The sequence below is a fragment of the Athene noctua genome, chromosome 31 (assembly GCF_965140245.1).
Source record: "Athene noctua chromosome 31, bAthNoc1.hap1.1, whole genome shotgun sequence".
NCBI lineage: Eukaryota > Metazoa > Chordata > Aves > Strigiformes > Strigidae > Athene > Athene noctua.
In genome coordinates this window covers 2,099,574-2,239,816 of record NC_134067.1, presented here as the reverse complement: position 1 = coordinate 2,239,816, position 140,243 = coordinate 2,099,574, and the positions used below count along the sequence as shown (strand labels likewise).

The window sequence follows — 140,243 nt, the reverse complement described above, 5'->3', positions numbered from 1 at the left end:
GGTGTCCAAACACATATCTTGGGCCTCTATAGTGTTTCCTTCACAGACATATCCCTGGTGCCCCATGCTAGTACCCAGATCTGTATTGATGGTTTGCTACTTATCCCCTTGCTGCCACACCCATCCCTTGTGTCCTGCTGGATTGATTATTGCTCTTTCATGATATAGTCCTATAGCAGCCATAGGGTAAATTTTACATTGGACAGCCCTTGCTATGGTCGGGACGAAGGCAATTATTTTATCATTCACACTATCATAAGTAAAGTTTACCATTTTCTACCAGGATTGTAGTTCTCTCTCTTGGTCAAGTGCTTTATCCCAAATTACTTTCGAATCTCTCTGGGGAGGATCCCCTCCTACCCTTCCGTTAGAATATTAGAAATAATTGATTGTATCCATATCTGCGCCTGTATGCAGCTGAGAGCCAGGGAGGTGTCCTTCTGTAGAGCCTCAGTCCCCTCTACCACCACTGAATGGTCTTTGATATTAACTCTTTCCCAATCTGGGAGCAGTTTTGATGTTAGCCATTGATGAGTCCCTAGTGCTAGTAAAGATGACTTTAGAGGCTGTTTTAATTGATCCAATTCTTGAGTTGCTGTGGCCAATTTGTTCATTATTATCTCTGAATCTATGCTATTCAATACTCCTAATCCTGTCCCTAAAGTTCCTGTCAGATCCCTCTCTCGTCTTTGAACAGCTCGAGCCTTTAGCCAGGCGGTCCATCCTTTCTGGGTTGTTTCTACGTATGGAAGGCACTTTGGCTGTAGGTCTGCCAGATTCACCTGCAAATGCACCTCCACTTGTCTTAATGACCGTTGGGGATTAAACAATACAACTTGCTGACCAGTTTTCCGGATTACTTGTGGACCTATTTTAAAGATGCTCGGTTCTGGCTCTTGTCCAGCAATTGCTCTCATATCCCTTTGCAGATGTGATAGGTGGTGGGGTAGTAGTAGGCTGTATGGGGTCAATTCTAATTCTGTAAAACAATGCCTGTCCTCCTGATCTTTGTCCTAAGCATGTTACAATAGCTGTCTCGGTTAAGGTAAAGTTAAACCAACATATAAATTTTATGATTCTCCAAATTTATATGAGGACCCTATCATTCTCACACCTATCATGGTGTCTTCTAAAACTGGAACTAGACCATCCATCCTCATGGTATATTTGACAACCCACTGTTATTTCATCCCCCGTCTTCCCTTCTAACTGGCTGACTTCATCCTTATTGTCCCTTCTCCACTGATCCTCTTGGTACACCTTATTATTGTTAACAACCATCATGACTAGTTTTGTTCTTGAATCCACATCCTTCACCATCACGGCATGATTTTTCTGGGCATGATTCCAAGGCCAGTTTTTAGGTTCCTGGGCATAGGCAAGAAGGATAATTCTAAAACATATTAACAGTTCCAACTCACAGTTGATCATTTTGAGGTCTCAATCCAAAAGTTTTTGTTTGAATCTGAGTTTTAATGGTCCATTTTCAGTCACGTCCCAGCGCTGTTTAGGAGCCTTCTTGACCCTAATATGATGTATCCATGATGTCTGCTCTCTAATCTTGATCGCTGTAAATGTTGTGAGTAGCACTTGAAACGGTCCCTCCCACTGCGGTTCCAAGTCTTTTCTGCAAGAGACTTAACATACACATGGTCTCCAGGCTGAATGTTATGTACAGGCCCATCTAACCCTCTGCCCCGAGTCCCAAATACATGTTTTCCAATTTTATTAAGCTGTTTACTTAAAGCTATCATGTAGGAATTCATGGTTTCCTCCCCGACCTGCAGTGACGTCCCTTTCTGTACCGCATAAGGTCTGCCATAAAACATTTCAAAAGGACTTAATCCTTCCTTGGCCCTCGGTTTGGCTCGTATACGCAGAAGAGCCAGAGGGAGGGCCTGAGGCCAGGTCAGGTTTGACTCCTGACCAAGTTTTACTATTTGCTGCTTAATCAAATGATTCATTTTCTCTACTTGACCACTAGATTGGGGACGGTATAGAGTGTGAAGTTGCCAATCTATGCCTAGATAGCAACTAACTTGCTGGACTACTTTTGAGATAAAGTGCGAACCCCTATCTGAGGATATGGTCACTGGAACCCCGATTTGTGGAATTATTTCTTGTATTAATACTTTAGTTATTTCTCTGGCTTTAACCGTTCTAGTGGGGAGTGCCTCTGGCTAACCTGAAAAGGTGTCCGTTAATACCAATAGGTATCGATACCCCCCTTTTCTTGGCAGTTCTGAGAAATCAATTTGCCATTGTTGTCCTGGTCCATTTCTTTTTCCAATTTGGCCTACTTTTAGAGAGGGGGGGGGTATTCTTAGGATTAGTCTGGAGGCAAAGGTCACACTGTTAAGTCACCTGTCTTACTATGGTATACAAATTTCTAGCTCTAATACTCTTGACCAAATACCGGTATAGGGCCTCCGCTCCCCAGTGCCCTTTCCTGTGTTCTTCTCGTACCAGGTGTCTAGCTAAACAAGAGGGAATTACTACCTTCTCTTGGGGAGTGATGGCCCAACTTTCTTCATTATATGATCCTTCCAGGTCTGTAATTAACTTTTGATCCTCTTTAGTATAAGTAGGCTTATCTTCTGGGATGATTTGCCCATCAGGAACTAAAGCTCCCTCCATTTTTACCTCTCTTTTGGCTGCTTGTTTTGCCTCTCTGTCTGCCAGTTCATTTCCTTTTTCCAAATCCGAGTTCACCTTTTGGTGTGCCTTAATATGCATGATTGCTGCTTTTCTTGGAAGTTGGACAGCTTCCAGTAGCCTCAAAATTTCCTTCCCATGTTTGATGTGTTTCCCTTGTGAGTTCAACAGTCCTCTTTCCTTCTAGATTGCTCCATGAGCATGAACTACTCCAAAGGCATACTCTGAGTCTGTATAAATGTTCACCGTTTTCTCTTGGGCTAATTCTAAAGCACGGGTCAGAGCGATTACCTCTGCCTTTTGTGCAGATGTATTCACAGGCAGAGGTCCTGATTCCAGTATTTCTTGGGTGGTAGCGACAGCATACCCAGCATACCTTTTGCCGCTCAGGACATAGCTGCTCCCATCTGTAAACCAGTTCTCAGCGTCTTCCAGAGGAGCATCCTTCAGATCTGTGCGGCTTGAGTATGTTGCCTCGATGGTCTCCAGGCAGTCATGTTGCACTGGTTCTCCTGTGTTTCCACTCAGGAAAGAAGCTGGGTTAATAATGTTAGTTACTACAATCTCCACATCATCTTGTTCTACTAATTCCGCCTGATATTTTAAGAACCTTTGGGGCGAAAGCCAATGTCCCCCTTTAATTTCCAATACTGCAGACACTGTGTGAGATCCAAACACACTCATTTTCTGGCCTAAGGTGAATTTTTGTGCCTCCTGTATGTTTAAGATCACTGCTGCAACTGCTTGTAGGCATCCGGGCCAACCTTTAGCAGTTGTATCTAGTTGCTTGGAGAAATAGGCGACTGCCCGACGATACGGGCCTAAGTCTTGTGCCAGTATTCCCAATGCAATTCCCTGTTTCTCGTGTGAAAAGAGAAAGAATGGCTTACTTACATCTGGGAGTCCCAAGGCCGGAGCTGACATCGGAGCCTTTTTAACAGGTCAAAGGCTCGTATGGCCTCCTTATTCCATTGGAGATTTTTCTGTTGAGTGGCGGTTAGTGCATATAAAGGTTTAACAAGCAATCCATAATTATAAATCCATAGTCTGCACCACCCAGTCATTCCCAGGAACGTTCGCAGTTCTTTCGCTGTCTGTGGCCTTGAAGTCTGACAAATTGCTTCTTTCCGAGCTTGTCCTAAGGTTCTCTTTCCAGCACTGATTTCGTAGCCCAGATAGATCACTTCACTCTGCAGCACTTGGGCCTTCTTTTTAGATACCCAGTAGCCCTGAAGTCCCAGAAAATCTAAAAGGCTTACTGTTTAGGTCACGCAGGCCTCTTTTGTCTTGGTGGCAATTAGGATGTCGTCTACATATTGCAGCAGCTTTCCCTCTTCAGGTGAAGTTGGGGTTTCAAGGTCTTTGGCCAATTAGTTAGTGGGGCTGTTTTTAAATCCTTGTGGCAGCACCGTCCAGGTCAACTGGGTTTTACGTCCACTCTTAGGATTTTCCCATTCAAATGTAAATATTTTCTGACTGGCTTCGAGGAGAGAGAGGCAAGAGAAAGCATCCTTGAGGTCTAAAACAGTAAACCAGATTAGCTAAGGAGTTAATTTTGTTAGCAAAGTGTATGGGTTTGCCACCACTGGGTGGAGATCTATTTATTGCTCTCAGATCCTGAACTATCCTATATGACCCATCGGGTTTCCGGACAGGTAATACGGGAGTATTAAAATTAGATTTACACTCCTTTAATAATCCTGTTTGTAAAAATTTTCTATAAATGGCTGGTTCCCTTCCCCATCTTCCTTTTTAAAGGGGATTGGTTAATTCTTACCGGTTGTTGTCCTTCCTTAAGTTTTACCTCTACGGGTGAGGCATTCTTTGCCCTTCCAGGCGTGTCAGTGGCCCACACTCCAGGATACACTTGATTGATAATTTCCTCACTGATTTCTCCTTCTGTGGGAACACTGGTTAAAGATAAGCTCATGAGTTGTGTAAGTTCTTGATCATTTACCTCCAGAGTAATCTCTCCCTTGTTGAAAGTAATGGTTGCTCCTAATTGTTCTAGTAAGTGTCTTCCTAGGAGCGCTTTTGTTCCTAGTTTATATTTCAAAGGTTTGCAAAAATAAACCTTTTCACTTTGGCTAGTAGCTCCCACCACCATAATACAGTCTTCCTTTCATTTCTCCCTTATAATCTTTTTCCAGGGCAAGCACTAAAGGATTTTGTGGTGGAACTAGTCCACAGTTCCTCTGCCACTCCGGGAGATTTCAGAGGGGAAAGAACATGTCTGCATAAGACACCTCATCCTACTTTTCTTCCCTCTGTAAAAATAACATTAATTGTAACAGTGTATGATAGTCTAAAGTTCCATTTAGTGGCCATTTAGCCTCCTCTTCTAGTTTGTAAAGTGGCCACTACTGATTACAATATTTAATCAGGATGCTCTTGCTTTCCGTGCTTCCCCTTCCCGTTATGTCTTTCCAGTGCGTGAGTATGCAATCCAATGGGCTTTTCTTTACAATTTTTCCCTGCTTATTTCCCATTTTTATTTATCCTCCCCCAAATCCTTTCTCTCCACTTATACACTGTCTTCTAACCTTCTCCCACTCTTCCTCCTTCACTTCCCAAAGTTCCGTTTATCTTATGACTTCTTCCACACAATAATTATTGACCCCCGTCTTTCGACCGAGAGGTCTAACGACACCTCTTCTTCCCAGCACTCTGCACACCTTGACCTCCTCTTATCACACGCATAATACCACTTACATCGACAATCTACGCACTCTGCTAATACCCAGGCTTGATGAAAATTACTAAAGGTAGGAGCATGGGAGCACAGAGAAAGCAGGGGATTCTCCCACGAACCCAATCTGGTGCTACCAGTTGCCCAGAAGGAGCTGTGTACAATCCTTCTAGGAGGTATAAATCATTTCCCCGTGCCGACCATTCATTCCTTCTACACAAATAATCTGACCAAATCAAACCCAAACCGACAGAGAAGGGATTCACTTTCCCGTCTCCGATTCATACAGTGTTTCACAAGACATACAAAGACAGTGCATTATTTAAACAGATAGAAACTTCTCATTTGTTTTGCAGCGGCTGCTCTCACTCACACAGCAGCGGCAGCGTCTCACTCACACCCTGCCCCTGCAGGCACACAGACACACAGACACACAGCAGCAGCTGCTCTCACTCGCGCTTAAAGGGCCCGTCTCACTTTTTCACTCACACCATAAAACATGAAAATAACCAAGTCCGCATAGCGTATATCATAAACCATTAACAATTTGCCGTAAGTTCAAAACCAGACAGAATCTTACAAGTTTCAACAAGTTGCAACAAGTACCAATCCCGAGGTGGCCAATGACACTCCCATGAACCCCGATACCCACTGAATAAGTTGGTCGAGGTGGTCAGTGACACTCCCATGAACCCCGAGTTTCCTTCCGCGGTTTCCCTTGGGACTACGCTGTGCGCCAGACGTCTCTGCGCGTCTTACAGCAGCCCTTTACCCTTTAAACACACCTCCGTCCGCAATTCAGACGGTCCTTGTCTACTCCCGCAGTGGACAGCTGGGAGCGGAGTTCCTCCGAGAAAAGCTCGGGGTGCACCTAGGACGTCCACCCTTCAGCAGTGTCCCGGCAGCCGAGTAGAGAACGTCCCATCTGGGGTGCCAAGATGTTTTGCGGAGATAAGACTCTACAACCGTGAAGTTGTAAAGTGGGTATGTTTATTCGGCGCCGGGCGCATGGGGGATCGCTCCACCAAAAGCATGCGCGCCGTTCGTAGCTCCCGTCCGGCTTATATGTTACAGAATAGTGCATATTCATAGAACGCCTATACATATACACAGCCTGTCCCACCTCCCCTCTCTTCTCATGGTAATCAGGTCTCCTCCCCTTGCGCCTGCGCAATGAGCTCTTCAAGTTCCAGTCAGGGGTCGCAAATTTCTGGGCAAGGGTCGTATAGATGAAGTACCTCTTCTTCCTCGCCGATGAACTTTTCACCCTGTCACTCTGCGCAGCCTCAGTTGTTCCCTGGGCCCCGGCCAAACCGCCAGGCCAGTTTGTGCTGGAATCTAGGATGATTTGTTGCTGGAACATACAACTTCAAGGACCATAAGAAACTTCTCTTTGAGCTAGGAGATTGCAGCCTAGCAACGTTATCAGCACCTGGTATGTGGCTCTTCCCCCTTTTCTTTGTCCGTGCACAGGCCTCTGTCTTGTGACAGGCCTCTGTCTTGTGCCATCTGCCCAAGTTACTCAAATCCCCTTCTCAAGACTGTCATAAATTGCATTTATTAATGGCAGATTCTATAAATTTCAGCCAAGTCTTTATCAGCACTTGGGCCAGACACCTGATAAACGGCCGTAGTTCTGGCCTCTAATAAAATGGTACATGAAATGTGAACTCAGTTTTGCGGGTTAAACACTCGTTTTTTAAATGAGCTTGTAATAAACTATTGTAACTAATTTGCTAAGTTAAGCAAGGCGGGTACAATAGGTTTGAATGATCTGTAAATGTTAAACCATACTATCCTGCTGTCTAAAGTATTGTAAAAATAGAATATGGAACGCTGGTTTTGAAATGATTTGCAATTACTATAACCTATATTACAATGAATGTTTGAATATATATGGATAAAATATAAAGTATGCCATTCGGTTGGAAAAATGTAACTGCTTCTCGGAAACCCCATCACCTCGAGCTGACAGGTAAACCGCTTCTCGGAAACCCCATCACCTAGAGATAACATGTAACTGCTGCTGGAAGAAAAGCCCACCACAAGATGTGATCATGAGGCTTTTAAAAGATCCAATAGGAGAAAAAGCGCACCAAGAGACCAAGACTTCGAGACTTTCAAAGGATCCAGTGGAGAAAGAGCGGGACAATCATCTGACGAGAGAGGGTTGGTTAAGACGGTGGTACAGGAGTATAAAAGACGCTGCTTTTTAGAACTCAGTGTGTGTCTTGGTGGAGCGGAGACTCCCGGCACACCCAGCGCTGCTTTGTCTATTGTTTCTCACCCTAAATCAATTGAACCCGATTAAAAATATATTAAAAACTGGCTCGTTTGATTATAACAAGCTGGTTACTCTGCAGTGTAAGCCAGTGATGCTGCCCAAAGCCAGAGCAAGCCCTCTGAGATCCGTTCGATGAGGATCCGGCCCTTTCCTCCTGGCGGGTGAGTCCTGGCTCCTGCCCTGGCCCCGCGGTGCTTGCGGAGGAGGGAGGATGAGGCCGAGCGGTGCCGGGGAGGCCGCCCCAAGCTGGCGCGCGGGGCCGGCAGCGGGGCTGGGAGGGCGCCTGTCCCGGGCACCGTGTGCCGCCTGCTGCCCCTCCTGCGCTGGGGCTGCCTCGGCCCCTCGTCTCGGAGATGAGTTCCCCTTCACACCTGGCTCGCAGTTTCCCCTCTGAAGGACGGGCTGTTTGCTGCCAGCGCACCAGGGGGGTTTCCCGCACAGTTAGCGAGAGTAGCCTTTGTGCTGTTTTTCTAAATCTTTTTTTCAAGTCTTTGAAATACTTTTTGACATGTGTTCTTCATTACACAACAGTACAGCTGTCTTTTTAGGAAAAGAGACATTTTTGATTATTCCTTTCAAAGTTAACAAACATGTTTTAAAGTGCCCACACTAAGTGCACGGGATTTGCTTTCAGGTGATTTGGCCGTACAGCTGAGTCCAGCTGCAATACTGTTTTCTGTTTCACATCTACAACTAAACCCAGGTTTTTATCAGAGTTCCTGGGTTTGATTTTTATTAAAGAAATAATTTGACTTCATCTGGATAGGCGATATGAAACTCTGTCAGGAAATCTAAACCTTGCGGTACTTCACATACTGACTTCCTTGGCAAAAGTGTTTTGTTTTGGTCTTTGTAGGGACAACGTGGTCACGTTGGGGCCTTTCCCTTTCCCATCAAAGGAATTACACATAGTTTTCTTCTTTCACAACCAAGTGGAAAAATATGTAACCTTTGAAGGGTTTCTAAGCAAAAATAGTATCTAAAGTTTTAAGACAGAGGTATGCTGTACCAAAAAGCTGACCTCCATTTCCCTGTTCGCACCACCTGGCATTCGCTGTATTTCTTTCTCTGAAACACCAGTTGAGTGTAGGACTTGGGCTGCTTTCAGAAAGCGAGCATGCCGTGAAGGAGAAGGCGAGGGTGCAGTGGCTGGGAGGCTGAGAGCACACAGATACCTACCCTAGCATCTTCAGGACCTATCGCTACGCCACCAGCGTTTTCATGCCAGGGAGCGTTGCCCTTTTTTTTTGTGACTCGCACAGGAACCCTGAGTCTGTCGGGGGTTGGAGTCCCTGCAAAGTGGGGAGAGATTGTAGGCTGGGGGATGCTCTGAACTCAACGGGCCACCCTTGTGTGAGAGAAGGTTGGGGGAGGGGGCTGTGTTTTGGTTTGGTGTGTGTTAGGAAATCATGAAGCTTTGAGTAAAGAAGGAAGGGCAAGTATTTTCTACAGAGCAGACTTGCCGTCTTGGCGTTTCAGTTGTTTCTTGATACTTGCAGTTCTGTACTTTCAGTTTTGTACATGTAGGGGGAGATTTTCCAGTCTCTGGGACAATCAGGGAAGGTTTTAAGTTTTAAAATATTAATTCCCCTTTTAGCAGTGCTAAAATCTATTAAGAAAAAAGAAGAGAAAAGCTCTATTTATTGGCAATAATGTAGTTTCCTAAAGCACGCAACCTCTTTTGATCGGGTAAGCTAACCTGGAGCTGTGCGTGCGAGTTGGTGGTGAGAAGGTAACACAGATTTGTCTGTACCCCTGACAACTTCTGCAAGTGTGATCCCAGAGCTTCAACCTGTATTGCTCTGTCTTTTTAGGAGAGAAGGATAAATCAAAGGAACTAGTAAGAATGGAAAGACCCAGGGTCATCTGTAAAAATATGTGGAGGGCAATCTGTAACTGAACAACACCCTGCAAGCTTCAAAAACCTGAACGGCAGTGTGTCTCTTATCTTTGCGCTACACATCTTCATTTTCAGTCAGACGCAGAGTCCAAGCCTGACTCTGTATTCTTGACCGGAGAGCAGAAATTTGTATCCGTAACGTGTTTGTTCTGTTTCTCATTCTGGATAGGTGAAGAGTTGGAGCTGGCGAAGGGTTGGAGCTGGGGCTGGGGACACGCTGCCAAAGGTTGATACTCTGTGATGCAGGAAAGCAACCAAGGTGAGCTTTCTAAAAACTGCTGTTACAGGTGGAGTAGCTGGGTCATAGCTCAGTTACTGAAGATACCTGATGAATTTGACCCCTCTTGTCTTTTCCCAGTGTAAAGCAAATGTGAGAAGAACAAAGAGAAAGCTCCTGTCCCCGCAGGGCAGAGAAGCTTTAGCTATAAAGAATGTGGCTTCCTCATCCCCATCTGAAGTATTTTGATAAAATGAGAGACAGTGTGACCATGGACCTTTATTTCCCCCCTCAGGGCTGCAGGTCTGTACTCTCAAAATATCTGAAGGCTGTCTTTCAGGCACAGGGCTCGGTGTTTGCTCCGTGGAGCAACACAGAGCTACCGCTGTCTGCTCACACTAAGTCACTTCCTGAGGGTTTCAGTGTTGTGACCCTCACACATGTGGCAGGAAATAAGAGCAGTTTACTCTAAATTCAGAGCACAGCAGGGTGCAGCTGGGATTAAGCAGGACAGTGACCAGAGCAGCAAGGCTACAAGCTAGCTCGGTTTGATGTGTTCTGGCAGTCGAACAGTATTGGCTCTATTTTGTTGTGTTGGCCGCTGCAGTCTCAGAGGAAAGCTTGAGCTCCAGACTGGCTCATGCCCACAGCGGCTCTGAGCGCGGGGGGCTCGGGGGGCTCCAGTCTGGGCAGCCCCTCCAGGTGGACTCTGTTCTGGCTGGTCCCGAGCCGTCTGTGCGCAGGGAGGCACCTCCTCGCTCAGCCTGCGGGGGACTCCGGGGAGCTCTGTTGCCCTGTTTTCATTTTGCTAGGTGCCATTTGGGGTCCATCCAAGCACAGTGCTCATGCAGGATGAACGCCTCAGTGGTGAGCGTGAGGGGCTGCCTGCAGCGAGGGCCCCGCCTCAGCCTGCGCTTCTCCGCACGCTGCTTTTCCGCTCAGGTGTGAAACGGTTTGGTGCAGCCCACGCCGGGTGTGAGACCGACACGGGTGTTGGGTTAGGCCTCATGACTAAGGCTTTCATCTTGCTGTGGTTGCCTCCAGAGTTATGTCTGCAGGCTGTAGTGTGCCGTCACACTGCGTTTACAGCGCTTGCACTCTTTCAAGGGAAGCTGTAGCCTGTTTTATAACTGCTTACAGCAATCCCTTAGATAGCATTGCAGTCCGAAGAAGTAACTCCACAGTCCGAGCTGTTAACATATTTTTATTAAGCAGCTCATTCTGATTATGAGAATATGCAACACATTTTGGTTTTTCCATAAAAAAAAAGCTGCAGGTGAGTGTGCCCTGTTATGGTAGCGGGGGTGGTGGGGGTGGAGGGGGCACTGGCATGCTGGGGGGGTCGTCCTCTCTCACGGTGGGTGAGGCCGGACTGGGGGGGCGCGAGGGCGCTGAGAACCGTGGGGGAGGCGGGCGCGAGGGCGCTGGGGACCGTGGAGGGGGGGGCCGCTGTGGGCGTCCAGGTTTCTGCAGCCGATGCTGGCGTTGGGCCCGGCTCTTGGGGTTGCCAGGGTAGCTGCTCTGCTTCTGCGGGTGCGAGGGGCGGCTGCTGGTGTCCAGCCGCTGTCCGGAGGCTGCCGAGGGGCGACTGTGGAGAGAGGAGGCTGCTGAGGCTCTCGGCTGCAGGTGGCACACGGGACTCTCCTCCCCAGCGCGGCCCCCGAGCAGCCATCAAGGAGCAGTGTTTGGGGGGAATCATCAACTCACCCTTCCCTCCTGCACCAGCACTTCACCCCGATAAAGCACAGCAGCAGCGCAAGTGGCACAGAAATCACCAGGGACACTGTGACAATCATGCAGTGCTTCCGCACGTCCTGGGGGCATACAAAGCCGCTGCTCTGGACAGGGGAAACGCTTGGTGCACTCGCGGTGACCGCACCTGTGGAGCAGTTGGGGCCCTTAGTCTGTTTGGCGCAGCACCAGTAAGCTCGCAGCACCCTCCCGCCCTTCGGGACAGGTTGTCCCTCCAAACAAAACTCCGGCGGCCAGGGGGAGAGCAGGGCGGGGAGCGCAGCTGCCTGGGCAGTCGCTGCTTCGAGAGCCCCCCGCCCCGCAACTCTCCCTGCCCCCGGGCCAGCTCCCACCCCCGAGGGGACGGAGTCAGGCCTTCTCAAGGACACTCGAGCCTTGCTCTCCCCTTCGGCCTTTTCCCCAGCACGGGCACCGCCCGCAGCCGCTCCCAGGATTGGGGACGCGTCTGCCCCTTAGGGACCCCAGCAGGAATGCTCAGTACCTGAGTCGGGTTCAAAAAATTCATACACTCTGGCATGGTGTTCTGGTCTGGGCCTTGAGAGCACTGCCAAAAAGCAGAGGCGACAGGTAAAGCCTCCGCGTGGCTGAGGCACAGAGGCTGCAGGGGGACGGGGAGGTTCCCTCGAAGCCCCTGCCGCCCAGTCTGGAGTCAGGGCATTGCTCTGGACCTCCCACTGACTTACCTCTGGGTCTGGTCTCAGGCCTCAGGACAGGAGCATCCCAAGATGTCCGGAAAGCGTCGACAGCAAGAGGATCTGAAGGGAAATTGCACCTAATAAGCTCTTGGCACCTTGTCAGCGTTTCCTCTTTCAAGGAAAGGGACATTGAGGACTTACCTCCAGGCTGCCCCAAGGGCTCCAAACCAAGATCCAGCCGAGAACGTGGATAACCACTGCCCGCAGCCCCATCTAAAAGCAAGCCGAATGAGAATCATCGCCACTGCATGCTGGGATCCACTTCTGCCTTAGGGAACTGCAGGCAGGGGAAGGGGCTCAGGTGACCCCATGGGGGCCAGAGAAAGGTGGAGGCTGTCAAAGCCACAGAGGGGCCTGGTGAACTCTTGCCTGGCACCCAGCAGCTCTCCAAACACTCTTTCAGGGCCATGTGCAACACCCCTCAAGGAGCAGACGGACCAGTGTACGGCTCCTGGGGGCTTTCTTACTGGGAGAGCTCTGGCACACAGAGACAAAGGCCTCGCTGAAGCACCGGAGGGAAAAAGCCACCATCCACGCTTCTCGGGGAGAAGAGCCCGCTGGCCCGTGAAAGGCCGCGCCATCGGCCGCTCGCTTACCTGCTCGCCGCGCTCGCCACGGAGCAGCCTGGGCAGCCCTGGCGTGCAGGGCCACCAGGAGGAGGAGGAGGAGGAGGTGGCAGGCAAGGGCCATGTCTCCCTGCACTTGCACCATACTGCTGCTGCCGCTGCAGTGAGGACCGGGGGCTGAGGGGTCAGTAACTACACCCAGAGTGTCACCATGGCGTCTGTGACCTCACAGCCCCATTGTGACGTCACAGCCGGGCCGAGGCTGCGTGGGGACGGCTCTCAGGTTGCTCGGGGAGAGCTGCTGGAGCACGGCTGGGGGAGCTGCCCCCAGGGAGGGGAGCTCGTCCCCTCGGGCAGCCTCGGCCTCGGTCCTGTTTTCTGGGCACTGTCATAGGGGCAGCGGGAGCTCTCAGTCCCCCAGAACAACAGGGAAGCACAGCCAAGGGATTTCTGACGACCTCGGGTGCTGCTGCCAACAGCTCATGAGGCTGTTGAGTGATGGAGTGATTTCAGCCTCGGGACGAGTGCAAGATCCCCTCCTGTAAGCAGCTTCCAGGCTGGGGTCCAGTTGGGCACCTTGGGGGACCCCAGGGCTAAGGAGTCACCTTCATTTTAGGGGAAAGAGGAAGGCTTTCCTTTTCCCTTTCTTCTTCATGTGTAATTTAGGGGAATACTTTCTGTCAGGGTCCTGACAGAGAAAAGTCAATCTATAGGAAAAAAGTATTCTCTTAAATGACTTGACATGCCAAAGGGAAGGACAAGAGAGCACACGTCGGGTGTGTGCTGCCTGGCCAGCAGGCCTCCAGATGATCAGAGGATGGAACAGCTCTCCTGTGAAGAAAGGCTGAGAGTGGGCATTGCTCAGCCTGGAGAAGAGGATGTTCGGGGAGACCTGACTGCAGCCTTTCAGTACATGAGGGGGCTTACAGGAAAGATGAGAAAAGAGTTTTTAGTGGGGCCTGTTGCAGTAGGACAAGGAGTAATGGTTTTAAACAGAAAGAGGGTAGATTGAGACTAGACTTAAGGAAGACATTTTTTTGGTGAAACACTGGAAGAGGTTGTCCAGAGCGGTGGAAGATGCCCCATCCCTGGGAACGTTCCAGGCCAGGTTGGATGGGGCTCTGAGCAACATGCATGCATATACTACATGTTTATAATATTATGTGTGCGATATTATATACACATTCTCATTAAATATTTGAGAAAATGCTGCAAAAGTGGGTTAATTTCAAAGGCATTAGTAAAGAATTATACCCCTGCTTTCCTGGCTTAGTTATGATTCAAGAACATTATATGGTTTTTTTTTCCTTCTAATACCTTGCACAAACAATCTCTGTGTCCATGCAACAGTTCCTTTTTCCCCGAGCCTTTGCTTTATGCTTCCCCCTGTCATAGCAGCTCGGGGAACCCTTGTGCTCCAAGTACCAGACAGGGATGGCTGTCCCTTCTGGGCATGGCTGGGGTGGCTTGGCCACAGGTCCCTCTTGTCCTGTGCCATAGCTCCTCCGTGGCACAAGGCCTGTGGTCACTGTCCCCGCAGAACCCTTGGGACCAGCGGGAGCCCAGCTGGAGCCCCTGTTTGGGGGCGAGTGGTGTGGCCTGGAGCAATGGCATGTTTCTCTGCGATTTGCCTTCTCTCTGTGGTGTGTTGCCCCCTTTGCATCTGCCTTTGCACTGAGCTTTCCTTTTAAAGCCTCCTCTGCCATGAAGGTGTGAAGCACGGCTGGGTCTGCCCCCTGCATGCAAGGTGTAGCAGGAACCCTCTTATTTGCAGGACGAGGCTGTGAGACAAGACACACACCAATATGGTTAACAGTCAAGCTCCGATCTTTAATAGAAAAACAAGCCCTTATATATTCTTGTGACAGCAAATCCGTGTGTTGCTGTGGCGCATGCTCATTTCAAAAACTCGTTCCTCTCAGCACTTTCAACAAGCGCTACTAAGCGTGCACAACCGGTAGATTTTTTCTTATCCTTTCTTACCTGTTTCTAACCTAATGAGTAAAAATATTTTCACTTTTAGCTGTCGTTAATCTACATGCCGTTAGTCTTCTAACACAAGTGTGTCATTAATTTGGACATTGTTAATCTTCTAACTTGAATGTTGATGACAATTTTACATTGTCAGTGACACAGACGGTTTGCCATCCAGCATACGCACCCACAGTTCCCCCTTTTCTTTTTATTAAGGCCTCTATCCTATTTACCACACAAGACAGCAATAATCCCACTATGTACATTGTCTTGCCGTTAGTAACAATGCCTAGAGATAAATTGAGAGTGATCAGAAAGATTCACACAGTACATACCCTTAAATTCTTCACATCCATGTTCTGGTGCCAATAACAAAAATCTATAGTCACTTTATTGGCAGAACAGCATGCCTTATACTGCCTTCATTTGTCAACAAATTACTTACTATATTAGATGTTAAATTGTTTTACACTCCAACAGGCTATTTTGTTCAAGGTGGATAGGGCTTTTACAACCCCTACTCCTGGGGGCTAAGAGAGATGTAGTGACAATCTCTGCAGGCCTCCACAATGCCATTTTATTGAAGGATACACAGCAATTTATAGACTACCATAACGTACACGTGCAGCTACTTGATGGCTCATAGGCTAAAGCTACTTGTCCATGCGCCCTTTTACCATCTATGATCGGTCCCGGTGTGGTGTCCACGAGCCGTTCTCCTGCCAGGCAAACATCTTGTAGAGAGCATAGAGCAGCTTCCTTATCTTTTTGCTCCATATGCAGTTTCTCAGCCCCTTGGCCTTGCAGGTGTTCTTCACAACAGCTACAGCCCGGTGTTACAGTGAGGCCACTCGGTTTGGATTGCTCATAATGTGCCCGTTGTTTTCCAGCCATTCCACACACAGTTTAACACCATGAAAAGGATTATAATGACAATTTAAACTGTTAGTCCATGTAAAAACAAATCTTTTAACCATCCAGTAATTGGTAACCTTTTAGTCGGATCATTATTAAATACTCTTCCCTCTTCAAGATGTAAACCCATCGTGTAAGTATCACTACAAAACCAAATGTCATTTGTCGGTACTGCTGAAGGAGTCACGTTTTGCCATCCCAGCCAGAGTGTCTGATTATACCAACCATGTGTCAGATAGGCTTTTTATCCCCCAAACTATATACATGCCCAGGCCTGATTTTGCACGCTATTCCCAGCTACTGGGGGAAGAGAGCCTCTCAGCTCTAACTCCAATCAAACAGCTCTGAGATGGGTCGGCAGCAGTTGCTAAGCCCAGGCAAAATGCCTGCTGTCCTGATTGATTTTTCCTTGCCACCTTGGCACAACTCAGCAGTTTCTTATCTATCCTACGAGACCTGTTCTTCATCAGAGCCTAGCTGTTTGTCAGAGGCTGTGTAAGGCCGATGCCTCCCAGATCTCCCCTTTCTTGGTTTTGCAACGGCACCTGCAAGGCTTGTTTGAGAGCTGTATCAATTAAGGGTTAGACAAACTTCAAAAACATAGTGTACTTGGAATAGTTCCACAGAAGGTTAAAACAATAGAGCAGTTACAATTGCTAGTTAAAAGAGAAGGCTAATTATACTACCTATAAATAAGGGATATAACTAAATACTACAAAATAAACAGTAAGGAAAACATGGAGTAGCACACTTACTTAATGGGGTACTAACATTCAGATCCGCAATCGCTGGGGAACCCTGGGTGCAGCGAGAATTCAGAGTGCCCTTCCTCACAAACAGGAGATCCTACAGGATGCATCCATCCTAGGTGAAGCATCCAACATTGCTGCAAGCAGGTCCAGCCTCTAAATCAACAGGCCAAAATAACTGGCACTTTTTCTTGAGCGGGAACATCTGATTTCATCCTCCTGTTGGGTTCCACCCTGAGCCTGGCCAGCACTCCAGGGGGAAAACCAAGGGAGTTTCTAATAAGGTTAAACACTTGAGCTCTTAATATTGCTAATCAAAGAAAGTTGAATACACACATTCTTACAGCATTTCATCGTTATTAATAACTACATTCCATCTAAACTACATCTTTCACTAGTGACTAGTAAGCCTATATATTTCATTAAGGAGTTACAATTACTGTTAGCATCTTCTCTTAAAAGAATTGGCAACTGTAGTGTAGTTTGTCCTGTTGCAGTAGCAAACATTACTCAGACATTCTGCTTAAAAGATCAGTCGAAGAGACCCCAGACTGTCGGCACAGGGGCACCCACAGCACCCACAGCTGGATCCTGAGTGCTGGCTGCCTCTCACCCTCAGGTTGGTTGCACACACCCTGCCGGTGACCACTGGAGACTGAGACCTGTGCAGACACCAGCATCACCTCTTCCCCCGGTTATTAAAAGATATGGTCCCTCTCAGTGACCCCTTTCTAAGTTTTTTGTTAACACTTGAGCCTTGCTCTGGCCTTCTTGTTGATCTGGTATCTGTGATGAGAAATGACACAATATTGGTGGCACCTGTGAGACAGGGGAAATGTTTACAAGGTTCATGACATATAATGCCTTATTTAGTGCTTTGTGAGGTGTAGATTGATATTTTGCATCTTGCCCCTTTGTTGTTGTTGTAATAGATGTTTAAGCTTGCTAGATGAATGCTTCACAGTGGCCTGACCGGCCGGTGAATGGGGAATGCAGGTCAGATGTTGGAGAACGGCTTGCAGAGAGCAAGGCCATGGGTCTCTGCAGGAGCTGATTGCAGCCATCTGAGGTAAACACAGGAAAAAACCCAGGGTACAGTTATGCCTAACAACAGACTGTTATGTTAACAAAGAGAGAAACTGAGGTACATTATGACCTTGTATATGATAAAGGAACGGCCCTGGGAGAAAAAACAGGTTCAGAAGAGGGAAGATGTTTTGACATATCTGAAATGCCACAAGGGGCTGGGATATTATAATGTAGCCTGTTGCATGTATCCAATAGATTTGTGAGTAGTATGCATGATTATTGTAGAGCGCTTATATAAGGGGTGATTTCTTTCAATAAAGTTGAAGCTTGCTCTATCATTCACATTGAATCGGCTGCTTGCTTCCTCCACCCGCCGCAGTCAGATGCTTGACTCCCTGCTGTATGACAGGATGCAAACACTGCTCCAGAAAAGGTATTTATAGACACATGTACATATTTTAACATTTGAAATGCAGCTGAGTGACAACAGGTTGCTATAATTCTGAGGAGGTGAGTCCCCAAGGGTCGACACCACTTCCCTCTTGAAGAGATGGAGTCTGTCTGGTATTCAGAGCAAGCTGATAAAGAAAATTGTTTTTGTATTGCCCTGGCATTCTGGTGGAAAAAATGCATGTGTTTTTCATCCCACTGAAACAGCAGAGCATATGGCTGACCTGGAGCCAAGACTTCTCCCCCTTTTTGTTTTTGCAAAAGAGCTTTCAAGGTTTGCCGTGCTCTTTCTACGATGACTTGTCCCGTGGGGGAATGCAGTATAGCTGCGATGCTTGTCTGTTTGAGATGGGGTTAGCTATACGGTGAAGATCTTGTTTTGCTTTCTCTGTAAGTACTTTGGGTGATGTCAGTGAAGGATCTTTTCATAAAATATCAAACAAGCTATGCAGATCATCATGAGTTAGGCCCACAGCGGCGGTATCCAATTTATGGTTCCTAACAGTTTCTGTAAATCTTTTAAAGTCTTAATAGCAGTTTTAAGTTGCTGCAGGGCAATAGTCTGTACACAAATTCTACATCTCAGGTACTGCCTGGTGATGATATCTGTACCTTTTGAGATAGTGTTTGCTTAAAGCACGAGACTTTTCCATGATCTCCTGTGTTTTTGTTGCTATAAGGATGTCATCCGTATAATGATATCTAACAGCCTGGGGGACCTGGTGGGATTTTTATGTCTTATGGTAAAATAACGCAGTGGTGTTGTTTTGCAGGTTCATTAATATTAATAGTGGGAATAGAAAAAGTAATTTTAGGTGCATTGTTTGGATGCAAGGGAATGATAAAAGAAATGAATCTTTTAGATCAATTACTACAAGATGCCAGTTTCAGGTAATCATTGTTGGGGAGGGCATTCATGGCTGTAAAATATTTTTATCCTCTGTGGTATTATTAATATGTTGGAGATCATGTAAAAGTCACGATTTACCACTTTTCTTTAAAATAAGAAACTTGTTACTGAATGAAATCATTAAGGTGGCATGACTTTTTCCTTGGCAAGGGCTACTGACCGAGTCACACAGGTGAATCGGTTCACAAGGTTAGTGTCAGGGTGGGTTTCAGGGTGGGTCGTGCTGCAGTGGTGATTAAGACAAATTTGATCCAATTTGAGTTCCCCATTGAGCTACACAGTCATGACCCCAAAATGCAATAGGGGTTTCCAATATAAATGGATGAATGTTTGCTACCCGGTTTTCTGGGCCCCTCACATGAATGAGATCCTTGCTTTAAATTGCTACAGCATGACACCAACCCTGAAAAGCATTTGAGTTACCGGAGCTAACAGCCAATCTGCTCACAGATCTTATGGTCACATCTGCACCAGTATCTAAAATGCCTGTCAGCTCAAGAGATTTTTTAGCTTTAATGAGAGTAAATTTTACCAGAAGTCAACCTTGTGTCACTGTCTGAGTCCAAAAATATTTAAGGGGTGCCCGCTGATCCAAATCCTGAGTCACTGCGGCTTTTTGGCATAGTATTAGGGGGAGCCGCAGTAAAATTAACAAGCTGAACAATTTTTGACTTTTTTGTTACTGAACATAGGGGTACAGACCATAATTGATTTTTCTCTTCATAACCAGCACCAACGACCCCTGGTAAAACAAACAACCCCTGTAAGATTGTAGATGATTTAATGACGATATTTCCATTAGGCAGATGGTACAGAGGTGCGCTCTCCCCGCAGAGTATGCACCTAAATTCAAGACAACAATTAGCAGAGAATTACTGTCTCCTGCTAGAGGAGGTATTTCACTTGAGACACTTAAAACCCTGAGCCCAAACAACCCGCAGCGGTGATGCCTCAGCGGGCGGGCACCAGGACCCTGTCGTTCCTGCGTTCCTCCCTAGCCGCTTCCCTGGCGGCCGGAGAACTCCGCAGCTGCAGTGGGCCGCGTCTCCCACACGCAAAACAATCACACCCCCACACAAAGGAGCCCCTTACACTTATTACTCACAACATAAAGTGACAAGTATTACAAAGACGAAAACATTATTAAGAACATACAAAGCCATTGCTGCATGACAGCGTCAGCACCTTCTCTGTGACAACCTGCCGCTTTTGGCGGGGGGGGGTGCCGAGAGCGCAGTGCCGGGCTCGGCCGCAGGCAGCTGCTCCGCGAGGGGGGGCTCGGGGAGGCCCCGGGCCACCGACGCCAGCTCCGCGCCTGCAGGTGGGGGGGCACGAATGCTGAGCACAGAGATCCTCACGCTCGGTTTTCCAGATAGAGCACTGTGCCAGCGTGAATGCCGTTTTTTTCTTGAAAGTGCTAGCTAAGTTTATGGGGCCAGTTGATATCCCTGAGCCATCGTCTCCAGTACAGCTGTTGTAATCTGAGATTTTGCAGCCCATCCTTATTAATGCTTTTCTCTAAATCTTTAATAACAGAAAAATGCCGTTCCTCCCAACGTGGCTGATGTCCCGGCTCATAGCTTACAGGAGCAAGAATCTTTCTCGCCATGTCCATATCCCCTTGCGCCAAGGTTTTTCGCCTCACTTTGACCCACGGATCATTTCTAGCTAAGGGAGGACACAGGACAGATTCTTTTTCCGGATTTACAGCCTGAGGGTCTAAAAGATTATCACAGTCAAAAGACCCAGCATATAAATCTTGCTCCCGAGGTTCAAAATATGCATCCTCGCCCTCTGTGTTCTCATTCTCTGTGTTAACAGCCTGGCCGCGTTCATTATTTTGTCTTTTTCTTATCTCAAAAAAAGTTCTCCATGCGCTCACTCAGTGAGATGTTTAAGATTTCTAAGAGCTGTTTCATTGCCTCTCATAGAGAGGACACTTAACAGCAGTTTTAGGGCCACGTCTTTTCCCATACCTGCAGGATCTCCACGCTCCGGCGTTTCGTCCTGTGCACTTCTGCTTCCCCGCCTGCAAGCTCCCGGTATCACCTTCGGTGATGCTTCGGAGTCTTCCGCATTTAAGCAAATTTCCTCATTTAAGCGATAAAAAGGAGGTCCCTGTTCGGGCGCCAGTTGTAGCGGAACCCTCTTATTTGCAGGATGAGGCTGTGAGACAAGACACACACCAATATGGTTAACAGTCAAGCTCCGATCTTTATTAGAAAAACAAGTCCATATATATTCCTGTGACAGCAAATCCGTGTGTTGCTCTGGCACATGTTCATTTCAAAAACTCGTTCCTCTCAGCACTTTCAACAAGCGCTACTAAGCGTGCACAACCGGTAGATAAATTTCTGCTTTGTTATTCTACAGATTCCTTTCTAATCTGTTTCTTCCCTAATGAGTAAAAATACTTTCACTTTTAGCTGTTGTTAATCTCGATGCCGTTAGTCTTCTAACACAAGTGCGTCATTAATTTAGACACTGTTAATCTTCTAATTTGAATGCTGATGACACGTTTACATTGTCAGTGACGCGGACGCTTTGCGACCCAGCATACGCACCCACAGCAAGGTCTGGAAGGAAACCTGCCCGGGGTGCAGTAGGCACCACCGTTGTGTTTCCCTGTCTTTTTAGTTGTCTTCCTTCCAACATCTAAAAGCGTAAGCAGGGGCTGGGGTTGGACAGCGAGATGAAGGGAACCACTTGTGCGGGGATGGGCCCTCTCCGCACTTTCTGCTTTAACAAGACCAGTAATTTCAAGTGTGTGTGCACTAAACACTGCTTGTGGTATGAATTTGTGAGCAAAGGCTGCGAGGAAAAGCAAAGCCTGCCCCAGCGACTCGGAGGAGCACATTGAGAGTAATTGTGTGCAAACTCTGAAATAAACAGTAGCCAAAAGTGCCAAATCTCCAGGCACTGGACTGCCAGATGTGGCCTGGCTGTTTTCAAAGCAGCTGCTTTCAGTGGATGCAGCATTAGTCCTGCATCAAGCGCTTTGAGCAGTCCCACTTGAGGAATTTGAGCTCAGCTCAGGAGGGCTGAGCTAGCCTGCCAGCCTAGGCATGTAGTCAGCAGCTGAATTGTGAGCATCCAGACTTGCCCTACCCAGGAGCACACCTCTGGGCTCAGTGCTGATGGTTTGGTGTTTGTGTCTAGGTGATCTCTCTGGACATGTGGCTGCATGACTGCTGCTTGCCTGTTTGTGTGGCGGGAACTGGTATGGCTCAGACCACTGCTGCTGGTTTTCCAGCTGGCTGGGCTTCAGAGTCCTCTCAAAGCTGCAGGCTCTGAATTTGGAGCATTATTCTTTCTTTGCAAGAATGCCCCTGGTGAGCCCAAGCCCTCCTCACCACAGACCTGCTTCCATTCATCATGTGCATCTCCTTGCTACAATGGAGATACTAAGCACGGGTCATGAGCTCCTGATCAGCAATACTTCTGTGTCAGGCTTCGATGGTGCTGTTTTAGTCCTTAACTCTTGCAGAATATTTTAAGTGATAACTGTATATTGAACCAGGAGCTCATGATCTTTAGTTAGAGAAAATAGTTCAGAGGATCTTTTCTTAAAGATGTGAAGATCCGTGAAGCGGTGCAAGCACAAGCCTGGTATGCAGAACGCCAAGTTTCAGTGCCATGCTTTACTCAAAACGGTCTGTATGACCTGTCACAGTCAGCTGTAGGCAGATTTCTAAGAGCCTAAACAATTTACAGAAATGCGTAGGTCTCAAGGTCTTTTCTTTTTAGACCCCAGTACCTGTCAATCTAGTAATCAGAGGTGTTTGAGAAGGTGGCTCTGTCTTCCTGAGTTACCTGTAAAATGAAGGTGACCGCTCCTCACCTCAATGCGAGCTGACGGATGAGACTGGGGACCGTGGCAAGCAGGTACAATGTGCAGCACAAGGTGGGAGAAACATGTGTCCCTTCAGATCTTGCTAGTCCTGCCTTCATGCAATAGGCTGTGAGGAGCAAGGCCTTTTCCAGCACCTGGGGCGATGATGTGGTGCAGTCAGATTTCCCACCCGCCGAGGGTGCGTTTTGTACACCGAGTTCTTACTCCTGCAGCACAGGGGCTATTACTCTTGCAGATTAGGCCGGGATGAGCCGTTCTGCTCCCGCTGCTGGGGCCGGGAAGGGACTTTGATGATGTCCCAGCGGCGGGCGCGCTGCGATCACTGTGCCGGGGGGAACGTGCAGCCCCTCCGCCAGCGGCTGTGGAACGGCCCCGGGCCGGGGCTGCCCCGGGCGGCTGGGTTGGACGCGCAGGCGCTGGCACTGCCGGGGCTGACAAAGAGGGGCCGGGCCGGGGCCGCCACCGCGGGGCCGGGCGCTATGAAGGGGCCGCCGCGGGGCCGTTCTCCGGGGCCGTCACCGACGATGCGAGGCCGAGGCCGGGCCCGGCCCCGCGGCGGCTCCAGCGGCGCGGGCCGGGGCCCGAGAGCGGCGGCGGCGCTGCCCGTGTCCGTGTCGCTGGCGGCCCGGGGCGGCCGGAGCCGCGGGGCCGGTGAGTCGGGGCCGGGGCCGCGGCCGAGGCGGGCGGCGGGGCCCGGGCGGCGGCGGCCCCGCGGCGGGAGCGGCCGGGGCGGGCGGCGCGGGGCGGCCCCGCCGCGCTTTGAGCCTTTGGAGCCGGGGGGGGGCGGCCGCCGCGCCAGGCCGCACCGCGGGGCCGGCGGCGCCGGGAGCGGGGCCCGCGGCCCTCCCGCGGGGAGCGGCTCGGGGCTCCTTCGGCCCCGGGGCCGGCGCGTTGGGCCCCGGGCGGGGCCGAGCGGGCCGGCGGGGAAGGGCTCGGCGGCGGCCGCGGTGGGAGCTGGGGCGGTACCGGCGCGGGCTGCAGCTGCCCCCGGTTCGCCGGAGGATGGACCCTCCGGCGCCTCCTGACCCGCCGGGCCTCTCGCTCGAGCGGGCGCGGGGCCGGGCGGGTCCGGCCGGGCCGCCCGGGGATCAGGGGCGGGGAAGGGCACGGCCCCCCCCGGCCCTGCCCTGGGAAGGGGCCGAGCCGCGGCGCCCGACCCCGCTCTCCTGGGCCGCTTTCGGCCCCGGCTCTAGTTCCAGCAGGGTTGAGCCGGGCCTGGGGCTGGGCGCTTTTGTCTTGAAGCGCGGGAACACTTGGAGGGCGCCGTTCAAATCCGCGGCTGTTAAAGGGGGGTGAAGCTCGGAGGTGGGGACCGGTGTGTGACCGGGCTCTGGTAAAACCCGAGACAGGGTGTCAGGGTGTTGTCCTGGAGGTCGCGAGCCTGTTAAGTGCAGGCCGACACGAGTTGAAGCCTGACAAGCTGTTTTGATGGGTCACGCCGAACAGACTCGCCTGGGAAGCTATTCTAGTTAGAGGTTTTCCTGTCGGATGACGTTTACAAATGTTTTTTATGAAAAGGAGAGTATTGCTGTAAAGAGAGGTGACTGGATACGTCAGTCCCCTGTCCCAGAGACAGCCCCCCACCCCCTGTCAGCTTTCCCTCCGCAGGAGGCAATAGCGGGTTGGAGTGCAGACAGCGCAGTGCCGGCTGGTTTTGAGCTGTGTCTGCTGTTCAGAGAAGAAAGCAGGATGTACCCTGAAGACAGCCCCTTTTTCCCAGCAATCGGACAAGTCACATATTTCCAGAAGAGCCCGCTTCCTTCCTCGTCTGTGTTTTTACGGGAGAAGCCTTGAGAGAGACCAGTGGTAGGTTTTAACTTGGGCGGGTAAGTTCCAGCTGGCGCAGCGTGTCCAAACCTGCCCCTCACCAGCAGAGACGCGGAAAAGGGAGTCGACATACGGCACTAATAATAAATCCCTGTACAACTCCGGTCCCACAGTTCCTACTCTGGGAACGTCATTATTTCTGCTCCAGTGAAGCTTCTTACTTGTTTATTTATTTAAATCCGATTTGGCTTTTTGGGTTGCAGGTGCGTTTACGATCTTCGCTCCCTAATCTTTGCTGTACTGCTACGTGGTGGGAAAAAATGCTGGGGCATTCATGGATGGAGCGACAGCAGCAATGCACAGGATGTCAAAGCAGAGTCTGGGAGGCATGGCAGCGTGCGTCGTGTTCCCTGTGCGTGTTTTGAACTAAGGAGGAGAGCGTGACGGTGCAGCACACCGGGCTGCCTAGGCCGGGCTGGGAGGTTACAGGTGCCTTTGGCACTAAAGACAGTGACCCCTGGGAGAGGTTTGCCCGCAGCGCGGCAGCGCTGCCTGGAGCAGTGAGAGAGAAGAGGCAGCTGAGGTGTTATCGCAGGGGCTGGAGCTTTAGAGACACCTCTGAGTCCGTATCTCAGTTTGTGTCGCTGCTCAGATCTAAACGGCAGAGGTGGAAAAGTGGAGTTTAAAAATTAATATTTCACAATTAGGTTTGTTCCTGTTTATTAAACTATTGCTCCAGCTGTCTCAGAGCTTCTCCTAACCCATCACTTGACAGGATGTTTTCCTCTCTCAGCAGTTACCCCAAGAAACACCCAAAAGCCCTTTCTCCAGTTTCCTAATACCCCTTTGAAAAGTGAGCCTTACACAGAATGGCAAAGCTTTTGACCTGACCCAAGTGTAATTTTTCTAGACTAATTTGCTTATTCGAGTAGGCAGCAAACACTCTAAAAATGCAGGACTGCCTAATAGCTTAAATGGTTTGTGATCTTTCTGTGCAGTGCTGCATTATTCTGGCCTTCCCGGGTTGTTAAAGGGCCAGAGCTCTGAAGCAGGGAATCGTTAAGCTTTGGTATGCACATGGTTTACTATAAAGAAGGCTTAAGTTCCAGCTCTTCCCCTGGTTAGAGTCAGTCTTGAAAACCCACCTCTGACATCAGATGTAGTTTCTTCACTCCGTACTTTAAGGTTGTTACCTAACAACTAGTTTGGTCAAGAGGCTTTGGCATCTTGGGACTTGTTTGTTTGTTTGTTTGTTACAAAGCAAGCCTTGCAACTTTTTTCCTTGGGGATCTGATGAAGCATGTCTGTAACGATGTCTGGGGGTTTTTTGAGTTCCTTGGAATCGCTTGGTAACTAGGGATGGAGGCGTGTCTCCTCTCTGGCAGCGTAATGCTGTGCTGCTGCACATGGAGCCTGTTTCTGCCGGAGTTTGGGAATTTATGTTGAGCAGAGATTTTGCCAGTAGTTTGCCTCACAATAGCTTTGGGCCTTCTACTGGAGAATCAGGTTGAGGTTTTGCTTTTCCTGAGAGCTGATTTCTGAGCTTTTGTGAGACCCAGTTGTCTGGATTATAACTGACTGCTCCGCTTTGCTCCCCTGTTTCTGGGATCAAACCCGGGTAGCCTTCGTCGGGAATTGTTGATTAAGTCCCCTGTCCCTGCAGAAGAAATAGTCAAGAGAAGTTGTGGAAAACCGCTTATTGCTGTGCTTAAAACTGCTTCGTGTTGTCTTAGTAACAGTAAATTTGTGGGGTGACTTAAGCAGCTTCTGCCATGACTAATAGATACCAACTGCTGTTCGCTCAAAAGCCTGAAAACCCTCCAACAAAAAAAGCGTTTTTTCTTTCAGATACTCTTCACTCCTTACTCATCTCCTTGATCCTTGAGGTGGTTAAAAAAAGGAGCTCAGGTACCGTGGTGGTATTCGTCACTTAAAAACTAAACAGAAGTGGAAAATGAAAAATCTTAAGTGTACTTTTCTCTACCTGTGGAAAAATCTGTAGAAATCCTTCTAATATTTGTATATGTGGATGAGCCTTTTATTCAGTTGTGTATTTCAGGAGAAAAACCCAACCCTAATTTGCTTTCAGTTTCTCCTCCGTTTCCCTTCCAGGCTAAGGTTGGCATCTGCCACTGCCTTCCGTGGAGAGGCCTTGTGCAGGAGCCCCCAGTGCAGGAGCCCCCAGTACTGGAGCCCCTTAAGCCCAGCAGACAAGGGGCCAGTTTCTTACGTTGCTGTTGCTCCGCTTTGAAAGCAGCAGAGTATGAATAACCCGGGTCACATCCTGCTTTGCCAGGATGTGTAGATCCTCCTGTTTGGTCTGTGCTGGCAGCACTGATGACAAATAATGCATTCTGTGGGAGAGCTGGTGAAAAATACGGGAATATTTCTAAAATGCAAAGAGCTGATGGATTGTGGATGTGTGCTTCCAGCTCTGGTAGACTGATAGGATTGTTTAACACGTGAGGATGCTTTGCTGTTTACTCCCAAGCTTCACTTGCCCCTTTTTAGCTGCACTTGGAGCAGGGGCAGCTCTGTGGATTAAGGGGTTGTCTGGGGGGCAGGTTGTGGCCAGTTCTAGTGACTCACCTAATTCTAGTCAAAATGATGAGAGACTCAAGTAATTATGCTTGGTGTAGAGGTGCATTTTGTGGCCTTAAGCCACAGTAAAAGCCTAGAGCTTTTACTCTCGCAAGTAATTCTTAGTCTGTAGAGTTGAGCTGTATGTTTTGACCTTTCCTGCAGGTGAGCTGTGCACATTCAGGTTCCTCGAGGTAGTCCGTTATCCTGCGATATGGCCGTGGGCCGTGCGTGCCACCTTAGCTTGCCGTGTTTGGCCTGTGTACAAGCAGTGAATTAGAAGCAAGCTGCTGGATTTTGCATTTATCAGGTAGCTTTAGCTGCACTGGTGTCTTGTACGTTGAATTTCATTGTTTGAGTTTTATTTGCCCTTCTGTTGTTTCTCCTTTCATGAAGAAACCCCTGGCCTGCCCTGTCACACACTTGCTTCCTTGGAAACACCTCTCTTAATTATTTAAAATTAAGTATTTTGTGTACTTCAACTGAATCTGTTGCTCTCCCAGTTCTTTTAGCCCACACTTGGGATGTGCAGCCAGACAGCTTTCTGCTTACTTGCAGTTTGGCTGCAGTTTTTCATGGGGCAAAGAGGTTGCTGGTAGTTGGTCATGGGATTTCCTCTCCCACTTTCAAAAAGTTGATCTTTGAGGCACTGTGTGCGTTAGCTTTTTCTTCCAGAAAGCAATTTATGAAATAATTTGGATACAGTGCCAAAAAATCCCATTGGGCAATAACGTTGCTTCAAATCCTGTATTAGTGTTGCCAGATTTTTTTGTTTTATTGCAGTGGAGCAAATTTTTGAATAATCCTTAAGTTGTTTGCCTAGTATTTATTTTTTAGCCGCACAGCAGTGGTCTGTATAAGACCATGAGTCAGACAATTGTAACTATGAAATATCTGTCTCTGCATCAATTTTGTAAGGCCTGATTATTGCTGGGTGATTTCTTGAAGCTGTGGCATGGTAGTTTTATAGTCGGTGAGCTTTACCTACAGTGACAAAAAGAGCAAAGATGGTGTGCTTTTAATTCTTAGGGGGGAGAGGGGCAGGGGTGGGCTGTCTGAGCTGTAGGCAAAAGCGAGAATCCCTGAAGTGGATGCAGTCTTTAAAAAAAAATAATGAAAAAAGCATCCCCCTGAACAGGACAAGGGAGCGGTTGTTTTGCAGCGTTGTATTGCCAAGCAGGTTTGCCTTTGCACAGGCTTCTCCCTTGAACATCAAGGTCCAGCTGTGTATTTCGATGCAGTTTGGTTTGAAAAGGGTTATCACCGGGGCTTCTGTTGTGCTCTACAGGCACGGCGCCCTGAATTGCCTTCTTGATTTCTGACCTGTGCTTAGCGTTGAAAGAAACTTTCTGCTTTCCGTCTTTTCCTTTTGCTGGTGCCTGGGTTCCTATTACTCTGTTTAGCTTCTAATTTATGCTTCGTGTAATTGATCACTTTTCCAGGTCTTTGGGGTGCTGGTTCTACTAAATAAACTGTCCAGCTAGTCAAGGCAGGGAGATTTGCAACGTTGAGGAAATAATAATAAAAAAAAAAAAAAAGCCCAAACACCTAATCTGAAAAGAAAGCTTAGGGCAAAAATTACTAGTGTAGTAATTTACTCCTGTCACCAAAGTCTGGGCAAGAGTGTGGGCTGTACTCCTGCACGTGCGTATGTCGAGGTTTCCCTGCTCTCTGCCGCAGCACTGCCATTTCCCAGCCCTGTTTTCCCCTCCCTGCAACCAGTCTAAATGACTTCCTCTAATCCACTGGCTTTAATATTATGGTGGGGTTGGGCAAAACTGTGTATTTAGAAAACTAAACCAGTTACCTTTGATTAAATAAAAGGTAACACTGTTCTTTGCCTTCCAGTCTGCAGAAGCATGGACGTTGGCAACAGTGTGACCCGGCTGAACATGCTTGAGAACTGCTCTGTGACTGGGGGCCACTGGCAAATGTTGCTGATGTTTAAAACCAAGCCTGAAGATTTCCGTGCGCTCAGCTTCCCTAAAGTGACTGTGATTACAGAGTGCTTGCTTCTTTTTCACGTGTATGGCCTGGAGAGTTTAAAGGGGCTTTCCCCAACCTCACTGTGGTTCGAGGAACTCACCTGGTTTTTAAGCCCACGCTGGTCATTTTTGAGATGGTTCAGCTGCAGGAGATGGGCCTCTGTAACCTGATGGACGTTACTCGAGGCGCTGTGCGCACTGAGAAGAACAGTGAATGATGTGACTTGTCCACGGTCAAGGACTTTAGATTCTGGGAAGGAGCAACCGTCCACTACTGTGATAAATGGCGTTTTCACTGAACGCTGCTGGAGCCGCAGTCGCTGTCGGAGAGGTGAGTCTGGGCAGTGGTGTATGTCAGCTGTGGTGTTGCTGTCAGTTTTTAACCTGTCAGACCTATTGGAGGGCTAATAGGTGCCTATTAACCTGCTAGGTTTAAGCACAGCTTCCTAGAAGCAAGGCTCTAAATTAACGTTAGTCAGGTGAAGAGAGGACCTGTGGGAGGGGGCTGTTCCAGCAATTCTTTCACCTTTGTGAATAGTTGTATCCAAGAATGTTGTCTTTGGTTTCTTTGCCAAGTTAGGGCCTGCCTAAAGCTCCAAGTTTAACTGACTCTGAGCGTGTCTGGTATCTTGTGTAGTACTGAAAGTGGTGTTGGTATCTCTGGTGGGCTTTGGGTAGGGGATTAAAAGTCCAGATTGCCTGAAAGGCTGCAGCAGGCAGCAGCAGAGCCGGGGGAAAGTCTGATGGAATAAACCCAAGTCTGTAAAGGTGCAATTACATTTTTACTGAAATATTGCTGCTGTAAGAAGTGGATGAGTGAGCAACATTTGCACAGAGCAAGAAGCTGGAAGCCAAGTCAGACCTGTTCTGCTGATTAAGGATACCGATTAAACTCAGACACCAGAGTGAAAAGAGCAGGTGTATTTTACTAGCGATAACAGTGTAATACAGAAAACATGCAGAATACAGAAAAAGCAGAACAGTGCACTTAAAGCAGCAAACAGCAAAAAACAGGGTAACGCATTAAATCATTCCTACTCGAGAGAGAGAATGGAGATTAAGAAAAAGACATCACCACCTGCATATATCATCATCACCCAGATCCGCAGAGGCTGGGCAGCCCCGGTCACAGCGAGGATTTGCGGAGCCTGTCCCGGCAAGGGGGAAATCCTACACGGTGCCTCCACCCGGAGGTGAGGCTGCCAAAGTCGCCGCAAACGGGCCCGGCCTTATATACCAGAGATGGACAGGCCAGAACAGCTGGCACCTCTGTGCTGAGCGGGAAATTTCTGGATTCTTTCTCCTGTTGGATTCCACCCAAAGCCTGGCCAGGGCTCAGGGGGGGAAACCAAGGGAGTTTCTAACCAGGGTTAGATACTTGGGTTCTCAGCCTTGAGCAAGGCTAAACAAGGGAAGCTGGATACGTTCTCTCCTCACTCCTGGTTATACTGTGTCTAAGCTGCATCTTTCACTGGCGAGTTTATGTACTTGGTTAATGATTACATACCAAGTTAGCAGCTTCGGCCTGGGGCCTGTTGTTCAGGCTTCAGTACTTCAATGCTTTAGCACTTCTTACATCAGCATAAGTGCGCTGTTATAACTTAGTACAATACCTACTAGGACAATGGCTTTCAGTTATAAAATATACAGGATTCCTCTATAGGTCAGCTCTGGCTTGGGCCAGTTGTCCAAGCCTTAGCACTTCAAGACCTGAAGGAAAAAGGAGAAGGAGGAGAGAGGACCTGGGTGGGGGTTGCCCGCAGCAGGAGTCCTGGGGAGGGTGAAATACCTGGGCCTTGAGCCTGGGCTTTTGTTCAGGGGAGAAGGTAGGTTCAGAAATGTAGCTGCTGCTGCACCCCCCGAACTCCAGTTGTTAAACTGTATTAGCATTGCTTTTAACTTCATACAGCTTTGTTTTTTCCAAACTTGGAACTGACCTTAAGTTTAGTTTTAATTATGTATTTACTGTGATTTATGTGAAATCTGACTGACAGGGAGCAAAGTGAATTGAGGTGAAACCGACACATTTGGAGTTGTCTGTCTTTCTGGAGGGGGTGCATCCAAATGAAGCAGCGTGACCTAGGATGAAATTAGGAAACCTGCGGGCTGGAGAGAATTTCTTGCCAAGCTTTAAAGGGTGACTCGGAGTGTCAAGTGCCCAATTTGAGAAGGAATTCCTACCAGTATGCACAAACTAATGAAATTAATGTGGTTTCCCCTCTGATACTCCTCCCCCCCAAATTGTCTAGCTCCCTTTGAAAGAAGGTCATTGTTTTTGTCATCAGAATAACAGGGTATCAGCAAGAAGATGCAAACGTGTATCATTTTTTTATTGTTTTAAGATGAAAAATAAGGTTATAAGGCATTTCAGTTTGTAACTTGTTCTGGTATATGGTTTGGCAGCACTAAACCTGGCTCCTTATACGTTTGTGTTTTATGTTTTCCCCTGTTTCATAGCGTTAAAGATCTGAAACTTTTTCTGTGGCTAGACCCTTCATAATGTCCCTTGTTCCTGTGAATTTTCTGGGGCTGTGCTACAGCAGGCTGGAATGCATGTTTTTTCTCCTTTAGATGACTGTCTGTTTCCATGAAACCTGCAGGAATGTCATATTTTGACCACTGGGGCAGAAGTCTCGGCTCCTGAGCCTCTCACACAAAGTCAGCTCAATATACTGGAGGGCACCCGTGCAGGATCACAGGCTTTCTTGACCTGGTTTAATGTTCTTTTGCTGCCAACAAACGCAGTAATCTTTTGCTTCTCTGCACACAACCTTCTCCTTGTGTCTTACTGATAACAGCTGCTCTCTTCTGCTCATTAGCACTTATGTCTGTCCTTTGAGCAGACGATTCTATTATTTCCTTCTTACCTAGAAGGAAATGTTCTACTCTGCAGTGTCCTTTGGCGCTCGCAAATGCTCTGAGTGAACCCCCCGAGTCTTTCACAGCGTTGCAAAGGATGTGTCGTTTTGGAGCACTTTCCCTGTTCAGACAGCGATGTTCTCGCCGTGGGTCTTCGCGAAGGGAAGGAGAGCTCGGGAGTCAGTGCTGATCTCCTGCAGAGTGATATAGGTCGAATAAAGGGAAACCTAGGCAGGAGCTCTGGCTATGCTGCACAAAGTGCTTTGCTCAGAGCAAAGAAATTGGAAGCTGAAGGACAGGGAATTGGAGGAAAATCCTGGGAATGACCAAGAACGTTCGAGGGGAGGCTGTGACATCTGCTGGCATATCAGTTCAGGGCTGCTGTGGCACACGGCTCCAGACTCACACACTTGTGCTCTCCTTCACCTCACTACTCTGCGCGCTGCGTTTCGGCCCACGCGGGAAAGCCGAAGCGGCCGTAGGTGGCTGAGGTGAGGCAAGTGCCACGTGTGGGAGACGCGGCAGCAGCCAGCGTGGGTCAGAGGGCAGCAGCGGGGAGGAAGGGCGCGGAGGCACGGGCCGTTGGGGGAAATCTGTTATGCAGACGTCCCTGCCCCGGCTGGCATGCCGTTAGCTCACAGCACCGGGACTGTGTCTCTGCTGGGGGCTTCTGCCTGCTCTGGGACAGGAGCAAATCGTGACCAGCGCAGAAAATGCAGGAGAGCAGCGCGAAGTCTGGGGGGGGTTAATTCTAGGTGCGGGGGAAATGGTAAGCCGAAACGTTGCTGCCTGGTAAAACACAGACTTTAATCTGTTTATTGAATGTGGTACGGTGGCAAGGTTTCGGCTGTCACAGGTGTCAGCACTGGTTCCATAGCCAGTGTTACCACAAGAGGAGCACCGGGATCTCTCCCTCTGCGAGCTGGAGGTGGGTGGTGTGATCCACGCGCCAGAGTCTGGAAAGGCAGAAAGCAGGGTGTTAAAGCCAGGCTTTAACTGCTTCTCAAGGCTTGGCACAACTTTGCAAATCCAATAATCCCTTTCAAATCCACTATTCTTTAAAAAAAATATTCTTCTATACTTGTGCTAAGCCCTCTTATAAACAGCTCTGAAACTTCCACATTGTCCATCACAGCTTCCCCTGAAGCCCCGACTCATCAGACTTTATGTTTTTCTCACAGGTTTTCCAGGAGATTTTACTATTCCGGCCTTGGCCATCCCAAGTGTTCCCTCCAACGTGTCTCTCAGCTTATCAAATGGAGGAATTCCAGGCAAACAGCATTTTCCATTGTACTGCCATTTCAAGTTAACTTAAGCTGTATGTGATGGCTAGGGAAGGGGATGCAGAGAAACCCTTTCTGGGCCTCAGTTCCCTGTAATGAGCAACTCTCCACGGTTCTCTGGAAGTGAGAACTGTGTTTCGGCCATAACCGGGGCATTTTTTGTGCAAACTGCCTCTGCTTTCGAGCTTCCTAACGTGGATTGCTGACGGCTTCTTCTCATCTGCCGTGCTTCAGCTAGGTCTTCTCTAGACCTCTTGTGCTGGCAGTGCAACAGGTACAAGCCATAGAAGAGTGGCTCGTTTCTACGCCCAAGGATTAGGGGAACGATTGCATTTTCCATCTGTACGAGTGCCAGGGCCAGCCACGCCCTGACACGGGCAAGCGCCATGGAGACAGGCGCCATGGAGAGCAGTGGTCTGTGACATCAGCGAGCGAGGGTCTGTGACCTCACGTCCCTCCCTGCTTGTATTCGGGCACCGGCAGAGCCCGGCCCAGTGTGGCTCGTGCCTGGACTCCTGCCGAGCGTGTCTGCGAGGTGTGGAGGGTCAAGCGAGGCTGCTCCGGGTGCTGGGGGGTGCTTTGGGGGCTGCCATCGGCAGCTCTCGGTGCCCGTCCCGGAGCCATCCCCTGTGTTTCCCCGGCCCTGCCTGGGTCAGGCAGCCGGGCATTGTCGGGAGCGCTCGCGGCAGCAGAGGTGAGCTGTGCGGGGGAGCGTCCCCCCGGGGTGGGTGAAGGGGCTCGTGGAGCCGGAGGGTGTCCTTCGCCAGGGGCCTGGGCATTTCTTCCTCCCCTCGCCGGGACAGGGAGTGACCGGGGCCTTTCTCCATTGTGCAGTGTGTGACGCCAGCGAGGGGGAGCAGCTCCTCGTCCTCAGCTCTCCCCAGCCTGCCACAACGAGCCAACACGGCTGAAGACAGCGAGTGGAGTTGCCCCATCTGCGGCGAGACCCAAGATGGCGCCGCTTATGCGTTCCCCTGTCTCCACCAGTTCTGCCGGGGCTGCATTGTGCGGTGGGCCAAGAGGAAAGCGTCGTGCCCCCTTTGCAGGCAGACTGTCCAGTCCGTCATCTCCTCTGTGCGGTCAGAGGAAGACTTTCTGGAGATGACCTTACAGCAGCCCCCCTCCTGTCCATCAGTTGCCGGCCAGCAGTACAACCAGCGGGCTGCAGAGCCAGTGCCCGTGGGTGGCTTTGAGCCCCGTGTCTGGGCGAGACTTTTCCAGCAAAGCACAGAGATCCTGCAGCCCCTGATGCCCTGGCTGAGGCAGCAGCTCCTGGAGGTGTACGGGCGGTACTGGTGGATGGTGGATATGGCACAGGCCACCATCATCGCCCATCTGTGCCTCGACGGGCTGGACAGGGAGGCCTTGGAGCGGGATCTGCAGCCCTTACTGCAGCACCGGGCCGTGGAGTTTGTGCACCGGCTGGTCGACATGGTCGCGGAGAGGTGCAGGGAGCGCTTCATGCAGCAGCTGGAGCCCCGGGACTCCCAGGCTGCCGAGGAGCAGGAGCACAGCCCCGCGGCCACCCCTGGACCCGCCGCCGCCCCGGGGGACACTCCTGCCCCCGACCCCAGAGCGCAGGAGCAGCCCCGTGAGGAGCTGGGGCAGGCGGTGGCAGGTCCCTCCAGTGCTGGCCAGGGCAGGGACTGCTCACGCGGGGGGCCCCGGCGCCGCGGCAAGAGGAAGGCCGGCTGCTCCCAGGACTCTTCCGCCCACAAGCGGCCACGCCGCCGACAACGCTAGGGTGGCCAGAAGACGGCGAAACCAGGGCCGGGCCAGCAGCTGGGGTGCACGCCAGCCCCAAAGGGACTTGGAGGCGCTTGTTAGTAGCCTCATCATGAAAGAAGGAAAATAAAACGATGAAAACCGCATCAGAAGTCTCAGTCTCTCCTTACACGCAGTGCGGCTGGCATTGCTGTCGTCGCCCCACGTGATGCTTTCTCCTCCTCCCCCTGGTGCTGGGCTCACCTTCCCCCTCGTGAGTCTGCTGCAACTTCCACGCTGTCTACCACAGCTTGTCCCGAAGCCCTGATTTATCCGTCAGAGAGTGTATTTCTCAGAGGCTCTTCCAGAGATGAGACTGGTTGATCTGTTGCCATCTCCAGACATCCCGTGAGCGTACAGACTCAGTTCTTTCTACAGAGAGATGGACATCTTCCTAGTCCTCCAGAAACAGGTCTTTAGCATTTTTCAAACATTAGAAATAGTGGTCGGATACTTGAAATGGAGCTGTTGTTGCACAGGCCAGCCATAATTCTGGTAAGAAATGGTTCTGGGCCCTGGTTGCCTACTCGCGGGCAGACCCAAGGCAGGCGGGCGCTCTCTGCCTCGGCTGGAGGGCTATTTCCCTGAAGCGCCGCCCCTCCGTCCTCTTCCCAGCTTGCCTCGCCTGCAGTTCGGACGTGCAGAGGGCCGGGCTGTGTTGCAGCAGGGCAGCTGGGGCACAGCCTGAGCTGGGGCTGGGCGCTGGGCCTGGAAACAGGCCCAGGTGCTCGGTCTTGCAGAAACCTGCTCCACAGGCGAAGATCGGCTGCTGGTGGAGAAACACCAAGATGGCATCACCGCCTTTTCCCGTGGCACCTCTGCCCTGTCCCGGGAGTCCCGCACTGTGGCCCCTCCTCACATGCAACAAAAGCTTTTTCTCCAATGAATACATTTTGCACGAGCGCACCTCAATGATGGTAATAGCAGAGCACTTGTGCTAAAACTGCTTTTCTTATAAATTCCCATTGTCCCTTCTAGATGCTTTGAACAACTGCTTGGGCTTTTATTATTTATATTTTTGCTTTCCTCTAATTCTCAAACAGAGTTGTAAGTAGCCTCAGGACTTATGACTTCATTGTGTCATCAATCAGTGTTACACGGTACAGCCAAACAAAAGTCTTAATCCATATCCATGGGTGGTGAGCAGCAGCACAGGGACTATATAGCACAAATGAGAAGAGGAAAATTTAAGGAGCCAAGCGATCGACATTATGCCCAGCAATTGATAAGCCAATGTAATGAATGCTTCTAACCCATGGTTATGACACACTGACCCGATCTGCCGTTATCTCGACCCTTTGAGCCCCACGCTGGGCCCCAAAAAGGACTCTCGTGGTTTGAACTCGGTCAGAGCCAACCACCATGCAGCCGGTCGCTTCCCTCCCCCTGTTGGGGGAATGGGGGAAGAGAGTGGAGGGACACAAGGAAAACTCGTAATTTGAGATTAAAAAAAAAACACTTTAGTGATTGTAGCAAACCAAAATAACAACAAGGGAAAGTACAAATGGGTAATGCACACGGCGACTGCTCACCACCCACCGACCAACAGCCCGCTCCCAGCCAGCGATCCCGACAGAATGAAGATCCGTGGGGCTGTGCTCCCTTCCAGCTGGAGAAAATTAACTCTATCCCAGCTGAAACCAGGAAACTCTTGTAGCAGATTAAAGCTACGCTGGGAGTGTGGGAAAGAACTGGACACAGGCGAGCCAACGCTTCAGGTGACCGCAAAGGAGAGATGGGGCAGTCTGGAGTGTTTCTGTCGGGATCAAAGCAGAAGGTCCGGGGTCCGTGCCGGGGTGTGTGCACCCTGGGGTGAGCCGGGGGGTACAGGAAGGTCCTGACAGGACATGATGGGGGCCTGGGGGCACCCCGAGAGGAGCCATGGCCCCGTGGTGAGCTGGGTCCCTCCCCGCCCCCGCAGTAAAACCCCTGCCCCACCCGGCCTTTGTGACATCACTCTGTGTCACCCCCGGCACCGTATCTGAGCAGCGCAGCCCCGCAGTGTCTGACAAAACGGGGAAGGGACAGGGCAGGAGCGCAGTGAGGACACTCCTGAGCACAGCCCACGTCTTTTGCCCTCGCTCCCTACAGCTGAACACCCCGCACTGTCCCTCAACCATTTTTGAGGATGGCAGAGAGACCCCCCAGCAGCCCCAGGGTGGTTTGGGAGGAGGTGGGGGCCCCCCAGGAGAGCAGCTCTGCGCCGGAGCCCTGCGAGGTGTCCCTGGTCCAGCCGCTGCGGATCGGTGAGTGAGGGGGCTGACGCCAGGACCCTGTTTACCCCGTTTCAAGCGCTTTTCACCCTTTTGGAGGCTGTTTGGCCAAGATGGCTGTTGTCTTACTGACTCTTCCGTGTTTCCGTGTAGATGAGACGCTGCCAGAGGAGATTCCAGAGGCAGCGGGATGGGATCCTCAGAGCGCCTGGTTGCTCTCTTTACTCGAGAGCAGCGACATGGGAACGGTAACAAGCTCTCGCCTTGCCGGGACCCTTGTCCGTGGCATCGGCTTGTGCGAGCAAAGGGACCCAGAGGTGGTCGAGCTGCTCAGCCAAGCTCAGCGTGACACATCTTCCCCCTGTCCTTCCTCCTGCAGGTGTTTGGCAAATACCTCCAGCCTTCTCAGAATATGGGCGTTCTCCTCGCAGCCATCGAGGCCTTGCCGGCAGACGATGTCCAGGACAGGCAGATGGCAAGTGACGTCGTGAACATGGCCTTGAGGGACCCCGCGTCCTGGCTGATGGATGTAAGTGCCCCGTGGTTGGACTGTCCTTCCGTGTCAAGACGTGTCAAGTCTTGTTCTTCCCTCCTGCCCTAACCTGGCTCTCTCGGGCACCCAAAGCCATGTCAAGGCAGCAGGGAGGGGTGGGAACGGCAGCACCATCCTTACCCGCGTCCCCTCCAGGTGCCAAAAATTATGAGATACATCCACAAAAATGTGGAGCACATCTGCACGGAGCCAGCCCGGAACAGCCTGGACTCGCTGCTGCTGCTGCTGACAGAGTGGAGCCCCAGGGAGGTGGTCAGGAGCCTTCTGAGCATCTCTCCAACGTGTGACAGGTACCGGCCCCGACAGCCTTGAGGGCTCGTTCCCCACCGGGAGAGTGGCCCAGAGACTCTCTGGCTGCCAGACCACGGAAAACTGCGTGATATCCCCGAGGAGCAGGGCTCTCCATCCCACCACGCTTCCCCCTTCAGCCAGAGGCAGCCCAAGTGGAGCCCCTGCCCCCTGGGAACAGAACCTCACCCCCCTCGGCCTCCGCGGGCACCCTGAAATGAGGGGGTGGGCAGGGCCGGGGTCCGGAGGAGCTGAGGCAGCTCTGCTGAGCGAGTTGGCTCTGGCTCCGCAGGGCGGCCGTGGCCGTGTGGGAGGTGCTGGTCTCCGAGCGCTGGGCTCTGCGGAGAGTCGTGTCGGAGCTGGTTGATGTGCTGCAGGACCGGCGGCTGCGCAGGGTGTTCAGGTTCGCTGCGGAGGATGCCTGCATCTACCCCTTGGCTGTGAGTGACCCATGCCCGGCCCTAGCGCTCTGCCTGCCTTCCTCCTCCTCCTCCCAGACCCGCGTGCCACATGCTTGGGCCCACCCGATGCTGGTTTGGCCCCACCAAGCCTGTCCCGCCACAGGCAGTGCTCTGCCTTCCCCCCTGCCTGCATCCCCCTGCCCAGCTCTGGCCCTGGGACAGAGACGTGGGGACTCGGAGGTGGCTTCAAGCAGACACTTGCCAGGGGCTGTGTCGGCGTGTGGCAGGGAGCCCTGCAGCTCTGCTGGTCTCTCACCGTTGTCTCCATTTTAGCTGCTGGCCAGCGCTGACCTGGACGACAAGGAGTTTGCTGCCCTCTACAAAGCCCAGAGGTTCCTGAGGCGTCCCAGCCTGGCGATGCTCTCGCTGGTTCTCACGAGCCTCGTGACACTCTCAAAAACACCCAAAATGGTGAGCGGGGGGTCGGCAAGGGAAGCCAAGTTTGTAGCCAGGGCCAGGGGGACGCGTTGGCTTGGCCCCGGCCGGGAGGATGCGGGGTGACGGCTCCAAGCACCCTCCCTGCTCTGGAGGGGGCTGGGGGGTGCCTGGGTGGGGTCTTTCACCGCTTCACAAAAAGCTGACGGGTGTGTTCCATACAGGCCAGGAAAATGCTGGTAATGCTGCCCGACATCATAGAGAACCTGCTGGCAGCCAACTCCAATGTCAGGATGAAGGCCCTGATGCTCTTCATCAACGTGATTCAGCACATGACGAGGGAAGAGGCTGACCTCATCGCTCTGAGACTGGCGGAGAAGCTCCTGCTCCTCTTCGATGATGTAAGGCGGGGGCCGGAGCTGAGGCGATGGGTGAAGGACCTTCAGCCCAGCCCTGCAGGCAGCATTTGGGCAGGGGTGTCCCCCTGGCTCCTCTTGCGTGGCCTTTCGGGGCTCTTCCCACTCTCCTCCTGTGGCCTTTCCAGGCTCTTCCCCTCCCCGCTCCTCTTCCGTGGCCTTTCAGGGCTCCGGGGCCGTTGAGCCGCAGCCGCAGGTCTGGCCGACGGCTCCTGGTTCAGGATCTGGCCCCGGAGCAGCTCCTCTCCCCCGGCCACGCTAACGCCCCTGCTCCCCGTGGGCGAGGAGCGGCTGGTGCTGAGCTGCCTCTGTCCTCCTCCCTGCCAGGAGTGCAGCCGGGTGCGGGAGCTCTCCATCCGCCTCTTCAAAGACGTGATGAAGACCACGGTGGGGAGAAACATCAAAAAAATGGTGAAGAAAGTGCAGGGTGTGCTGCTCCAACTGTTCTTCCACACCAACGAGAAGGTGGAGAGCGTGGCCAAGGTGCGGTGATCAGTGACTGGTGTCACGGGGAAGGGTGTGCTGACACCACGGGGGTGGCCTGGGCGTGAGGGACAATGGGAATGTGTGTCACCGCAGGGTCCCGCTGCGCTGGTCCCACCTCCACCGGCCTTCCCGCTGCTGCAGAGCTGGAGGGGGAGGTGGGGACCCCCCCCAGCCCAGAGGGAGGCTCCCTGCAGCGCCAGCACAAGCAGGGCCCGAGAACTGGGCACAGACATTTCCCTGCTCAGCAGCGGCCCGTGGCCACCAAGCACACGAGTCCCCACGGGCTTTGTGTGCTTTGAGCCGCCATCCCTGTCTCCCAGGGCTGTGCCAGGCCCAGAGCAGGAGGATGCCAGGTCTCCTCCCCGGGCTCTGGTGCCATCTCCCAGCCTCTGCTTCTCCGCAGGCTTCCTGGGACACCCTCAGCGCCTGTGGAAAGTTCCTGGGCTGGAGGAGGCTCAGCTTCCTGGCTGAGACAGAGCAGAAACACCAGATCAGAGAGTTCTTGGTGAGGACAACCCCCAAACCCCCTGGCCGGGCTGGACGGGGGCTGCAGCTGTGCCGTGGCGGGGAGGGGCTCTGCATCGCCGCCCTGCCCCAGCCCCGCTGCTCCAGCTGCAGCCTCCTTCCCTGCCCTCCAGCACGCAGCCCCCAGGGGCTCTTCTCCAGGAGACCCCGACCCAGCTGGGCCCTGGCAGCGGGACGGAGGGGTCTCGGCACCCCCAGCCCCCTCTGCCTGCGGCTCTCTCTGCCCCTCAGCCCCACGGGGCTCCTGGCTGGGAGACAGGAGTCACTGGGAGGGAGCGGGGGTGCTGGCGGGAGGGACTGGTCCGGACGGCTGCGGAGGGTGCGTACCAGCCCCGTGCCCTTGTGCTCCCTCAGATAACACAGAAGAGGAACAGTGTGGACGAGTATCTGCTCCAGAGCCTGCCCTACTTGAAGGACCCTGAGGCCACCGTGCGAGAGGAGGCCGTCAGGTTCATCGGTGAGTCCCTGGGGACCCATTTCTGGCTGCCCGGCCCCAGTTCCCACTGGTGGGCTCGCTGGGGGTCTTGCTGGGTCCCACTGCCCCCTTGCTGGGGCACAGCCCTGCCCAGGGGGAGCAGAGCTCTGACATTACCTCTGTGCCCCAGGTCTTGCTGCGCGGCACCGGCGGATCCTCAGGCGAGAGAAGCTGTGGGAGTTCTGCCACAGTGGTGAGTAGGGGCAGTGCTGTGCTGGCGGGGGCTGGTGGGGCAGGGGACAAAGCCTGGCCTCCTGGGGTCTCTGCGGGCAGGGGGGGTTCACCTCTGCTCTCTTTCCTTCTCTTGCAGCCCTCCAGTCCTTGGGGAATGACGCTGAATTCTCGATCAGGTCCCTGGCAGCTCAGACCGTCCTCATCCTGACAGCTATAAAGCAGAAGCCAAGGTCAAGTTGGAGATGCTGCACCTGATGAGCCTTGGAGTGGTGCCATTCTCGGGGAAACGGCGTACTTCAATAAATCTTTTTTTTAAACCAAGCTGGAACAACAAGCCCAGTCTCATGGTGTCCTTCCCACGGGGACCCCCCACAAACAGTGTCGCTCTGCCACTGCCCCCAAGGCTGCACACCCGCACCCAGGGTGTCCTGTGAGACCACAAAGCCCTGAGAGGAGGAGGAGGAAGGAGGGAAGCTTTAGCCCATCCTGCCCCTCCTGAGGCATCTCAGGGCACAAAAAGGCACCCGTGCGCCAAGCTGGCACGTCACCCTTTGTTCCAGCACCAAAATCCCCTGCTGTACTGGGGAGCTGGGCTGGCTTTGAGTGGGCACCGGTCGGTTGGTGGTCAGCAGTTGGTTTCATTGCCATCACTTGTTCTTCTTAGTTTTCTCTCTGCTAATTTTTCCTTGTCATGACAATTTATTATTATTATTGTTATTTTAGTCCAGTTATTAAACGGTTCTTATCTCCACCCACCACTTTTCTCACTTTTCCCTTTCCAATTCTCTTCCCCCCATCCTGCTGGGGGGGGGGAAGGTGCTTAGTTGCCAACTGGGGTTCAGCCACAACACCAAGGGACAATTTTGCCTTCTCGAAAAAAAAAAAGAAATCACTTTAGATACCAGCAGTAGCGTTCCCTTACTGGGTGCAAGACAGCAATAGAGAATTAATAGAATCGGAGACTCAGAATAATTCTGGTTGGAAAAAACCTTTAAGGTCACCGAGTCCAGCGAGCCCACCACTGAACCGTGTCCTGAGCGCCACGTCTACACGTCTTTCAAATACCCCCAGGGCTGGGGATGCCACCACCTCCCTGGGCAGCCGGTCCTGGTGCCCGACAGCCCTCACGGTGAAGAAAGGGTCCAGCCTTGGGACGGGGCAGCGCCTACAAGTGCCCCCAGAACAACATCCCCAAGCACCTGCTGCTCGCGCCCCCGAGCCCACCCCTCGGGCACGTCGTCTGCCAGCGCTGGGCACTGCAGGGGATCTGCGGGCGAGGCGCTGCTGCACCCCCGGGGGCTCCTGCCGGGAACGTGCTGCGCCGCCGCCTCTGCCCCGGGAGCAGCTGAACAGCAGGCGGGTCCCCGCTGCCCGCGCAGCCTCTGCCCCGCTCCGCCGGGACACTCCTCCAGCCAAGAGGGCAGGAGGGGATCAGTAAGTACCCCATATAAATAATATTTATATTGTTATAAAGGAATAGATAAATACCCTGAAGAAATACCCAATAAATTATTTTGTTTCAAGAAATCCCGTGGCCGTGAGCGTCTGGGCAGCACGGTGTCGGGGAATGTCAGCCCTTGGCTCCAGCTCCGCTCTGGAACAAACAGATGAAGCTGCTTGTTGAATTTATGTTTGCAGCTTGGCATGTCCCTGTGTCCCCATCCTGGTCGATGCTGTTGATGTACCAGTGGAGGCCCTTGGTGGCTTTGATTGTCAGCCCAGTGTGGTGCCCTTCTGTGGGTGTGGGGGGACACAGGTGACAACAGGCTCCCCACATCTGAGGGGAGGGTGTGTGGGGGGCATTTGGAGGTGTCCTGGAAGGGCTGGGGGTGCAGGGATAGGGGGTTGGCATTGGTGGGACACCCCCAAGACCCCTGCAGGTGATGGTGGCGACAGCCGCCGGCAACGCTAGGGTGGCCAGAAGACGGCGAAACCAGGGCCGGGCCAGCAGCTGGGGTGCACGCCAGCCCCAAAGGGACTTGGAGGCGCTTGTTAGTAGCCTCATCATGAAAGAAGGAAAATAAAACGATGAAAACCGCATCAGAAGTCTCAGTCTCTCCTTACACGCAGTGCGGCTGGCATTGCTGTCGTCGCCCCACGTGATGCTTTCTCCTCCTCCCCCTGGTGCTGGGCTCACCTTCCCCCTCGTGAGTCTGCTGCAACTTCCACGCTGTCTACCACAGCTTGTCCCGAAGCCCTGATTTATCCGTCAGAGAGTGTATTTCTCAGAGGCTCTTCCAGAGATGAGACTGGTTGATCTGTTGCCATCTCCAGACATCCCGTGAGCGTACAGACTCAGTTCTTTCTACAGAGAGATGGACATCTTCCTAGTCCTCCAGAAACAGGTCTTTAGCATTTTTCAAACATTAGAAATAGTGGTCGGATACTTGAAATGGAGCTGTTGTTGCACAGGCCAGCCATAATTCTGGTAAGAAATGGTTCTGGGCCCTGGTTGCCTACTCGCGGGCAGACCCAAGGCAGGCGGGCGCTCTCTGCCTCGGCTGGAGGACTATTTCCCTGAAGCGCCGCCCCTCCGTCCTCTTCCCAGCTTGCCTCGCCTGCAGTTCGGACGTGCAGAGGGCCGGGCTGTGTTGCAGCAGGGCAGCTGGGGCACAGCCTGAGCTGGGGCTGGGCGCTGGGCCTGGAAACAGGCCCAGGTGCTCGGTCTTGCAGAAACCTGCTCCACAGGCGAAGATCGGCTGCTGGTGGAGAAACACCAAGATGGCATCACCGCCTTTTCCCGTGGCACCTCTGCCCTGTCCCGGGAGTCCCGCACTGTGGCCCCTCCTCACATGCAACAAAAGCTTTTTCTCCAATGAATACATTTTGCACGAGCGCACCTCAATGATGGTAATAGCAGAGCACTTGTGCTAAAACTGCTTTTCTTATAAATTCCCATTGTCCCTTCTAGATGCTTTGAACAACTGCTTGGGCTTTTATTATTTATATTTTTGCTTTCCTCTAATTCTCAAACAGAGTTGTAAGTAGCCTCAGGACTTATGACTTCATTGTGTCATCAATCAGTGTTACACGGTACAGCCAAACAAAAGTCTTAATCCATATCCATGGGTGGTGAGCAGCAGCACAGGGACTATATAGCACAAATGAGAAGAGGAAAATTTAAGGAGCCAAGCGATCGACATTATGCCCAGCAATTGATAAGCCAATGTAATGAATGCTTCTAACCCATGGTTATGACACACTGACCCGATCTGCCGTTATCTCGACCCTTTGAGCCCCACGCTGGGCCCCAAAAAGGACTCTCGTGGTTTGAACTCGGTCAGAGCCAACCACCATGCAGCCGGTCGCTTCCCTCCCCCTGTTGGGGGAATGGGGGAAGAGAGTGGAGGGACACAAGGAAAACTCGTAATTTGAGATTAAAAAAAAAAACACTTTAGTGATTGTAGCAAACCAAAATAACAACAAGGGAAAGTACAAATGGGTAATGCACACGGCGACTGCTCACCACCCACCGACCAACAGCCCGCTCCCAGCCAGCGATCCCGACAGAATGAAGATCCGTGGGGCTGTGCTCCCTTCCAGCTGGAGAAAATTAACTCTATCCCAGCTGAAACCAGGAAACTCTTGTAGCAGATTAAAGCTACGCTGGGAGTGTGGGAAAGAACTGGACACAGGCGAGCCAACGCTTCAGGTGACCGCAAAGGAGAGATGGGGCAGTCTGGAGTGTTTCTGTCGGGATCAAAGCAGAAGGTCCGGGGTCCGTGCCGGGGTGTGTGCACCCTGGGGTGAGCCGGGGGGTACAGGAAGGTCCTGACAGGACATGATGGGGGCCTGGGGGCACCCCGAGAGGAGCCATGGCCCCGTGGTGAGCTGGGTCCCTCCCCGCCCCCGCAGTAAAACCCCTGCCCCACCCGGCCTTTGTGACATCACTCTGTGTCACCCCCGGCACCGTATCTGAGCAGCGCAGCCCCGCAGTGTCTGACAAAACGGGGAAGGGACAGGGCAGGAGCGCAGTGAGGACACTCCTGAGCACAGCCCACGTCTTTTGCCCTCGCTCCCTACAGCTGAACACCCCGCACTGTCCCTCAACCATTTTTGAGGATGGCAGAGAGACCCCCCAGCAGCCCCAGGGTGGTTTGGGAGGAGGTGGGGGCCCCCCAGGAGAGCAGCTCTGCGCCGGAGCCCTGCGAGGTGTCCCTGGTCCAGCCGCTGCGGATCGGTGAGTGAGGGGGCTGACGCCAGGACCCTGTTTACCCCGTTTCAAGCGCTTTTCACCCTTTTGGAGGCTGTTTGGCCAAGATGGCTGTTGTCTTACTGACTCTTCCGTGTTTCCGTGTAGATGAGACGCTGCCAGAGGAGATTCCAGAGGCAGCGGGATGGGATCCTCAGAGCGCCTGGTTGCTCTCTTTACTCGAGAGCAGCGACATGGGAACGGTAACAAGCTCTCGCCTTGCCGGGACCCTTGTCCGTGGCATCGGCTTGTGCGAGCAAAGGGACCCAGAGGTGGTCGAGCTGCTCAGCCAAGCTCAGCGTGACACATCTTCCCCCTGTCCTTCCTCCTGCAGGTGTTTGGCAAATACCTCCAGCCTTCTCAGAATATGGGCGTTCTCCTCGCAGCCATCGAGGCCTTGCCGGCAGACGATGTCCAGGACAGGCAGATGGCAAGTGACGTCGTGAACATGGCCTTGAGGGACCCCGCGTCCTGGCTGATGGATGTAAGTGCCCCGTGGTTGGACTGTCCTTCCGTGTCAAGACGTGTCAAGTCTTGTTCTTCCCTCCTGCCCTAACCTGGCTCTCTCGGGCACCCAAAGCCATGTCAAGGCAGCAGGGAGGGGTGGGAACGGCAGCACCATCCTTACCCGCGTCCCCTCCAGGTGCCAAAAATTATGAGATACATCCACAAAAATGTGGAGCACATCTGCACGGAGCCAGCCCGGAACAGCCTGGACTCGCTGCTGCTGCTGCTGACAGAGTGGAGCCCCAGGGAGGTGGTCAGGAGCCTTCTGAGCATCTCTCCAACGTGTGACAGGTACCGGCCCCGACAGCCTTGAGGGCTCGTTCCCCACCGGGAGAGTGGCCCAGAGACTCTCTGGCTGCCAGACCACGGAAAACTGCGTGATATCCCCGAGGAGCAGGGCTCTCCATCCCACCACGCTTCCCCCTTCAGCCAGAGGCAGCCCAAGTGGAGCCCCTGCCCCCTGGGAACAGAACCTCACCCCCCTCGGCCTCCGCGGGCACCCTGAAATGAGGGGGTGGGCAGGGCCGGGGTCCGGAGGAGCTGAGGCAGCTCTGCTGAGCGAGTTGGCTCTGGCTCCGCAGGGCGGCCGTGGCCGTGTGGGAGGTGCTGGTCTCCGAGCGCTGGGCTCTGCGGAGAGTCGTGTCGGAGCTGGTTGATGTGCTGCAGGACCGGCGGCTGCGCAGGGTGTTCAGGTTCGCTGCGGAGGATGCCTGCATCTACCCCTTGGCTGTGAGTGACCCATGCCCGGCCCTAGCGCTCTGCCTGCCTTCCTCCTCCTCCTCCCAGACCCGCGTGCCACATGCTTGGGCCCACCCGATGCTGGTTTGGCCCCACCAAGCCTGTCCCGCCACAGGCAGTGCTCTGCCTTCCCCCCTGCCTGCATCCCCCTGCCCAGCTCTGGCCCTGGGACAGAGACGTGGGGACTCGGAGGTGGCTTCAAGCAGACACTTGCCAGGGGCTGTGTCGGCGTGTGGCAGGGAGCCCTGCAGCTCTGCTGGTCTCTCACCGTTGTCTCCATTTTAGCTGCTGGCCAGCGCTGACCTGGACGACAAGGAGTTTGCTGCCCTCTACAAAGCCCAGAGGTTCCTGAGGCGTCCCAGCCTGGCGATGCTCTCGCTGGTTCTCACGAGCCTCGTGACACTCTCAAAAACACCCAAAATGGTGAGCGGGGGGTCGGCAAGGGAAGCCAAGTTTGTAGCCAGGGCCAGGGGGACGCGTTGGCTTGGCCCCGGCCGGGAGGATGCGGGGTGACGGCTCCAAGCACCCTCCCTGCTCTGGAGGGGGCTGGGGGGTGCCTGGGTGGGGTCTTTCACCGCTTCACAAAAAGCTGACGGGTGTGTTCCATACAGGCCAGGAAAATGCTGGTAATGCTGCCCGACATCATAGAGAACCTGCTGGCAGCCAACTCCAATGTCAGGATGAAGGCCCTGATGCTCTTCATCAACGTGATTCAGCACATGACGAGGGAAGAGGCTGACCTCATCGCTCTGAGACTGGCGGAGAAGCTCCTGCTCCTCTTCGATGATGTAAGGCGGGGGCCGGAGCTGAGGCGATGGGTGAAGGACCTTCAGCCCAGCCCTGCAGGCAGCATTTGGGCAGGGGTGTCCCCCTGGCTCCTCTTGCGTGGCCTTTCGGGGCTCTTCCCACTCTCCTCCTGTGGCCTTTCCAGGCTCTTCCCCTCCCCGCTCCTCTTCCGTGGCCTTTCAGGGCTCCGGGGCCGTTGAGCCGCAGCCGCAGGTCTGGCCGACGGCTCCTGGTTCAGGATCTGGCCCCGGAGCAGCTCCTCTCCCCCGGCCACGCTAACGCCCCTGCTCCCCGTGGGCGAGGAGCGGCTGGTGCTGAGCTGCCTCTGTCCTCCTCCCTGCCAGGAGTGCAGCCGGGTGCGGGAGCTCTCCATCCGCCTCTTCAAAGACGTGATGAAGACCACGGTGGGGAGAAACATCAAAAAAATGGTGAAGAAAGTGCAGGGTGTGCTGCTCCAACTGTTCTTCCACACCAACGAGAAGGTGGAGAGCGTGGCCAAGGTGCGGTGATCAGTGACTGGTGTCACGGGGAAGGGTGTGCTGACACCACGGGGGTGGCCTGGGCGTGAGGGACAATGGGAATGTGTGTCACCGCAGGGTCCCGCTGCGCTGGTCCCACCTCCACCGGCCTTCCCGCTGCTGCAGAGCTGGAGGGGGAGGTGGGGACCCCCCCCAGCCCAGAGGGAGGCTCCCTGCAGCGCCAGCACAAGCAGGGCCCGAGAACTGGGCACAGACATTTCCCTGCTCAGCAGCGGCCCGTGGCCACCAAGCACACGAGTCCCCACGGGCTTTGTGTGCTTTGAGCCGCCATCCCTGTCTCCCAGGGCTGTGCCAGGCCCAGAGCAGGAGGATGCCAGGTCTCCTCCCCGGGCTCTGGTGCCATCTCCCAGCCTCTGCTTCTCCGCAGGCTTCCTGGGACACCCTCAGCGCCTGTGGAAAGTTCCTGGGCTGGAGGAGGCTCAGCTTCCTGGCTGAGACAGAGCAGAAACACCAGATCAGAGAGTTCTTGGTGAGGACAACCCCCAAACCCCCTGGCCGGGCTGGACGGGGGCTGCAGCTGTGCCGTGGCGGGGAGGGGCTCTGCATCGCCGCCCTGCCCCAGCCCCGCTGCTCCAGCTGCAGCCTCCTTCCCTGCCCTCCAGCACGCAGCCCCCAGGGGCTCTTCTCCAGGAGACCCCGACCCAGCTGGGCCCTGGCAGCGGGACGGAGGGGTCTCGGCACCCCCAGCCCCCTCTGCCTGCGGCTCTCTCTGCCCCTCAGCCCCACGGGGCTCCTGGCTGGGAGACAGGAGTCACTGGGAGGGAGCGGGGGTGCTGGCGGGAGGGACTGGTCCGGACGGCTGCGGAGGGTGCGTACCAGCCCCGTGCCCTTGTGCTCCCTCAGATAACACAGAAGAGGAACAGTGTGGACGAGTATCTGCTCCAGAGCCTGCCCTACTTGAAGGACCCTGAGGCCACCGTGCGAGAGGAGGCCGTCAGGTTCATCGGTGAGTCCCTGGGGACCCATTTCTGGCTGCCCGGCCCCAGTTCCCACTGGTGGGCTCGCTGGGGGTCTTGCTGGGTCCCACTGCCCCCTTGCTGGGGCACAGCCCTGCCCAGGGGGAGCAGAGCTCTGACATTACCTCTGTGCCCCAGGTCTTGCTGCGCGGCACCGGCGGATCCTCAGGCGAGAGAAGCTGTGGGAGTTCTGCCACAGTGGTGAGTAGGGGCAGTGCTGTGCTGGCGGGGGCTGGTGGGGCAGGGGACAAAGCCTGGCCTCCTGGGGTCTCTGCGGGCAGGGGGGGTTCACCTCTGCTCTCTTTCCTTCTCTTGCAGCCCTCCAGTCCTTGGGGAATGACGCTGAATTCTCGATCAGGTCCCTGGCAGCTCAGACCGTCCTCATCCTGACAGCTATAAAGCAGAAGCCAAGGTCAAGTTGGAGATGCTGCACCTGATGAGCCTTGGAGTGGTGCCATTCTCGGGGAAACGGCGTACTTCAATAAATCTTTTTTTTAAACCAAGCTGGAACAACAAGCCCAGTCTCATGGTGTCCTTCCCACGGGGACCCCCCACAAACAGTGTCGCTCTGCCACTGCCCCCAAGGCTGCACACCCGCACCCAGGGTGTCCTGTGAGACCACAAAGCCCTGAGAGGAGGAGGAGGAAGGAGGGAAGCTTTAGCCCATCCTGCCCCTCCTGAGGCATCTCAGGGCACAAAAAGGCACCCGTGCGCCAAGCTGGCACGTCACCCTTTGTTCCAGCACCAAAATCCCCTGCTGTACTGGGGAGCTGGGCTGGCTTTGAGTGGGCACCGGTCGGTTGGTGGTCAGCAGTTGGTTTCATTGCCATCACTTGTTCTTCTTAGTTTTCTCTCTGCTAATTTTTCCTTGTCATGACAATTTATTATTATTATTGTTATTTTAGTCCAGTTATTAAACGGTTCTTATCTCCACCCACCACTTTTCTCACTTTTCCCTTTCCAATTCTCTTCCCCCCATCCTGCTGGGGGGGGGGAAGGTGCTTAGTTGCCAACTGGGGTTCAGCCACAACACCAAGGGACAATTTTGCCTTCTCGAAAAAAAAAAAGAAATCACTTTAGATACCAGCAGTAGCGTTCCCTTACTGGGTGCAAGACAGCAATAGAGAATTAATAGAATCGGAGACTCAGAATAATTCTGGTTGGAAAAAACCTTTAAGGTCACCGAGTCCAGCGAGCCCACCACTGAACCGTGTCCTGAGCGCCACGTCTACACGTCTTTCAAATACCCCCAGGGCTGGGGATGCCACCACCTCCCTGGGCAGCCGGTCCTGGTGCCCGACAGCCCTCACGGTGAAGAAAGGGTCCAGCCTTGGGACGGGGCAGCGCCTACAAGTGCCCCCAGAACTACATCCCCAAGCACCTGCTGCTCGCGCCCCCGAGCCCACCCCTCGGGCACGTCGTCTGCCAGCGCTGGGCACTGCAGGGGATCTGCGGGCGAGGCGCTGCTGCACCCCCGGGGGCTCCTGCCGGGAACGTGCTGCGCCGCCGCCTCTGCCCCGGGAGCAGCTGAACAGCAGGCGGGTCCCCGCTGCCCGCGCAGCCTCTGCCCCGCTCCGCCGGGACACTCCTCCAGCCAAGAGGGCAGGAGGGGATCAGTAAGTACCCCATATAAATAATATTTATATTGTTATAAAGGAATAGATAAATACCCTGAAGAAATACCCAATAAATTATTTTGTTTCAAGAAATCCCGTGGCCGTGAGCGTCTGGGCAGCACGGTGTCGGGGAATGTCAGCCCTTGGCTCCAGCTCCGCTCTGGAACAAACAGATGAAGCTGCTTGTTGAATTTATGTTTGCAGTGGTTGTGCTTCACAGGTTTAGTGCCTCCTCCGCTTCTCTCTCCTCTGGTGTTCCCCACATTCCCTCCTCCCTGCCTCCTTTCTCACAGCCCCGGCCACCTCTGTCCCTGCTCCAAAGGCCACCACTGAAATCAGCTGTTCCCTCCCTGGGTCGGGCTTTTCCTGGCTGAGGTCAACCCACCACAGGCGGGTCTCCTCCTCTGGGAAAGAGCACAGAAGGCACAAAGGAAAGTAATTCTATTAGTAACGGCAGAGTAGTGGCAGGCAAGGATCTCTGGAGTTCATTGATATGCTGAAAATGTGTCTTTGTCCCCAAATGAATATTAATGTGTTGTGTGTGGCGATTCGTGTCCGTACAGGGACTGATGAGAAGGTTTCTCCATCTCTTGGGCACCTGCTTAAGCTCCATCTTAAGTAAGCGGAGGCTGTTGCAGGTGTGGCGCTGCCCCCAGCATCTGGGAGGAGGGGGGTTTGGTAAACACCACCACCCCCCCACCCCCCAATTGCCAAATCCCCCCAATTGGCAAATCCCCAAGCCCCAGCTACTCCCTGAGGGCAAGTACCACCACGGGCTGGAGCCGGCAGCAAATGGGGAGCCGGAGCAGGGTGAAGGGTCACGGCCGGGGGGACACCGGCACTGGGGGGGTCAGTGGGAGCGGGGAGGGGCCCTGGGAGCTGGAGAGAGAGAGAGGCAGGTAACTGGGAGCTGCTGATTTTAATGGAGCTGGTCCCACCCTGGGTCCACCCCAACCCCGGCCCTCCCCTGGGCGGGGGGGGTTTGGGGGTTGGGGGGGGGGTGTCAAAGGGTTGGATAATGGTGGGGCTTGTGCAAATGGGTGGGGCAAGGCTGGGGCTTGTGTAAAGGCTTGTGTGAGCTTTGGGGCTGGGGAAAGGCTCGTGCAACGTTTGGGACTTGTACAAATGTGTGTGCAAAGGCCTGTGCAAAGTTTGGAGCTTGTGCAAAGGCCTGTGCGATGCTCAGGCTTGTACAAACGCATGTGGCCACATCTGGTGATGGTGCAAATGCTAGTGCAACGCCCCATTTGCACAGTTGCAGAGCCCTGGTGCGTGTGTTTAAAACTGTGAGTTTTAAAATTGTTTGGGTAACACTGTGCTCTTGGTCAGCACTTCCACTGATGAGAACTGTGAGAGGAGAAAGGGAAAAACACTGTGTTTGAAGAGCAAAAACTGTGAACATGCCAGATCAGCTGACGTATATTTTTTTGTTGTTTATTTGTCACAAATATGGGAGGTACAGTCAGGTAAACCAGAAAAGGCATCAGCTGGAGTGGAAGAGGAGACAACTGGGTGTATGTCAGTTAACAGCAGTACTTCTAACCAGTTACCCTTACCCTTTTTCTCTTATCATTATTTTCTCTTTGTAATAAACTCTCAGCTTGGCAGGTGCCTTTCCAGACCATGACCTTATTTTTTGTAGGAAGAAGGAGACAGTATCGTCTGTGATGCTTTTTTCTTAAACACCCTTGCCCAACCTTTATATAACTAAAACTACATGCAAATAAAAGCCGTTATCACAGTTGTCTATCTAAATGAACCTTTCATGAAAGATTCTGTCAGATTTCTCCCTGTCACGTGTGAAGTGTGGATCCAGACAGCTCGGGAATGCGGGGCTGTTGGGATGGAGCCATGCCCGCTGTGCCCTGCCCAGGCAGTCCCCGCTGGTTCCAATTTTTGGAGCAGGTGGGAAGAGTTCAAATGGCCAGGGCTGGTTTGCTGCCCTGTGTGGAGGAGCTGGCAGGAGGGCTGGGACTGGCAGAGACAGCCCTGTGCCTAACTGAGAGACGTCTCCAAGGTGTCAGGGTGCCCTGGTGTGCAGGGATTGGCAGGATGATGCTGAGTGAGCAGTGTCACTCTGTGTCACTCTGTGTGTGTGTGTGTCCCCCAGGCACCTTCATGACGAGCGGCTGCAGGATCCTGACCAAGGGAAAGTTGAACTCCAGCCTCGACGAGCTGCAGGTGACACCCCAGGGACCCCCAAAACTTGGGGGACATCCCCCCAACCCCCCCGGGACATGAAAAAACAGGAGATACCCTCCCACCCCCCTTGGGACCACCAACCCACCCCACCCCCCCTAGACCTACAAAATCGGGGGGGACCCAAAAAACCCCTCAAGGCCCAAGAAGTTGGGGGGACCCCCTCAAGCTCCCTGTGATACCTCCGAAAGCCCCTCCAAAATAAAGGGAACCCCCATCAACCCCCTGAGACTATCAAAACCTCCCCAGGAACCCCCAAAATTGGGGGGACCCACCCTTAACCCCCCTGAGACTCTCAGTTCCCACCTTGGGACCCACCCCCATTCCTACTTTCCCCTGCAGGGGTCTGGAGGAATTCCCAATGATGTCGCCCCTCCTTCTGAACCCCCAATTCCCCCATTGAGAACCCCAAAGCCCTCCTCCATATCCCTACTGTCCCCTGAAGAATCTCTGGGGGGGTCCCAGCGCTGTCACTCCCCCCCACACACACACCAGTTTTCCCCACACCCATATGCCTGCTGTCGCCACCATCACCTGCAGGGGTCTTGGGGGTGTCCCACCAATGCCAACCCCCTATCCCTGCACCCCCAGCCCTTCCAGGACACCTCCAAATGCCCCCCACACACCCTCCCCTCAGATGTGGGGAGCCTGTTGTCACCTGTGTCCCCCCACACCCACAGAAGGGCACCACACTGGGCTGACAATCAAAGCCACCAAGGGCCTCCACTGGTACATCAACAGCATCGACCAGGATGGGGACACAGGGACATGCCAAGCTGCAAACATAAATTCAACAAGCAGCTTCATCTGTTTGTTCCAGAGCGGAGCTGGAGCCAAGGGCTGACATTCCCCGACACCGTGCTGCCCAGACGCTCACGGCCACGGGATTTCTTGAAACAAAATAATTTATTGGGTATTTCTTCAGGGTATTTATCTATTCCTTTATAACAATATAAATATTATTTATATGGGGTACTTACTGATCCCCTCCTGCCCTCTTGGCTGGAGGAGTGTCCCGGCGGAGCGGGGCAGAGGCTGCGCGGGCAGCGGGGACCCGCCTGCTGTTCAGCTGCTCCCGGGGCAGAGGCGGCGGCGCAGCACGTTCCCGGCAGGAGCCCCCGGGGGTGCAGCAGCGCCTCGCCCGCAGATCCCCTGCAGTGCCCAGCGCTGGCAGACGACGTGCCCGAGGGGTGGGCTCGGGGGCGCGAGCAGCAGGTGCTTGGGGATGTTGTTCTGGGGGCACTTGTAGGCGCTGCCCCGTCCCAAGGCTGGACCCTTTCTTCACCGTGAGGGCTGTCGGGCACCAGGACCGGCTGCCCAGGGAGGTGGTGGCATCCCCAGCCCTGGGGGTATTTGAAAGACGTGTAGACGTGGCGCTCAGGACGCGGTTCAGTGGTGGGCTCGCTGGACTCGGTGACCTTAAAGGTTTTTTCCAACCAGAATTATTCTGAGTCTCCGATTCTATTAATTCTCTATTGCTGTCTTGCACCCAGTAAGGGAACGCTACTGCTGGTATCTAAAGTGATTTCTTTTTTTTTTTCGAGAAGGCAAAATTGTCCCTTGGTGTTGTGGCTGAACCCCAGTTGGCAACTAAGCACCTTCCCCCCCCCCAGCAGGATGGGGGGAAGAGAATTGGAAAGGGAAAAGTGAGAAAAGTGGTGGGTGGAGATAAGAACCGTTTAATAACTGGACTAAAATAACAATAATAATAATAAATTGTCATGACAAGGAAAAATTAGCAGAGAGAAAACTAAGAAGAACAAGTGATGGCAATGAAACCAACTGCTGACCACCAACCGACCGGTGCCCACTCAAAGCCAGCCCAGCTCCCCAGTACAGCAGGGGATTTTGGTGCTGGAACAAAGGGTGACGTGCCAGCTTGGCGCACGGGTGCCTTTTTGTGCCCTGAGATGCCTCAGGAGGGGCAGGATGGGCTAAAGCTTCCCTCCTTCCTCCTCCTCCTCTCAGGGCTTTGTGGTCTCACAGGACACCCTGGGTGCGGGTGTGCAGCCTTGGGGGCAGTGGCAGAGCGACACTGTTTGTGGGGGGTCCCCGTGGGAAGGACACCATGAGACTGGGCTTGTTGTTCCAGCTTGGTTTAAAAAAAAGATTTATTGAAGTACGCCGTTTCCCCGAGAATGGCACCACTCCAAGGCTCATCAGGTGCAGCATCTCCAACTTGACCTTGGCTTCTGCTTTATAGCTGTCAGGATGAGGACGGTCTGAGCTGCCAGGGACCTGATCGAGAATTCAGCGTCATTCCCCAAGGACTGGAGGGCTGCAAGAGAAGGAAAGAGAGCAGAGGTGAACCCCCCCTGCCCGCAGAGACCCCAGGAGGCCAGGCTTTGTCCCCTGCCCCACCAGCCCCCGCCAGCACAGCACTGCCCCTACTCACCACTGTGGCAGAACTCCCACAGCTTCTCTCGCCTGAGGATCCGCCGGTGCCGCGCAGCAAGACCTGGGGCACAGAGGTAATGTCAGAGCTCTGCTCCCCCTGGGCAGGGCTGTGCCCCAGCAAGGGGGCAGTGGGACCCAGCAAGACCCCCAGCGAGCCCACCAGTGGGAACTGGGGCCGGGCAGCCAGAAATGGGTCCCCAGGGACTCACCGATGAACCTGACGGCCTCCTCTCGCACGGTGGCCTCAGGGTCCTTCAAGTAGGGCAGGCTCTGGAGCAGATACTCGTCCACACTGTTCCTCTTCTGTGTTATCTGAGGGAGCACAAGGGCACGGGGCTGGTACGCACCCTCCGCAGCCGTCCGGACCAGTCCCTCCCGCCAGCACCCCCGCTCCCTCCCAGTGACTCCTGTCTCCCAGCCAGGAGCCCCGTGGGGCTGAGGGGCAGAGAGAGCCGCAGGCAGAGGGGGCTGGGGGTGCCGAGACCCCTCCGTCCCGCTGCCAGGGCCCAGCTGGGTCGGGGTCTCCTGGAGAAGAGCCCCTGGGGGCTGCGTGCTGGAGGGCAGGGAAGGAGGCTGCAGCTGGAGCAGCGGGGCTGGGGCAGGGCGGCGATGCAGAGCCCCTCCCCGCCACGGCACAGCTGCAGCCCCCGTCCAGCCCGGCCAGGGGGTTTGGGGGTTGTCCTCACCAAGAACTCTCTGATCTGGTGTTTCTGCTCTGTCTCAGCCAGGAAGCTGAGCCTCCTCCAGCCCAGGAACTTTCCACAGGCGCTGAGGGTGTCCCAGGAAGCCTGCGGAGAAGCAGAGGCTGGGAGATGGCACCAGAGCCCGGGGAGGAGACCTGGCATCCTCCTGCTCTGGGCCTGGCACAGCCCTGGGAGACAGGGATGGCGGCTCAAAGCACACAAAGCCCGTGGGGACTCGTGTGCTTGGTGGCCACGGGCCGCTGCTGAGCAGGGAAATGTCTGTGCCCAGTTCTCGGGCCCTGCTTGTGCTGGCGCTGCAGGGAGCCTCCCTCTGGGCTGGGGGGGGTCCCCACCTCCCCCTCCAGCTCTGCAGCAGCGGGAAGGCCGGTGGAGGTGGGACCAGCGCAGCGGGACCCTGCGGTGACACACATTCCCATTGTCCCTCACGCCCAGGCCACCCCCGTGGTGTCAGCACACCCTTCCCCGTGACACCAGTCACTGATCACCGCACCTTGGCCACGCTCTCCACCTTCTCGTTGGTGTGGAAGAACAGTTGGAGCAGCACACCCTGCACTTTCTTCACCATTTTTTTGATGTTTCTCCCCACCGTGGTCTTCATCACGTCTTTGAAGAGGCGGATGGAGAGCTCCCGCACCCGGCTGCACTCCTGGCAGGGAGGAGGACAGAGGCAGCTCAGCACCAGCCGCTCCTCGCCCACGGGGAGCAGGGGCGTTAGCGTGGCCGGGGGAGAGGAGCTGCTCCGGGGCCAGATCCTGAACCAGGAGCCGTCGGCCAGACCTGCGGCTGCGGCTCAACGGCCCCGGAGCCCTGAAAGGCCACGGAAGAGGAGCGGGGAGGGGAAGAGCCTGGAAAGGCCACAGGAGGAGAGTGGGAAGAGCCCCGAAAGGCCACGCAAGAGGAGCCAGGGGGACACCCCTGCCCAAATGCTGCCTGCAGGGCTGGGCTGAAGGTCCTTCACCCATCGCCTCAGCTCCGGCCCCCGCCTTACATCATCGAAGAGGAGCAGGAGCTTCTCCGCCAGTCTCAGAGCGATGAGGTCAGCCTCTTCCCTCGTCATGTGCTGAATCACGTTGATGAAGAGCATCAGGGCCTTCATCCTGACATTGGAGTTGGCTGCCAGCAGGTTCTCTATGATGTCGGGCAGCATTACCAGCATTTTCCTGGCCTGTATGGAACACACCCGTCAGCTTTTTGTGAAGCGGTGAAAGACCCCACCCAGGCACCCCCCAGCCCCCTCCAGAGCAGGGAGGGTGCTTGGAGCCGTCACCCCGCATCCTCCCGGCCGGGGCCAAGCCAACGCGTCCCCCTGGCCCTGGCTACAAACTTGGCTTCCCTTGCCGACCCCCCGCTCACCATTTTGGGTGTTTTTGAGAGTGTCACGAGGCTCGTGAGAACCAGCGAGAGCATCGCCAGGCTGGGACGCCTCAGGAACCTCTGGGCTTTGTAGAGGGCAGCAAACTCCTTGTCGTCCAGGTCAGCGCTGGCCAGCAGCTAAAATGGAGACAACGGTGAGAGACCAGCAGAGCTGCAGGGCTCCCTGCCACACGCCGACACAGCCCCTGGCAAGTGTCTGCTTGAAGCCACCTCCGAGTCCCCACGTCTCTGTCCCAGGGCCAGAGCTGGGCAGGGGGATGCAGGCAGGGGGGAAGGCAGAGCACTGCCTGTGGCGGGACAGGCTTGGTGGGGCCAAACCAGCATCGGGTGGGCCCAAGCATGTGGCACGCGGGTCTGGGAGGAGGAGGAGGAAGGCAGGCAGAGCGCTAGGGCCGGGCATGGGTCACTCACAGCCAAGGGGTAGATGCAGGCATCCTCCGCAGCGAACCTGAACACCCTGCGCAGCCGCCGGTCCTGCAGCACATCAACCAGCTCCGACACGACTCTCCGCAGAGCCCAGCGCTCGGAGACCAGCACCTCCCACACGGCCACGGCCGCCCTGCGGAGCCAGAGCCAACTCGCTCAGCAGAGCTGCCTCAGCTCCTCCGGACCCCGGCCCTGCCCACCCCCTCATTTCAGGGTGCCCGCGGAGGCCGAGGGGGGTGAGGTTCTGTTCCCAGGGGGCAGGGGCTCCACTTGGGCTGCCTCTGGCTGAAGGGGGAAGCGTGGTGGGATGGAGAGCCCTGCTCCTCGGGGATATCACGCAGTTTTCCGTGGTCTGGCAGCCAGAGAGTCTCTGGGCCACTCTCCCGGTGGGGAACGAGCCCTCAAGGCTGTCGGGGCCGGTACCTGTCACACGTTGGAGAGATGCTCAGAAGGCTCCTGACCACCTCCCTGGGGCTCCACTCTGTCAGCAGCAGCAGCAGCGAGTCCAGGCTGTTCCGGGCTGGCTCCGTGCAGATGTGCTCCACATTTTTGTGGATGTATCTCATAATTTTTGGCACCTGGAGGGGACGCGGGTAAGGATGGTGCTGCCGTTCCCACCCCTCCCTGCTGCCTTGACATGGCTTTGGGTGCCCGAGAGAGCCAGGTTAGGGCAGGAGGGAAGAACAAGACTTGACACGTCTTGACACGGAAGGACAGTCCAACCACGGGGCACTTACATCCATCAGCCAGGACGCGGGGTCCCTCAAGGCCATGTTCACGACGTCACTTGCCATCTGCCTGTCCTGGACATCGTCTGCCGGCAAGGCCTCGATGGCTGCGAGGAGAACGCCCATATTCTGAGAAGGCTGGAGGTATTTGCCAAACACCTGCAGGAGGAAGGACAGGGGGAAGATGTGTCACGCTGAGCTTGGCTGAGCAGCTCGACCACCTCTGGGTCCCTTTGCTCGCACAAGCCGATGCCACGGACAAGGGTCCCGGCAAGGCGAGAGCTTGTTACCGTTCCCATGTCGCTGCTCTCGAGTAAAGAGAGCAACCAGGCGCTCTGAGGATCCCATCCCGCTGCCTCTGGAATCTCCTCTGGCAGCGTCTCATCTACACGGAAACACGGAAGAGTCAGTAAGACAACAGCCATCTTGGCCAAACAGCCTCCAAAAGGGTGAAAAGCGCTTGAAACGGGGTAAACAGGGTCCTGGCGTCAGCCCCCTCACTCACCGATCCGCAGCGGCTGGACCAGGGACACCTCGCAGGGCTCCGGCGCAGAGCTGCTCTCCTGGGGGGCCCCCACCTCCTCCCAAACCACCCTGGGGCTGCTGGGGGGTCTCTCTGCCATCCTCAAAAATGGTTGAGGGACAGTGCGGGGTGTTCAGCTGTAGGGAGCGAGGGCAAAAGACGTGGGCTGTGCTCAGGAGTGTCCTCACTGCGCTCCTGCCCTGTCCCTTCCCCGTTTTGTCAGACACTGCGGGGCTGCGCTGCTCAGATACGGTGCCGGGGGTGACACAGAGTGATGTCACAAAGGCCGGGTGGGGCAGGGGTTTTACTGCGGGGGCGGGGAGGGACCCAGCTCACCACGGGGCCATGGCTCCTCTCGGGGTGCCCCCAGGCCCCCATCATGTCCTGTCAGGACCTTCCTGTACCCCCCGGCTCACCCCAGGGTGCACACACCCCGGCACGGACCCCGGACCTTCTGCTTTGATCCCGACAGAAACACTCCAGACTGCCCCATCTCTCCTTTGCGGTCACCTGAAGCGTTGGCTCGCCTGTGTCCAGTTCTTTCCCACACTCCCAGCGTAGCTTTAATCTGCTACAAGAGTTTCCTGGTTTCAGCTGGGATAGAGTTAATTTTCTCCAGCTGGAAGGGAGCACAGCCCCACGGATCTTCATTCTGTCGGGATCGCTGGCTGGGAGCGGGCTGTTGGTCGGTGGGTGGTGAGCAGTCGCCGTGTGCATTACCCATTTGTACTTTCCCTTGTTGTTATTTTGGTTTGCTACAATCACTAAAGTGTTTTTTTTTTAATCTCAAATTACGAGTTTTCCTTGTGTCCCTCCACTCTCTTCCCCCATTCCCCCAACAGGGGGAGGGAAGCGACCGGCTGCATGGTGGTTGGCTCTGACCGAGTTCAAACCACGAGAGTCCTTTTTGGGGCCCAGCGTGGGGCTCAAAGGGTCGAGATAACGGCAGATCGGGTCAGTGTGTCATAACCATGGGTTAGAAGCATTCATTACATTGGCTTATCAATTGCTGGGCATAATGTCGATCGCTTGGCTCCTTAAATTTTCCTCTTCTCATTTGTGCTATATAGTCCCTGTGCTGCTGCTCACCACCCATGGATATGGATTAAGACTTTTGTTTGGCTGTACCGTGTAACACTGATTGATGACACAATGAAGTCATAAGTCCTGAGGCTACTTACAACTCTGTTTGAGAATTAGAGGAAAGCAAAAATATAAATAATAAAAGCCCAAGCAGTTGTTCAAAGCATCTAGAAGGGACAATGGGAATTTATAAGAAAAGCAGTTTTAGCACAAGTGCTCTGCTATTACCATCATTGAGGTGCGCTCGTGCAAAATGTATTCATTGGAGAAAAAGCTTTTGTTGCATGTGAGGAGGGGCCACAGTGCGGGACTCCCGGGACAGGGCAGAGGTGCCACGGGAAAAGGCGGTGATGCCATCTTGGTGTTTCTCCACCAGCAGCCGATCTTCGCCTGTGGAGCAGGTTTCTGCAAGACCGAGCACCTGGGCCTGTTTCCAGGCCCAGCGCCCAGCCCCAGCTCAGGCTGTGCCCCAGCTGCCCTGCTGCAACACAGCCCGGCCCTCTGCACGTCCGAACTGCAGGCGAGGCAAGCTGGGAAGAGGACGGAGGGGCGGCGCTTCAGGGAAATAGTCCTCCAGCCGAGGCAGAGAGCGCCCGCCTGCCTTGGGTCTGCCCGCGAGTAGGCAACCAGGGCCCAGAACCATTTCTTACCAGAATTATGGCTGGCCTGTGCAACAACAGCTCCATTTCAAGTATCCGACCACTATTTCTAATGTTTGAAAAATGCTAAAGACCTGTTTCTGGAGGACTAGGAAGATGTCCATCTCTCTGTAGAAAGAACTGAGTCTGTACGCTCACGGGATGTCTGGAGATGGCAACAGATCAACCAGTCTCATCTCTGGAAGAGCCTCTGAGAAATACACTCTCTGACGGATAAATCAGGGCTTCGGGACAAGCTGTGGTAGACAGCGTGGAAGTTGCAGCAGACTCACGAGGGGGAAGGTGAGCCCAGCACCAGGGGGAGGAGGAGAAAGCATCACGTGGGGCGACGACAGCAATGCCAGCCGCACTGCGTGTAAGGAGAGACTGAGACTTCTGATGCGGTTTTCATCGTTTTATTTTCCTTCTTTCATGATGAGGCTACTAACAAGCGCCTCCAAGTCCCTTTGGGGCTGGCGTGCACCCCAGCTGCTGGCCCGGCCCTGGTTTCGCCGTCTTCTGGCCACCCTAGCGTTGCCGGCGGCTGTCGCCACCATCACCTGCAGGGGTCTTGGGGGTGTCCCACCAATGCCAACCCCCTATCCCTGCACCCCCAGCCCTTCCAGGACACCTCCAAATGCCCCCCACACACCCTCCCCTCAGATGTGGGGAGCCTGTTGTCACCTGTGTCCCCCCACACCCACAGAAGGGCACCACACTGGGCTGACAATCAAAGCCACCAAGGGCCTCCACTGGTACATCAACAGCATCGACCAGGATGGGGACACAGGGACATGCCAAGCTGCAAACATAAATTCAACAAGCAGCTTCATCTGTTTGTTCCAGAGCGGAGCTGGAGCCAAGGGCTGACATTCCCCGACACCGTGCTGCCCAGACGCTCACGGCCACGGGATTTCTTGAAACAAAATAATTTATTGGGTATTTCTTCAGGGTATTTATCTATTCCTTTATAACAATATAAATATTATTTATATGGGGTACTTACTGATCCCCTCCTGCCCTCTTGGCTGGAGGAGTGTCCCGGCGGAGCGGGGCAGAGGCTGCGCGGGCAGCGGGGACCCGCCTGCTGTTCAGCTGCTCCCGGGGCAGAGGCGGCGGCGCAGCACGTTCCCGGCAGGAGCCCCCGGGGGTGCAGCAGCGCCTCGCCCGCAGATCCCCTGCAGTGCCCAGCGCTGGCAGACGACGTGCCCGAGGGGTGGGCTCGGGGGCGCGAGCAGCAGGTGCTTGGGGATGTTGTTCTGGGGGCACTTGTAGGCGCTGCCCCGTCCCAAGGCTGGACCCTTTCTTCACCGTGAGGGCTGTCGGGCACCAGGACCGGCTGCCCAGGGAGGTGGTGGCATCCCCAGCCCTGGGGGTATTTGAAAGACGTGTAGACGTGGCGCTCAGGACGCGGTTCAGTGGTGGGCTCGCTGGACTCGGTGACCTTAAAGGTTTTTTCCAACCAGAATTATTCTGAGTCTCCGATTCTATTAATTCTCTATTGCTGTCTTGCACCCAGTAAGGGAACGCTACTGCTGGTATCTAAAGTGATTTCTTTTTTTTTTTCGAGAAGGCAAAATTGTCCCTTGGTGTTGTGGCTGAACCCCAGTTGGCAACTAAGCACCTTCCCCCCCCCCAGCAGGATGGGGGGAAGAGAATTGGAAAGGGAAAAGTGAGAAAAGTGGTGGGTGGAGATAAGAACCGTTTAATAACTGGACTAAAATAACAATAATAATAATAAATTGTCATGACAAGGAAAAATTAGCAGAGAGAAAACTAAGAAGAACAAGTGATGGCAATGAAACCAACTGCTGACCACCAACCGACCGGTGCCCACTCAAAGCCAGCCCAGCTCCCCAGTACAGCAGGGGATTTTGGTGCTGGAACAAAGGGTGACGTGCCAGCTTGGCGCACGGGTGCCTTTTTGTGCCCTGAGATGCCTCAGGAGGGGCAGGATGGGCTAAAGCTTCCCTCCTTCCTCCTCCTCCTCTCAGGGCTTTGTGGTCTCACAGGACACCCTGGGTGCGGGTGTGCAGCCTTGGGGGCAGTGGCAGAGCGACACTGTTTGTGGGGGGTCCCCGTGGGAAGGACACCATGAGACTGGGCTTGTTGTTCCAGCTTGGTTTAAAAAAAAGATTTATTGAAGTACGCCGTTTCCCCGAGAATGGCACCACTCCAAGGCTCATCAGGTGCAGCATCTCCAACTTGACCTTGGCTTCTGCTTTATAGCTGTCAGGATGAGGACGGTCTGAGCTGCCAGGGACCTGATCGAGAATTCAGCGTCATTCCCCAAGGACTGGAGGGCTGCAAGAGAAGGAAAGAGAGCAGAGGTGAACCCCCCCTGCCCGCAGAGACCCCAGGAGGCCAGGCTTTGTCCCCTGCCCCACCAGCCCCCGCCAGCACAGCACTGCCCCTACTCACCACTGTGGCAGAACTCCCACAGCTTCTCTCGCCTGAGGATCCGCCGGTGCCGCGCAGCAAGACCTGGGGCACAGAGGTAATGTCAGAGCTCTGCTCCCCCTGGGCAGGGCTGTGCCCCAGCAAGGGGGCAGTGGGACCCAGCAAGACCCCCAGCGAGCCCACCAGTGGGAACTGGGGCCGGGCAGCCAGAAATGGGTCCCCAGGGACTCACCGATGAACCTGACGGCCTCCTCTCGCACGGTGGCCTCAGGGTCCTTCAAGTAGGGCAGGCTCTGGAGCAGATACTCGTCCACACTGTTCCTCTTCTGTGTTATCTGAGGGAGCACAAGGGCACGGGGCTGGTACGCACCCTCCGCAGCCGTCCGGACCAGTCCCTCCCGCCAGCACCCCCGCTCCCTCCCAGTGACTCCTGTCTCCCAGCCAGGAGCCCCGTGGGGCTGAGGGGCAGAGAGAGCCGCAGGCAGAGGGGGCTGGGGGTGCCGAGACCCCTCCGTCCCGCTGCCAGGGCCCAGCTGGGTCGGGGTCTCCTGGAGAAGAGCCCCTGGGGGCTGCGTGCTGGAGGGCAGGGAAGGAGGCTGCAGCTGGAGCAGCGGGGCTGGGGCAGGGCGGCGATGCAGAGCCCCTCCCCGCCACGGCACAGCTGCAGCCCCCGTCCAGCCCGGCCAGGGGGTTTGGGGGTTGTCCTCACCAAGAACTCTCTGATCTGGTGTTTCTGCTCTGTCTCAGCCAGGAAGCTGAGCCTCCTCCAGCCCAGGAACTTTCCACAGGCGCTGAGGGTGTCCCAGGAAGCCTGCGGAGAAGCAGAGGCTGGGAGATGGCACCAGAGCCCGGGGAGGAGACCTGGCATCCTCCTGCTCTGGGCCTGGCACAGCCCTGGGAGACAGGGATGGCGGCTCAAAGCACACAAAGCCCGTGGGGACTCGTGTGCTTGGTGGCCACGGGCCGCTGCTGAGCAGGGAAATGTCTGTGCCCAGTTCTCGGGCCCTGCTTGTGCTGGCGCTGCAGGGAGCCTCCCTCTGGGCTGGGGGGGGTCCCCACCTCCCCCTCCAGCTCTGCAGCAGCGGGAAGGCCGGTGGAGGTGGGACCAGCGCAGCGGGACCCTGCGGTGACACACATTCCCATTGTCCCTCACGCCCAGGCCACCCCCGTGGTGTCAGCACACCCTTCCCCGTGACACCAGTCACTGATCACCGCACCTTGGCCACGCTCTCCACCTTCTCGTTGGTGTGGAAGAACAGTTGGAGCAGCACACCCTGCACTTTCTTCACCATTTTTTTGATGTTTCTCCCCACCGTGGTCTTCATCACGTCTTTGAAGAGGCGGATGGAGAGCTCCCGCACCCGGCTGCACTCCTGGCAGGGAGGAGGACAGAGGCAGCTCAGCACCAGCCGCTCCTCGCCCACGGGGAGCAGGGGCGTTAGCGTGGCCGGGGGAGAGGAGCTGCTCCGGGGCCAGATCCTGAACCAGGAGCCGTCGGCCAGACCTGCGGCTGCGGCTCAACGGCCCCGGAGCCCTGAAAGGCCACGGAAGAGGAGCGGGGAGGGGAAGAGCCTGGAAAGGCCACAGGAGGAGAGTGGGAAGAGCCCCGAAAGGCCACGCAAGAGGAGCCAGGGGGACACCCCTGCCCAAATGCTGCCTGCAGGGCTGGGCTGAAGGTCCTTCACCCATCGCCTCAGCTCCGGCCCCCGCCTTACATCATCGAAGAGGAGCAGGAGCTTCTCCGCCAGTCTCAGAGCGATGAGGTCAGCCTCTTCCCTCGTCATGTGCTGAATCACGTTGATGAAGAGCATCAGGGCCTTCATCCTGACATTGGAGTTGGCTGCCAGCAGGTTCTCTATGATGTCGGGCAGCATTACCAGCATTTTCCTGGCCTGTATGGAACACACCCGTCAGCTTTTTGTGAAGCGGTGAAAGACCCCACCCAGGCACCCCCCAGCCCCCTCCAGAGCAGGGAGGGTGCTTGGAGCCATCACCCCGCATCCTCCCGGCCGGGGCCAAGCCAACGCGTCCCCCTGGCCCTGGCTACAAACTTGGCTTCCCTTGCCGACCCCCCGCTCACCATTTTGGGTGTTTTTGAGAGTGTCACGAGGCTCGTGAGAACCAGCGAGAGCATCGCCAGGCTGGGACGCCTCAGGAACCTCTGGGCTTTGTAGAGGGCAGCAAACTCCTTGTCGTCCAGGTCAGCGCTGGCCAGCAGCTAAAATGGAGACAACGGTGAGAGACCAGCAGAGCTGCAGGGCTCCCTGCCACACGCCGACACAGCCCCTGGCAAGTGTCTGCTTGAAGCCACCTCCGAGTCCCCACGTCTCTGTCCCAGGGCCAGAGCTGGGCAGGGGGATGCAGGCAGGGGGGAAGGCAGAGCACTGCCTGTGGCGGGACAGGCTTGGTGGGGCCAAACCAGCATCGGGTGGGCCCAAGCATGTGGCACGCGGGTCTGGGAGGAGGAGGAGGAAGGCAGGCAGAGCGCTAGGGCCGGGCATGGGTCACTCACAGCCAAGGGGTAGATGCAGGCATCCTCCGCAGCGAACCTGAACACCCTGCGCAGCCGCCGGTCCTGCAGCACATCAACCAGCTCCGACACGACTCTCCGCAGAGCCCAGCGCTCGGAGACCAGCACCTCCCACACGGCCACGGCCGCCCTGCGGAGCCAGAGCCAACTCGCTCAGCAGAGCTGCCTCAGCTCCTCCGGACCCCGGCCCTGCCCACCCCCTCATTTCAGGGTGCCCGCGGAGGCCGAGGGGGGTGAGGTTCTGTTCCCAGGGGGCAGGGGCTCCACTTGGGCTGCCTCTGGCTGAAGGGGGAAGCGTGGTGGGATGGAGAGCCCTGCTCCTCGGGGATATCACGCAGTTTTCCGTGGTCTGGCAGCCAGAGAGTCTCTGGGCCACTCTCCTGGTGGGGAACGAGCCCTCAAGGCTGTCGGGGCCGGTACCTGTCACACGTTGGAGAGATGCTCAGAAGGCTCCTGACCACCTCCCTGGGGCTCCACTCTGTCAGCAGCAGCAGCAGCGAGTCCAGGCTGTTCCGGGCTGGCTCCGTGCAGATGTGCTCCACATTTTTGTGGATGTATCTCATAATTTTTGGCACCTGGAGGGGACGCGGGTAAGGATGGTGCTGCCGTTCCCACCCCTCCCTGCTGCCTTGACATGGCTTTGGGTGCCCGAGAGAGCCAGGTTAGGGCAGGAGGGAAGAACAAGACTTGACACGTCTTGACACGGAAGGACAGTCCAACCACGGGGCACTTACATCCATCAGCCAGGACGCGGGGTCCCTCAAGGCCATGTTCACGACGTCACTTGCCATCTGCCTGTCCTGGACATCGTCTGCCGGCAAGGCCTCGATGGCTGCGAGGAGAACGCCCATATTCTGAGAAGGCTGGAGGTATTTGCCAAACACCTGCAGGAGGAAGGACAGGGGGAAGATGTGTCACGCTGAGCTTGGCTGAGCAGCTCGACCACCTCTGGGTCCCTTTGCTCGCACAAGCCGATGCCACGGACAAGGGTCCCGGCAAGGCGAGAGCTTGTTACCGTTCCCATGTCGCTGCTCTCGAGTAAAGAGAGCAACCAGGCGCTCTGAGGATCCCATCCCGCTGCCTCTGGAATCTCCTCTGGCAGCGTCTCATCTACACGGAAACACGGAAGAGTCAGTAAGACAACAGCCATCTTGGCCAAACAGCCTCCAAAAGGGTGAAAAGCGCTTGAAACGGGGTAAACAGGGTCCTGGCGTCAGCCCCCTCACTCACCGATCCGCAGCGGCTGGACCAGGGACACCTCGCAGGGCTCCGGCGCAGAGCTGCTCTCCTGGGGGGCCCCCACCTCCTCCCAAACCACCCTGGGGCTGCTGGGGGGTCTCTCTGCCATCCTCAAAAATGGTTGAGGGACAGTGCGGGGTGTTCAGCTGTAGGGAGCGAGGGCAAAAGACGTGGGCTGTGCTCAGGAGTGTCCTCACTGCGCTCCTGCCCTGTCCCTTCCCCGTTTTGTCAGACACTGCGGGGCTGCGCTGCTCAGATACGGTGCCGGGGGTGACACAGAGTGATGTCACAAAGGCCGGGTGGGGCAGGGGTTTTACTGCGGGGGCGGGGAGGGACCCAGCTCACCACGGGGCCATGGCTCCTCTCGGGGTGCCCCCAGGCCCCCATCATGTCCTGTCAGGACCTTCCTGTACCCCCCGGCTCACCCCAGGGTGCACACACCCCGGCACGGACCCCGGACCTTCTGCTTTGATCCCGACAGAAACACTCCAGACTGCCCCATCTCTCCTTTGCGGTCACCTGAAGCGTTGGCTCGCCTGTGTCCAGTTCTTTCCCACACTCCCAGCGTAGCTTTAATCTGCTACAAGAGTTTCCTGGTTTCAGCTGGGATAGAGTTAATTTTCTCCAGCTGGAAGGGAGCACAGCCCCACGGATCTTCATTCTGTCGGGATCGCTGGCTGGGAGCGGGCTGTTGGTCGGTGGGTGGTGAGCAGTCGCCGTGTGCATTACCCATTTGTACTTTCCCTTGTTGTTATTTTGGTTTGCTACAATCACTAAAGTGTTTTTTTTTTAATCTCAAATTACGAGTTTTCCTTGTGTCCCTCCACTCTCTTCCCCCATTCCCCCAACAGGGGGAGGGAAGCGACCGGCTGCATGGTGGTTGGCTCTGACCGAGTTCAAACCACGAGAGTCCTTTTTGGGGCCCAGCGTGGGGCTCAAAGGGTCGAGATAACGGCAGATCGGGTCAGTGTGTCATAACCATGGGTTAGAAGCATTCATTACATTGGCTTATCAATTGCTGGGCATAATGTCGATCGCTTGGCTCCTTAAATTTTCCTCTTCTCATTTGTGCTATATAGTCCCTGTGCTGCTGCTCACCACCCATGGATATGGATTAAGACTTTTGTTTGGCTGTACCGTGTAACACTGATTGATGACACAATGAAGTCATAAGTCCTGAGGCTACTTACAACTCTGTTTGAGAATTAGAGGAAAGCAAAAATATAAATAATAAAAGCCCAAGCAGTTGTTCAAAGCATCTAGAAGGGACAATGGGAATTTATAAGAAAAGCAGTTTTAGCACAAGTGCTCTGCTATTACCATCATTGAGGTGCGCTCGTGCAAAATGTATTCATTGGAGAAAAAGCTTTTGTTGCATGTGAGGAGGGGCCACAGTGCGGGACTCCCGGGACAGGGCAGAGGTGCCACGGGAAAAGGCGGTGATGCCATCTTGGTGTTTCTCCACCAGCAGCCGATCTTCGCCTGTGGAGCAGGTTTCTGCAAGACCGAGCACCTGGGCCTGTTTCCAGGCCCAGCGCCCAGCCCCAGCTCAGGCTGTGCCCCAGCTGCCCTGCTGCAACACAGCCCGGCCCTCTGCACGTCCGAACTGCAGGCGAGGCAAGCTGGGAAGAGGACGGAGGGGCGGCGCTTCAGGGAAATAGTCCTCCAGCCGAGGCAGAGAGCGCCCGCCTGCCTTGGGTCTGCCCGCGAGTAGGCAACCAGGGCCCAGAACCATTTCTTACCAGAATTATGGCTGGCCTGTGCAACAACAGCTCCATTTCAAGTATCCGACCACTATTTCTAATGTTTGAAAAATGCTAAAGACCTGTTTCTGGAGGACTAGGAAGATGTCCATCTCTCTGTAGAAAGAACTGAGTCTGTACGCTCACGGGATGTCTGGAGATGGCAACAGATCAACCAGTCTCATCTCTGGAAGAGCCTCTGAGAAATACACTCTCTGACGGATAAATCAGGGCTTCGGGACAAGCTGTGGTAGACAGCGTGGAAGTTGCAGCAGACTCACGAGGGGGAAGGTGAGCCCAGCACCAGGGGGAGGAGGAGAAAGCATCACGTGGGGCGACGACAGCAATGCCAGCCGCACTGCGTGTAAGGAGAGACTGAGACTTCTGATGCGGTTTTCATCGTTTTATTTTCCTTCTTTCATGATGAGGCTACTAACAAGCGCCTCCAAGTCCCTTTGGGGCTGGCGTGCACCCCAGCTGCTGGCCCGGCCCTGGTTTCGCCGTCTTCTGGCCACCCTAGCGTTGCCGGCGGCGTGGCCGCTTGTGGGCGGAAGAGTCCTGGGAGCAGCCGGCCTTCCTCTTGCCGCGGCGCCGGGGCCCCCCGCGTGAGCAGTCCCTGCCCTGGCCAGCACTGGAGGGACCTGCCACCGCCTGCCCCAGCTCCTCACGGGGCTGCTCCTGCGCTCTGGGGTCGGGGGCAGGAGTGTCCCCCGGGGCGGCGGCGGGTCCAGGGGTGGCCGCGGGGCTGTGCTCCTGCTCCTCGGCAGCCTGGGAGTCCCGGGGCTCCAGCTGCTGCATGAAGCGCTCCCTGCACCTCTCCGCGACCATGTCAACCAGCCGGTGCACAAACTCCACTGCCCGGTGCTGCAGTAAGGGCTGCAGATCCCGCTCCAAGGCCTCCCTGTCCAGCCCGTCGAGGCACAGATGGGCGATGATGGTGGCCTGTGCCATATCCACCATCCACCAGTACCGCCCGTACACCTCCAGGAGCTGCTGCCTCAGCCAGGGCATCAGGGGCTGCAGGATCTCTGTGCTTTGCTGGAAAAGTCTCGCCCAGACACGGGGCTCAAAGCCACCCACGGGCACTGGCTCTGCAGCCCGCTGGTTGTACTGCTGGCCGGCAACTGATGGACAGGAGGGGGGCTGCTGTAAGGTCATCTCCAGAAAGTCTTCCTCTGACCGCACAGAGGAGATGACGGACTGGACAGTCTGCCTGCAAAGGGGGCACGACGCTTTCCTCTTGGCCCACCGCACAATGCAGCCCCGGCAGAACTGGTGGAGACAGGGGAACGCATAAGCGGCGCCATCTTGGGTCTCGCCGCAGATGGGGCAACTCCACTCGCTGTCTTCAGCCATGTTGGCTCGTTGTGGCAGGCTGGGGAGAGCTGAGGACGAGGAGCTGCTCCCCCTCGCTGGCGTCACACACTGCACAATGGAGAAAGGCCCCGGTCACTCCCTGTCCCGGCGAGGGGAGGAAGAAATGCCCAGGCCCCTGGCGAAGGACACCCTCCGGCTCCACGAGCCCCTTCACCCACCCCGGGGGGACGCTCCCCCGCACAGCTCACCTCTGCTGCCGCGAGCGCTCCCGACAATGCCCGGCTGCCTGACCCAGGCAGGGCTGGGGAAACACAGGGGATGGCTCCGGGACGGGCACCGAGAGCTGCCGATGGCAGCCCCCAAAGCACCCCCCAGCACCCGGAGCAGCCTCGCTCGACCCTCCACACCTCGCAGACACGCTCGGCAGGAGTCCAGGCACGAGCCACACTGGGCCGGGCTCTGCCGGTGCCCGAATACAAGCAGGGAGGGACGTGAGGTCACAGACCCTCGCTCGCTGATGTCACAGACCACTGCTCTCCATGGCGCCTGTCTCCATGGCGCTTGCCCGTGTCGGGGCGTGGCTGGCCCTGGCACTCGTACAGATGGAAAATGCAATCGTTCCCCTAATCCTTGGACGTAGAAACGAGCCACTCTTCTATGGCTTGTACCTGTTGCACTGCCAGCACAAGAGGTCTAGAGAAGACCTAGCTGAAGCACGGCAGATGAGAAGAAGCCGTCAGCAATCCACGTTAGGAAGCTCGAAAGCAGAGGCAGTTTGCACAGAAAATGCCCCGGTTATGGCCGAAACACAGTTCTCACTTCCAGAGAACCGTGGAGAGTTGCTCATTACAGGGAGCTGAGGCCCAGAAAGGGTTTCTCTGCATCCCCTTCCCTAGCCATCACATACAGCTTAAGTTAACTTGAAATGGCAGTACAATGGAAAATGCTGTTTGCCTGGAATTCCTCCATTTGATAAGCTGAGAGACACGTTGGAGGGAACACTTGGGATGGCCAAGGCCGGAATAGTAAAATCTCCTGGAAAACCTGTGAGACAGACATCGACTCTGATGAGTCGGGGCTTCAGGGGAAGCTGTGATGGACAATGTGGAAGTTTCAGAGCTGTTTATAAGAGGGCTTAGCACAAGTATAGAAGAATATTTTTTTTAAAGAATAGTGGATTTGAAAGGGATTATTGGATTTGCAAAGTTGTGCCAAGCCTTGAGAAACAGTTAAAGCCTGGCTTTAACACCCTGCTTTCTGCCTTTCCAGACTCGGGCCCGTGGATCACACCACCCACCTCCAGCTCGCAGAGGGAGAGATCCCGGTGCTCCTCTTGTGGTAACACTGGCTATGGAACCAGTGCTGACACCTGTGACAGCCGAAACCTTGCCACCGTACCACATTCAATAAGCAGATTAAAGTCTGTGTTTTACCAGGCAGCAACGTTTCGGCTTACCATTTCCCTCGCACCTAGAATTAACCCCCCCCAGACTTTGCGCTGCTCTCCTGCATTTTCTGCGCTGGTCACGATTTGCTCCTGTCCCAGAGCAGGCAGAAGCCCCCAGCAGAGACACAGTCCCGGTGCTGTGAGCTAACGGCATGCCAGCCGGGGCAGGGACGTCTGCATAACAGATTTCCCCCAACGGCCCGTGCCTCCGCGCCCTTCCTCCCCGCTGCTGCCCTCTGACCCACGCTGGCTGCTGCCGCGTCTCCCACACGTGGCACTTGCCTCACCTCAGCCACCTACGGCCGCTTCGGCTTTCCCGCGTGGGCCGAAACGCAGCGCGCAGAGTAGTGAGGTGAAGGAGAGCACAAGTGTGTGAGTCTGGAGCCGTGTGCCACAGCAGCCCTGAACTGATATGCCAGCAGATGTCACAGCCTCCCCTCGAACGTTCTTGGTCATTCCCAGGATTTTCCTCCAATTCCCTGTCCTTCAGCTTCCAATTTCTTTGCTCTGAGCAAAGCACTTTGTGCAGCATAGCCAGAGCTCCTGCCTAGGTTTCCCTTTATTCGACCTACATCACTCTGCAGGAGATCAGCACTGACTCCCGAGCTCTCCTTCCCTTCGCGAAGACCCACGGCGAGAACATCGCTGTCTGAACAGGGAAAGTGCTCCAAAACGACACATCCTTTGCAACGCTGTGAAAGACTCGGGGGGTTCACTCAGAGCATTTGCGAGCGCCAAAGGACACTGCAGAGTAGAACATTTCCTTCTAGGTAATAAGGAAATAATAGAATCGTCTGCTCAAAGGACAGACATAAGTGCTAATGAGCAGAAGAGAGCAGCTGTTATCAGTAAGACACAAGGAGAAGGTTGTGTGCAGAGAAGCAAAAGATTACTGCGTTTGTTGGCAGCAAAAGAACACCGAACCAGGTCAAGAAAGCCTGTGATCCTGCACGGGTGCCCTCCAGTATATCGAGCTGACTTTGTGTGAGAGGCTCAGGAGCCGAGACTTCTGCCCCAGTGGTCAAAATATGACATTCCTGCAGGTTTCATGGAAATAGACAGTCATCTAAAGGAGAAAAAACATGCATTCCAGCCTGCTGTAGCACAGCCCCAGAAAATTCACAGGAACAAGGGACATTATGAAGGGTCTAGCCACAGAAAAAGTTTCACTTAGATCTTTAACGCTATGAAACAGGGGAAAACATAAAACACAAACGTATAAGGAGCCAGGTTTAGTGCTGCCAAACCATATACCAGAACAAGTTACAAACTGAAATGCCTTATAACCTTATTTTTCATCTTAAAACAATAAAAAAATGATACACGTTTGCATCTTCTTGCTGATACCCTGTTATTCTGATGACAAAAACAATGACCTTCTTTCAAAGGGAGCTAGACAATTTGGGGGGGAGGAGTATCAGAGGGGAAACCACATTAATTTCATTAGTTTGTGCATACTGGTAGGAATTCCTTCTCAAATTGGGCACTTGACACTCCGAGTCACCCTTTAAAGCTTGGCAAGAAATTCTCTCCAGCCCGCAGGTTTCCTAATTTCATCCTAGGTCACGCTGCTTCATTTGGATGCACCCCCTCCAGAAAGACAGACAACTCCAAATGTGTCGGTTTCACCTCAATTCACTTTGCTCCCTGTCAGTCAGATTTCACATAAATCACAGTAAATACATAATTAAAACTAAACTTAAGGTCAGTTCCAAGTTTGGAAAAAACAAAGCTGTATGAAGTTAAAAGCAATGCTAATACAGTTTAACAACTGGAGTTCGGGGGGTGCAGCAGCAGCTACATTTCTGAACCTACCTTCTCCCCTGAACAAAAGCCCAGGCTCAAGGCCCAGGTATTTCACCGTCCCCAGGACTCCTGCTGCGGGCAACCCCCACCCAGGTCCTCTCTCCTCCTTCTCCTTTTTCCTTCAGGTCTTGAAGTGCTAAGGCTTGGACAACTGGCCCAAGCCAGAGCTGACCTATAGAGGAATCCTGTATATTTTATAACTGAAAGCCATTGTCCTAGTAGGTATTGTACTAAGTTATAACAGCGCACTTATGCTGATGTAAGAAGTGCTAAAGCATTGAAGTACTGAAGCCTGAACAACAGGCCCCAGACCGAAGCTGCTAACCTGGTATGTAATCATTAACCAAGTACATAAACTCGCCAGTGAAAGATGCAGCTTAGACACAGTATAACCAGGAGTGAGGAGAGAACGTATCCAGCTTCCCTTGTTTAGCCTTGCTCAAGGCTGAGAACCCAAGTATCTAACCCTGGTTAGAAACTCCCTTGGTTTCCCCCCCTGAGCCCTGGCCAGGCTTTGGGTGGAATCCAACAGGAGAAAGAATCCAGAAATTTCCCGCTCAGCACAGAGGTGCCAGCTGTTCTGGCCTGTCCATCTCTGGTATATAAGGCCGGGCCCGTTTGCGGCGACTTTGGCAGCCTCACCTCCGGGTGGAGGCACCGCGTAGGATTTCCCCCTTGCCGGGACAGGCTCCGCAAATCCTCGCTGTGACCGGGGCTGCCCAGCCTCTGCGGATCTGGGTGATGATGATATATGCAGGTGGTGATGTCTTTTTCTTAATCTCCATTCTCTCTCTCGTGTAGGAATGATTTAATGCGTTACCCTGTTTTTTGCTGTTTGCTGCTTTAAGTGCACTGTTCTGCTTTTTCTGTATTCTGCATGTTTTCTGTATTACACTGTTATCGCTAGTAAAATACACCTGCTCTTTTCACTCTGGTGTCTGAGTTTAATCGGTATCCTTAATCAGCAGAACAGGTCTGACTTGGCTTCCAGCTTCTTGCTCTGTGCAAATGTTGCTCACTCATCCACTTCTTACAGCAGCAATATTTCAGTAAAAATGTAATTGCACCTTTACAGACTTGGGTTTATTCCATCAGACTTTCCCCCGGCTCTGCTGCTGCCTGCTGCAGCCTTTCAGGCAATCTGGACTTTTAATCCCCTACCCAAAGCCCATCAGAGATACCAACACCACTTTCAGTACTACACAAGATACCAGACACGCTCAGAGTCAGTTAAACTTGGAGCTTTAGGCAGGCCCTAACTTGGCAAAGAAACCAAAGACAACATTCTTGGATACAACTATTCACAAAGGTGAAAGAATTGCTGGAACAGCCCCCTCCCACAGGTCCTCTCTTCACCTGACTAACGTTAATTTAGAGCCTTGCTTCTAGGAAGCTGTGCTTAAACCTAGCAGGTTAATAGGCACCTATTAGCCCTCCAATAGGTCTGACAGGTTAAAAACTGACAGCAACACCACAGCTGACATACACCACTGCCCAGACTCACCTCTCCGACAGCGGCTCCAGCAGCGTTCAGTGAAAACGCCATTTATCACAGTAGTGGACGGTTGCTCCTTCCCAGAATCTAAAGTCCTTGACCGTGGACAAGTCACATCATTCACTGTTCTTCTCAGTGCGCACAGCGCCTCGAGTAACGTCCATCAGGTTACAGAGGCCCATCTCCTGCAGCTGAACCATCTCAAAAATGACCAGCGTGGGCTTAAAAACCAGGTGAGTTCCTCGAACCACAGTGAGGTTGGGGAAAGCCCCTTTAAACTCTCCAGGCCATACACGTGAAAAAGAAGCAAGCACTCTGTAATCACAGTCACTTTAGGGAAGCTGAGCGCACGGAAATCTTCAGGCTTGGTTTTAAACATCAGCAACATTTGCCAGTGGCCCCCAGTCACAGAGCAGTTCTCAAGCATGTTCAGCCGGGTCACTGTTGCCAACGTCCATGCTTCTGCAGACTGGAAGGCAAAGAACAGTGTTACCTTTTATTTAATCAAAGGTAACTGGTTTAGTTTTCTAAATACACAGTTTTGCCCAACCCCACCATAATATTAAAGCCAGTGGATTAGAGGAAGTCATTTAGACTGGCTGCAGGGAGGGGAAAACAGGGCTGGGAAATGGCAGTGCTGCGGCAGAGAGCAGGGAAACCTCGACATACGCACGTGCAGGAGTACAGCCCACACTCTTGCCCAGACTTTGGTGACAGGAGTAAATTACTACACTAGTAATTTTTGCCCTAAGCTTTCTTTTCAGATTAGGTGTTTGGGCTTTTTTTTTTTTTTTATTATTATTTCCTCAACGTTGCAAATCTCCCTGCCTTGACTAGCTGGACAGTTTATTTAGTAGAACCAGCACCCCAAAGACCTGGAAAAGTGATCAATTACACGAAGCATAAATTAGAAGCTAAACAGAGTAATAGGAACCCAGGCACCAGCAAAAGGAAAAGACGGAAAGCAGAAAGTTTCTTTCAACGCTAAGCACAGGTCAGAAATCAAGAAGGCAATTCAGGGCGCCGTGCCTGTAGAGCACAACAGAAGCCCCGGTGATAACCCTTTTCAAACCAAACTGCATCGAAATACACAGCTGGACCTTGATGTTCAAGGGAGAAGCCTGTGCAAAGGCAAACCTGCTTGGCAATACAACGCTGCAAAACAACCGCTCCCTTGTCCTGTTCAGGGGGATGCTTTTTTCATTATTTTTTTTTTAAGACTGCATCCACTTCAGGGATTCTCGCTTTTGCCTACAGCTCAGACAGCCCACCCCTGCCCCTCTCCCCCCTAAGAATTAAAAGCACACCATCTTTGCTCTTTTTGTCACTGTAGGTAAAGCTCACCGACTATAAAACTACCATGCCACAGCTTCAAGAAATCACCCAGCAATAATCAGGCCTTACAAAATTGATGCAGAGACAGATATTTCATAGTTACAATTGTCTGACTCATGGTCTTATACAGACCACTGCTGTGCGGCTAAATTCTAGGCAAACAACTTAAGGATTATTCAAAAATTTGCTCCACTGCAATAAAACAAAAAAATCTGGCAACACTAATACAGGATTTGAAGCAATGTTATTGCCCAATGGGATTTTATGGCACTGTATCCAAATTGTTTCATAAATTGCTTTCTGGAAGAAAAAGCTAACGCACACAGTGCCTCAAAGATCAACTTTTTGAAAGTGGGAGAGGAAATCCCATGACCAACTACCAGCAACCTCTTTGCCCCATGAAAAACTGCAGCCAAACTGCAAGTAAGCAGAAAGCTGTCTGGCTGCACATCCCAAGTGTGGGCTAAAAGAACTGGGAGAGCAACAGATTCAGTTGAAGTACACAAAATACTTAATTTTAAATAATTAAGAGAGGTGTTTCCAAGGAAGCAAGTGTGTGACAGGGCAGGCCAGTGGTCTCTTCATGAAAGGAGAAACAACAGAAGGGCAAAGAAAACTCAAACAATGAAATTCAACGTACAAGACACCAGTGCAGCTAAAGCTACCTGATAAATGCAAAATCCAGCAGCTTGCTTCTAATTCACTGCTTGTACACAGGCCAAACACGGCAAGCTAAGGTGGCACGCACGGCCCACGGCCATATCGCAGGATAACGGACTACCTCGAGGAATCTGAATGTGCACAGCTCACCTGCAGGAAAGGTCAAAACATACAGCTCAACTCTACAGACTAAGAATTACTTGCGAGAGTAAAAGCTCTAGGCTTTTACTGTGGCTTAAGGCCACAAAATGCACCTCTACACCAAGCATAATTACTTGAGTCTCTCATCATTTTGACTAGAATTAGGTGAGTCACTAGAACTGGCCACAACCTGCCCCCCAGACAACCCCTTAATCCACAGAGCTGCCCCTGCTCCAAGTGCAGCTAAAAAGGGGCAAGTGAAGCTTGGGAGTAAACAGCAAAGCATCCTCACGTGTTAAACAATCCTATCAGTCTACCAGAGCTGGAAGCACACATCCACAATCCATCAGCTCTTTGCATTTTAGAAATATTCCCGTATTTTTCACCAGCTCTCCCACAGAATGCATTATTTGTCATTAGTGCTGCCAGCACAGACCAAACAGGAGGATCTACACATCCTGGCAAAGCAGGATGTGACCCGGGTTATTCATACTCTGCTGCTTTCAAAGCGGAGCAACAGCAACGTAAGAAACTGGCCCCTTGTCTGCTGGGCTTAAGGGGCTCCAGTACTGGGGGCTCCTGCACTGGGGGCTCCTGCACAAGGCCTCTCCACGGAAGGCAGTGGCAGATGCCAACCTTAGCCTGGAAGGGAAACTGAGGAGAAACTGAAAGCAAATTAGGGTTGGGTTTTTTTCCTGAAATACACAACTGAATAAAAGGCTCATCCACATATACAAATATTAGAAGGATTTATACAGATTTTTCCACAGGTAGAGAAAAGTACCCTTAAGATTTTTCATTTTCCACTTCCGTTTAGTTTTTAAGTGACGAATACCACCACGGTACCTGAGCTCCTTTTTTTAACCACCTCAAGGATCAAGGAGAAGAGTAAGGAGTGAAGAGTATCTGAAAGAAAAAACGCTTTTTTTGTTGGAGGGTTTTCAGGCTTTTGAGCGCTGAACAGCAGTTGGTATCTATTGGTCATGGCAGAAGCTGCTTAAGTCACCCCACAAATTTACTGTTACTAAGACAACACGAAGCAGTTTTAAGCACAGCAATAAGCGGTTTTCCACAACTTCTCTTGACTATTTCTTCTGCAGGGGCAGGGGACTTAATCAACAATTCCCGACGAAGGCTACGCAGGTTTGATCCCAGAAGCAGGGGAGCAAAGCGGAGCAGTCAGTTATAATCCAGACAACCGGGTCTCACAAAAGCTCAGAAATCAGCTCTCAGGAAAAGCAAAACCTCAACCTGATTCTCCAGTAGAAGGCCCAAAGCTATTGTGAGGCAAACTACTGGCAAAATCTCTACTCAACATAAATTCCCAAACTCCGGCAGAAACAGGCTCCATGTGCAGCAGCACAGCATTACGCTGCCAGAGAGGAGACACGCCTCCATCCCTAGTTACCAAGCGATTCCAAGGAACTCAAAAAACCCCCAGACATCGTTACAGACATGCTTCATCAGATCCCCAAGGAAAAAAGTTGCAAGGCTTGCTTTGTAAAAAACAAACAAACAAACAAGTCCCAAGATGCCAAAGCCTCTTGACCAAACTAGTTGTTAGGTAACAACCTTAAAGTACGGAGTGAAGAAACTACATCTGATGTCAGAGGTGGGTTTTCAAGACTGACTCTAACCAGGGGAAGAGCTGGAACTTAAGCCTTCTTTATAGTAAACCATGTGCATACCAAAGCTTAACGATTCCCTGCTTCAGAGCTCTGGCCCTTTAACAACCCGGGAAGGCCAGAATAATGCAGCACTGCACAGAAAGATCACAAACCATTTAAGCTATTAGGCAGTCCTGCATTTTTAGAGTGTTTGCTGCCTACTCGAATAAGCAAATTAGTCTAGAAAAATTACACTTGGGTCAGGTCAAAAGCTTTGCCATTCTGTGTAAGGCTCACTTTTCAAAGGGGTATTAGGAAACTGGAGAAAGGGCTTTTGGGTGTTTCTTGGGGTAACTGCTGAGAGAGGAAAACATCCTGTCAAGTGACGGGTTAGGAGAAGCTCTGAGACAGCTGGAGCAATAGTTTAATAAACAGGAACAAACCTAATTGTGAAATATTAATTTTTAAACTCCACTTTTCCACCTCTGCCGTTTAGATCTGAGCAGCGACACAAACTGAGATACGGACTCAGAGGTGTCTCTAAAGCTCCAGCCCCTGCGATAACACCTCAGCTGCCTCTTCTCTCTCACTGCTCCAGGCAGCGCTGCCGCGCTGCGGGCAAACCTCTCCCGGGGGTCACTGTCTTTAGTGCCAAAGGCACCTGTAACCTCCCAGCCCGGCCTAGGCAGCCCGGTGTGCTGCACCGTCACGCTCTCCTCCTTAGTTCAAAACACACACAGAAACACGACGCACACTGCCATGCCTCCCAGACTCTGCTTTGACATCCTGTGCATTGCTGCTGTCGCTCCATCCATGAATGCCCCAGCATTTTTTCCCACCACGTAGCAGTACAGCAAAGATTAGGGAGCGAAGATCGTAAACGCACCTGCAACCCAAAAAGCCAAATCAGATTTAAATAAATAAACAAGTAAGAAGCTTCACTGGAGCAGTAATAATGACGTTCCCAGAGTAGGAACTGTGGGACCGGAGTTGTACAGGGATTTATTATTAGTGCCGTATGTCGACTCCCTTTTCCACGTCTCTGCTGGTGAGGGGCAGGTTTGGACACGCTGCGCCAGCTGGAACTTACCCGCCCAAGTTAAAACCTACCACTGGTCTCTCTCAAGGCTTCTCCCGTAAAAACACAGACGAGGAAGGAAGCGGGCTCTTCTGGAAATATGCGACTTGTCCGATTGCTGGGAAAAAGGGGCTGTCTTCAGGGTACATCCTGCTTTCTTCTCTGAACAGCAGACACAGCTCAAAACCAGCCGTCACTGCGCTGTCTGCACTCCAACCCGCTATTGCCTCCTGCGGAGGGAAAGCTGACAGGGGGTGGGGGGCTGTCTCTGGGACAGGGGACTGACGTATCCAGTCACCTCTCTTTACAGCAATACTCTCCTTTTCATAAAAAACATTTGTAAACGTCATCCGACAGGAAAACCTCTAACTAGAATAGCTTCCCAGGCGAGTCTGTTCGGTGTGACCCATCAAAACAGCTTGTCAGGCTTCAACTCGTGTCGGCCTGCACTTAACAGGCTCGCGACCTCCAGGACAACACCCTGACACCCTGTCTCGGGTTTTACCAGAGCCCGGTCACACACCGGTCCCCACCTCCGAGCTTCACCCCCCTTTAACAGCCGCGGATTTGAACGGCGCCCTCCAAGTGTTCCCGCGCTTCAAGACAAAAGCGCCCAGCCCCAGGCCCGGCTCAACCCTGCTGGAACTAGAGCCGGGGCCGAAAGCGGCCCAGGAGAGCGGGGTCGGGCGCCGCGGCTCGGCCCCTTCCCAGGGCAGGGCCGGGGGGGGCCGTGCCCTTCCCCGCCCCTGATCCCCGGGCGGCCCGGCCGGACCCGCCCGGCCCCGCGCCCGCTCGAGCGAGAGGCCCGGCGGGTCAGGAGGCGCCGGAGGGTCCATCCTCCGGCGAACCGGGGGCAGCTGCAGCCCGCGCCGGTACCGCCCCAGCTCCCACCGCGGCCGCCGCCGAGCCCTTCCCCGCCGGCCCGCTCGGCCCCGCCCGGGGCCCAACGCGCCGGCCCCGGGGCCGAAGGAGCCCCGAGCCGCTCCCCGCGGGAGGGCCGCGGGCCCCGCTCCCGGCGCCGCCGGCCCCGCGGTGCGGCCTGGCGCGGCGGCCGCCCCCCCCCGGCTCCAAAGGCTCAAAGCGCGGCGGGGCCGCCCCGCGCCGCCCGCCCCGGCCGCTCCCGCCGCGGGGCCGCCGCCGCCCGGGCCCCGCCGCCCGCCTCGGCCGCGGCCCCGGCCCCGACTCACCGGCCCCGCGGCTCCGGCCGCCCCGGGCCGCCAGCGACACGGACACGGGCAGCGCCGCCGCCGCTCTCGGGCCCCGGCCCGCGCCGCTGGAGCCGCCGCGGGGCCGGGCCCGGCCTCGGCCTCGCATCGTCGGTGACGGCCCCGGAGAACGGCCCCGCGGCGGCCCCTTCATAGCGCCCGGCCCCGCGGTGGCGGCCCCGGCCCGGCCCCTCTTTGTCAGCCCCGGCAGTGCCAGCGCCTGCGCGTCCAACCCAGCCGCCCGGGGCAGCCCCGGCCCGGGGCCGTTCCACAGCCGCTGGCGGAGGGGCTGCACGTTCCCCCCGGCACAGTGATCGCAGCGCGCCCGCCGCTGGGACATCATCAAAGTCCCTTCCCGGCCCCAGCAGCGGGAGCAGAACGGCTCATCCCGGCCTAATCTGCAAGAGTAATAGCCCCTGTGCTGCAGGAGTAAGAACTCGGTGTACAAAACGCACCCTCGGCGGGTGGGAAATCTGACTGCACCACATCATCGCCCCAGGTGCTGGAAAAGGCCTTGCTCCTCACAGCCTATTGCATGAAGGCAGGACTAGCAAGATCTGAAGGGACACACGTTTCTCCCACCTTGTGCTGCACATTGTACCTGCTTGCCACGGTCCCCAGTCTCATCCGTCAGCTCGCATTGAGGTGAGGAGCGGTCACCTTCATTTTACAGGTAACTCAGGAAGACAGAGCCACCTTCTCAAACACCTCTGATTACTAGATTGACAGGTACTGGGGTCTAAAAAGAAAAGACCTTGAGACCTACGCATTTCTGTAAATTGTTTAGGCTCTTAGAAATCTGCCTACAGCTGACTGTGACAGGTCATACAGACCGTTTTGAGTAAAGCATGGCACTGAAACTTGGCGTTCTGCATACCAGGCTTGTGCTTGCACCGCTTCACGGATCTTCACATCTTTAAGAAAAGATCCTCTGAACTATTTTCTCTAACTAAAGATCATGAGCTCCTGGTTCAATATACAGTTATCACTTAAAATATTCTGCAAGAGTTAAGGACTAAAACAGCACCATCGAAGCCTGACACAGAAGTATTGCTGATCAGGAGCTCATGACCCGTGCTTAGTATCTCCATTGTAGCAAGGAGATGCACATGATGAATGGAAGCAGGTCTGTGGTGAGGAGGGCTTGGGCTCACCAGGGGCATTCTTGCAAAGAAAGAATAATGCTCCAAATTCAGAGCCTGCAGCTTTGAGAGGACTCTGAAGCCCAGCCAGCTGGAAAACCAGCAGCAGTGGTCTGAGCCATACCAGTTCCCGCCACACAAACAGGCAAGCAGCAGTCATGCAGCCACATGTCCAGAGAGATCACCTAGACACAAACACCAAACCATCAGCACTGAGCCCAGAGGTGTGCTCCTGGGTAGGGCAAGTCTGGATGCTCACAATTCAGCTGCTGACTACATGCCTAGGCTGGCAGGCTAGCTCAGCCCTCCTGAGCTGAGCTCAAATTCCTCAAGTGGGACTGCTCAAAGCGCTTGATGCAGGACTAATGCTGCATCCACTGAAAGCAGCTGCTTTGGAAACAGCCAGGCCACATCTGGCAGTCCAGTGCCTGGAGATTTGGCACTTTTGGCTACTGTTTATTTCAGAGTTTGCACACACTTACTCTCAATGTGCTCCTCCGAGTCGCTGGGGCAGGCTTTGCTTTTCCTCGCAGCCTTTGCTCACAAATTCATACCACAAGCAGTGTTTAGTGCACACACACTTGAAATTACTGGTCTTGTTAAAGCAGAAAGTGCGGAGAGGGCCCATCCCCGCACAAGTGGTTCCCTTCATCTCGCTGTCCAACCCCAGCCCCTGCTTACGCTTTTAGATGTTGGAAGGAAGACAACTAAAAAGACAGGGAAACACAACGGTGGTGCCTACTGCACCCCGGGCAGGTTTCCTTCCAGACCTTGCTGTGGGTGCGTATGCTGGGTCGCAAACCGTCTGCGTCACTGACAATGTAAAAGTGTCATCAGCATTCAAATTAGAAGATTAACAGTGTCTAAATTAATGACGCACTTGTGTTAGAAGACTAACGGCATCGAGATTAACAACAGCTAAAAGTGAAAGTATTTTTACTCATTAGGGAAGAAACAGATTAGAAAGGAATCTGTAGAATAACAAAGCAGAAATTTATCTACCGGTTGTGCACACTTAGTAGCGCTTGTTGAAAGTGCTGAGAGGAACGAGTTTTTGAAATGAACATGTGCCAGAGCAACACACGGATTTGCTGTCACAGGAATATATATGGACTTGTTTTTCTAATAAAGATCGGAGCTTGACTGTTAACCATATTGGTGTGTGTCTTGTCTCACAGCCTCATCCTGCAAATAAGAGGGTTCCGCTACAACTGGCGCCCGAACAGGGACCTCCTTTTTATCGCTTAAATGAGGAAATTTGCTTAAATGCGGAAGACTCCGAAGCATCACCGAAGGTGATACCGGGAGCTTGCAGGCGGGGAAGCAGAAGTGCACAGGACGAAACGCCGGAGCGTGGAGATCCTGCAGGTATGGGAAAAGACGTGGCCCTAAAACTGCTGTTAAGTGTCCTCTCTATGAGAGGCAATGAAACAGCTCTTAGAAATCTTAAACATCTCACTGAGTGAGCGCATGGAGAACTTTTTTTGAGATAAGAAAAAGACAAAATAATGAACGCGGCCAGGCTGTTAACACAGAGAATGAGAACACAGAGGGCGAGGATGCATATTTTGAACCTCGGGAGCAAGATTTATATGCTGGGTCTTTTGACTGTGATAATCTTTTAGACCCTCAGGCTGTAAATCCGGAAAAAGAATCTGTCCTGTGTCCTCCCTTAGCTAGAAATGATCCGTGGGTCAAAGTGAGGCGAAAAACCTTGGCGCAAGGGGATATGGACATGGCGAGAAAGATTCTTGCTCCTGTAAGCTATGAGCCGGGACATCAGCCACGTTGGGAGGAACGGCATTTTTCTGTTATTAAAGATTTAGAGAAAAGCATTAATAAGGATGGGCTGCAAAATCTCAGATTACAACAGCTGTACTGGAGACGATGGCTCAGGGATATCAACTGGCCCCATAAACTTAGCTAGCACTTTCAAGAAAAAAACGGCATTCACGCTGGCACAGTGCTCTATCTGGAAAACCGAGCGTGAGGATCTCTGTGCTCAGCATTCGTGCCCCCCCACCTGCAGGCGCGGAGCTGGCGTCGGTGGCCCGGGGCCTCCCCGAGCCCCCCCTCGCGGAGCAGCTGCCTGCGGCCGAGCCCGGCACTGCGCTCTCGGCACCCCCCCCCGCCAAAAGCGGCAGGTTGTCACAGAGAAGGTGCTGACGCTGTCATGCAGCAATGGCTTTGTATGTTCTTAATAATGTTTTCGTCTTTGTAATACTTGTCACTTTATGTTGTGAGTAATAAGTGTAAGGGGCTCCTTTGTGTGGGGGTGTGATTGTTTTGCGTGTGGGAGACGCGGCCCACTGCAGCTGCGGAGTTCTCCGGCCGCCAGGGAAGCGGCTAGGGAGGAACGCAGGAACGACAGGGTCCTGGTGCCCGCCCGCTGAGGCATCACCGCTGCGGGTTGTTTGGGCTCAGGGTTTTAAGTGTCTCAAGTGAAATACCTCCTCTAGCAGGAGACAGTAATTCTCTGCTAATTGTTGTCTTGAATTTAGGTGCATACTCTGCGGGGAGAGCGCACCTCTGTACCATCTGCCTAATGGAAATATCGTCATTAAATCATCTACAATCTTACAGGGGTTGTTTGTTTTACCAGGGGTCGTTGGTGCTGGTTATGAAGAGAAAAATCAATTATGGTCTGTACCCCTATGTTCAGTAACAAAAAAGTCAAAAATTGTTCAGCTTGTTAATTTTACTGCGGCTCCCCCTAATACTATGCCAAAAAGCCGCAGTGACTCAGGATTTGGATCAGCGGGCACCCCTTAAATATTTTTGGACTCAGACAGTGACACAAGGTTGACTTCTGGTAAAATTTACTCTCATTAAAGCTAAAAAATCTCTTGAGCTGACAGGCATTTTAGATACTGGTGCAGATGTGACCATAAGATCTGTGAGCAGATTGGCTGTTAGCTCCGGTAACTCAAATGCTTTTCAGGGTTGGTGTCATGCTGTAGCAATTTAAAGCAAGGATCTCATTCATGTGAGGGGCCCAGAAAACCGGGTAGCAAACATTCATCCATTTATATTGGAAACCCCTATTGCATTTTGGGGTCATGACTGTGTAGCTCAATGGGGAACTCAAATTGGATCAAATTTGTCTTAATCACCACTGCAGCACGACCCACCCTGAAACCCACCCTGACACTAACCTTGTGAACCGATTCACCTGTGTGACTCGGTCAGTAGCCCTTGCCAAGGAAAAAGTCATGCCACCTTAATGATTTCATTCAGTAACAAGTTTCTTATTTTAAAGAAAAGTGGTAAATCGTGACTTTTACATGATCTCCAACATATTAATAATACCACAGAGGATAAAAATATTTTACAGCCATGAATGCCCTCCCCAACAATGATTACCTGAAACTGGCATCTTGTAGTAATTGATCTAAAAGATTCATTTCTTTTATCATTCCCTTGCATCCAAACAATGCACCTAAAATTACTTTTTCTATTCCCACTATTAATATTAATGAACCTGCAAAACAACACCACTGCGTTATTTTACCATAAGACATAAAAATCCCACCAGGTCCCCCAGGCTGTTAGATATCATTATACGGATGACATCCTTATAGCAACAAAAACACAGGAGATCATGGAAAAGTCTCGTGCTTTAAGCAAACACTATCTCAAAAGGTACAGATATCATCACCAGGCAGTACCTGAGATGTAGAATTTGTGTACAGACTATTGCCCTGCAGCAACTTAAAACTGCTATTAAGACTTTAAAAGATTTACAGAAACTGTTAGGAACCATAAATTGGATACCGCCGCTGTGGGCCTAACTCATGATGATCTGCATAGCTTGTTTGATATTTTATGAAAAGATCCTTCACTGACATCACCCAAAGTACTTACAGAGAAAGCAAAACAAGATCTTCACCGTATAGCTAACCCCATCTCAAACAGACAAGCATCGCAGCTATACTGCATTCCCCCACGGGACAAGTCATCGTAGAAAGAGCACGGCAAACCTTGAAAGCTCTTTTGCAAAAACAAAAAGGGGGAGAAGTCTTGGCTCCAGGTCAGCCATATGCTCTGCTGTTTCAGTGGGATGAAAAACACATGCATTTTTTCCACCAGAATGCCAGGGCAATACAAAAACAATTTTCTTTATCAGCTTGCTCTGAATACCAGACAGACTCCATCTCTTCAAGAGGGAAGTGGTGTCGACCCTTGGGGACTCACCTCCTCAGAATTATAGCAACCTGTTGTCACTCAGCTGCATTTCAAATGTTAAAATATGTACATGTGTCTATAAATACCTTTTCTGGAGCAGTGTTTGCATCCTGTCATACAGCGGGGAGTCAAGCATCTGACTGCGGCGGGTGGAGGAAGCAAGCAGCCGATTCAATGTGAATGATAGAGCAAGCTTCAACTTTATTGAAAGAAATCACCCCTTATATAAGCGCTCTACAATAATCATGCATACTACTCACAAATCTATTGGATACATGCAACAGGCTACATTATAATATCCCAGCCCCTTGTGGCATTTCAGATATGTCAAAACATCTTCCCTCTTCTGAACCTGTTTTTCTCCCAGGGCCGTTCCTTTATCATATACAAGGTCATAATGTACCTCAGTTTCTCTCTTTGTTAACATAACAGTCTGTTGTTAGGCATAACTGTACCCTGGGTTTTTTCCTGTGTTTACCTCAGATGGCTGCAATCAGCTCCTGCAGAGACCCATGGCCTTGCTCTCTGCAAGCCGTTCTCCAACATCTGACCTGCATTCCCCATTCACCGGCCGGTCAGGCCACTGTGAAGCATTCATCTAGCAAGCTTAAACATCTATTACAACAACAACAAAGGGGCAAGATGCAAAATATCAATCTACACCTCACAAAGCACTAAATAAGGCATTATATGTCATGAACCTTGTAAACATTTCCCCTGTCTCACAGGTGCCACCAATATTGTGTCATTTCTCATCACAGATACCAGATCAACAAGAAGGCCAGAGCAAGGCTCAAGTGTTAACAAAAAACTTAGAAAGGGGTCACTGAGAGGGACCATATCTTTTAATAACCGGGGGAAGAGGTGATGCTGGTGTCTGCACAGGTCTCAGTCTCCAGTGGTCACCGGCAGGGTGTGTGCAACCAGCCTGAGGGTGAGAGGCAGCCAGCACTCAGGATCCAGCTGTGGGTGCTGTGGGTGCCCCTGTGCCGACAGTCTGGGGTCTCTTCGACTGATCTTTTAAGCAGAATGTCTGAGTAATGTTTGCTACTGCAACAGGACAAACTACACTACAGTTGCCAATTCTTTTAAGAGAAGATGCTAACAGTAATTGTAACTCCTTAATGAAATATATAGGCTTACTAGTCACTAGTGAAAGATGTAGTTTAGATGGAATGTAGTTATTAATAACGATGAAATGCTGTAAGAATGTGTGTATTCAACTTTCTTTGATTAGCAATATTAAGAGCTCAAGTGTTTAACCTTATTAGAAACTCCCTTGGTTTTCCCCCTGGAGTGCTGGCCAGGCTCAGGGTGGAACCCAACAGGAGGATGAAATCAGATGTTCCCGCTCAAGAAAAAGTGCCAGTTATTTTGGCCTGTTGATTTAGAGGCTGGACCTGCTTGCAGCAATGTTGGATGCTTCACCTAGGATGGATGCATCCTGTAGGATCTCCTGTTTGTGAGGAAGGGCACTCTGAATTCTCGCTGCACCCAGGGTTCCCCAGCGATTGCGGATCTGAATGTTAGTACCCCATTAAGTAAGTGTGCTACTCCATGTTTTCCTTACTGTTTATTTTGTAGTATTTAGTTATATCCCTTATTTATAGGTAGTATAATTAGCCTTCTCTTTTAACTAGCAATTGTAACTGCTCTATTGTTTTAACCTTCTGTAGAACTATTCCAAGTACACTATGTTTTTGAAGTTTGTCTAACCCTTAATTGATACAGCTCTCAAACAAGCCTTGCAGGTGCCGTTGCAAAACCAAGAAAGGGGAGATCTGGGAGGCATCGGCCTTACACAGCCTCTGACAAACAGCTAGGCTCTGATGAAGAACAGGTCTCGTAGGATAGATAAGAAACTGCTGAGTTGTGCCAAGGTGGCAAGGAAAAATCAATCAGGACAGCAGGCATTTTGCCTGGGCTTAGCAACTGCTGCCGACCCATCTCAGAGCTGTTTGATTGGAGTTAGAGCTGAGAGGCTCTCTTCCCCCAGTAGCTGGGAATAGCGTGCAAAATCAGGCCTGGGCATGTATATAGTTTGGGGGATAAAAAGCCTATCTGACACATGGTTGGTATAATCAGACACTCTGGCTGGGATGGCAAAACGTGACTCCTTCAGCAGTACCGACAAATGACATTTGGTTTTGTAGTGATACTTACACGATGGGTTTACATCTTGAAGAGGGAAGAGTATTTAATAATGATCCGACTAAAAGGTTACCAATTACTGGATGGTTAAAAGATTTGTTTTCCAATGGACTAACAGTTTAAATTGTCATTATAATCCTTTTCATGGTGTTAAACTGTGTGTGGAATGGCTGGAAAACAACGGGCACATTATGAGCAATCCAAACCGAGTGGCCTCACTGTAACACCGGGCTGTAGCTGTTGTGAAGAACACCTGCAAGGCCAAGGGGCTGAGAAACTGCATATGGAGCAAAAAGATAAGGAAGCTGCTCTATGCTCTCTACAAGATGTTTGCCTGGCAGGAGAACGGCTCGTGGACACCACACCGGGACCGATCATAGATGGTAAAAGGGCGCATGGACAAGTAGCTTTAGCCTATGAGCCATCAAGTAGCTGCACGTGTACGTTATGGTAGTCTATAAATTGCTGTGTATCCTTCAATAAAATGGCATTGTGGAGGCCTGCAGAGATTGTCACTACATCTCTCTTAGCCCCCAGGAGTAGGGGTTGTAAAAGCCCTATCCACCTTGAACAAAATAGCCTGTTGGAGTGTAAAACAATTTAACATCTAATATAGTAAGTAATTTGTTGACAAATGAAGGCAGTATAAGGCATGCTGTTCTGCCAATAAAGTGACTATAGATTTTTGTTATTGGCACCAGAACATGGATGTGAAGAATTTAAGGGTATGTACTGTGTGAATCTTTCTGATCACTCTCAATTTATCTCTAGGCATTGTTACTAACGGCAAGACAATGTACATAGTGGGATTATTGCTGTCTTGTGTGGTAAATAGGATAGAGGCCTTAATAAAAAGAAAAGGGGGAACTGTGGGTGCGTATGCTGGATGGCAAACCGTCTGTGTCACTGACAATGTAAAATTGTCATCAACATTCAAGTTAGAAGATTAACAATGTCCAAATTAATGACACACTTGTGTTAGAAGACTAACGGCATGTAGATTAACGACAGCTAAAAGTGAAAATATTTTTACTCATTAGGTTAGAAACAGGTAAGAAAGGATAAGAAAAAATCTACCGGTTGTGCACGCTTAGTAGCGCTTGTTGAAAGTGCTGAGAGGAACGAGTTTTTGAAATGAGCATGCGCCACAGCAACACACGGATTTGCTGTCACAAGAACAGATAAGGGCTTGTTTTTCTATTAAAGATCGGAGCTTGACTGTTAACCATATTGGTGTGTGTCTTGTCTCACAGCCTCGTCCTGCAAATAAGAGGGTTCCTGCTACACCTTGCATGCAGGGGGCAGACCCAGCCGTGCTTCACACCTTCATGGCAGAGGAGGCTTTAAAAGGAAAGCTCAGTGCAAAGGCAGATGCAAAGGGGGCAACACACCACAGAGAGAAGGCAAATCGCAGAGAAACATGCCATTGCTCCAGGCCACACCACTCGCCCCCAAACAGGGGCTCCAGCTGGGCTCCCGCTGGTCCCAAGGGTTCTGCGGGGACAGTGACCACAGGCCTTGTGCCACGGAGGAGCTATGGCACAGGACAAGAGGGACCTGTGGCCAAGCCACCCCAGCCATGCCCAGAAGGGACAGCCATCCCTGTCTGGTACTTGGAGCACAAGGGTTCCCCGAGCTGCTATGACAGGGGGAAGCATAAAGCAAAGGCTCGGGGAAAAAGGAACTGTTGCATGGACACAGAGATTGTTTGTGCAAGGTATTAGAAGGAAAAAAAAACCATATAATGTTCTTGAATCATAACTAAGCCAGGAAAGCAGGGGTATAATTCTTTACTAATGCCTTTGAAATTAACCCACTTTTGCAGCATTTTCTCAAATATTTAATGAGAATGTGTATATAATATCGCACACATAATATTATAAACATGTAGTATATGCATGCATGTTGCTCAGAGCCCCATCCAACCTGGCCTGGAACGTTCCCAGGGATGGGGCATCTTCCACCGCTCTGGACAACCTCTTCCAGTGTTTCACCAAAAAAATGTCTTCCTTAAGTCTAGTCTCAATCTACCCTCTTTCTGTTTAAAACCATTACTCCTTGTCCTACTGCAACAGGCCCCACTAAAAACTCTTTTCTCATCTTTCCTGTAAGCCCCCTCATGTACTGAAAGGCTGCAGTCAGGTCTCCCCGAACATCCTCTTCTCCAGGCTGAGCAATGCCCACTCTCAGCCTTTCTTCACAGGAGAGCTGTTCCATCCTCTGATCATCTGGAGGCCTGCTGGCCAGGCAGCACACACCCGACGTGTGCTCTCTTGTCCTTCCCTTTGGCATGTCAAGTCATTTAAGAGAATACTTTTTTCCTATAGATTGACTTTTCTCTGTCAGGACCCTGACAGAAAGTATTCCCCTAAATTACACATGAAGAAGAAAGGGAAAAGGAAAGCCTTCCTCTTTCCCCTAAAATGAAGGTGACTCCTTAGCCCTGGGGTCCCCCAAGGTGCCCAACTGGACCCCAGCCTGGAAGCTGCTTACAGGAGGGGATCTTGCACTCGTCCCGAGGCTGAAATCACTCCATCACTCAACAGCCTCATGAGCTGTTGGCAGCAGCACCCGAGGTCGTCAGAAATCCCTTGGCTGTGCTTCCCTGTTGTTCTGGGGGACTGAGAGCTCCCGCTGCCCCTATGACAGTGCCCAGAAAACAGGACCGAGGCCGAGGCTGCCCGAGGGGACGAGCTCCCCTCCCTGGGGGCAGCTCCCCCAGCCGTGCTCCAGCAGCTCTCCCCGAGCAACCTGAGAGCCGTCCCCACGCAGCCTCGGCCCGGCTGTGACGTCACAATGGGGCTGTGAGGTCACAGACGCCATGGTGACACTCTGGGTGTAGTTACTGACCCCTCAGCCCCCGGTCCTCACTGCAGCGGCAGCAGCAGTATGGTGCAAGTGCAGGGAGACATGGCCCTTGCCTGCCACCTCCTCCTCCTCCTCCTCCTGGTGGCCCTGCACGCCAGGGCTGCCCAGGCTGCTCCGTGGCGAGCGCGGCGAGCAGGTAAGCGAGCGGCCGATGGCGCGGCCTTTCACGGGCCAGCGGGCTCTTCTCCCCGAGAAGCGTGGATGGTGGCTTTTTCCCTCCGGTGCTTCAGCGAGGCCTTTGTCTCTGTGTGCCAGAGCTCTCCCAGTAAGAAAGCCCCCAGGAGCCGTACACTGGTCCGTCTGCTCCTTGAGGGGTGTTGCACATGGCCCTGAAAGAGTGTTTGGAGAGCTGCTGGGTGCCAGGCAAGAGTTCACCAGGCCCCTCTGTGGCTTTGACAGCCTCCACCTTTCTCTGGCCCCCATGGGGTCACCTGAGCCCCTTCCCCTGCCTGCAGTTCCCTAAGGCAGAAGTGGATCCCAGCATGCAGTGGCGATGATTCTCATTCGGCTTGCTTTTAGATGGGGCTGCGGGCAGTGGTTATCCACGTTCTCGGCTGGATCTTGGTTTGGAGCCCTTGGGGCAGCCTGGAGGTAAGTCCTCAATGTCCCTTTCCTTGAAAGAGGAAACGCTGACAAGGTGCCAAGAGCTTATTAGGTGCAATTTCCCTTCAGATCCTCTTGCTGTCGACGCTTTCCGGACATCTTGGGATGCTCCTGTCCTGAGGCCTGAGACCAGACCCAGAGGTAAGTCAGTGGGAGGTCCAGAGCAATGCCCTGACTCCAGACTGGGCGGCAGGGGCTTCGAGGGAACCTCCCCGTCCCCCTGCAGCCTCTGTGCCTCAGCCACGCGGAGGCTTTACCTGTCGCCTCTGCTTTTTGGCAGTGCTCTCAAGGCCCAGACCAGAACACCATGCCAGAGTGTATGAATTTTTTGAACCCGACTCAGGTACTGAGCATTCCTGCTGGGGTCCCTAAGGGGCAGACGCGTCCCCAATCCTGGGAGCGGCTGCGGGCGGTGCCCGTGCTGGGGAAAAGGCCGAAGGGGAGAGCAAGGCTCGAGTGTCCTTGAGAAGGCCTGACTCCGTCCCCTCGGGGGTGGGAGCTGGCCCGGGGGCAGGGAGAGTTGCGGGGCGGGGGGCTCTCGAAGCAGCGACTGCCCAGGCAGCTGCGCTCCCCGCCCTGCTCTCCCCCTGGCCGCCGGAGTTTTGTTTGGAGGGACAACCTGTCCCGAAGGGCGGGAGGGTGCTGCGAGCTTACTGGTGCTGCGCCAAACAGACTAAGGGCCCCAACTGCTCCACAGGTGCGGTCACCGCGAGTGCACCAAGCGTTTCCCCTGTCCAGAGCAGCGGCTTTGTATGCCCCCAGGACGTGCGGAAGCACTGCATGATTGTCACAGTGTCCCTGGTGATTTCTGTGCCACTTGCGCTGCTGCTGTGCTTTATCGGGGTGAAGTGCTGGTGCAGGAGGGAAGGGTGAGTTGATGATTCCCCCCAAACACTGCTCCTTGATGGCTGCTCGGGGGCCGCGCTGGGGAGGAGAGTCCCGTGTGCCACCTGCAGCCGAGAGCCTCAGCAGCCTCCTCTCTCCACAGTCGCCCCTCGGCAGCCTCCGGACAGCGGCTGGACACCAGCAGCCGCCCCTCGCACCCGCAGAAGCAGAGCAGCTACCCTGGCAACCCCAAGAGCCGGGCCCAACGCCAGCATCGGCTGCAGAAACCTGGACGCCCACAGCGGCCCCCCCCTCCACGGTCCCCAGCGCCCTCGCGCCCGCCTCCCCCACGGTTCTCAGCGCCCTCGCGCCCCCCCAGTCCGGCCTCACCCACCGTGAGAGAGGACGACCCCCCCAGCATGCCAGTGCCCCCTCCACCCCCACCACCCCCGCTACCATAACAGGGCACACTCACCTGCAGCTTTTTTTTTATGGAAAAACCAAAATGTGTTGCATATTCTCATAATCAGAATGAGCTGCTTAATAAAAATATGTTAACAGCTCGGACTGTGGAGTTACTTCTTCGGACTGCAATGCTATCTAAGGGATTGCTGTAAGCAGTTATAAAACAGGCTACAGCTTCCCTTGAAAGAGTGCAAGCGCTGTAAACGCAGTGTGACGGCACACTACAGCCTGCAGACATAACTCTGGAGGCAACCACAGCAAGATGAAAGCCTTAGTCATGAGGCCTAACCCAACACCCGTGTCGGTCTCACACCCGGCGTGGGCTGCACCAAACCGTTTCACACCTGAGCGGAAAAGCAGCGTGCGGAGAAGCGCAGGCTGAGGCGGGGCCCTCGCTGCAGGCAGCCCCTCACGCTCACCACTGAGGCGTTCATCCTGCATGAGCACTGTGCTTGGATGGACCCCAAATGGCACCTAGCAAAATGAAAACAGGGCAACAGAGCTCCCCGGAGTCCCCCGCAGGCTGAGCGAGGAGGTGCCTCCCTGCGCACAGACGGCTCGGGACCAGCCAGAACAGAGTCCACCTGGAGGGGCTGCCCAGACTGGAGCCCCCCGAGCCCCCCGCGCTCAGAGCCGCTGTGGGCATGAGCCAGTCTGGAGCTCAAGCTTTCCTCTGAGACTGCAGCGGCCAACACAACAAAATAGAGCCAATACTGTTCGACTGCCAGAACACATCAAACCGAGCTAGCTTGTAGCCTTGCTGCTCTGGTCACTGTCCTGCTTAATCCCAGCTGCACCCTGCTGTGCTCTGAATTTAGAGTAAACTGCTCTTATTTCCTGCCACATGTGTGAGGGTCACAACACTGAAACCCTCAGGAAGTGACTTAGTGTGAGCAGACAGCGGTAGCTCTGTGTTGCTCCACGGAGCAAACACCGAGCCCTGTGCCTGAAAGACAGCCTTCAGATATTTTGAGAGTACAGACCTGCAGCCCTGAGGGGGGAAATAAAGGTCCATGGTCACACTGTCTCTCATTTTATCAAAATACTTCAGATGGGGATGAGGAAGCCACATTCTTTATAGCTAAAGCTTCTCTGCCCTGCGGGGACAGGAGCTTTCTCTTTGTTCTTCTCACATTTGCTTTACACTGGGAAAAGACAAGAGGGGTCAAATTCATCAGGTATCTTCAGTAACTGAGCTATGACCCAGCTACTCCACCTGTAACAGCAGTTTTTAGAAAGCTCACCTTGGTTGCTTTCCTGCATCACAGAGTATCAACCTTTGGCAGCGTGTCCCCAGCCCCAGCTCCAACCCTTCGCCAGCTCCAACTCTTCACCTATCCAGAATGAGAAACAGAACAAACACGTTACGGATACAAATTTCTGCTCTCCGGTCAAGAATACAGAGTCAGGCTTGGACTCTGCGTCTGACTGAAAATGAAGATGTGTAGCGCAAAGATAAGAGACACACTGCCGTTCAGGTTTTTGAAGCTTGCAGGGTGTTGTTCAGTTACAGATTGCCCTCCACATATTTTTACAGATGACCCTGGGTCTTTCCATTCTTACTAGTTCCTTTGATTTATCCTTCTCTCCTAAAAAGACAGAGCAATACAGGTTGAAGCTCTGGGATCACACTTGCAGAAGTTGTCAGGGGTACAGACAAATCTGTGTTACCTTCTCACCACCAACTCGCACGCACAGCTCCAGGTTAGCTTACCCGATCAAAAGAGGTTGCGTGCTTTAGGAAACTACATTATTGCCAATAAATAGAGCTTTTCTCTTCTTTTTTCTTAATAGATTTTAGCACTGCTAAAAGGGGAATTAATATTTTAAAACTTAAAACCTTCCCTGATTGTCCCAGAGACTGGAAAATCTCCCCCTACATGTACAAAACTGAAAGTACAGAACTGCAAGTATCAAGAAACAACTGAAACGCCAAGACGGCAAGTCTGCTCTGTAGAAAATACTTGCCCTTCCTTCTTTACTCAAAGCTTCATGATTTCCTAACACACACCAAACCAAAACACAGCCCCCTCCCCCAACCTTCTCTCACACAAGGGTGGCCCGTTGAGTTCAGAGCATCCCCCAGCCTACAATCTCTCCCCACTTTGCAGGGACTCCAACCCCCGACAGACTCAGGGTTCCTGTGCGAGTCACAAAAAAAAAGGGCAACGCTCCCTGGCATGAAAACGCTGGTGGCGTAGCGATAGGTCCTGAAGATGCTAGGGTAGGTATCTGTGTGCTCTCAGCCTCCCAGCCACTGCACCCTCGCCTTCTCCTTCACGGCATGCTCGCTTTCTGAAAGCAGCCCAAGTCCTACACTCAACTGGTGTTTCAGAGAAAGAAATACAGCGAATGCCAGGTGGTGCGAACAGGGAAATGGAGGTCAGCTTTTTGGTACAGCATACCTCTGTCTTAAAACTTTAGATACTATTTTTGCTTAGAAACCCTTCAAAGGTTACATATTTTTCCACTTGGTTGTGAAAGAAGAAAACTATGTGTAATTCCTTTGATGGGAAAGGGAAAGGCCCCAACGTGACCACGTTGTCCCTACAAAGACCAAAACAAAACACTTTTGCCAAGGAAGTCAGTATGTGAAGTACCGCAAGGTTTAGATTTCCTGACAGAGTTTCATATCGCCTATCCAGATGAAGTCAAATTATTTCTTTAATAAAAATCAAACCCAGGAACTCTGATAAAAACCTGGGTTTAGTTGTAGATGTGAAACAGAAAACAGTATTGCAGCTGGACTCAGCTGTACGGCCAAATCACCTGAAAGCAAATCCCGTGCACTTAGTGTGGGCACTTTAAAACATGTTTGTTAACTTTGAAAGGAATAATCAAAAATGTCTCTTTTCCTAAAAAGACAGCTGTACTGTTGTGTAATGAAGAACACATGTCAAAAAGTATTTCAAAGACTTGAAAAAAAGATTTAGAAAAACAGCACAAAGGCTACTCTCGCTAACTGTGCGGGAAACCCCCCTGGGGCGCTGGCAGCAAACAGCCCGTCCTTCCGAGGGGAAACTGCGAGCCAGGTGTGAAGGGGAACTCATCTCCGAGACGAGGGGCCGAGGCAGCCCCAGCGCAGGAGGGGCAGCAGGCGGCACACGGTGCCCGGGACAGGCGCCCTCCCAGCCCCGCTGCCGGCCCCGCGCGCCAGCTTGGGGCGGCCTCCCCGGCACCGCTCGGCCTCATCCTCCCTCCTCCGCAAGCACCGCGGGGCCAGGGCAGGAGCCAGGACTCACCCGCCAGGAGGAAAGGGCCGGATCCTCATCGAACGGATCTCAGAGGGCTTGCTCTGGCTTTGGGCAGCATCACTGGCTTACACTGCAGAGTAACCAGCTTGTTATAATCAAACGAGCCAGTTTTTAATATATTTTTAATCGGGTTCAATTGATTTAGGGTGAGAAACAATAGACAAAGCAGCGCTGGGTGTGCCGGGAGTCTCCGCTCCACCAAGACACACACTGAGTTCTAAAAAGCAGCGTCTTTTATACTCCTGTACCACCGTCTTAACCAACCCTCTCTCGTCAGATGATTGTCCCGCTCTTTCTCCACTGGATCCTTTGAAAGTCTCGAAGTCTTGGTCTCTTGGTGCGCTTTTTCTCCTATTGGATCTTTTAAAAGCCTCATGATCACATCTTGTGGTGGGCTTTTCTTCCAGCAGCAGTTACATGTTATCTCTAGGTGATGGGGTTTCCGAGAAGCGGTTTACCTGTCAGCTCGAGGTGATGGGGTTTCCGAGAAGCAGTTACATTTTTCCAACCGAATGGCATACTTTATATTTTATCCATATATATTCAAACATTCATTGTAATATAGGTTATAGTAATTGCAAATCATTTCAAAACCAGCGTTCCATATTCTATTTTTACAATACTTTAGACAGCAGGATAGTATGGTTTAACATTTACAGATCATTCAAACCTATTGTACCCGCCTTGCTTAACTTAGCAAATTAGTTACAATAGTTTATTACAAGCTCATTTAAAAAACGAGTGTTTAACCCGCAAAACTGAGTTCACATTTCATGTACCATTTTATTAGAGGCCAGAACTACGGCCGTTTATCAGGTGTCTGGCCCAAGTGCTGATAAAGACTTGGCTGAAATTTATAGAATCTGCCATTAATAAATGCAATTTATGACAGTCTTGAGAAGGGGATTTGAGTAACTTGGGCAGATGGCACAAGACAGAGGCCTGTCACAAGACAGAGGCCTGTGCACGGACAAAGAAAAGGGGGAAGAGCCACATACCAGGTGCTGATAACGTTGCTAGGCTGCAATCTCCTAGCTCAAAGAGAAGTTTCTTATGGTCCTTGAAGTTGTATGTTCCAGCAACAAATCATCCTAGATTCCAGCACAAACTGGCCTGGCGGTTTGGCCGGGGCCCAGGGAACAACTGAGGCTGCGCAGAGTGACAGGGTGAAAAGTTCATCGGCGAGGAAGAAGAGGTACTTCATCTATACGACCCTTGCCCAGAAATTTGCGACCCCTGACTGGAACTTGAAGAGCTCATTGCGCAGGCGCAAGGGGAGGAGACCTGATTACCATGAGAAGAGAGGGGAGGTGGGACAGGCTGTGTATATGTATAGGCGTTCTATGAATATGCACTATTCTGTAACATATAAGCCGGACGGGAGCTACGAACGGCGCGCATGCTTTTGGTGGAGCGATCCCCCATGCGCCCGGCGCCGAATAAACATACCCACTTTACAACTTCACGGTTGTAGAGTCTTATCTCCGCAAAACATCTTGGCACCCCAGATGGGACGTTCTCTACTCGGCTGCCGGGACACTGCTGAAGGGTGGACGTCCTAGGTGCACCCCGAGCTTTTCTCGGAGGAACTCCGCTCCCAGCTGTCCACTGCGGGAGTAGACAAGGACCGTCTGAATTGCGGACGGAGGTGTGTTTAAAGGGTAAAGGGCTGCTGTAAGACGCGCAGAGACGTCTGGCGCACAGCGTAGTCCCAAGGGAAACCGCGGAAGGAAACTCGGGGTTCATGGGAGTGTCACTGACCACCTCGACCAACTTATTCAGTGGGTATCGGGGTTCATGGGAGTGTCATTGGCCACCTCGGGATTGGTACTTGTTGCAACTTGTTGAAACTTGTAAGATTCTGTCTGGTTTTGAACTTACGGCAAATTGTTAATGGTTTATGATATACGCTATGCGGACTTGGTTATTTTCATGTTTTATGGTGTGAGTGAAAAAGTGAGACGGGCCCTTTAAGCGCGAGTGAGAGCAGCTGCTGCTGTGTGTCTGTGTGTCTGTGTGCCTGCAGGGGCAGGGTGTGAGTGAGACGCTGCCGCTGCTGTGTGAGTGAGAGCAGCCGCTGCAAAACAAATGAGAAGTTTCTATCTGTTTAAATAATGCACTGTCTTTGTATGTCTTGTGAAACACTGTATGAATCGGAGACGGGAAAGTGAATCCCTTCTCTGTCGGTTTGGGTTTGATTTGGTCAGATTATTTGTGTAGAAGGAATGAATGGTCGGCACGGGGAAATGATTTATACCTCCTAGAAGGATTGTACACAGCTCCTTCTGGGCAACTGGTAGCACCAGATTGGGTTCGTGGGAGAATCCCCTGCTTTCTCTGTGCTCCCATGCTCCTACCTTTAGTAATTTTCATCAAGCCTGGGTATTAGCAGAGTGCGTAGATTGTCGATGTAAGTGGTATTATGCGTGTGATAAGAGGAGGTCAAGGTGTGCAGAGTGCTGGGAAGAAGAGGTGTCGTTAGACCTCTCGGTCGAAAGACGGGGGTCAATAATTATTGTGTGGAAGAAGTCATAAGATAAACGGAACTTTGGGAAGTGAAGGAGGAAGAGTGGGAGAAGGTTAGAAGACAGTGTATAAGTGGAGAGAAAGGATTTGGGGGAGGATAAATAAAAATGGGAAATAAGCAGGGAAAAATTGTAAAGAAAAGCCCATTGGATTGCATACTCACGCACTGGAAAGACATAACGGGAAGGGGAAGCACGGAAAGCAAGAGCATCCTGATTAAATATTGTAATCAGTAGTGGCCACTTTACAAACTAGAAGAGGAGGCTAAATGGCCACTAAATGGAACTTTAGACTATCATACACTGTTACAATTAATGTTATTTTTACAGAGGGAAGAAAAGTAGGATGAGGTGTCTTATGCAGACATGTTCTTTCCCCTCTGAAATCTCCCGGAGTGGCAGAGGAACTGTGGACTAGTTCCACCACAAAATCCTTTAGTGCTTGCCCTGGAAAAAGATTATAAGGGAGAAATGAAAGGAAGACTGTATTATGGTGGTGGGAGCTACTAGCCAAAGTGAAAAGGTTTATTTTTGCAAACCTTTGAAATATAAACTAGGAACAAAAGCGCTCCTAGGAAGACACTTACTAGAACAATTAGGAGCAACCATTACTTTCAACAAGGGAGAGATTACTCTGGAGGTAAATGATCAAGAACTTACACAACTCATGAGCTTATCTTTAACCAGTGTTCCCACAGAAGGAGAAATCAGTGAGGAAATTATCAATCAAGTGTATCCTGGAGTGTGGGCCACTGACACGCCTGGAAGGGCAAAGAATGCCTCACCCGTAGAGGTAAAACTTAAGGAAGGACAACAACCGGTAAGAATTAACCAATCCCCTTTAAAAAGGAAGATGGGGAAGGGAACCAGCCATTTATAGAAAATTTTTACAAACAGGATTATTAAAGGAGTGTAAATCTAATTTTAATACTCCCGTATTACCTGTCCGGAAACCCGATGGGTCATATAGGATAGTTCAGGATCTGAGAGCAATAAATAGATCTCCACCCAGTGGTGGCAAACCCATACACTTTGCTAACAAAATTAACTCCTTAGCTAATCTGGTTTACTGTTTTAGACCTCAAGGATGCTTTCTCTTGCCTCTCTCTCCTCGAAGCCAGTCAGAAAATATTTACATTTGAATGGGAAAATCCTAAGAGTGGACGTAAAACCCAGTTGACCTGGACGGTGCTGCCACAAGGATTTAAAAACAGCCCCACTAACTAATTGGCCAAAGACCTTGAAACCCCAACTTCACCTGAAGAGGGAAAGCTGCTGCAATATGTAGACGACATCCTAATTGCCACCAAGACAAAAGAGGCCTGCGTGACCTAAACAGTAAGCCTTTTAGATTTTCTGGGACTTCAGGGCTACTGGGTATCTAAAAAGAAGGCCCAAGTGCTGCAGAGTGAAGTGATCTATCTGGGCTACGAAATCAGTGCTGGAAAGAGAACCTTAGGACAAGCTCGGAAAGAAGCAATTTGTCAGACTTCAAGGCCACAGACAGCGAAAGAACTGCGAACGTTCCTGGGAATGACTGGGTGGTGCAGACTATGGATTTATAATTATGGATTGCTTGTTAAACCTTTATATGCACTAACCGCCACTCAACAGAAAAATCTCCAATGGAATAAGGAGGCCATACGAGCCTTTGACCTGTTAAAAAGGCTCCGATGTCAGCTCCGGCCTTGGGACTCCCAGATGTAAGTAAGCCATTCTTTCTCTTTTCACACGAGAAACAGGGAATTGCATTGGGAATACTGGCACAAGACTTAGGCCCGTATCGTCGGGCAGTCGCCTATTTCTCCAAGCAACTAGATACAACTGCTAAAGGTTGGCCCGGATGCCTACAAGCAGTTGCAGCAGTGATCTTAAACATACAGGAGGCACAAAAATTCACCTTAGGCCAGAAAATGAGTGTGTTTGGATCTCACACAGTGTCTGCAGTATTGGAAATTAAAGGGGGACATTGGCTTTCGCCCCAAAGGTTCTTAAAATATCAGGCGGAATTAGTAGAACAAGATGATGTGGAGATTGTAGTAACTAACATTATTAACCCAGCTTCTTTCCTGAGTGGAAACACAGGAGAACCAGTGCAACATGACTGCCTGGAGACCATCGAGGCAACATACTCAAGCCGCACAGATCTGAAGGATGCTCCTCTGGAAGACGCTGAGAACTGGTTTACAGATGGGAGCAGCTATGTCCTGAGCGGCAAAAGGTATGCTGGGTATGCTGTCGCTACCACCCAAGAAATACTGGAATCAGGACCTCTGCCTGTGAATACATCTGCACAAAAGGCAGAGGTAATCGCTCTGACCCGTGCTTTAGAATTAGCCCAAGAGAAAACGGTGAACATTTATACAGACTCAGAGTATGCCTTTGGAGTAGTTCATGCTCATGGAGCAATCTAGAAGGAAAGAGGACTGTTGAACTCACAAGGGAAACACATCAAACATGGGAAGGAAATTTTGAGGCTACTGGAAGCTGTCCAACTTCCAAGAAAAGCAGCAATCATGCATATTAAGGCACACCAAAAGGTGAACTCGGATTTGGAAAAAGGAAATGAACTGGCAGACAGAGAGGCAAAACAAGCAGCCAAAAGAGAGGTAAAAATGGAGGGAGCTTTAGTTCCTGATGGGCAAATCATCCCAGAAGATAAGCCTACTTATACTAAAGAGGATCAAAAGTTAATTACAGACCTGGAAGGATCATATAATGAAGAAAGTTGGGCCATCACTCCCCAAGAGAAGGTAGTAATTCCCTCTTGTTTAGCTAGACACCTGGTACGAGAAGAACACAGGAAAGGGCACTGGGGAGCGGAGGCCCTATACCGGTATTTGGTCAAGAGTATTAGAGCTAGAAATTTGTATACCATAGTAAGACAGGTGACTTAACAGTGTGACCTTTGCCTCCAGACTAATCCTAAGAATACCCCCCCCCTCTCTAAAAGTAGGCCAAATTGGAAAAAGAAATGGACCAGGACAACAATGGCAAATTGATTTCTCAGAACTGCCAAGAAAAGGGGGGTATCGATACCTATTGGTATTAACGGACACCTTTTCAGGTTAGCCAGAGGCACTCCCCACTAGAACGGTTAAAGCCAGAGAAATAACTAAAGTATTAATACAAGAAATAATTCCACAAATCGGGGTTCCAGTGACCATATCCTCAGATAGGGGTTCGCACTTTATCTCAAAAGTAGTCCAGCAAGTTAGTTGCTATCTAGGCATAGATTGGCAACTTCACACTCTATACCGTCCCCAATCTAGTGGTCAAGTAGAGAAAATGAATCATTTGATTAAGCAGCAAATAGTAAAACTTGGTCAGGAGTCAAACCTGACCTGGCCTCAGGCCCTCCCTCTGGCTCTTCTGCGTATACGAGCCAAACCGAGGGCCAAGGAAGGATTAAGTCCTTTTGAAATGTTTTATGGCAGACCTTATGCGGTACAGAAAGGGACGTCACTGCAGGTCGGGGAGGAAACCATGAATTCCTACATGATAGCTTTAAGTAAACAGCTTAATAAAATTGGAAAACATGTATTTGGGACTCGGGGCAGAGGGTTAGATGGGCCTGTACATAACATTCAGCCTGGAGACCATGTGTATGTTAAGTCTCTTGCAGAAAAGACTTGGAACCGCAGTGGGAGGGACCGTTTCAAGTGCTACTCACAACATTTACAGCGATCAAGATTAGAGAGCAGACATCATGGATACATCATATTAGGGTCAAGAAGGCTCCTAAACAGCGCTGGGACGTGACTGAAAATGGACCATTAAAACTCAGATTCAAACAAAAACTTTTGGATTGAGACCTCAAAATGATCAACTGTGAGTTGGAACTGTTAATATGTTTTAGAATTATCCTTCTTGCCTATGCCCAGGAACCTAAAAACTGGCCTTGGAATCATGCCCAGAAAAATCATGCCGTGATGGTGAAGGATGTGGATTCAAGAACAAAACTAGTCATGATGGTTGTTAACAATAATAAGGTGTACCAAGAGGATCAGTGGAGAAGGGACAATAAGGATGAAGTCAGCCAGTTAGAAGGGAAGACGGGGGATGAAATAACAGTGGGTTGTCAAATATACCATGAGGATGGATGGTCTAGTTCCAGTTTTAGAAGACACCATGATAGGTGTGAGAATGATAGGGTCCTCATATAAATTTGGAGAATCATAAAATTTATATGTTGGTTTAACTTTACCTTAACCGAGACAGCTATTGTAACATGCTTAGGACAAAGATCAGGAGGACAGGCATTGTTTTACAGAATTAGAATTGACCCCATACAGCCTACTACTACCCCACCACCTATCACATCTGCAAAGGGATATGAGAGCAATTGCTGGACAAGAGCCAGAACCGAGCATCTTTAAAATAGGTCCACAAGTAATCCGGAAAACTGGTCAGCAAGTTGTATTGTTTAATCCCCAACGGTCATTAAGACAAGTGGAGGTGCATTTGCAGGTGAATCTGGCAGACCTACAGCCAAAGTGCCTTCCATACATAGAAACAACCCAGAAAGGATGGACCGCCTGGCTAAAGGCTCGAGCTGTTCAAAGACGAGAGAGGGATCTGACAGGAACTTTAGGGACAGGATTAGGAGTATTGAATAGCATAGATTCAGAGATAATAATGAACAAATTGGCCACAGCAACTCAAGAATTGGATCAATTAAAACAGCCTCTAAAGTCATCTTTACTAGCACTAGGGACTCATCAATGGCTAACATCAAAACTGCTCCCAGATTGGGAAAGAGTTAATATCAAAGACCATTCAGTGGTGGTAGAGGGGACTGAGGCTCTACAGAAGGACACCTCCCTGGCTCTCAGCTGCATACAGGCGCAGATATGGATACAATCAATTATTTCTAATATTCTAACGGAAGGGTAGGAGGGGATCCTCCCCAGAGAGATTCGAAAGTAATTTGGGATAAAGCACTTGACCAAGAGAGAGAACTACAATCCTGGTAGAAAATGGTAAACTTTACTTATGATAGTGTGAATGATAAAATAATTGCCTTCGTCCCGACCATAGCAAGGGCTGTCCAATGTAAAATTTACCCTATGGCTGCTATAGGACTATATCATGAAAGAGCAATAATCAATCCAGCAGGACACAAGGGATGGGTGTGGCAGCAAGGGGATAAGTAGCAAACCATCAATACAGATCTGGGTACTAGCATGGGGCACCAGGGATATGTCTGTGAAGGAAACACTATAGAGGCCCAAGATATGTGTTTGGACACCCACCAGAAAGAGTGCAACTTTGAAGTTCAACTTTCCCCCAACAACCACACAGTTCTAATATACACAGGAGAAGGATGCACATGTCTACGCACTTCCTGTAAGAGCTTGACGGTTGCTGGTCACAAAAAGGAGACAGGTAACTACTCTAATCATTGTATATGTAATTTCACTAAAATTGAAGGGTGCGACTTTAACTATGTTATCCCCGTACTGAGCTCCCAAGTGATAGAAACGGAATACACCTTGTTTCAAAGAATAGGCTCTACCCTCATAGGAATGAATTTGGAAAAGGGAAGGAGATGCTAATACTAGTAAGACATGATACGGAGCAAATTCACGAGATTTTGACAAAAGTACGAAAATTAGGAGAACATCATTGGTGGGACACCGTCCTCGGATGGTCGCCCACAACTACTGGAATCTTAAACACGGCCCTCCACCCAGTGGTTGTTTTATTAATATCTGTAACAGTTTTGCTGATCTTCACTATAGCTATATACATATGGAACTGGAGACTTACAAGACGCTTACAAGTTATGTACGAAGCTTTATACCATAATCCAAGTTTTAAAGGGTTGAGGTAATCCTACTAACATAGAATTAGTTATAGGAGCTAGTTGTAGAACAGTCTGAATAGTAAAAGAATTGACTAAGTAGAAAGAAAAGGGGGGAATGAGATAAGGGATTTGAGTAACTTTGGTCAGATGGCACAAGACAGAGGCCTGTCACAAGACAGAGGCCTGTGCACGGACAAAGAAAAGGGGGAAGAGCCACATACCAGGTGCTGATAACGTTGCTAGGCTGCAATCTCCTAGCTCAAAGAGAAGTTTCTTATGGTCCTTGAAGTTGTATGTTCCAGCAACAAATCATCCTAGATTCCAGCACAAACTGGCCTGGCGGTTCGGCCGGGGCCCAGGGAACAACTGAGGCTGCGCAGAGTGACAGGGTGAAAAGTTCATGGGCGAGGAAGAAGAGGTACTTCATCTATGCGACCCTTGCCCAGAAATTTGCGACCCCTGACCGGAACTTGAAGAGCTCATTGCGCAGGCGCAAGGGGAGGAGACCTGATTACCATGAGAAGAGAGGGGAGGCGGGGACAGGCTATGTATATGTATAGGCGTTCTATGAATATGCACTATTCTGTGACATATAAGCCGGACGGGAGCTACGAACGGCACGCATGCTTTTGGTGGAGCGATCCCCCATGCGCCCGGCGCCGAATAAACATACCCACTTTACAACTTCACGGTTGTAAAGTCTTATCTCCGCAAAAGAGTCTCAAGGAAAGACTTGACCACTGCTGGCTCCGTTAATGGAACGTTCAGTTGAGGCCAGGGATTCAGTCTCTACAGAGACAAGACTTAACTCATTTTTTGTCCCTAAATGCTTGTGATTTAGGTCAGGCCCAAGACAAAAGACTATGTAAATCTAAAGGGTCCACATCAGAGCTGCCAGGCTTTGCTAATATGAACTCAGTTGCTGTAAGACAACCCAGTACCCTACTTTATATTCCAGCAAGCCATCCAGAGCAAGTATTGGCCTCAATAACCACTCCCCAGTTAAAGTCACAAGCCCTGGAACCTGACATGATACATGTATGTGCTCACCTTTACACACTGCCAGTAGTTCTGCTGAAGTGCAGCAGGACTCCAACAGCTCGTGAACACCTTTTCAGAACTAGAGGCATCAAGATCAGAGACAGAGAACATCTATTACATTGTGTAGTCCCGGACACCTTTCCGCTCTTCCCTGCCCATACTTTTTTTTTTTTTTTTCCTGCACTGCAGTAATTTGGGAGCTGGCACAGAGCGTCTGTGTCCTTTACCTTTGCCCAACACCTCGGCCCAGTGCCAGGACCCCAGCTCCAGATGGGGTCTGCTCAGTGCTCTCTGCAGGGCAGCTGCTGAATACACCCATGCAAAACACTGTAAGCTGACCAAAAAAAAAAGAGCATACAGTAATAACTTCAGTTTCCACTCATGATGCCTGATCAGAACATAATTAATTCAAGGAAATAAATTTATTTGGCAAGTGCTGTCATACTTAAACCCAGCTTAATATATGGGTGCATATTTGACTGCTTGTAATACATTTAAAATTTACACTTACCATTAACAAAATGCATAAAAATCTGACACTTACCTAAGCTCTACATATTTAAAGGAACCTGTACTGAAATGTACATACGCTCTATAGTTCAAATTCATCCTCTGAAAAATTCCAAGGCTGTATCGGAAAGGCAAGAGACATTTATTTTCAAGATCTGTGATGAATGAGATCCAGACACAGGACTGTTTCACAAAGTGTCATCCAGGCCAAAATCCTCATCCAAAGAAAAATTCCAAGGACAATTATGAGGATCTAAATACCAAAGACCTGGCTCTGCTGTATTCCAAGCAAAAGAGAAATTTATAAATGCATGGATAAATCACTTAATGTCACTACATGTCAGAAGACATTAAAAGGCAGGCACATAAAATAATTTCTAGAATACTACTAAATGAGTACTTTTTGGATTACCTTTTCAGTGTCTAACATAACATCACTGTGATTTAGCGCTAAAGGATCCCAATGTGTTTATTCATTTTAACATGGAATTTAATCATCAGAATTTAATTCCTCTAGACAATCTGACTCTGCAAAAGGGTGAAATTCAAAGGAGACATGCAAATAACAGCAAACACTGCAGAATGTCCCTGAAAAAGTTTTTTAAACTCATCTAGGCTCTCTTCTCTCTTTATCCTCACCTACTTTGAACTACTCCAATACTCCCAACCAGACAGGACAAAAATTCTTGGCATCAAAGGTTATGCCACTGCCTCAATTTGGCTCTAGGTATGAAGTTGTCCAGAACAACTTTTCTGACAGCTCTTGCCAAGAGACACAGTCCACGAGTCCTCTTCCTGGTCTGTCCACCTTCGTTTCCTAAATACCTTTCCTAAATACCTGTAGGGATCCCTACACCCGCTGCCTGTGGGCTGTGGTTCAAGTCTGAACGTTTCCAACAGGCAGTCCTACCACTGCTGGTCTCCAAAGGGACGGGACCTGAGAGCAGGTGGAAAGCTGAGCTCCATCACACCATGTCTGAAAACACCAACAACAGCCAAACTGCTCAACTTCTAGGAACTTGGGCGACCTTCTGCCATCACTGGCATCTAACCCACAGCAGGGCAAATGAAGCAGCGAGGAACCCTGTCTACAGCCACTAATGAGAGAAGACTTTGGGCTTTTTGAAGCCAAGACAAAACCTGACTGTGCAGGGGGTGAATGAGCACATGCAGTGTACCTGCTGCTTTCCAAGGAACAGAGCTGCTGCCGTGGGGTTTTCTGCCAGACACCTCGACCCCAATGCTGATCAGACGTCCCTCACCACAGCAAGGCAAGCAAAACATCCAGTGGAAAAACCAGTAGCCCAGAGCCCTGGAGACCCTCCTCAATTTGGCTCTTGTACACAGGGGGCCCCTGAGGTACTGAGGTATAGCTGAAACAACTCTCATGGGCGTCCTAAGCAGAATGGCCCAGCTAGTGGGTATTTCTGTGCTAAAAACCCACAACCGAACTTTGACGTACCTATAACCATTTTTGTTAACAGTGATGACAACGGATCTTGATTAGAAGACAGCAAAAATGACAATGCCGAGGCCATTAGCCAGTGATTCAGCGATGGTGTCTGCTTCAAGGACAGAAACATATGGTAGGACTTAGGTGAACCACAGCACTCCCGTGTCTAATCGTTAAAGTGCTCTATAACAGCACTATGCTTGAAACAACGTTCAACAACTTCAGGAGTGAATACGTTTATAAAAAACACCGCTTGTAAACAACAAGATTATTAAACTGCAGTTTAAGTTCTTCTCACCCGTGGCACAGGTGGTTTTCATGCCCGTGCTGCACCCACCCAGGCTGTTCGCCAGCAGCAGGGATCCCCCGGTAAACGCAGGAGGCCTAGGCCAGGACCGCGGCCAAGAGAATTACACATTTCCCCGACTCAAAGAGGGACCAAAACCACGTTTGGTTACCCAGAAAATAGATCCCCACAAAGAAACGAAGCCGCTTTGGTGAGAGCGTGAAGGGAAAGAGCCTCTGAAGCGCGAGGGCCCGCCCTGGCCAGGAGCGGCCCGGCTGCGCCCTGGGCCCTGCCCCGGGGCCTCCCCTCAGGCTCGGGCCGGTGACATCCCCAGAGAGAGGAGCCAGCTCAAGTTGCAAAACACAAATAACTCTCTGCATGTGCAGACCGGCCCCAGAGGTGTAACTAGAGATGAACCTGCAACGAAACCAGCAAACCAAAGCAGCAAAAGTCACCTACTGCCTGGTCTGACACGGGAGACTTTGATGCAGTCCTATAGCAAGTTTTAAAGACAAACCCAAATGCTCTCCTAACAAAAGGAACACAAACCAATTTACACTTATCCTTACTTACATAATGAGGCCTTCCCGCTGTATAAAAGCGATCAAGCTCTATAGATTTCCACACACAGACAATTATTAGCTATACCTTCTTGACATCCCCTTTTTCCAATTGTCAGTGTGTTCTGAGCTGCCCCTGTTCTGACCAGAAGCTTTAAGGCTACAAATCTCAGGCATCTGTCAGTCAAAATATGTTTCCCATCTGGCTGTCTTTCAGTCAAACTCAGGCCTCAAAAGGCATCTGCACTAAAACGATTCTCAAAACAACAGAAAAGCTGTTCAGCATACAAGGAAATCATTCACTGCAATTATCAAAGCAGAAATGAATAAAGCTATCATATGCTTGTAAGGGAAATAGTGCTTGCTGGCAGCATTCAGCAGGGAAAACGCATAGATACTTTCTGACTAAAGCACACAAATGCTTCCTAGGAAGTGAAAAATGTGCCACTTTACCTTCGAGAGACAGCCCCCACCACTGGTGTTTACGGGGGTTCATACACCTGGACTGCAAGTCATTCGCCTTTAGACAACTCTACTAGTTTTACTCCTTTTTTAAGTTCCTTCAAGTTCTTTGCATCTCCAGTATTAATAGAACAATACCAGATTTTCCAGAGAAAGGGGGTATTGGGATAGCTTGTATTTAAGGGGAGCAGAAACCAGTGTGAATATTCATCACGGAGGGGGCTGCTGAAAACCAGTGAGACGTGTGGCAGATAAAAGTTTTATACCACACACACGGGTACGCCGGTATTGACACTGCACAGGAACTGACCCAGGAACACTTCCAGACTACCCTGTATCCTCATGGCTGTAACACCCCTTATCGAGGCTGAATTCACTCTTAGACACCTCAGTGATTCACAGCGACTTAACAGAGCCAGTTCCAAAACTTAACCCAGCAAACCGCCTCTTTCCAGTCTGCAGGTATGTGATGCACAAGGTACCAGAAAAAAAAAAGCAGCTCCTGGAGGAGATGCATTATCTGATTCATGAGGGATGACTTCCCAAGCTCCCAACATGAAACCCTTTCATTCAGCCAGTGTGCTGGCGTGGAAGGCCACACATTTATACGGCACCTCTCACCTTTCACGTTCCTGCTTTGCAGAGGCCCTTGGTCTGGACAAACAACATTTTCATGAGCAGACAGAATGAACAAGAATTTGCACACGTGAAACAAGCAGCACTGAAATGAAGAGGCTCACAATGATTATTTGTGCTACCTCTTCCTCCATAAGCCAAGAATTTCTAGAAAATGAGGCTACCTAGCCTTTCTGTTGCAAATCCAAGAAAACTCTTGATTGCTAGTTCAGACAGCTCACCATTTCATAAATTACTGTTAGCGTTTGAACAGTTGTTAGCAACCATCATTATTTTCATTCTGCAGTGAACTCAATTTTCAATTTACACTAACATATGAGAGTACAACCTTAATGTATGTTTGCTACACTCAACATTATTCCATGAGCTGTAGCATCAGAGTGACTGCTACACTGCTTGCTGCCCTGTAAGAGAACAGCTGTCTAGAAATACTCTGTACAAACAGATTAATTCACTAAATACCCAGCCAGGTGGCCTGATGTATCAGTACAGCAGGAGACTCATCTTACAGCTGTTCCATTCTGACCATTATTTAAGGTATCACAGAACTCAAATTCCATGAGTGGCATAACATGCACAAACAGATACAGGAAAAGCTGATCTAGATAAACCAGCCTGCTTTTCTGATGAAGTCACAAAGATCCTTTGCATACGGAGTGGAGCAGTGAGACTTACACTGGCTGTCATGTAAGATTTAGCAGAAGCTTTCCCCTGGTGTAGCACTTCAGGACATGTGCTGTAACTTCATTAATGTTCAGGTCCTGTTCGTGTGGCCGTGCAGGGATCCTCAAGACCTACATCCAGCATGCTGTAATAGCTACTGACACACAGCTTCTGGGAGAAAGCAAGAATTCTGGAGAGTTTATAACAGCATTAAATCAAGCTTCGCTTTCCGTCCTTGTCTTATGCCTAGCAAATTGCACCTTCAGAAAAATGTCATCTTTCTTTAGCCAGCTTCTTCCACAGCCTATCTTTCTTGGAACTAGATTTTCTAGTCAACCAGCATAGAAACACGCTTCAAATTGTTATTAACTGAATGAAACTAGACTACAGAACATTTAGTAACTGTCTGGATCTTTATGACAGTTTAGGGAAAATTGTCCCTAGCAGCAGACACAGCTGATGGAGCATCAGGAGTTATACAGGGTTGTATTCAGAGTCACAGACAGAGGACTTTGCAGTTTTCAAATTAATTTCTCAGCATATAGTCTTGTATCTAATCACAACAACAGTGGGAAACCTTGATGGACCACAGGACCTCTACAGCTCTATCACTCCTGTTTCGCTTCAATATCCGACTCCCTGGAGAGTAAATGAATGCAGGCTAGAGAAAACTCAAAAGACTTCTCTTGCCTTTTAATCTAGACACAGCACATTGTACTTATTTTTCTGTCACAACAGAGTTTTTACTGCTTTGCTTGTAAAAACTGTGCTTAATTCAGGAATGGGTAACACATGCATCTCTTGACAGATCAGTGGAAGAGCTAACACTCCAGGTGTTTCCAACTTGCTAATAGCATTAAAAACATAACTCTTAACTGGGAACTCTTAAAGCTTTCTAACACTACCAGCAGTAAATAGAAGAAATCACATGGCACGTTGGCCTGAGAGAACACTGGTCTATTGATCTTTTTCTATTCTTTATTTGAGTTCCAGTGAAAAGATACTTTGCTGTCTTACTACTTGATGTGTTTAAAAGACAGTAAACATAAAAGGAGAAACAGAAGGCAATCACCTGGGAAGCAAATCCTGTGTCATTTTTCCCTCCAGTGATCAAAATACAGCTGTGTTTTACTACAGCATCCATTTTAAAACTGCATCTTTGTGTCACCATGCTTACACCTAGGAACAGTAACAGAAAGACAGAAGAGCAGCATCATTTACAGAGCTGAGGATACTGCAGACTAGAAAGAATGAAAGCCCAAGTTTGGCTCTTCTCCTCAAAAAAACAAAAGGCCAAGACTTCTTTGCTTTTATACAGTCTCATTTCTACCATCTAAAATAATTCTTTGATTTTCAATACGTATTGGTTGCCAATTTTGTTCGTTAGTATGATATCAAGCTCCAGTCCAGCTTCATGATCTCATCACAGGATATTTCTTTGAGCTAATTTGTGTTTGTAGAATTTTGTTCTCTGATCCTAACATGGTATCAGTAGCTTTAAGTGTATTGTTTAATCACATGCGTAAGTGAAAATCCTTAAAGAAACTCATAGTTCCTGTGATACATTTAGCACTGATCATAGAAAGTTGCCCAAAAGTTTTGGGGTTTATTTTTTGTGTTGGTTTCTTATTGTTGTTGTTGGGTTTTGTTTGGATTTTGGGGGGGTTTTGTTTTTTAATTAACAAAAGGCAACTTTAAGAAACAGTGGCCAAGATCAAGCAAATTAACCTCAGAATTCATTTCAGAGACAGCAACAACATGCTGAAATAATTAATCCAGAAACTGAAATAATTACCATGAAGCTGAAATAGTTAATCCAGAAAAGGTTAATATCATCAATATATCTGTTTGCAACTTCCAGTAGTGTAAGCCCTTCTCACAGCATTTTAGGAAATTCTATTAAAGTCAATTAGGAGCTATGGCTGGCAATAAGCAGTGCATTGTGCCATCTCACAGGGCTGCCTGAGAACTGACACAAGGTGTCCCGGAGATCAGAACTGGGTGCCTGGTGCTCAGAGGAGTTACCAACCAGCCCCTCTCAGGGGCTGCAGCTGGAGCTGCCTCTGGCAGCCGGGCACGTCACAACGCTCTTTAGCACACCCAAGCCACAGCCTGGGCTCAGGATCTCTGCGAGACAGAAGCTGAGCTGTGGCTATTGTTTCTGATGCCGTTTTTAAAACTCTTCTTACAAAATCTGTATGAATCAACACTTTTTTTTCTTTTTTAAGTGCACCCGAATCTCACAATGTTAAATAGCTACACTTTAACTGTTACGAAAGAAGAAAATAAATAAGAATTAGTATCTTTAGAACCACTTACCTGCTTCAGAACTTCACCCTCTTGCTTACGACCACGAGCAACAAGCAGGGCTGCATCTTCCCTCACCTCCTCTGCTAAGCCAGAGCAGGGCTATCACCACACTGAGAACGGCTACAGCAGCTGCACCACGCCACTGGCAGCTACTCCGTCCCCTCTGCTTTCCATTAATCCACACTTCTGTGATTATCACAGGATGGAGTCTTGGCAAAGACTAACTCATCTAATTTACAATAATATGCCAAGAAAATCCGTATCTTGAGCTTAAGAACCATCAGACACATTAGTTTTGGTGGTCCATGCTAGTGGAGGTCCCACAAAACACCCCCATCTACTTTGGGTGTTTGTCAGCTTGCTTTGACTTTTAAAGGAATCCAAATCTGATTCTGTTTCCATTCTTGAACAAGCTCTTATGAACTGCTCAGGCTGAAATCAAACCTCTCTTTCTGATCGGGGACCCTATTGAGCTGCTTGTCATAAAACACAAACAGTTGTCAACAGAAGTTGCTGTGTACACCTGCCACTTACTCAGATCCTCGGGTGCACGTGCAGAGCCTGTCTTGACACATCCACTTGTGAAAACCTCATAATCCAAACTCTAATGCAGCCACAGACCAAAACGAGTAAGCCCAAATTCCACTAAACCCTTACGCTGAGAATTTTTAAGTAGCTGAAGGCCTCTATAAAGTAAAAATCAGTCAGCAGGAAGCTGTGCTACAGCTGGAAAACAGTGTCCACACAGAAAAACTGCTGGTCACCACCACAAAAAAGCAGAATGCTCCTGCTGACACTTTGGTGGATGGCTGTCACAGGAAAGAGTAGCAAAGAATGGAGAGACAGAAGCCAGCACACAATATATGGAAGAAGCAAATAGATATGCTGATACTTACATACACCAGGAAAGATTCCACTTGATTCGTACAAAAAACCCCAAAGAGGCTCTTGCTGGTTGTGGCTCCACTGCAAGGAAAGGAGAGAGAGGGCTGCAGCTTTCTGTTTAGGAAATTTTCAGTTTCCTTGTTTCATCTCTGCTATAGACCTAAACAGACCCTAAGCCTGTTTGGCCGCCTTCTGCAAATACAAGGGCAAAAATAACACTGAACAAATGACAAGCTTTTGGCTAACAGGATTAATTACAATCTTCCTTAGGTGGCAAAAGTGAAAGGAAGGAGACATCTCTGTGCTCTTGCAAAGCACTGCCATCTGTTATAACCCTACTAAGGACTAAACTTAAGACACTATGAAGCCAAGATGCATTATTTTAGGTTGGCCTTGAATTTTTTTTAAAACCACAAATCAAACCTGCATTTCCAGAATAAAGATAACCAGTTCCAGTCAAGCTCAAAGGATGGTCTACTCTCAACTGCAAAACAAGAGTTTGGATCTTATTAGTGAAATACGTAACTAGCCTTATATCTGACAACCAACTGTTTAACTGATTACCCATGCTGTTACTGAGGAAGGAAGAAATGATTTACACAAGTCTGCCACGGCTCCATAGACCACTGCACTGGAAAAATAGAATACTGCAGGACTGGTAACACAAGATGTGCCGAACATTACTGGCAGTCTTTTCACAATTTTTGTACTTAATTCATCTACAACCAGAAGTTTCATCTCAGGTAAGCTGTTGGGAAGAAGGTCAGAACTGCACCAGGCTGGTAAATCAGAACCACAGCCCCACCCCAATCATTTCCTGGGCCTTATTCAATCTTTTCTAGAAAAACAGCATTTTTGTCTTACCACAGTATTCTGAATTTAGTTTCAGGAAGTCAGTACTATGTGCAGAACACAACATTTTTTGCACATTCAAAGGGCTGTAGGAAAGTAAGGCAGGAGTTATTCGCTTTGTTCTGAGGATCATCTACAGGTCGGTACCACCCCTGCACTGAGGCACTGAGCAAAGCAAACCTGTTCCCACCGCCATGGTAAGCCTAGGAGAGAATCAGGCCTAGTAATAGGAAATATCCTTCATACAGCTTACCAAAACATCGTCTCTTTTAAGAAGGAATTAATTCTACTGATCTTTGGTAAAAAGTCACTGGCTGTGCAAAGTGGCCTGCATAAAGGATAAGATAAAGAAGGAAAAATCAGATGAGCAGAGGATGGGAAATCCAAGGGATTACCAAAACGGTCGGGATCTAGGGAAGACTAGAAACCTGAAAATCACACCTATTTAAACTCTAAGCTAAAGGCTGACACATACTGAACAATTGGCAAGCTTGCCTCTAGAATGGCTGTGGAACACACAACCCATGCTAAATTCAAGGCAAGTTCAGGGCACAGCATCACTAGGGATCATGCCCTTTATTTTTGCTTCTGATATGCTCTGCATTTCAGAATCAGCCAGGGGGGGTAAGGAAGATCATCTTCCACTGGGCAAAGACAGCAAGTGAACTTTCTTCTTCACCAAGGGATTGCAGTTTCCTTGAAAGAATGTTTTCAATTATTCAAAAACTGGCATAGCACGCAGCACCGAGATCCTAGACCCGGAAGCTTCCTGAACTCGGCAAGCTCCTTCAGCTCCCGGCAGCACAGTGTGAGCAAAGTCTAGATCCAAGATTACTCACTTCACCACTTCTGGATTTGTCAGAGACTGTTCTCCCCAAAGTGGCTACGCTGCACGCAGGACACAATTATACAGTACAATTTGTAAAAGTACAAGAAATTCCCAAGTGTCACTTCACAGTCCACAAAAACCATACGCAGCCAGCACTGAAAATAACTCTGTCACTAGCTGGGGAAAAAAAGAAGATCAAAATTTACTCTTCACTGTTTTATAGGTGACAAGCTGGCAATAATAAAAGATACCCTACAGTTCTAGATAATGTTTTCATCAGGAATTCGCAGAACTCTATAATTAGGTTTTGTTTTATTGTAGTTTCTTTACTTTGTGATTTACGATGCATAGTAACTATTGCCTTTTACATGCAGGCCTCATTTTCAGAGAGGCAAAAACTAGACTGTTAATGCTAAGCCCTTATGGCTCATTTGCACATGGACCCAAAGGCAGTTCATATTTTATTTCTCAAGGTGTTTATAAGCACGATTTAAGTCACTATCAACAACAGGAATAAAATATAAATTAAGGAACTTTCATTCTAATCGGCTATTGCTTAAAAAGCCTACCATCTGAACTCTTGTTTAGAGTACTGCACTTAACCCGAGTATTACACTGACAGTTGAAGCCTGCACAGAACCCATTTTCTAACAATATCTCAATTAAAAAAGCAATAAATAAAATGCAGCATCTAAAAAAATTGCCAGCAGTTCAGTCCTTTCTCCCACCACAGTCTGAACTACATCATCTGAAACAGGCCTGGGACAGTCTTTGGGTACCAGCTATGTAGTTCTTTCAACATCACAGACTACCCATAACAATAAAAGAAGCAACTGGAGTTTTCTACAGGATGAAAGACAGTTCCCTTGAGTGTATGTCTCAAATCCCTTAAAAGGACTTGTTGTCTTTGCTCCAGATAGCTTCAGAAATGAGACGCAATTATTCTGTGACCGCATGTTATCTCTACTCTGTACCGTACAGGCAAGTTGAGTCCTTTTGAAATGTGTTATATTAACCCTGGTACTGACATGGAGACTTCATGCTCCTAAACCGGGAAGTTGCTTCCTAAATTGTAGTAAATTGTCATGGCAGTGACAAGCCGGTTAAGGCTTTAGTAGAGTCTCCAGTCGTCTGTTCTACCTTGGGATTTCCAGCTCCGCTGGTTGCCAGCTCCTTGTCAGTAAGGCCCAGGTTAGGCAAGTTGGGGAGGGAATCGGCAACAATCCACGCTGTCCTCTTCTGGTCACCTCCAGATGGCACCATCAGGATTGGGACTCTGCAGCTTCTGGCAGCCTCAAACACAACTTCACCTCTCTTCACAATGCCCTGCGAATTTACAACAGGTAAAAAAAAAAGGAGTGATACTAATACAGTATTTTAGTTCTAGCCTGTGGTTTATGGATATGTACTGAACCCTTGATAAACAATCAGGACCTACATTTTACAATATGAATAAAAAATTCATTTAAAAGTCCTGTCAGCAGATTTACAATCATAATCATTAAAAAAAAAATAAAAATAAAAAAAAAGGAAAAACAGCAAATCAAAAATCCTTGAACTGGTTTTAGAGGACACAATAAATTTAGTATAAATTCCTAGAAGAATTCCTGCTTAAAAGCCATAAAGTCTAAACTGATTACAAAGTTTAGAGATATTCACCTTATTTTACAGGTGAGGCATTGAGACTAAGAAAGATCGTCTGAATTCAAAGTGCTTTAGTTTGTGCTCCACTTGCATAGCACCCTCTGACTAAAGCTTAGCAATTTGATCCAAGATTTCACAAACCTACAGAAGAACCAAAAATTCCAATCAGAGTTTACATGTTCACAATCACTAGCTGAATTTTAGCTTTCAGTTTCTTTTATTAAAGACTAATACTGAAAGACTCCATGGCTGAAGGGGGAGTTGCAGAATGTAAGTAATGGTAAATCCGTACAAAAGGAAAATAAATTCTAAATAACCTCTTACTAACAGACAAAGGTATGGAACTAAAAAGTTACAAAGGTCGCTGACCAAGAGATACTGTACTGTCATTGAACCCAGACAACAGAAGACTCTGAGCCTCTTGGATTTCAAGGAAGTACATGTGGGGAAAATAATACAGAAATAAGCGAGAACAGAATTAAAATCTACTTCTGTGGAAAAGGTAAAAGCAAAAACCAACCACCCAAAACTGCAAGTACATGCACCTGCAATTTCCACTGGCTTTTATGGGACTTGTGAAAAAACAGGCTACTCAAGGGAAAAACAAAACCAATTAAAAAAAAGGAAATATCACCTCTGTATACCTGTTTCACTTGCTGTTTACAGAATCATTGAGCTACCAAACAGGACCTTCAGCATTTTGTCCCCTATGGAATTGTTAAAAGTGCCTTGGCTAGAACATCCTTGTCTAGGGGTTTGTTCCAGGGAGGACAAGGTATAGAATTTATAGCTCATCAAGCCTAAAGTAAGAGCTGAACAAAGTGAACTGAACTGATGACTACTATAGCTAGGATCATGTTGGCAGGACAGGCTTCCCTGTCAAAGTCATTTAGTTTTTTCTAGATATCAGAAAATTTCTCACATTTCTCTGACACTTTGACACTATCTGTAGCAGACATTTCTGTAAGCAAAAAATATATTTGGAACAAACTTCACCAAGCCACAAAACAAGAAGGCCAGTTTCTTAGTGTTCTGCCACTGCTAAAAAACCTAACCTGTTAAGTTAGAGATCTGTTACAAACATCATTAGAATATCTAGTGTTATTCTGAAACTATTATACTTCAGCATGTAAAAAAGTGTGTAATTTATCCATCAGCTTCAAAGTACCCTAATTAGTGTCTTCCAATACAGATCCTGTTGGTTGAACTGTGTACCAAAGAAGAGCTACAAAAATAATGCAAAAATACTAATGAATACTCACATGCTCTTGAAATGAACCTCCTGCATTCATGAACATTTTGAGAGATCAGATTTAATTAACACCAATGTTCACAAGAAGTATACAGGTGTAATACTGCATTTAAATTATCAACATTTTAATAACCTGTATCACTGAGCTGATGGGCCTTTCCTCATGAAGCCATAAAGTTCTTTGGGAAACGTGCCTGGTCTTACTAAATTTTTCAATATAGGTTGTAGTCAAAGCAGATTCCTTTACTTGTGTTACAAGAAGATTTTACAAAATGCCTGAAGAGAGATTGGAACACAAGTTCCTAATGTGTCAGGCTGAGAAAATTATACTATTTTTAAAAATGGAGCATTCTGCCTTTTAAGTCCTACTGGATGCTTTCTGCATCATTAGGCACACACTCACATGTAGCCTCTGGATCACCAACTTCAGAAACTAAAAGCCAGTCTCCAAGATAAATTAGGGGCCTAAACCCGAGTGAGGGTCCCTGTAACTGGACTAGACTCTATCTTCCATGGCCATGCCCGAGTAGGGCAGCACTCCTGTGTCCTTATTCCTCTCCACACAGCAAGAGGTGCTGAATTTGTTGTACTTAAGTATATATTAGAGTGGAAAAGAGAATTTATTCTGAATAAAAATTTGTAATTTTACCGTTGAAAGGCACACTATATACTGCCAGGATACATGGAGGAGCACAGAGAAACCTGCCAGTTCCGCCGTGCGGGTACAGAAGCCCTCTAGAGCACGGCCTGTGCCAAGCGAAGCGAGGGCAGAAGGCCACTGCAGGAAGAGAACAGGAGAAATAGAAGAGATGAAAGAATTTTATAAATTATCCCGTGTTGGCGTTTAAAGCATAGAAAATAACAAACCAATTCAGAACAGTGTTACCGCTTAAAAAGACTCAGAATTATCGCACTTGACTGACAAATTAACACCAAAACGTGACCCTGTGTGTTTATCCAGGAAGTAAGAACAGGAGAGGTTTTACACGCAGATACACTGTTGGACAGCAGACAGTAACACCCAGCCACACCTACTGCAACACACCTTACCCAGCCAGGGTTCGCTGAGAAAATCCCCCAGACTGAACTGAAACTGCCAGGTCACGGTGAAGTTTTAATGTTTTGGGTGCCATCACCTGAGAAAGTGGCCTGGAAGCCCTCCTGCCCGCTGGCCTACGAACAGCAGGCGAGACGGGAAAGCAAAGCCTCCATCCTCCTCAAATCCCCTGAAGGAAAGGCAGAGCTGGGCACGGTGACTCACCGAACGCTGCCGTTACCTGTTTCCCAAGGTGAGAATACCACCAGAGTACAAAACATGTTTAGTTCCTGAGAACGACCCTGAAGCACATCTGTTAGCCAGTTAAGGCCTCTATGCACATCGCAGCAGTTGTGCCCCGCGGCACCGGCTGAAAACTTTTCACAAATTTGGAACAATGCCAAGACAACTACCGTTCCCTGCAACGTCAGCCCTTGCTAACAGCATGATTTACAAGCTATGCTACGGTAATAAAAACCAAGCAGCTCACAGAACTTTCATTCACCTTATAGTAACAGAAAACCATCTCCCCCAAGTTACTATACCACACGGTATTCTGAAGGCAGACCATAAAGCTCCAACCGCATCAGTGCTGAAGTACTGGTTTTCTTGATGCAGAAACTAGTCTACTCTTTTGAGAATAGTCTTTCAGGTTTAAATAGAAAGCACCTACACTCAAGGTTCATGACTTTCAACCAGTCAACTTGTTAGCACACATACATGAGTTGATGGTAAAGATTTATGGTCACCTTTATTCCATGGACAATTAGACATTCGTCCATATGGAAAACAAAGTAACTGGACTCTCACAAAAATCTCTGCCAACTGATCACTGAAGTAACTCTTTTCTTGATTAGGGATGACAATTATGATCACAGCTGAACCATGTACTCCTCTAATGATGTCAAATCTTGTCAGACACACGCAGTCTATTTGTCAAATCCCGATTTAAACTGAATTCTCCAAAGACAAAAGGGATCATTACGGCACTCATTTATACGTACTCTAGGATTTTGACTTTTCACAAGCATTGTCTTATACCAATAAAGTTAAACTGTTAAACTTAAACCTTAAGCTTGTATATAGTAATTCAGAATTGGTTTACAATTGCCTAAGTCACCCAGCTCCAAACAGAATGGGACCTTGCACCAAGCTGAGCGCAGCCTCAGGCCAAACGGGGGGAAAGCCAAGGGAAGGGGGGTGCCAGGCAGGAGCTGCCTGTTCAGGCTGCTGTGAACCCACAGTCCTGTGAGCTTTTGCAAGCAGAATCACCCTCCCTCGGGAGGAGACAGAGGCTGCAGGTCTCCACTGCAGCACTGACCTGCTCTGCCAGCTCTGCTGGGCACCTGCTTACAGTCTGCGGGTACAGCTGGAACCACTTTACAGCCTCCTTTTACTTTGCAGCTGTGAACCCTGAGACGGTTTCAAACCAGGTTTCTAAATAAACATGCCTGGGTGAGAGAGGGGTTGCATCGCTTCCGTGCTTTAAAGATTGGGTTTAGACCCACCAGATTCAGTCCACAGGTTTTCATGAAAATACAACTTCATCCTTCCTACAACTCCTCTCCCAGTTTCAAGGAAAACACCTGTCACTGTACGATGGTTCCTCTGCTCTTACTCACCTTCCAGAAGCAGCAAGTTACAAGCTCTGGCCTGCAAAGTATCACCACTGGCATTTGAATTTGCACCCAATGAAATTAAAGAACTGCTTGTGTCTCAGAGGTGTCAGTTCAGGCTCTTTGCAAGCTCAGGTTAACGTTAATTGCTGTCACAGCGATAGCAACCTTCACTGCCCAGTACACAGCACACGCAGGGGTCGGGTTTGCTGCGTAACCAATCCTAAATACTTCACTGAACTCCCTGCAGCAGACAACTGCAAAGAAGAGATCCTTGTAGCACGAGGTAACGTAGCAAGTCCCGCAGGGAAAGCTCCCTGCTGAAACCAGGATATCATAAAGGCTGGAAAAGAAGGGCCATTAGGAGAGGAGATACTGGAGGATGTAGACAGCTTCCCATGAGAAGGGGTGGCCCTTCTCCTGCCTTCCTCAGCCACCAATTCACAGGAGGCTTTGAAATCAGTCACTTGGCTCCAGGTTCATTTTACACAGGGCCATTTGCCTTGATTCTCTGCCCCTTTCCTCCCTGCAAAAGTCATCTTAAAACTATACCTGGAATAGCTTCTGCGTGCTACCAAACATCTAACAGCGCCCAATTAAATTTTAATTTCAGTAATGCAGTAACTCATCGGTCTGTCATTTTTCACATTAATCAATGAGCATTAGTTCAGTCTCCACTGAGCATCAGGAATGAATTTGGCAAACCTTACAGGCTGAACTTGTATTGCTTGAATATATTGTATTGCCACAGCGAAAAGAGCGAGAGGACAAAACAGGATAAGCTGTGCTATGTTTTTATATGTTCCTTGCTTCCTTCTTCCTTTAAGATAATCCATGAATAAGACCAAAGGACACACAAATGTATGTATTCCTGTCTCTTTATTTGCCAGTCAGTGGTTTCCAATCAGGCAGAGACTGTCAGACCATAACGCAAGGACACCTGAACACAGGGTGGCAGGAGGACACCCACACCGTGCCGCTGAAGCCCTAAAGCAGAAACGTGTACGTCAGAAGCAGCAGGAGTAACTAACTGGAAACGTTGCTCAACAGAAAAATTAGCATTTCTTATTTCTAAGGCAAGTGCCAATAAACAGAGACATGTCAGCTATTTATTTACTTTCTGACCGTCCAATCCTGTGGCCCATTCCCAAATGACTGCAAGACAATAGGAAACTGCTCATTTTTCAAGCAAGCGCTACATGGCACATGGCATTTCAGCCACTAACAACTCACATGGCCCTTTTATTTAGGGCTTAGCCACAATTTTACTCCCTTGAATCAGGAGTGACTTTGCTGAAGTCAGACTTACCCCGGGGAAGAACAGATTCAAACCAGCTCCACAGCAGGAGGAGTGCCCAGCCCTGGCAGAGGGGTCTGTACCTGCGTCCCAGCTCACGGGGTTATCCACCCTCCCTGCAGGTGAGGGAGCAGCAGAGGGGCAGAGGCTGCTCAAAGGCAGCACTCGTAAGCCTTCCACAACCAACACGCAGCTGTTCTTCGTGCAAGCCACTGCCAGCTCTACAGAACCATTTCCCAAAGCCTCTTTGCTGAGGGGTTTTCAAGGCGCCGTGCACCTCCTGACTGCGCTGTTGACACATTTCTCGCTGAGCTGCAGCACTCTGGGGCTTCGCTGGCCCACACTCCATCAAGTACGAGACAAAACGTTCGATTCGTACAAAAACCTGATTCTGCTGTATAAATGCCCATGTGCTCCCCGCTGAGCAGCAGGCATCCCTCTCCCCATGCCCTGCACAACCCCCAGTGCAGCAGAAACCACCGGAGTGTCACTGCAGCTGTGCAGAGGACCTCTCGCTGGCACAGCTCCCTGCTCCATACACTCGCCAGTTCAAGGGCAAGACAAGGGACAAAGAATTGGACATCGGTGTTCTTGAGGGTCCTCTCACCCTGCTTGTAGTTGTGGTGATGTTCATGTGTTGCTCTGCTGCCTCTCTAAACCTGAAGAGCAGCACTTTGCCCTTCACGGGCACCAATTTACCTCTGCCACCCCCAAAAAGAACACTAATTAATATGAATACATCACATTTTGAAGGCACCGGTGTACTTCGCAAAGCCTATCTCAATGAAATTAAGCTCTTGTGTCACTTGGGTAGTTTGGAGAACTGCCCTAGGACAACATCATGTCAACCCTAAATATTAATGATGTTAAATAATTTCTCCGTCCCTCCAAAGGAACAGATTATTTCACAAGCATGGAGAGCTAGAGACCACAGGGCACTTCCTCTGGAGTTGTCTATATCCATGCTGTTGGAGGATAGGACAAAGTGTTAAACTATATCTAAGCAGCAAGATGAAAAAGCAGGTGCGCCCAAAGAGATCTTGCACCTCTGGCCGAGCGCAGCAACATCTGCTGGCTCAAAGTTGCCCCCAAGCCTCGCCTCTCCAACGAAGTGCTCAGAGGTAGCAGGGTGCTGGTGGAAGGACTCAGCCTGCCTGTCCCAGTTCCCCTGCAGTGCTCCCTCCCTTCCATGCCAGGTATTAAATTCTCCCGTACTAACAAGCCTCCAGATAACAGCATTGACCCTTCACATCACAGCACTGACAATCAGACCTGCCAGGGCCACAGCACTGATGCGCAAACCTCTGAGCAAAGGCGCGGCGCGTTTGGCGTGGCAGAGGTGCCAGCTGACAGAGCAGCCACAGTAACACGGTGACGACACAGCCACAGCGCAGGCTCTGGGTAACGTGTCTGCCTGCAGCTTGGACCTGCCCATTTATTCCCCTACGTGCTCCTTCAGGCAGATGTCTCAAAGCCACCTGCAGCCCAACAGCCTCCTGCCGAGTTAGGGACATCTAGAGCTCAGTGTGCCTGTGCCAGGCTGGCTCCCTGCCACCTGCACAGCGCTCCCTCTGCCCCAGCCTCCCAGCTGCATCGCAGACAGACAAATGTCCTCAGGGACAGCCCAGCTGCAAGGCTTGAAAACAGAGGGCATGGAAAAGCACTGGAAAAGAAATGCAGCTTAAGTGACCTCAGCAACATACCACTCATCGTAACTAACTGCAACCTCTTTTTCCCAGTATGCAATACACCACCTGCAGGAATCACAGAATCACAGAATCGTCTAGGTTGGAAAAGACCTTAAAGATCATCCAGCCCAATCATCAACCCAACACTGACCCTTCCCAACTCCCCCAGATCCCTCAGCACTAAGTCGACCCAACTCTTCAACCCCCCCAGGGATGGGGACTCCCCCCCTGCCCTGGGCAGCCCATTCCAACGCCCAACAGCCCCTTCTGCACAGAAATCCTTCCTCAGAGCCAGCCTGACCCTGCCCTGGGCAGCTTGAGGCCATTCCCTCGGGGCCTGGCGCTGGGGCCTTGGCTCCAGAGACTCATCCCCCCTCTCTGCCCCCTCCTGGCAGGGAGTTGCAGAGGGCCAGGAGGTCTCCCCTCAGCCTCCTCTTCTCCAGACTGAACCCCCCCAGTTCCCCCAGCCGCTCCCCAGCAGACCTGTGCTCCAGACCCTGCCCCAGCTCCGTTGCCCTTCTCTGGCCACGCTCGAGTCATTCAATGGCCTTTTTGGGGTGAGAGGCCCAAAACTGAACCCAGGAATTGAGGGGCGGCCTCACCAGTGCCGAGCCCAGGGCTCAGATCCCTTCCCTGTCCCTGCTGGCCACGCCAGGGCTGACACAAGCCAGGATGCCATTGGCCTTCTTGGCATTGGAATACATCAGCTTTTCTTTTTTTGTGCCAATCTGAAAGAATTTAAATTTCATCATTGTTTGTGGTAAAAGACAAAGTTTTCATAGAGCAAGATGCAAGGAGCTCTCAAATTACCCATTCACCTCTCTGCTCTTGGAAGCCGAGAAACCTTCACTGGCAATCAACTTTTCACAGGCTAACGCACGGTTCCGCAGCCCTTTAAATAGCAAACTGGTAGAAAAAAAGAAAATGGTATGGATATCCATAGATTCCGTGTAATATCAGTTTGTGCATAACTCTCCACCTGGAGATCCATCAGCAGGTATGTCATCCATCCTGCAACAGACCACTTGTTGCTTGTTCTCTGAAGTCCATTCTGACTATTTTCAACTTCAACCACACTTCCCTTTAAATCTTAACTGCAAGTAGATTCTCTTTCCTAAAAATGTTACATTATGGAAATGGCAAAAAAAACCCAAAACCCAACACCAAGCCCCAGCAATACCGATGTTATCCTCAGCAGGTGTAATGGATGCGTTGTCTTTTGCAGAAGCTGCTGGAGTGGTGCAAGCAGGTGCTGTGACAAACTTTCATTTTAGAGCTGCTCCCTAGAGTAAGGCTTGCATGGAAAAATTTTGAAATCAGGCGTGTGAGGAGGAGGTGGCCAGGCATTGCTCACTTCAGGTCAGATTGAACAATCCTAAAATAAGCCTTAAACAGAAGGCAAAACCAGATCATTTCTTAGAGGTCATCTTTCAGAGTTCATCTCAAATTGTTCCTTTGGCAAAGAGAGGTGTATGATTTCCTTCTTACAACACACTACAGAAAACTACCTAAGCTGTACACCCCGAAGCACAGAATTCTTCAGGGGGTCTCTGAGAAGCCAAAACGTTCTCAGGAAGCCCACGTACCCCTGACCGACCTCCGAAGCACTCACGACTTACCGACCCCCCTTCCAAAGCTGAAACCAGGCTGCAACAACCGTCAGGGCTTACTCACCCCCATGGCATTTATTTGTGAATTCCTACCCCCCCATCAAGGGAAGCTGAAGGTAAAACCAGTTTTACCCATGACCTGTGCTTCATCAGACACCAGCAAAATACCATACTACTCAGCACAGAGAAGAGGAACATAAAAAAACATTTTAGCCCTTATTCATCTACATTCAGTGAAGCCCACGGGGGCACAGGATCCTGTTGTTTCTTTCATCATGTAGCAACGAGGCTAGAACTGGTGCTTGATAATAAGATTACTCAGGAAACATCAAAACTAAAGGTGTCTTTGAGAAGCACTGATCACACTTTCACAAGCTGCAGATTTGGATACTGCTTCATAACGTACAATACCAGACACGAGGGTAGATTTGAATACAGGGGTTTGGGTAACTGTTCCGTCATTGCAAGGACAATTTCTGAAATACACTAGAAACCTCACTATTAACTGCGAAGTCACCCCAAACCACCCAGGTAGAGTTGCTCACACAGAATATCCAGGACACCCAAGTAAAATTTAGACACCAGCTGCTTATTAGATAATTATCATAAACAGACATTCCAAGCAGGGGCCATAACACATTCCCATTAAAGCGACCTGTGTTTTGCCTTTCTGCACCCTCCAGAGACACATTTACCTTTGTTATGTCTTCCCAGTTTCAGACAACTCTCTCTACACTAGTCAATTACTAATTTTACAAATTTAATGCTTAACTGACATAGCCAACCCCTCCCATCATGATACTGAACCCCGCAGTAGCCCACAAAATACTACCCTCCATTCCAACAGTGTTTTGCATATGCTTTTATTAATTTATATGGGACATATACTTACTGAGATGTTAGATACTCAGAGCATCCCCACATAATAAGCATAGCACACGCAGGAGTAAAAGGAGATCTTGCCCAAGTGTCAGCATGGGATGGATAAGCAAAAACCCTCAGGAATACAGTACCGGGACGCATCTTGAAAAATTATCTTAGTTGCGTATTGGGTTGTTACTTGTAGGCAAGCCAAAAAAAATAAATATTGAGAAAGCAAATGAAGAAACTTTTGTGGTAACTGCAGCAAGGAAAGAAACGGCACAGCCAGAGCAACACCCCAGAAAAATCATTTGTGCAGCTCTAATTGGACTGACACAAGCAGGCAAGGCTGCCCTGCTCCAGGCAAAAGAAGAGGATGAGGCAGCACTGAGGGCAAACATAAATATTTTTACCTGCAAAGATGGAAACTGGTAGCCGAATTGAAGAGATTAAAAACAGGCAACATTTAGAGAAGATTCAAGTCTGAGAAACTGAAGAAAGACCTGTGCTGGAGAGAGTGCCCAGAGAAATGCAGTCCTGCAGAACAAAGGACAGCAGTAATGTTCACCGAGACAGGAAAAAACAGAAGAACAAGGTTTCTTTTAGTTATATGGCACATGTGCTGACAGCCAGGTGTGCGCAAGGGAGCAGTCACAAATACAGGCAATTATTTTCCAGGTAAACAACTGCAGAGGGACAGAAAGACACATTTGAGAGACCCAAATGTACGTGGGCATCTCGTTCTACTGCATGTGTGCAGCCCTAGCTCTGGACAGAGTCAGAACACACGTGTGCACCCAGCACAGTGCAGCTCACGCCCTGAGGTTGGGCAGGGTGGGCCAGGAGCTCCAACAATCCTCGGAACCTTTTATTAACTTGTAGTAACATACAGCTGCTTCCATCTGTATCATCCTTCACAACTACCTGGTTTTAATGACTGTAATTTGTTAGTATCTCAAAATCTCTATCAGCAGCTTTTTTTAAAAAAATAGCAATTTTTTCTTTTCTTTTTTTTTGAACATTTCCTCTCTACTACTGGTAAAGGTGGTATTTAGGATAGTCATCTTCCCAAATTAGCCACTACTGGGAGAAGTGATGGATAAATTTGTCGCTCACACACACCTCAATTTCTCCTCTCACACACCAACCCTTTTTCCCTGCTGTTCTATCTCCTAATCCTCTTACAGAACTTACAGTGATCTGGGTGAGATCCTAATCTTTTCAATGGGGTTATTCGAATTCTCTCCTACATTTCATCTACCCACATTTACATTCTTTTCATTGGTCTTGTAGGGCTGCATATTTCAGGTCATTCAGGTCTTTTACCATGCCGCTTTGCATTTTCCTTCTTTCTTTCTGCCTCTCTTATTCATCGGAAAAAAAGAGCCACCTAGCTGGAGAGCAGAGAGCTCAGCCATAGCCACTATCAATCTTCTGAGACGTAGATAACTGTATGTTATGTCTAAACTTTTAAAGTTGTAACTCATGACTTCATAGTTGGAACGTCTGAATGACCAGAGTTTCTACAGCAATATAAATCTCTTTAAACTGCATCTGCATCAACCATGTTCATTTGAAAAGTGTCTATTATACTGCATAGGCTAATCAACATCAAACTGTTCCAAAAACCTGTCCTCACAACTCCAGTTTTCACCTGCTGTGCTAACTGTAGTGCTACAGTCTGACACCATTTTTAGGGAAATGGTGGCACCTCGTGGCAGAAATCGGTCGCTGCAAGAATGATGGCTTGGAAACCATCCCGATGGAACCCACACATCATTAGTCACCTAAGCAGTTCATCTCAAGGGTCTGTGCCAGTTCATTATTTACAGTGCTACGAAATCGGCATGTTTGCAGACTTACTCCGAAAGACTTTTTTATTTCCCTAAATCTCATTTATGACTAGCATTGCTCTTGTCCACACTATCACGACTTCCCACCCCTCTCAAGGGAGTTAATGCCACTCTTGGGGCAGGTGGTGACCAGCCCTGCAGGTTCGACAGACCCTCTCAGTATTCAGGAGATCCACCTACCCAAGCTTTTCTCTATCGCTGCCAATCATGCAAGAATATTCAGCTGAGCAACTTTACGAGGAAGAAGTTTCTCAGATGCTCATCTTTTTTTCTTTCTTCCCCCCTCCGTTCTCTGGCTCCTTACTCCCGCCAGCCCCTCAGCAGAAGCCGCCCACACCGCTGGCCAACAAGAAAAAGAAAGCAAACAGGGTCTTGGAGGACCTTCTTCACTTTGTGAGGAAAGGGTATCTCCTGCACCACAAAGCTCCTAACACGGTGCCTGGACGATGCCAGAAAGCAGCACCCACAGCTCCTGCCCCTCCCTGGGTGCTGGGAGCAGAACTGAAGAGCAGCGCCGCCCTGGTCAGGGAGCCGCGGCCCCCTCCCAGCAACTCGCCAGCCCTTCCATGCCGGGGCTCTTTTCCTTTCCAAAGTGAACACAACCAATACAGGCAGCCCCAGAGCAGTGACTAACGTTTTTATAGGTACACAAGAAAGCTAGGTTAAGGTTTTTAATAATACTCCATTTAGTAACTCCAATTCTTTACCTAGTGTTTATTCTTCATTAGGAACATTCACTGGTAACAATCCGTTACTGTGGTGCTAAACATTGATCCTGAGAAGTATTTTGAAGGGGCCTTTTTACTGTTCAGGTATGTATTATTCTGAGCATTCAATTTCTTCCATTTTTAATTCCTTTCCCTTCCAGGGAATGCTGCTTATTCTTTTGCTTTCTGGTTGGGGGAGGCGGGGGGGTGTGGAAGGCGTGTGTGGAAGGAAGCGTCGTGTTGGTTTTGGTTATTTTACTACTTGTTATATCTCACTTTTCACTAAAAAAGCTTTTGTCGAGCATTTTTTCTTAACTTAAGAAGGTGATATCCATATGTACTGGGATCTATTTTGCCTTCACACATAAGGATGCACAGTTACCTTGACGTAAAAGTTCTCAGTCTGTGACTGTAATACCAAGAAGCATGAGCACGCACTTGTCAATTTGTGGACGGTCTTGCTAATGGAATGGGAAAAAACCCTGTGGATTTCATACACAAAACGCGGAGAGACTCAAATCACCACCTACCCCCATGCACATCTTGCTGACTCCCTGTTGTCGCTGTGTTGTCCCCTTCCTAGTCCCATCATTAATACAGGGCTGAACACAAGGAAGCCCTATGGCATCAGCCTAGCCTAGTATTAAAATTAACACAGAGATCTGCCTAGCAGCTTGGGTCTAACAACCCAAATCAGGTTTACAGGCTTGAGCCACAGTTAACCGGCTTTTTAGGGCGGGAACTGCATCTGCATATCACTGTGCATGCCCACATGAAACAGCATCTTTAGATGTTATCTCTCTGGCTTTGAAAAACATTATTCACTGATACTTAGATGTGAACTTCCTGCAGAAACAGAGAAAAATGCTATGTCTATATGCTTTAATAGTGCAAAGGTTTCTTCTACTATTTAGCAATCCTACCTCTTTATTTCTATGCTGTATCTCTGGATGTATTAAAAAAAAAATATTTAAAAATCAAGGGGCTTTTTTTGAAGTAATTTTGCATTAGTGTACTACTTTATCTGACAAGTTAGCAACAATCTAGAAACCAGAAAGGCTTCCTTCCTAAAATTAATTTGCCTCCTGCCCTCTCAGGGAGTATAAAATTCATCAGTGAATACTGACAAATCTGCACAATCTGATACTGCTAAAAGGAGAATAATCCTGTCATTGCAGTGGAGGTAATCCAGTCTGCCCAGGGTACGCAAAGTGAGCGTACGGGCAAGCGTTTCTGTAAAAGACACCAAGGAACTCCATTTGGGTGAGCGTTTTTAGCGAGCACTGCTCCAGGACACTGGTACACTGGAAAACCTGCCGTGCATCCGCCGCACATAGTGAGAACGTGCTCAGTGCTGGTGTCGTTCTCTCCCGCCAGCCACAGCAGCATTTGTGAGCCCAGCCACAAAGGAACATTGGCATGACACATTCAGACTCAGGGGTGAGATCTATCGAGACAAACACAGACTTCACATCCTCTTGAGAAACTTCCAAACCCCGGTTTCCCACCACAGGTTCCACAGGGCATTTCACACTGAATTCGATCCTTCTCTGGGAAGCTGTTTTTAAATGACCAACCAGGAGCTAGCATGGGCAAATCTCACAAAGGAAGACAATTTTAGCCTTCCTTGACTTCTTGGCTGAGAAAGAAGATTTTACACTCAGGGGCAGCCAAAGCAGCACACAGTCATAAAAGTTGTCTAAGCAATGGTGTGAGTGGTTGAGTTTTGGTATTAGCCTGTAAAACTCCACCAAAACCCCACATAACTGGAAATCTAACATCAGTTTGAACCCATCAGTTTCACATATCCGAAAAACTGACAAACTTCTCTCTTCTGAAAAGAGCACTTGTGTTCACATCTGAGTCTCGGGGATGTGTTTGGTCTTGCCTCATCGTAACGTTACAGCTGTTACGTAAACTGAAACAGAAAAGCCCCTTTATCTACACATCTGTTTAGAAACTCCAGGCAGGGGTTAACAGACTTGGAGCTTCTTGCTTTGTGTGAAAAGCTCTTTTCAGGTATGAGAACAAAGTGAATCCTTCTTTTTTCAGCCAGCATGACGTATAAAATATTTTGATCTAATAACGTCCATAAAAGTTGTTTTAGTGATTCCCATAAGCTAAGGAGCAGGTGCCATTGCTGCAGATGTTCAGTCTTAGTATTTCCTTTACTTCACTCACTGGAGAGCACATGTGTAAGTAAAAGTTACACTCACCTTGAGATGTTTATCCTCACTGGCTACAGGAACACACAAACTTGTCGGTCAGTCAGTTCCTTCGACTATTGCTTCCCTACAAGAGGTGTCAGAAGCACTCTCCTGCAGTTATCTGATCTGTCTGAGCTGTTCCAGTCCTCGGGACCCTCAAGGGTCCAAGAGATCCTTTCCTCTCCTCCGTACCTTGTGCTGCTCAGAGTGAAAGCATTCAAACTCGTCACCAGCTTCAAAAGGGATCACTCAGACCTTTCACACGAGCCTCCTTCCACATAACTTCCTCTCTATCCAATTTCTGATCTAAATCTCATCTCACTCCGACCAGACACGAGTTCATGAAGCAACTAACACAGTAACAACCAAGTGTTGCCACACACTAGTTCACTGTATTTAACCTCAGAAACAGTCACACTGCATTTTGCTGCAGTCTCCCTCTCCCAGTATTTTTCTCCCAGGCTAATCAGCAAAACATGGCAAGAATCTCTTCACAGAAAATATGCAAACCTTTTCACAACATCGTGTCCTGAAAAAAATGCTTTTACATATCTGTAGCTGAGCCTGGATCATATTTTGGAAGCCTGAGACAGCTCGTTGGGTTTTTTCCCCCCTTTATTATCATCCATTACTTGTAAAGGTGCTGCTTCTCGTTACAGTTACACCGATCACAGAAAAACAAACACTTAGGCATATGGAAATAAAACTCACCACGCTGCTCATTTTTTGAAGAGGATGAGCTTGCTCTCTGCTTCCCTAGGCTGTTAAGCTCTTCTGTATTTCCATCCTTTGGTTTTATGACCAGCCGACAGCCTCCAGCAGCACCTTCTGAAGAGGATCTCAGTCGTTTCTCAACAAATCTGCCTTCTCGGTATGGACTGAAGCTGTCGGCAAGATCAACCACAAACAGAGAAGGAAGCAGCAATCGCTACAAAGAACTATCCTCTACAAACATTTTCTTAATGGGAACTCTGCTTTGCTTGAAATGCTTATGCTGAAAGGCGATGGCACAGAGCATGTTCTGCAGAAAGCAGACCCTGCTCACCCAGATAAAACTGTCACCTGGGCCACCACGGCACTGCTCAGCGCAGGGACAGCACACTCGGCACGCTACTGCCAAGCCCACGGCTCCTCACAGAATCCAGAGGGACCCTTGCTCCATCCTTTCCCTTCTTCCCTCATTCTAGGACGTTTCCAAACTGCTGTCCAGTAAAACCCACTAGAGGAACTACCGCTTGGTCCCCTGCTGCCACAGCCTGCCCTGCCTTACCCTGTGTCCAGAGGCAAGTCCAGGTTTTGTAGGGCCAGGTCACAGTTTGTTATCACTGCACAGGACAGGGATGCACATTGGGTTGGGTTTCTGTTTAGCCTCCCTGGCTCAGCTCTGCACCCGCACCCTCCAAACCCAGCCTGCAGCCAGCAGGCCGAACCCCAGTCCCAGTTCCTGCTGTTAAACAAGAACACACCAGGAAAGAGGAGGAAAAATTACATTTTGAGGCATCGGAGTAAATTTAGAGATGGGGAAAGAAAAAACATAGTAAGTGTAACACAGAAAATCTTATCTTCGGCTGCTTTTTGCGAGAGAACAGACATTTTCTATAAGGCTTTTCAAAAAAATCCGTATCACATAAAAATACATAAAGGCATACTCAGAAATACATGGGACATCAAACCTGCTCATACATTAATGTCATATTCACAATGCTATCCATAATGATATCAGCGATGAGTCCTGCGACAAAAAAGATCTATTTTTAAAAATGCACAGAAATATTTTGGATCCACATCTGTTTTTAAATACTATTTTAGCAAAACCAAATGGTCAAGCCAGTCTGTTTGCAACAGAAAAAACTACGTATAACCATACCTTACTGAGCCCATGTAAGCTTTTCCTGTATTTGTTTCATTGCACATGGCAGGGTTTTTTCAAGGGTCCTTTTCTATGCTTGGCAGTTTCTAATGTTAAATACATTCTTCATCACACAGGTAAAACAAAACTGAGCAAAAAGCACATATTGTAACTTCCACTGGAAAGACAAAGGCTGTGTCTAAATAAGAACAGAGATGATTCCTAATAACTGAACCGTGAACATACGCAGCCTTGGCTTTCCAGGTGGTGACAAGCTTTAACAGAACATGTTGCCTCTAACTCAGAGAACAAAATGGCATTTATTCAGCCATTCTTCCTTCCTTGCCTCTTGGAGGAAGGGCACAAATAAACTGTCAACATTTCTCCTCCTGTCCAAGCAGCAGAAATCCCCAGCCATGCAACAGGAGCCAGTTACAATATACTGCTCTTTCTAGGTCTGCAATAGCTGTCAGAGGACGTTTCCTAAACACACACATACGTGGACACATCCATGGATACACGCATATGTGAATGTTCATGTGCATATACAGTTCGAATAAGTTGAATTCTGTTCATTTTATTAACATTTTGAATATTATTTGCATAAACTCTTTGTTTTATATATATACATATGCACATTATGCAGTGTAAAAGTGCCAAAGTTTAGCACTTCAAGTGACAATTCTGCTGGCAACACAGGAAAAAATAATACGTATTTCAAGATATAAATACCCTCAGAAATTAATGAAATAATGAAATTTCACTAATTTTTTTCACACATTGTGGAGGGGTTATAAACTGCCACACATGTCCTATTATGAGCAAAATAGAAGGTGTTCCCTTTCAGTCTTCACATTTAACATAATTAGTTCTGCTTACCACTTTATAGCAGGGACCCTTACAGAGTGAAAGTCAGCTACAGTTCTTCTACGACACCACTCATTTTCTGTATCCAACATCCTCATCCCTAGTGCCATCATCCCAAAAGCCGCAACAGGGGAAAAAGGGAACAGCAGACACCTCTGCAATGGTATTATGCCATTCCAGATAACCCTTTCCAATTTAAACTGGACAATATCTCTGATCCTACAGCCAATCTAGGACCTAAGAAGAAGCCCCTTGTATCTTAGAATGATGAGGTTTTTAGAATACTAACAAGAAGTCAAGTAAAGAAGAAGGATCAAGGAAAAGTGAGAGTCTGAGAAGGCTTTCAATTACATCAGGCTCCTTGTCTAGGACAAAATACAATTTGCATCATTATCATATCATGGGAACAATCAAAAAATAGTCTACACCGTATTCTGTACAGATATCTGAATCTTGGTCAAATACACAAACCACCACTTTGTAACACTTTCCAATTGTAAAGTCCAGTTATTGCTGAAACCAAAGTCTTTACTCAATGCTGCATTAGACAGACGTTCAGGTTTTGTGTTTTATGGAATGGATTTTGGATGCACATTTTTTCATCTGGCATCACACAAGACAGAGTTTGACATACTGAAGGAAAGTAAATAAACTATTTTGAAAGCATTTAACTGCAGCCAGAGTAATGGTGGAATATTTCAGGACCTGCTCTTCCTCAGGAGCTTGGCCACAGCTCAGTGTGAGCTCCTGTGCTGAAGTCAATGCAAAGGAGAAACAGGCAAAGTGCAAACAAAACATCTTCCCTCTTGTTAGCAATTTTAAAAGTTGATCATACGGAAATAGTTTCCTTTCACTCTCGTCTGGACCAAGATGTTACAAAACGCAAATTAATCTCAGAAATCATTTCAAGTCATGTATTTAATCCACACAGGAGATCTTTGGAGGAACCATCCAATTGTACAGTGTTAGGCCTTTATCTTGCCTACAGCAGTTGTATGACTATAAAATACAGGAGGGTACAGGGCAGGAATTACACAACAAGCTCTACATTTTATATATGGCCGTATCGTGTCCAAAGAAACAACATGCTCAACTTCCAGACAGTGACTGTGAGGGCAGAAAGAACCCCGCATGTGTTAAAACAGGTTAAATTGTCAAAATATTACACCAGTGTCTCCAGAGAAATCTACTCCACCAGTGCACCAGCTGGAAAACAAAGCCCAGTGTTTTTCTTGCAGCTTCTGCCAAGCGGTTCCTCACCCCCTGTGCCGGAGCAGCACTCGCTGTCGGTTCGGAACTCCAGTGGATGGAGCCACGGAGCTGCTTTTCCATCGACTGAGGGTGAAAAAGCAACAGCCGGTGCCTTTCGCATTTCTCATCGCCTGTGAGGCAACATTTAGGACTTGAAATTATTTGTGAATATTACCATTATCAGAATCCCACGTGCATACCGAAAGCTAATACATCCTTATTCAGAGAACTGTGACGCACAGGCCAGCACAAACCCTCCCTTGATAAACAACCAGCCTGCGACCACCTCTCAACACTTTCTAAACAAAGCTTTCCTAAAAGATGCTCTCCTTAAAGATGTACGTCCTAGAATATCAAACAATATCTTCCACACAAAGAACAAAACTGAATTATCTAAGTTGAAACTGGGAGCTGACAGGACCTGCAGCTGAGAAGCCTCAACTTTACATCGGAGCAGAACATCAGTGCTCATCTGCTCCCTGCCTCTCTCCTCCACAGCAGTATGACTGTCAGCCTGCACTCACAGTTGAAGGAAAACAACACATTTTCTTTAATGCTTTGAATCGGGAACCATGTAATAAATCAAAACACACAGGACTAACGTGTGAATCTTTACTGTGAACACACTCCACCCCTCCAGTGAGCCCGACCCTACTGCAGGAGGCAAGGAGCACAGGACAGACACAGTCTCTATACACCAGCTGGCTCCAGACTTAGACGGAAATTAAATTTACCCCAGGATACTACAAATACCCACAAAACCACATGAAAAATACATATTTTTAATTGCTGGTGAGCCAACAAAGTCCTCATGCAGCTGATACACTTCCAAGGAGCAGCCCTTCAGCCAACAGATCGCATCGTGCCCTGTGGCTCCCACCCAAACCATTAAACTTCCACCATTCAGATCCCAGCACTACGTTGTCCGCAGCATTTCAGCATTATCGCCTTCAACACTGTTCCAATTTTACTCCAATATTATTTGTCTCTCTAGTACATCTGTGACTTATTTTTAACAGCCCAGCTCCCAGAGGTCACTACATGTCAGCAATCCTGCACAGACAGAGAACATAAGAGCCAAAAAGGCCATTACAAGATTGTTTTACATTTAAAACAAAAGCAAACAAACACAAACCTGCATATAAATTCTTAGGGCTTTAGTTGTTATCAAGGATAATGTAACTGGATTAATAGGGCCTTACTGAAAATCAAAACCCAAACGCCTGTACAACAGAAGGCACTAGCTAAGGTGGGATTGTTGATACTGAAACAATTTGGTTTTGCAAACAAAACGAGTGAAATTTCCTCTAATACATAACGGGTCCATTTGCTGTTATGAATAACACTCTTCCCTTTTCTTGCCTTGTGCATGTCACCCTTGCAGCGTGGTACAGAGCTCAAGAATTTCTTTTGTGGAACAGCGGCCGCAGTTGTGTTCTCTCTGTGAGTTTTTACAAGCTAATACCATGTCTGCACTTGCTTGGAGTTTAACTTTTCTCAACAGTTTTTATAAACAAAAGAATAGCCAACACAGGAAGCTAGACTTAAAAAATGATGTGTGTCTACACATGCACACACACACAACTCCACACACTTTTTCCTTCTGCACTGAAAACCAATTCAGCAAAAGAGCTTTTATATACATGGGGAAAAAGAACACAGAATCTGAGCACTGAGGTACATCCCAAGGCAAGACAGGAGATTTCTTTCAGCTCCCTGTGTCCTGCCTGCAGCCCAGGCCTGTCCTTATTTTCAAGTGCTCAGGCGCTTTCAGGAAATAAGAGGCAACAGGCAGATAAATTTGCAATAAATAAACCTGAAGACACACCCCCCCCCCTCACAACCCCATCTCCCATTCTGCCTGGCCTTGTACCAGCTGAAGACAGCTATTTCATAAACCCGTAACTGCCATTCCCAGGGCTGACATCAGAGTAGAGCTGTCACAAACATTCAAAGAAAACTGGCGATAAGTTATCTATATATCCTCTCCCACCCAGGGGCCTCACCCCCTCACCCTTTCCTGGGGGCATGGGTGCTACCTGGGCATAGAATAAATCACATCACAGAACTGAAATAGTTATTAAAAAAAAAAAAAAAACAAAACCACAAAACAAACACATCCACACCACCATCAAGACAAACAAAAACCCCACAAAACCCACAAAAAATAAACTCCGTGTTTTTCCCCTGTTTTCTTCCCTCCTTCCCCACCTTTCACTGCACTTAGAGAACAGATGCATTTGATCAATCCCGTGCTGGCTCTGGGTCTAAAGCACAAGTGAAGGCCATTTTTCTTGAGGGCCATTTGACAGAGAAAGTTGCAAGGGAAAAAAAACCAAAACCAAAACATGCTCTTGCCAAAGCTTCGGGCCCCCCCAGCTGCCCTTGGCCCACGCTGAGGATGGCAGGAGAATTACAGAAGGCAGAGCTCTCTCAAACAGAGATGTCTGGCAGCTTTCATCACATTACTGTTGGAAGTCTGGCAAAAACGCTCCAAAACTGCAGGAAAGTATCCTGAGGATACATCTTCCTCTTCCTGTTCTATGAGCACAGCTGGAATAAAATTTCCCTACACTTTTACAGAATCTTTAAAGATAATCCGTATATGCATGTTTCCACTTACTGTTTTGAGTATTTTTTTCAGAGTATTTTCGGTAAGTCAGAACAACAGAACCAAAACAAGGCCAGTTCCGAGCCCTATGACCACTTCTTCGATGCATTGCCTTTCAATTTTTGACATGTTTTACACAATTTATTATCTTTTATATTCTAGATCTATGTTTTTAGGGTTTCTACTGCAATTGCTTGAAGAAAAAAAAAAAAGTGCTACAAAAATTCTACCACATTCTTTTCTTTCTTAAAAATGCTCCAATACTCAAAGGTATTTTGTTGACAACGAGTTTGATATGAAAGAACAAAGAGCAGATCTCCCAGCAGTCATCACCTAATATGCATGAGAAAAGTCCCCGAGCCAAGGTGCTCTGTTCAGCAGGGACTGAGAGCAGATGCCAGCAGAGATCAGCAGAAATGCCATTCTCACCCACCCTCACTCCACACCGCCTCACACGTGCAGCAGAGATGACAAGCAGCCCCCTTTCCCACTGAATTCCTCTCTTAAGTCACACTTCAGTTCAATAAAGCTGGAACACCCACAGCAAACTCACTGCCATTGCTCTCCGGGCTGAAAAGCAAGAAAATTATTCCAACCCTGCAGTCACCGTAAAGCGTTCGAGCCCCAGAGAGGTGGGACCCCGCAGCCTGCATTTAACCACACGGGAGGTAAGGAAGGGGTATGGAGAAGACATCATTTCCAGGAGAGCGTTCAACTACTCCCAAATTATTCTGCATCTGCAATGCCACACAGAGATTACTTTAGAAATCTGAGGAATGTGGCCCACCATATCTTGAGGGCAGCAGGAAATATTCCAGAAGCTTCCTGAAGCCTGTCAGGGGGTTAAACCCAGAAGATTCATCCATTTGGCCATATTAAGCTTCACCAATAGGAAAAACTTAAAAAATACAATAAAATGTGAAAAAAAGAAATCCATGCTCACCATTTTGCCAAAATGTGACAAAATGTAATATAGCCCATTGCATAAAATTTGGAATTGTTACACACACACACAGCAAAGTATTTTAAGCAAGGTTATTAAAATAAAACACTTCAATTAACAACATTACAATTACCAAATACAAGGAAATACAATTCCCTGGTGGAAAGCCGTACGGCTTCCTTTTGGAGGCTATTTCTGTGGAAATAACACACAAATAACTTCATGCCAATTCTCAAGCAACATTTTTGCTTTTTTTTTTTTTAATATTTGTTAAAGAAAAGCACAATAGCAGATACTTTAGGAGGAAAAGGAAAGGGTTATCAACTTATTTTGATTTCACCTGAGGCACAAGCAAGGCAAGATCTTTCCAACCCTTGTTCTTGCCTCCCCTGCTGTAAATCACGTTTTACAGGAACAGATTCGGATCTAACCAACGTCAGGCAGAGTTTTTACTCGCTGTACCCATCTTCTGGGAGCCCGTTCACTTTCCACATGTGGCAATTCCTTCCCGCTGAACTCAGATGTCCCCTGAGCCGCCCCAAGGCCGGCAGGCTTTCTTCCTGCAGGTGAACTCGGACAGCATTACAGTTTTCACTGTTCACATGCCAGGTTGTGTCCCAGTGCAGCAACCACGCAGTGATTTTAACCTCTGAGCAGGTTAGAAGAGAATCCTCCAGCCCCTGAGCCATCAATATCGCTCCCAAGGGATGATGAGCACATTTCATGGAAAGCTCAGTCACCATCCTCACCAAACCCCAACCGCCCTGCTGACAGGAGTCTCCTGCACAACTGCAGCCCAGACACTGGGCTTACTCTGCTTTCCTGGAAAAGCTTTGCCATAAACAAAGAGCACACCATCCCCTGTCCCAACAGTTCACACAAGTTCTACTTTCTGTTTTTCCATCACTAATCCCACAGCGGCAACAGTAAAAGATGTTTCTGATGTAGGAACCCCCTCAGAGCTCTGTTCCACCAGCACTACACATCCCCACACCTGCGCTCTGTTCTTGCCAGAGCCATGCGACACTCGTGTTAAAGCAGCTTCACTATTCTGCCGGGATGAACTGGCCTCCCTTCCTGAGGGGGCATAAGGAACCAGAAAATGCTTTCAATTTTTAAAGTGTTTTGGTGTTTTTTTTTTTTAATCAGTATTTCCAACAAGTTTTCACAAATCAAAGAGAATAACAGTGCAAACGTTTATGTTACTGGAGGACTGATGTGTACCAGTGCAGCCACCCCCAAAACTAAGCACCCCTGCTGCCTTCTGTGCCTCTAACCCAAGCGGTCAGATTTCAAAGCTCTGCGATTTCAAAGACTCAGGTAAAAATCCTTGCTGAACCCCTGGTTTCTGTGTATTGCTCCTGACATCTCACAATGCCTCCAGACAACTACATACCGCCCCGGAGATCCGTCACAGCTACCCAGGGAGTCACTCCCTGTGTCCCACAGCAGACTGCTGGGCCAGTTCCCGTGACCAGAATCACCGCGACCTCCAGCACGAAAAAGGAGTGAGACGTTCAATCAGATGAGAGGATTGCTTTTTGCTCTGCAGACTGAGGTTGAGAAGGGGGAGGGAATCCCCGTTCCTGGCAGGTTTAAGTACAGCCCTAGCTTCCGTGACTACTTTTTTTTGTGACTACAGGATTTTAAAAGGTAGAATAATGGCGGGGGGGGGCTAACTGTGGCTACAATCCTCTACCAAATTTTCTGTAAAATGAAACAAAAACCAAAACCCTATGCACATTTTTTTCTTCACTTATTCCTTAAATGTGTACAGAATGAAGCTCATCTTACCCACACACCAAGTCCCACCAAAGTATCTGTCGATCAGGACAGCGAGTGATGTTAAGCAGATGCCCGCAGCCCCACTCCACCCCTGGTTAAGACAGACAGACGTACTGCTCCCATCAGAGCAACAGCCCACAGAACTCCGGGCACTGTGCTCAGTAAAACATCTCAGCCAAAGCAGGTTACAATTTCCCCGTTAAATATACAGTGAGAGATAAAGTTAAATTCTGAAGCGCTTGAGACTGACACAGGTGGGGTTTGGGCTGTTGTTTTACTTTTAGTAAGAAACACATTTCATTTTACTGCAAGGACAATATGCAGTAAACAATAATTCAACATTTCTAATATTCTTTCACCTCCCTTTTAAGAAGGGAAATGTAAAAGAAAAAAATGTAAAGAAGGAAATAGATTTCAAAAAAACCATGGGGGAAAGAAGTAGAATGTAATATAAAGAGGGAAACAGAGTATGAGAACAAATACTTTGAGTGACAAGGTAACTGAGGTTAACATCTGCCCCCTCGCATTAAATATCTAACTATAACGAAATCTTCTCTGTACCCAGACTGGTTATCAGAGTAGAACACATTTCAGGACACACT

General features: G+C 50.4%; 4 protein-coding genes across 12 annotated transcripts; 2 read left to right on the top strand and 2 right to left on the bottom strand.

Annotated features, from left to right (window-relative positions):
* The first annotated feature begins 34,886 nt into the window (after positions 1-34,886).
* Positions 34,887-41,552, top strand: LOC141972231 (uncharacterized). 3 transcript variants are annotated; one of them, XM_074930093.1, is made up of 13 exons: positions 35,764-35,793; positions 36,968-37,122; positions 37,243-37,337; positions 37,469-37,618; positions 37,778-37,932; positions 38,223-38,370; positions 38,665-38,802; positions 38,991-39,167; positions 39,510-39,665; positions 40,072-40,173; positions 40,548-40,650; positions 40,799-40,861; positions 40,979-41,552. In XM_074930093.1, the coding sequence occupies exons 2-13, from the start codon at positions 37,005-37,007 to the stop codon at positions 41,095-41,097; spliced, it is 1,524 nt and encodes a 507-aa protein (XP_074786194.1). In that variant the 5' UTR covers positions 35,764-35,793; positions 36,968-37,004; the 3' UTR covers positions 41,098-41,552. The 3 variants fall into 3 exon arrangements, with proteins under 3 accessions (XP_074786196.1, XP_074786195.1, XP_074786194.1); XM_074930095.1 differs by lacking the exons at positions 35,764-35,793; positions 36,968-37,122 and adding an exon at positions 34,887-35,371; XM_074930094.1 differs by lacking the exon at positions 36,968-37,122 and having other exon boundaries at positions 35,528-36,594.
* A 1,233-nt stretch (positions 41,553-42,785) lies between these two features.
* Positions 42,786-49,452, top strand: LOC141972223 (uncharacterized). Of its 3 annotated transcripts, XM_074930081.1 has the most exons (13): positions 43,663-43,692; positions 44,868-45,022; positions 45,143-45,237; positions 45,369-45,518; positions 45,678-45,832; positions 46,123-46,270; positions 46,565-46,702; positions 46,891-47,067; positions 47,410-47,565; positions 47,972-48,073; positions 48,448-48,550; positions 48,699-48,761; positions 48,879-49,452. In XM_074930081.1, exons 2-13 carry the CDS (start codon positions 44,905-44,907, stop codon positions 48,995-48,997), a joined length of 1,524 nt encoding a protein of 507 aa, XP_074786182.1. In that variant the 5' UTR covers positions 43,663-43,692; positions 44,868-44,904; the 3' UTR covers positions 48,998-49,452. The 3 variants fall into 3 exon arrangements, with proteins under 3 accessions (XP_074786183.1, XP_074786182.1, XP_074786184.1); XM_074930082.1 differs by lacking the exons at positions 43,663-43,692; positions 44,868-45,022 and adding an exon at positions 42,786-43,270; XM_074930083.1 differs by lacking the exons at positions 43,663-43,692; positions 44,868-45,022 and adding an exon at positions 44,197-44,494.
* Positions 49,453-54,079: 4,627 nt separating this feature from the next.
* Positions 54,080-60,745, bottom strand: LOC141972221 (uncharacterized). Of its 3 annotated transcripts, XM_074930076.1 has the most exons (13): positions 59,839-59,868; positions 58,510-58,664; positions 58,295-58,389; positions 58,014-58,163; positions 57,700-57,854; positions 57,262-57,409; positions 56,830-56,967; positions 56,465-56,641; positions 55,967-56,122; positions 55,459-55,560; positions 54,982-55,084; positions 54,771-54,833; positions 54,080-54,653 (listed from the first exon to the last, which is right to left on the bottom strand). In XM_074930076.1, exons 2-13 carry the CDS (start codon positions 58,625-58,627, stop codon positions 54,535-54,537), a joined length of 1,524 nt encoding a protein of 507 aa, XP_074786177.1. In that variant the 5' UTR covers positions 58,628-58,664; positions 59,839-59,868; the 3' UTR covers positions 54,080-54,534. The 3 variants fall into 3 exon arrangements, with proteins under 3 accessions (XP_074786177.1, XP_074786178.1, XP_074786180.1); XM_074930077.1 differs by lacking the exon at positions 58,510-58,664 and having other exon boundaries at positions 59,038-60,745; XM_074930079.1 differs by lacking the exons at positions 58,510-58,664; positions 59,839-59,868 and adding an exon at positions 60,261-60,745.
* Positions 60,746-61,978: 1,233 nt separating this feature from the next.
* Positions 61,979-115,800, bottom strand: LOC141972145 (uncharacterized). Of its 3 annotated transcripts, none has more exons than XM_074929962.1 (17): positions 115,705-115,800; positions 112,895-112,964; positions 110,761-110,867; positions 93,734-93,823; positions 74,234-74,693; positions 66,937-69,584; positions 66,194-66,288; positions 65,913-66,062; positions 65,599-65,753; positions 65,161-65,308; positions 64,729-64,866; positions 64,364-64,540; positions 63,866-64,021; positions 63,358-63,459; positions 62,881-62,983; positions 62,670-62,732; positions 61,979-62,552 (listed from the first exon to the last, which is right to left on the bottom strand). In XM_074929962.1, the coding sequence occupies exons 7-17, from the start codon at positions 66,200-66,202 to the stop codon at positions 62,434-62,436; spliced, it is 1,320 nt and encodes a 439-aa protein (XP_074786063.1). In that variant the 5' UTR covers positions 66,203-66,288; positions 66,937-69,584; positions 74,234-74,693; positions 93,734-93,823; positions 110,761-110,867; positions 112,895-112,964; positions 115,705-115,800; the 3' UTR covers positions 61,979-62,433. The 3 variants fall into 3 exon arrangements, with proteins under 3 accessions (XP_074786063.1, XP_074786064.1, XP_074786062.1); XM_074929963.1 differs by having other exon boundaries at positions 68,160-69,584; XM_074929961.1 differs by lacking the exons at positions 74,234-74,693; positions 93,734-93,823; positions 110,761-110,867; positions 112,895-112,964; positions 115,705-115,800 and adding an exon at positions 66,409-66,563 and having other exon boundaries at positions 67,738-67,767.
* Between the last annotated feature and the right edge of the window lie 24,443 nt (positions 115,801-140,243).

Coding starts and splice junctions, on each gene's coding strand:
- LOC141972231 (XM_074930093.1), top strand. CDS start 37,005: ATGGCAGAGAGACCCCCCAGCAGCCCCAGGGTGGTTTGGGAGGAGGTG. Junction 37,619..37,777: donor CCGCGTCCTGGCTGATGGAT/GTAAGTGCCCCG, acceptor CGTCCCCTCCAG/GTGCCAAAAATTATGAGATA. Junction 40,174..40,547: donor ACCAGATCAGAGAGTTCTTG/GTGAGGACAACC, acceptor GTGCTCCCTCAG/ATAACACAGAAGAGGAACAG.
- LOC141972223 (XM_074930081.1), top strand. CDS start 44,905: ATGGCAGAGAGACCCCCCAGCAGCCCCAGGGTGGTTTGGGAGGAGGTG. Junction 45,023..45,142: donor GGTCCAGCCGCTGCGGATCG/GTGAGTGAGGGG, acceptor GTTTCCGTGTAG/ATGAGACGCTGCCAGAGGAG. Junction 45,519..45,677: donor CCGCGTCCTGGCTGATGGAT/GTAAGTGCCCCG, acceptor CGTCCCCTCCAG/GTGCCAAAAATTATGAGATA.
- LOC141972221 (XM_074930076.1), bottom strand. CDS start 58,627: ATGGCAGAGAGACCCCCCAGCAGCCCCAGGGTGGTTTGGGAGGAGGTG. Junction 56,123..56,464: donor TCCTGCTCCTCTTCGATGAT/GTAAGGCGGGGG, acceptor CCTCCCTGCCAG/GAGTGCAGCCGGGTGCGGGA. Junction 54,834..54,981: donor GGAGGCCGTCAGGTTCATCG/GTGAGTCCCTGG, acceptor TCTGTGCCCCAG/GTCTTGCTGCGCGGCACCGG.
- LOC141972145 (XM_074929961.1), bottom strand. CDS start 66,526: ATGGCAGAGAGACCCCCCAGCAGCCCCAGGGTGGTTTGGGAGGAGGTG. Junction 65,309..65,598: donor ATCTCTCCAACGTGTGACAG/GTACCGGCCCCG, acceptor CTGGCTCCGCAG/GGCGGCCGTGGCCGTGTGGG. Junction 62,733..62,880: donor GGAGGCCGTCAGGTTCATCG/GTGAGTCCCTGG, acceptor TCTGTGCCCCAG/GTCTTGCTGCGCGGCACCGG.